We start from the raw sequence: 143,267 nt of genomic DNA, 5'->3' as shown, positions 1-143,267 counted from the left end.
TGTGTGTGTGTGTGTGTGTGTTGAAGTCTCTAGTCTAGACCAGGAATAATTACTCTCTCACACACTCTGTGTGTGCGTGTGTGTGTGTGTGTGTGTTTAGATCGCATAACTTACATTTCACTGAGACATATATATGCAAATTTTTTTAATCATGTCGCAGAACAATGCAACAAGGAAATATGTTTTGTCTCTCAGTCAACTCCGATTAAAAGAAATTCCAGGTGACACGCTAACGAATCATAAATCTGAAAATAAAAATCACACGGACCGATTTAACCGTTTTCACCTCGACTTTCCGGTTTAATTACTGAAGAAAAAAATATCGCGGTGGCATCAAACATTCGCCATTGTTTCACGTCACCGTGATTGCTTTAATAACCTGATACTTAGTACGGAAGTGTGGCTGCCAGAAATACACGTGTACACACACACACATATATCCATCCATCCATACAGGTTGTAGCCGGTTGTCATGGTAACAGTGATTCTCGTTGTAGCCACTTAGCTAGCTAGCAAACGCCTACTAACTAACTAACTAACTAACTAACTAACTAAGTCACTAGTACAGGTGGAGTAGTGTTAGTATAAACCACTACAGTATGTTTAGTATACGATTCGGAACTAAACCTATAGATTTCCTTGAATCCGTGCGCCCCCTGCCGGATTAACCCATGAATAACAGGGATTTTATTATTATTGCTATTTTTTTTTCTCTCTCTCTCCCCGCCTCGGGTTCACGGAGGGACACGCGCACCGTCTGCCCTACATAGCACGCGCGCGCCGTGATGTCATCTGAGGACGACGGTGGTGTAACCTAGAAACTGCGCCTCTTCTTCTTCTTCTTCTTCTTCTCTGCTTCTGTAATCTTATCACTGTGTTCTACAAAGAGTTTTTTACTTCACAAAAAAGTACAAGTCAAGTTTATTTTTGATATACACTGTATCGCCAAAAGTTTGTGCACCCCTGACCATCACATCACCCATATGTCTTTGTTGAACATCTCGTTCCAGATTAATTCCCCCTTTTTGCTGTTATAATAAAATCCACTCCACTCTTCTCTTTTCTTCTGGGAAGGCTTTCCACTAGATTTTGGGGCGTGGCCCTGATATTGGGATGTTGAGATGTTGAGGCTCCAGTTCATCCCAAAGGTGTTCAGTGGGGTTGAGTTCAGTCAGGGCTCTGTGCAGGACACTTGAGGTCTTCAGTCTAACCTTCACACACACCATGTCTTCATGGAGCTCGCTTTGTGCTCAGCATCATCATCGTCATGCTGGAACAGGTTTGGTCTCTTAGTTCCAGTAAAGGAACACTGTAATGTTACAGAATGCAGACATTCTGTGCAATTGCGCATTTCTGACTCGGAGGTAAATTATTTGAGGAAGAAGCTCATATGGGTGTGATGGTGAGATGTGGATTTACATGTGTATTCACACTGAAATGCTAACAGCAAGGCTCAGGTACTTGCTTACATGTAACAGATTATACGAAATGCACACACACACACACACACACACACACACACACACACACACACACACACACACACAAGGAAAAAAGCAAATGCACTAAGGTAAAGTGAGCAAGTGACAAAGTAAAAAGGATGACTATGGAGATGAACTGACATATGACATATATAATAATAATAATAATAATAATAATAATAATAATATAGTAGTAGTAGTAGTAGTAGTAGTAGTAGTAATAACAATAGTACTACTAATAATAATATCATCAACAACAATAATAGTAGTAGTAGTAGTAGTAGCAATAGTACTACTAATAATATCAACAACAACAATAATAACTAAGCACTGCATCACTAATAATAATAGTAGTAATAGTAGCAATAGTACTACTAATAATATGAACAACAATAATAATAATAATAGTAGTAGTAGTAGTAGTAATAACAATAGTACTACTACTAACAACAACAACAACAACAACAATAATAATAATAATAATAATAATAATAATAATAATAAATCCCTCATCGTTAGACTATTTATTATTCAAATATTTTACTGTTAATTACATTTAGAAAGTTAGGTGAGAAGTAGCCTGTGCAGTATTATTTTTATGTATTTATTCCTTTGCTTTGTTAAAATATTAAAAAAATAACATTTGGCTTATATTCAATTAGACTTTATGGATTATGTGATTGTGACGTGGTTGTGATGTGACATTATTTTGCCACCCTATGTAACGCAGTAGTCTGCTCTCCTGAACGCTGCTGCTTCTCTTCAGGACCGGAAAAGTGTGAAAGTGTTAAATCCGGGGACTTGATCCGACTTTATTTCCGCATTCTCAGCCCACTGGCTCTCAAACAGCTGACCGTTGAAAGCGCGCACGTGCTCGTGCTCAAGTGCGTGATTTGAAATTTCGGGGGAAACGGTCGGTATCTGATTACAGTTATGACATCATCCAAGTCTTTCGCGCGCGGTTGCCAGGGGTTACAGCCTGACATTTCATTCGCTATAAACAAACCGACAGGAAGCCAAACTGTGAAGAACAGCGTGATTTTTTTTGGTTTTCTTTCATTTAGGAATCAGTTCCTCACTTTCAGGAGATTATAATCAGTGCTAAAAGGTGAAGCTGCTTCATTACCAAACCTTAACGACAGTGACACAGGTTACATTAGTTTGGTTTAACTGATCAGAAAAGTTCTCAGCTTCAGGTTTACTCGGCCCTGTTTCTGATCACTTTTGGAATTGATTTTTCTCTTTACAGTCTGAAAGATTTCTCACCATCATCATGGCGAATTCAGATTTAGGCCCAGCAGAACAACAAGCATCGGCCTCTGCAGATCCTTACGAGAGGGCGGTGGAATACCTGGAGAGACATAACATTCTGCAGGTGTTTCAGGTAGGAAAATGAGAGTCATCATCCTGAGTATCCTGATGATAAAGGTTTAGTTCAGGGAGAGCCAACCGTATGACCTGGAAAGTCCTTTATCGCCTGGAATGTCCATTTATTATTCAGAAAAAAAACCCAAACTGTGATGTTGCACATTTCATGGTCATGTCATGCATCTTCACTCTGTGATCTTTTATTGAACATTTCAGCTCACTGTGTACAGAGTGGCTATTCATTCCTTCATTCATTCGCACATATTCTCTTCTTTTTACACATTCATGTCACGACTCTTCGTCATGCTCATCCTGTGACCTGTTTTTTTTTTTTAAACATTCCAGGTCATACTGTACAGCTCAGACTTCAAAACAGCCCATACACATACCCCTTAAATATGTCTATTTTTCAAATTTGTACATTTTAGATTCTTCTTATTTTTTATTCTGTTTAAAAACTACTTTTGTCTATTTTTAAATTCTTTTATCTTAACTGTCCAATCACAAAGCAAATTCCTTGTATGTGAGAACGGACTTGGCAATAAACTCGATTCTGATTCTGATTCTGAGAAAAGATAGCTGAGTTTTATTGCCTGATAAATCCGTCAAGATGCACAAGATTAATGTGTTTCTGAAATCAAGATTGGTGTTTCTGAGCTTTTTGTAATAGACACCAGTGTGACCGGATGTCTAAAAAATACTTTGGAGATAATCTCATTTTACTTTTACAGTTCTTGTTATCACTTCAGGGGAAAAAAACAAACAACTTTGTCCTGACTCATCTTGTACTAGTCTTGTTTTTGTCCAATTACGTGCTCTCTAGAACATGTATGTCCCGCCCATGGGGGGCATGTCTTGTTCTACAGGATCAGTGTGTTAGCATTAAACATGGCTTTTCGGTGTATTTTGGGCCGTGCACCTGAATTAACCCTATTTTATTAGCATTAATAAACCCAGATGGAGTTTAGATTCAGATTTCAGATTCACTTTATTTGTCATTTCCCTGAGTATTTACATATACAGAAAGAAACGAAAGAGTGTTTCTCATCAGCATGATGCAGTGCAATTAAAAAGTTAAATTATTAGTTATAAATGATCAATCTCTGAAAATAGATCTAAAATAACCATTCAGACAGAAACAATCAATCTCTAAAATAGAACTAAAAACAATCAAATTTGGAGGTTGTGTGATTGCGTAACTGAAGGACACTCTTTGAAAAAATGTTTTAACAGCATGATGGTGTTCAGTGTCAGAATGTTGATCGTGCAGACTGATGGAGAATTCTGTCTTTGTACAACTTGAGTTCTCCATCAGTAAGAGTCTCCTGGTGGCGACCCTGTGGTCCTCCGTCACCGTCAGCACCTCTGCGTCTCAAACACGTATGCCATAACTCCAAAAACACACGTCGTCTAGGACACTGGTTCTCAAAGTGGGGTTTGGGATCCTTAGGGATCCGTGAGGCACAGCCAGGGATCTGTGATTTTTATTTTTTGAAACCCACCTTATCAAAATTGACTCAAATTTAACATATCAACAAAATGTTCTGGAATAGAGAACTCTATGACTCTAATAAACAGATAAAATATCACTTGACAAATTTAAATCATGTTCATGAAATAGATCTGTACCGAGAGGGTTTGTGGAATTCTGGTTCAACTCTTGAGCGAGTTCACTGTGAAGTGTGTTTAGACTGGGCGGGGCTGTACCGTATCTCAAAATCTGTTGTGTAAATCAGTCAAGCGCTTCAACATGCCATCTTCCTGATTTCCTGTTTCAAAAGGTTTCTTTTCCAACACATACTGAAACAAATCACAGCTCTCAAGCCATTTCAGGAGGATTTTAACTGTGGTTTAAATTAAACATTTAAATTAAATTTTGCTCCAGCAACACTTTCTAGTTAATGATCGCAGAAAATTAGCAACACGCGAGACGGCCTAGTCACATCGCAGTCAGAAATCATCAGCGACATCATGAGCAGGTCTATTCGGGTCTGTGCCGAGCAAGCCCGGGTTATTACTCATCTCATTTTCTCATTTTCTCTTTTTTCTCTTATCAGGAAATCACAGAGAGCCTGGTTTATGACAGACCTGATGACCCCCTGCGGTTTATGTTAGAGCAGGTACGCATGGATGTGTTATGAGTTTCCCAGGCAGCGCAGATATTTGTATGTCAAAAAACATTTGCAGTGATGGATGCCCACCCGACCCAGTGATTTAGCCCATAATTTACTTCATAATTGCTCAAAAAAAAAAAAAAACATGTGCCAAAAATCCACAGCACAGACTGGAGTTGTGTTCCAAGCCCAACCCAACATTTCCTGTTTCACCAGATCAGTTCTGTTTCCTCAGAATCTGAATTCTGCCTGAAGGTGAAGGTGGACCTTTAGGAACACAATTGATGATTAATAGCCTCAACTTTCGAGAAATTGTCCCAAGAAATGTTCAGACATGTATTTCACTCACAGTCTACAAATTCTGACACAAATCTTCACACACTTACATCAAGGGGCATCATTTAGATTCATAATCTTATTTTTAAATAAACAGAGTTCAAAGTGAAGTTTAATTATAATCCAGATCACTTTCTGCTTTGCATGTTCCAGGATGTCCTGTAGGGATGGAGTGATACAAAATAATTAACAGTTATTCCACGAAATCGAGTCGTACATGAGCTGATAGCCGACGAGGCGCGTAGCACCGAGTTGTCTATAATCCATGTACAATGAGACTGAGTGGAATAACTGTTTTATTCTCTACACATTCACTGGATTTTGAGAAACAGGGCTTTTTTTTCAAATTTGATAAATAAAAACTTTATACAAAACCTCAGGCAAATTAATTTCTGCTTCGAATGTAAACAAACCAGCGAAATGACAGGAGCAATTTGTGAAAAATCTCTCATCTCATCTCATTATCTCTAGCCGCTTTATCCTTCTACAGGGTCGCAGGCAAGCTGGATCCTATCCCAGCTGACTACGGGCGAAAGGCGGGGTACACCCTGGACAAGTCGCCAGGTCATCACAGGGCTGACACATAGACACAGACAACCATTCACACTCACATTCACACCTACGCTCAATTTAGAGTCACCAGTTAACCTAACCTGCATGTCTTTGGACTGTGGGGGAAACCGGAGCACCCGGAGGAAACCCACGCGGACACGGGGAGAACATGCAAACTCCACACAGAAAGGCCCTCGCCGGCCCCGGGGCTCGAACCCAGGACCTTCTTGCTGTGAGGCGACAGCGCTAACCACTACACCACCGTGCCGCCTTTGTGAAAAATGTGATAATAATAATAATTCTTGAAAAATAAAAAAAGATACGTTCTTACCATCAGATACTTTCATTCCATATTTTGTTGCTTTTTTGTATTTTTTTGGGTGTTGTTTTCGAGTAGAGTTTTTGTTTCGTCCTCAGTTGGTTCAGCAACACGCTCCACCATTTTGTTTTTCTCTACTCACAGTATATGAGCTGATATCCTAGTAGTAGGGTAGCCTATCAGAGCACACGATTGCTCATATCCAGTGGATGTGGATAGAATAAAGGGTGTTGTACAGGGCTCGGCAATACGATCATCAATTCTGTCACAATAAACTTACACTTATAACCCGAGATATCAAGGGATCATGATAGATTTTCCAGTTTTTCTTAAATACTATTTTACAAACTCTGACTGGAAGCAGTGGGTTTGACGGTACAGATTTTGGACTGAACTTTTTTTTTTTACAGTTACTATGAGAATTTATTTAAATTATTCGAAATACATTATTCTAGATTGTTAGTTATTAAAAAAATAATTCTGTTGTGCTGGCAGTTGGTGACCAAACCTATAAACCATGATACATATTGTGTATCTTAACAATGTTTTCATGTATTGTGGTATGATATTTCTGTTGTATCACATAGCTAGCCTCGCCACCTCACAGCCTCGGAGTCCCCAGGTCGATCCTGAGCTCGGGTTACTGTGTGTGTGGAGGTTCTATGCTCCCTGTTTCCATGTGGGTTTCATCTGGGGATTTTCCAATTTCCTTTCACCTCCGAAATAAATCCATTGGTGACGCTGAATTACTTCGAGGTGTGAGAGTGTGTGTGTATGTGTGTGTGTGGTGTCCTGCGATAGACTAGTGTTACATCCAAGGTGTGTTCCTGTCTCACACTTGGGGATGTTCCCGGGATAGACTCCGGATCCACCAGCTTTCCTGACCAGGATAAAGAAGTTACAGAAGATTACTGAATGTTAGAAAAGTAAAATGGCCGCCGCATCAATAACTTTACATCATTCAGCTCCAGGTGAAGTTTGACTGATGTTATTTAAATGATAGGAAGTTATATTTTGCCCAAAACCACATCAGCACATCTGGAGAACTGGATGTGGTTAGAGGCGGATATTAACACCAGAGGTGCCAGCTGTGGCATTTTAAGATTTTTTGGCTTGTTGCTATGGTGATACAGGAGACAGGAGACACCTAAAAACGATGTGTCTCTGCTTTCTCAGATAAAGAAACAGAGATCAAATTTGCACCCTGGAAAAGCTGATTCAGTGGAGGGGAAAGGACGCACGACACGTTTGCTTCTCGCAGTTAATTTCGCTTCGTGGTGGAAAACTTTGACCTGCAGATTCACAAGCTTCATTTTGTGAAGCAGTAGAAAGAAAACAAGAAGAGGGGAGTGATAGATCAGAAAAATAAAATGACCATATTTTCTGTTTCCTTGAGGTGTTTTTGTGCCAATTTCTTTTTTAAATCAGCCTGCTAGGATTTTCTTGTTAGTAATGTTGTGAACTAATTTCTGTTATTTGTATCGAACATTCATCTCAAAGCTCCAGTACAAAATAAAAAAAAGAAAGAAAGAAATAGGTGTCCAGAGTAAGGTCAGATTCGTATGAAGAAGATCTCAGACACCAAACGTCTCAACCATCCAATTACACTGATTTTTTTTTAAGCAGACTATTCCTTCTGACCTGATTCTATTTAATTCATAATGAATTAATTTTTTATGAAAGGAGTAATATGTTTCTTGCACAGATTTAGCCTTACAAATGTGAGACTGGATTTTTTTTTTTTTAATTTTTATTTATTTTTTACTGTGTGTTTAGTTGCAGAAGATGATCCAAGCCCGTGATGAGACGAACGAAGCTGTGAAAGATGAATAGTTTTCTCAGAAATGGGACTGTGCAGCAGACAATGATACCACATATTTGTACGCTGGTGTTATTTCCTGGAATGCACTCATAATTGCAGCTCCTCACATCACATTATCTCTAGCCGCTTTATCCTTCTACAGGGTCGCAGGCAAGCTGGAGCCTATCCCAGCTGACTACGGGCGAAAGGCGGGGTACACCCTGGACAAGTCGCCAGGTCATCACAGGGCTGACACATAGACACAGACAACCATTCACACTCACATTCACACCTACGGTCAATTTAGAGTCACCAGTTAACCTAACCTGCATGTCTTTGGACTGTGGGGGAAACCGGAGCACCCGGAGGAAACCCACGCGGACACGGGGAGAACATGCAAACTCCGCACAGAAAGGCCCTCGCCGGCCCCGGGGCTCGAACCCAGGACCTTCTTGCTGTGAGGCGACAGCGCTAACCACTACACCACCGTGCCGCCCCGGGTTGCAGCTCCTATTGTAAAAAAAAAAAGAAAAGAAAAAATATTTATTTCCTATTTTGCTTTGACAAAATTTTTGATATACTTTTCTTTTATGAGATATTACTTGTATTTGCATGAAAGAGACTCGTTCCAATAGATACGGCTTCAAAGGCATGCACATGGAACGTCATTTGGAAACTCAGTGAGCAGAATGAAGAGGAGAAGAGAACTTCCTAAATATATATAAATAAATAAATAAATAAATATATATATATATATATATATATATATATATATATATATATATATATATATATATATTTTTTTTTTTTTTAAATAAACAGGTTTTTGTGTTTTATAAGAGCAGGATTGGTAAACTGCTAAAGTCCTCCAGGTGATGAGGAAAAATCCTAAGTGTGTGTTGAAAGTAGATTTGTAGGAAGAAACTGGCTTTAGGTTTGCAGTGAAAACAAACACTGGCTCACACACTGTATTGCGATTTGCATGAGGGTATTTTGGCTGTAGGAGTAAAGGAAGTCTTTGTTTGTAGTAGGTTTACCTTTCAGTGTATCGCTCTGGTCATCATCCTGCGCTTTGAAGCTGCATCTGCTGTTTCAGCTGCGCCACATAAAGCCCTGTTAAGTACATCCTTTCCCTGTGATTTAAGGGGAGCCAGAAGCACAGGGCTGAAAAACAAGAGCCGTCTCTCCTCTCCGTCCTGGTGGATTAAGCACGAATGAGAATTGGATTTCAGTGCGTAAGGTTAGAACAGACCTTTTTTTTTGTACTCAGAATAAGCACATCTAACATCGTGCTCTTACTCATGAATCTGAATCAAGCCCGATTAGTCATCATTCATCAACCAGGTTAGTTATAGCAACCAACCGAACTTTATAATGATCTTACCAAAGCTATCACAGATGAACAAAATCCTGAAATTAGTATGCATTCGTGTTTTTGCATCTACATACACACAGTGCTGGGCAAATCCTTAGGCATCCTGTTGTTGTTGTTGTTGTTGTTTTCCTTCATACAAACTTTGTTATAGATTTCTATTTGATGATTTCTACATTATCAAGCCAAAACGTTACAAAAACATTTTAGAGTTCCAAATGTTCTTTTTTTCCAGCACAAAATTAAATGCTACAGAAAAAAACGTTTGTATCTGAGCGGCGTATTCCATAAGAGAGCACTTTTCAGATTAAAAAAAGAAAACATAATGAAGGCTGCTGGGTTTTGGTGTAAAATGAAGAAGTGAGTGTGACAGTCAAAGTGTCCAGAAGAACTGGGGCTGGTTCTGGAAGATGCTCAGTAAAACCTACAGATCATTTCCACATAAAACTGCACTCTCAAAGCGTCGTCTCACACCAAATATTGACTCTGTTTCATTTATGACTTAGTGATTACTGTTTGTAGTAATTTTTTAATGCTGAAACATTTCATTTCATTATTTTTTAAGCCATTTGTGGTCGACAGCATTTCTTTCCATGCGCCTAAGACTTTTACACAGCACTGTATGTGCTGATAATTAGGAGCAGAGAAAGTAAAGAATAAAACATCATCATCATCATCATCGTCATGCCGTAATAGGAAAATAATCAGTAATGAAGTTACTGCTAGCACCCTGACATTGATTTTTTTGCCCTATAACACCAAATCCTGGAGGGTTTTAATCCTCTCATACCACAATACAACAACAGATCAACAATTATTACAGTTTTTTACTGATGAAACAGCAGTACATCTCTTTCTATCCGTTTGTAGTTTGTTCCTGTTCTTACTTAGCAGCTATAAACAGTCTGTGGCAGCGGGGGCATGTTCAAGCGCCGGTCTGTGACAGGAGGGCAGATTCAGCGAAGGTAAGTGGCAGAATCACTACACCTGACATTAATTAACCTGTGTTTGTGTGTGTGTTCCCAGTGACCGCGCCCTATTTAAAGAGGGAGAGCAGAGAGCAGAGGGTCTCTCCCCCCGAACCAGACGCCGGTTGTGTGTGTGGCTGTCTGTGTGTTTGATTAAATTGTTCGCTGAAAAGTGTGACAATAAAACCGTTATCAACCTGAGCTCTGTCCTGCCGTCCTCTGTGCTCCGCCCATACACGAGAACTGCCACAGTGGTGCTGAAACCCGGAACGGAGCACCAATGCCGAACCGCCCCATGGAGTCTTCCCCGTTCACCGACCTGGTCCACGCCCTCGCCACGGCCCAGCAAAGTCAGCACCAGGCGCTAGTCACGCTCCGTAAGGAGCAGGAGCAGCGCTTTGAGGCCCTGGTGTTGGCCCAGCAAGAGGACCGACAGGCGTTCCGGCACCTCCTCGCATCGGCAGGGACAACCGACGCTTCCACCGCGGGCCCGTCCCCCCTCACCCTCAAGAATATCATTAAAAAATTCATAAGTGAGGACGCACGTAATTGGGATAAGTGGCTTGAGCCCTTGTTGTTTTCAGTGCGAGAGGTTCCCCAAGCCTCCACGGGGTTCTCCCTGTTCGAATTATTATATGGGTGTAAGCCGTGCGGCATTCTAGACATGCTGCGGGAAAATTGGGAGGAGGGACCTTCACAAAGTAAGAATGAAATTCAATACGTTATGGACCTGCGCGCAAAACTCCACACGCTCACCCACCTAACCCAGGAGAATTTGCGGCAGGCCCAAGAACGGCAAGCCCGCCTGTACAACAAGGGTACGCGCCTTAGGGAGTTCACACCGGGAGATAAGGTACTCGTACTGTTGCCCACATCGAGCTCCAAATTGATCGCCAAGTGGCAAGGACCCTTTGAGGTCACATGGCGAGTCGGGGATGTCGACTACGAGGTGAGGCGAACGGACAGGGGTGGGGCACTACAGATTTACCACCTCAATCTGCTTAAACTCTGGAATGAGGAGGTCCCCGTGGCGTTGGTGTCGGTGGTTCCGGAGAAGGCGGAGCTGGGGCCGGAGGTTCAAAAAGGGGCATCGTCGAGGAGTCCCACAGTGACTGGAGCAGCCCGGTGGTCTTGGTACCCAAGGCCGACGGGTCAGTCCGGTTCTGTGTGGACTATAGAAAAGTCAACGCGGTGTCTAAATTCGACGCGTACCCAATGCCTCGTATTGATGAGTTGCTCGATCGACTCGGCACGGCTCGCTTTTATTTGACACTGGATGTGACGAAGGGATATTGGCAGATCCCCTTGACTCCACTATCCCGAGAAAAAACGGCCTTTTCCACACCGTTTGGTTTACACCAATTCGTCACACTTCCGTTTGGGCTGTTTGGGGCGCCCGCTACGTTTCAGCGGCTGATGGACAGGGTCCTCCGCCCCCACGCCACCTATGCGGCCGCCTATCTCGACGAAATCATCGTCTATAGTAATGACTGGCCGAGGCACCTCGAACATCTAAGGGCCGTCCTTAAGTCGCTGAGGCGAGCAGGTCTCACAGCTAACCCGAAGAAGTGTGCGATTGGGCGGGTGGAAGTACGGTATCTGGGCTTCCACTTGGGCAACGGGCAGGTGCGTCCCCAAATTAACAAGACCGCAGCAGTTGCGGCCTGCCCGAGACCCAAGACCAAAAAGGGGGTGAGACAGTTCCTGGGGCTGGCTGGCTATTATCGTAGGTTTATACCTAATTATTCGGACGTCACCAGCCCGCTGACTGATCTGACTAAAAAGGTGGCACCAGATCCAGTCCAGTGGACGGAGCAATGCCAGCGGGCTTTTTCTGAGGTAAAGGCTGCACTGTGTGGGGGGCCGCTTTTACACTCCCCTGACTTTTGCAGACGGATGCGTCGAACAGAGGGCTGGGGGCGGTTTTGTCCCAGGAGGTGGAGGGGGAGGACCGCCCCGTCCTGTACATCAGCAGGAAGCTGTCGGTGCATGAGGGGCGCTACAGCACCATAGAGAGTGTCTGGCCATCAAGTGGGCGGTCCTCGCTCTCCGGTACTATCTGCTGGGGCGCCCTTTCACCCTCTGTTTGGACCACGCGCCCCTCCAGTGGCTCCACCGCATGAAGGATGCTAATGCGCGGATCACCCGTTGGTATCTGGCACTCCAACCCTTTAATTTCAAGGTGGTCCACAGGCCGGGGGCGCAGATGGTCGTGGCGGACTTCCTCTCCCGTCAAGGGGGGGGGAGTCGGCTGCAGGCCGCGGGAGGTGGGGGTATGTGGCAGCGGGGGCATGGTCAAGCGCTGGTCTGTGACAGGAGGGCAGAGTCAGGGAAGGTAAGTGGCAGAATCACTACACCTGACATTAATTAACCTGTGTTTGTGTGTGTGTTCCCAGTGACCGCACCCTATTTAAAAAGGGAGAGCAGAGAGCAGAGGGTCTCTCCCCCCGAACCAGACGCCGGTTGTGTGTGTGGCTGTCTGTGTGTTTGATTAAATTGTTCGCTGAAAAGTGTGACAATAAAACCGTTATCAACCTGAGCTCTGTCCTGCCGTCCTCTGTGCTCCGCCCATACATAATGAGCCAAAAACAAACAAAGCTCAATGCAGCTTGTCATGTTGCCAAGAAACCACAAAGCGTTAAATAAACTCTTCTGTCCTGAAGATTTCTGGAAAAGTTTCAACTGTACCCCTGAGTGCCGGCACTGGAGACTCCTTCCATAAATGTTAAACAAACCTTTCCTTCAGAAAGGAAACATTATCGTATGAACCATTATGCTACGGTGACATGACAGCTCGCGATGGGTTATCGATGAAAATGAGGTGTTTGGTGGTGAAGGCTCCCTGAGCTTCGGGAAATTTTCCCAAACCCTTCTGCGAGTATTGTCGCTTAGTTTCCCAACGAAAACATCATCGAATTTCAGTGCATGCACTGGAATTTTTCACGATGTTTTTGGCAATTCATGAGGCAGAAACACACCCAAAATGACTTGCGATGCTTGGAGAACATTCGCCGTGCATCGCATGATTGGTGGCGATGCGATCAATTTTTCATCGCCAAGTATTCACAAACCCATCGCGAGCAGTAGTGTGAGCGTAGCCCAGGCTTGTAGTATACTCAAGTCCAGGACTCGGACTCGAGTCTGACTCGTGCCCTAATTTTAAGGACTCGTGACTCGACTTGGACCTGAGCACTGATGACTTGGACTCAGACTTGTACATTAACTGCATTCAGACTCATAAATTGGAGATGAGGACTCAGATCTTTTTGTTACTTTTTGTAACATGCAATAATAATTAGGCATAAGATATTTATATCTTAACACCATCAACCTCATCTCATCTCTAGCCGCTTTATCCTGTTCTACAGGGTCGCAGGCGAGCTGGATCCTATCCCAGCTGACTACGGGCGAAAGGCGGGGTACACCCTGGACAAGTCGCCAGGTCATCGCAGGGCTGACACATAGACACAGACAACCATTCACACTCACATTCACACCTACGCTCAATTAATGCTGTGTTCACACTTATACCGGTACGAAAGTGGTATAACTGTATCAATACAAAGTATACCGGTACAGTTTAGTGCATCTGTCCACACTAGCGAGAAATGTTTGCGGTTTTCTTTCACGGAAGTTGAAATGCGCGTGCGCGAAATGTTTCCGTGGTTACCGAGTAACTTCCTTACGAGAATATGGCGGATGAAACGTGTGTGTGCTTTTTGTTGTTAATGTACAGTCTGTATTTCTGGTGGTCATTTATTCAGTCAAATTGTATAAAACGTGCGAGGCAGTTGAGAAAGAAACAAAGAAAACTAATCTCACTTTCTCCCCCCTCACTTTCTCCCTCTTCCCTTCTCTTCCCCTCCCTTTCTCCCTCTTTCCTTCTCTTCCCCTCCCTTTCTCTCCCTTTTCCCCTCTTCCTCCTTTCTTCCTCCCTCTTTCCCCCTCCCTTTCTCCCCCCTTTCTTTGCTCCATGTAGCTCCACGGTCGTTTTGAGCCATTTTACAGCTGGAAAGCACGGGTGTGTTGTATTGTATGAATAACCCGGAAGACATAGGAATGGTTCATTGTGCATGCGCATTATATTTGTATCGATACAGAGCCGCTTCATCTGTCCACACTACAGCGAAGCGCTACAGTACCGATACTGTACCGGTACGAAACCCATACATTTGTGGGTTTCGTACCGATACAGTTATACCACTACAGTACCTGTATAGTTGCTAGTGTGGACAGGTGTTGCAGTACGAAAGTAGTTTCATCTCTCATCTCATCTCATTATCTCTAGCCGCTTTATCCTTCTACAGGGTCGCAGGCAAGCTGGAGCCTATCCCAGCTGACTACGGGCGAAAGGCGGGGTACACCCTGGACAAGTCGCCAGGTCATCACAGGGCTGACACATAGACACAGACAACCATTCACACTCACATTCACACCTACGGTCAATTTAGAGTCACCAGTTAACCTAACCTGCATGTCTTTGGACTGTGGGGGAAACCGGAGCACCTGGAGGAAACCCACGCGGACACGGGGAGAACATGCAAACTCCACACAGAAAGGCCCTCGCCGGCCACGGGGCTCGAATCCGGACCTTCTTGCTGTGAGGCGACAGCGCTAACCACTACACCACCGTGCCCGCCATCAACCTTTTCCAAAATATTTCTGATAGAAGACTTCTTTTTTGTGTGTGAATTTATTGTAGGCTATGGTATGGGACATATGGTATATGTTCACACTACTCAAAGCTATCAGTGCGTTTTAGAGAGAGTGCGTATGTGACAGCTGTGTCATTTGTGTCAGACTCGACTTGGATTCGACTCGAAATTTTCTTTAATGACTTGGACTTGAACACTGGGGACTCGAGACTGGACTTGGACTCAAGGTTTAGTGACTCGACTACAACACTGGCGGAGCCTTACAAACATTTTTAAATCTGTCCGTTGTACGAGTCCCTGTGAACGAGCCATTAATACACTCTAAAAAATAAAGGTGCTTCAGTGGTTCTTCAAATCTCTGGATGGTTCCATGGAGAGTCAAAACTCTGTGATGAACCATTACATTATGCGAAAGGTTCTTCACATTGGAAATGGTTCTTCAGAGCCTGGCATTCTCTTACCATTTGCTGGTCAATGCACATAGGCTATGTTTACACAAATCTGTCTTCACTGCTCAAACAAATGGTTTAAATGGTTCTTTAAAGAACTGTTGCATGAACGGTTCTTTGAAGCCCTGAAAAAGGTTCTTCTATGGCATCGCCCTGAAGAACCGGTACTGGCCCCATTATTTTTTAGAGTGTACACTACTATTAGGGCTGCTGTTACAGAAAATTAATCAGTACAAATCACTCCCAATAGAATTCAGCAGTGCTGTGAGACAAATTGAGTTCTTTAACACGAACAGTATCGATGTAATAAAAACTGCCACACACTTGTAGTCTGTTCTGAAAAATAAAGCCTCCATCGTCTCCCATAGCAACAGTTATTTTCTAAACTTTGGACAAGCTCAGTCCCATAATGGTGGACAGAACTGTTGCCTTAATAACCACTCGGACTTTCACAACAGGTGCACATAAACATACAGGAAGTTAACTTTAATATCGACTCGTGTCTCCATGGAGATCATCACATCAATCTGTTTATCTGCATTTTTACCTCATAATACACATTTTTAAAATATCACACTACTTAAAATCTACAGTGTGGAACACATGGACATTTCATACAGTAAATATTAAGTATATTTATTGTGTTGTTTACAGTGGATACATAATAAATCCAGTTTAAGCAATAAAAAAATACAAAGTTAGTGTTCTTTGGTTACAGTTATTGACAAGATAAATTTTCCTTCTGTTTGTCTCCATACAGGAAGATATAAAATGTACATTTGTGCTTCATCTCGTTCTCTAAAACAGGCAGTGAGTTTAATACTGTATTTTTAACACACCCTCGTCCACTTACAGCACAAGAGAGCAATTTTAAACATGGAAATGTTTTGAGCTTCGATATTCCCGTACTGACACACCATCATTTCCTGAAATCTCACCAACAAACTTCACTCCAACTGACCGAGTCATTCAGCGATCCTCAGCCTGCAATACACTGGAGACGGAAAAACCCGACAACCTGACGCAGAACACGCACTGGAGCGGCCGTTAGACTGGAATTCCCAGTCGGGAAGTCGGGTGACACCGACGGAGCCCGAGTTCTCCAACATGACGGGGACGAGGGAGACCCGGGACAGGTTGTTTTCCCATAAATTAGTTTCACCCAATCAGGGTTTGGATTCCTTCAGTAGTTCAGTGTTGGCACTGAAAGTAACTCCCTCCCTCTGGAGCTGAGGCTGGACGCTGCAGTAGGGTTTGTACAGTTTGATATTTTATCAGCCAAAACTTCAAAGGATTTCCTGCTTCGCCTCCAACTCCATTCGGTGGTGCGCTGGAGAATTAGGGCTTTGTTAGGAATTAAAATCTGTCGCCAAGAGTTACTGTATTTAACAGTTATTCCACGAAATCGAGTCGTACATGAGCTGATAGCCGACGAGGCGCGTAGCACTGAGCTGTCTATAATCCGTGTATGACGAGATTGAGTGGAATAACTTTTATTCTGTCCACATTCACTGGATTTTGAAAAACAGCATTTTAATTTTTTTGCAAATTTGATAAATAAAAACATTATACAAAATGTCCGACAAAATAATTTCCACTTAGAATGTAAACAAACCGGCGAAATGACAGGAACGACTTGTGAAAAATGTGATAAGAATAATTCTTGAAAAATTAAAAAAGATACACTACCGTTCAAAAGTTTGGGGTCACCCAGACAATTTTGTGTTTTCCATGAAAAGTCACACTTTTATTTACCACCATAAGTTATAAAATGAATAGAAAATATAGTCAAGACATTTTTCTGGCCATTTTGAGCATTTAATCGACCCCACAAATGTGATGCTCCAGAAACTCAATCTGCTCAAAGGAAGGTCAGTTTTATAGCTTCTCTAAAGAGCTCAACTGTTTTCAGCTGTGCTAACATGATTGTACAAGGGTTTTCTAATCATCCATTAGCCTTCTGAGGCAATGAGCAAACACATTGTACCATTAGAACACTGGAGTGAGAGTTGCTGGAAATGGGCCTCTATACACCTATGGAGATATTGCACCAAAAACCAGACATCTGCAGCTAGAATAGTCATTTACCACATTAGCAATGTATAGAGTGGATTTCTGATTAGTTTAAAGTGATCTGCATTGAAAAGAACAGTGCTTTTCTTTCAAAAATAAGGACATTTTAAAGTGACCCCAAACTTTTGAACGGTAGTGTACGTTCTTACCATCAAATACTTTTATTCCATACTTTGTTGCTTTTTTCTTTTTTGTATTTTTTTGGGGGTTTTGTTTTTGAGTAGTTTTTATTTCGTCCTCGGTTGGTTCAGCAACACGCTCTGCCATTTTGTTTTTCTCTACTCATGGTATATGAGCTGATATTCTAGTAGTAGAGTAGCCAATCAGAGCGCATGGTTGCTCATATCCAGTGAATGTGGAGAGAATAAATAGTATTATTTATTAAACTTAAATTCTGGGGGAAAAAATTTAAGGATTTTTTTTAAACTGTCCAGATGGGGAGAGTTGGGACAGTTCATCATGTTAAAGGTTTTTTCTTGCGGTTTACAAATATAAAATTGTTTAAAGATGTTTGTTAAAAATGTGGGCGTGTCCTTGTATGAGGATGAAGCTTATTTTGTTCCTTCTTGAGAATGGAACTGTTTAATCGAGTCAGGTTTTGGGTAAACGGATGTTTTTCTATTGCTGTACCAGCATTGTGTGTTCATACAGTTTGTATGGGACAGGTTTGGATCATAAATAAAAATTAAACATGTAGAATTAAGCTAGAGATTTTTATTTTTGTCCCATGTCTCCCCACTATGTCCTAAATCTCCCTGCAAAACAAACAATGAGAGAAAAAGTGAAGCCTGAAGCCCAGTATATGTGACCAGCTGAGAAACTAATGTTGTGCTCAGAGCGTATATTAAATAATCTCTCATGTGATATGAATGTGATGCGACCTGCAAAGAATTTCACACAGTCTACAAAAGATGAAAACTCGTCCCAGATCAGTTTTCAGGACTAAAGATGAACACGGCAGTCGACCTCTCATCATTTGATGTTCATCACATTCAGAGATTAACATTACGGATATGACTAAGCTCTGGAACGTGTTTATAATATACCGTAACTCAGAGTATAATGGATTGCAGTATTAAGCCGTGAAGCAGATGAGGGCGTGGCCAAATCAGTATCAGAACCTTCACATTCTTCATCATCTCTCCATCATTCTGTTTCTCTCAAACAAAACATGAACTTCCAGATACCAAACAACTCAATCAAAGCAAAAATCTCACATTTATACACTGTAAAAAGCTAAACATGTGTCCTTTAGACCGTTATAGCAACTACCCCATGCAGGATTTACATTTGCAGCTGTGACAGGTTGTTTTATACAACAGTGATCTTCTTAACACTGGAACAAACTGAATTGCATAAATAAATACACACTGGATGAATTTCCAGGCTTTTTTTTGTACAATCAATAACATTTTTATAGATATTTAGTTTTAAATGGTGACACTTCACGTCCAAGTATTATATCATACACATTATACGCGAACAATATGCACACACGTTATTGTTGTCGTGGGAACGTCAGAATATCGTCTCCTGTGCTCCATTTGGAAGGAGCTTGTTAATGTAGCCAGCATTTTTTTTTTTGTTGGGGGGGGGGGGGGGGGGGACATTTGCTTTTATGTTTTTTAATGGGTTTTTAAAAAATGTACATCAAAATCGTGCCGCCAAGGTTGTTTTCTGTTTACGTAACCTGGATGAAAAGGCATTTATCACATTGTGAAAATATAATATAGGCATCCAACATTTATAAGCCGTCCTTGACGGTGTCATGTTGACAAGCCATTCATGTCAGTTAAAGCAAGACTGTACAAATCGAATATTTCAAGATGAAGATGTGAGATGAAGTACAAATAAAATATAAAATAATGATTGCAAATCAAAACTTCAAGGTCTAAAGGCTGTGTGTAAATCTGTGCACTGACACTTTTGATATTAATTGCACCATCGTTATAACACTGCATGTTTGGTGTATTGCCACATCCCATATTTACTCCACCGCAAATAAAAAGGAAAAAGTCCCAGCTTGGAAGTGTTTTTTTTCCTTGTTCTCCCTGGTTTTTTTTCTTAAAGGGATCCTCCAGCAGATTGATTTTCAAATGTATTTTATGTAAAGTCATAGATTTCAAAACTCTAACTTTCATTTTCAGAGAACAAATAGTTTTTGAGAAAAATGGATTTTTTTTTTAGAATACAGGATGGGCTTCCTGTGGTAGTGGCGTATGCGATGATGTCAGGTAGTGGTCGCTTGGAGCAACTCAGCTGTTTTTTTCTCTGTCATAGTTTTGCTAGTTTTACAAGTATTTTTACCGAATGTATCAGTTTTTAAATAAGTAAAGTACAATTCGTTGTGGGCGGCACGGTGGTGTAGTGGTTAGCGCTGTCGCCTCACAGCAAGAAGGTCCTGGGTTCGAGCCCTGTGGCCGGCGAGGGCCTTTCTGTGTGGAGTTTGCATGTTCTCCCCGTGTCCGCGTGGGTTTCCTCCGGGTGCTCCGGTTTCCCCCACAGTCCAAAGACATGCAGGTTAGGTTAACTGGTGACTCTAAATTGACCGTAGGTGTGAATGTGAGTGTGAATGGTTGTCTGTGTCTATGTGTCAGCCCTGTGATGACCTGGCGACTTGTCCAGGGTGTACCCCGCCTTTCGCCCGTAGTCAGCTGGGATAGGCTCCAGCTTGCCTGCGACCCTGTAGAAGGATAAAGCGGCTAGAGATAATGAGATGAGATGAGACAATTCGTTGTATAGCATATAAAAATACCACAATGATGCTATAAAGAAAAATGAGAAGATATCCTTTCACCTGGCCAGAATCACCTGATTATTTGCAAGAAATGGATTTGCGCCATCGTAAGACCTCAAAACAACCTGCCTGCGGGGCCCAACTTATACTCCAAACATTTTGAATCATCCTGTTTCAATGATTCAATGGAATTAAAAACAATATTAATGGGGACTTTTAGAATTAAAAGAAAGCTAAAAGATAATGCCGTGCCAACAATATTTGCCCATCGTTCAGCTCCAAAAGTCTGCCGATGCAGTGTTGAACATCAAGAGAGATGACAACAATACCAAGAGGTTACTTTGGACTTTGTTCTACCGTGATACTTTGTAGTACAGGTAGTCATCGACTTACGACCTATGTGACTTACGACCGATCGACTTTACGACCGTCTGGTTATGACTGGCAAGTGTTTCCCAGCTGAGCTAGCTGAGCATACGACAGTCTCCGCCCCAGCTCCCGGCAACACCTCTCACCGCGTACAACAGTTTCCGCCCCAGCTCCAGGCACATGCGCAGTCTCTCTCGCGCTCCCTCGCGCACGCCGTCATACAGTTTCCGCCCCAGCTCCTGGTTTATGAAACAAGCAAATCTTCCCGCCAGCCCGAACGCTGCAACAGCTGATGATGACGTAGACGACCCACAGCCAAGCAACAGCGATGCCAGCTGTCACTAAGTTTTGTATTTTGCTATGTTTTACATTTGTATTTTGGTATGTTTCAAACTAAAATGTTTTCTATTTTTCACACCTGTATTTCGTATTTTTTGTTTTGCACATATTAAACGAATTGTACTGTACGCAGTGTAGTATGCAGTGTTTGACTTAAACCAAATAATGAGCCAAGGTAATGAAATAAGAAAATGTTGATAAAATAAGACTTTAAGACGATTACAATATCATTACACATCACAATATACTTACGTTCATTTAACATAGGCCGACTTACGACCAGATCGGTTTACGGCCGGTCAGTCGTAACCAAACGCAGCCGTAAGTCGACGACTACCTGTATATTATCGGTGTCTTACCTGGGGAGTTGTAGTCAGTGTTCCGATGTGTTGTTGGTTCTTGTTTCCATAGTTTGACATTGGCCACAACAACACCATGATGAAACTTCTTTGGACATTCTGTCTTTGAAGTTTCGTCGTTACTTTCTCTGCTGGAATCACTCTCCTCTCGTAATCCACTATTTCATCTTCATGATATTCTGGTTCAAATTGGAACGGTAAAGCCATACTAAAACAAACTTAGGAGAGATCTCATCTCATCTCATTATCTCTAGCCGCTTTATCCTTCTACAGGGTCGCAGGCGAGCTGGAGCCTATCCCAGCTGACTACGGGCGAAAGGCGGGGTTCACCCTGGACAAGTCGCCAGGTCATCACAGGGCTGACACATAGACACAGACAACCATTCACACTCACATTCACACCTACGCTCAATTTAGAGTCACCAGTTAACCTAACCTGCATGTCTTTGGACTGTGGGGGAAACCGGAGCACCCGGAGGAAACCCACGCGGACACGGGGAGAACATGCACTTAGGAGAGATTTCGTACTAAAAACACACTGAGGCGGCTGAAGCCGTTGCAAGCGACCGCTACCCGACATCATCGTATACGTCACTACCACGGGAAGCACATCCTGTATTCTAAAAAAAAAAAAATTGCATTTTTATCAAAAACTATTTGGTCTCCAAAAATGAAAGTTTGATATTTGAAATCTATGACTAATTTTACATAAAATAAGTTTGAAAATCAATCTGCTGGAGGATCCCTTTAAAACACTGAGATGACATAACACTATAAGCAGGATTTTTTTAAAAAAATCATCATTCCATTTAATTTCAGTTATCAGTTATCCAATCGGATTTTGGCTCCCATCCCATAATCCCTGAAATGGGTATGAAAGGAAGAATTAAATATACATGTCTCAAGATTTAATATTAATACTATTTAGAAATCTGACCCAGACAACAAAAAAATTCCCTGAATTATTTGATTACTTGAACCATGTAACACTTCTTTATAATTCAGTGGAACTTCATCTTGACCATCTTCACTATTTCAAGCCCACGTGAGCCAGAAATGTACAGCAGTTAGCCCTAAACAGGTTTTTAATGTTATGTCACTTAAAAAAATGCTTCTCATTTATTTTCAAGGGCTCCTTGATATGATAAAGTTCCTTAGCAGCAGCATTTTACAAGAAAAACAGTTTTTTACATTTATCGCCTGTAGAATTAAATGGCACCTTAGTTAGTTGAGAATGTTTGGTCAGCAAGAAGAATATGGTGCAGAAAATAAACAGAAACGTATTACATTCAGCAACTGTTCTCGAGCTCTGACGTGAACATTTACGAGTCTAACAGACAGCTGGCTCACTCGATCTGCCGACTGCTCCTGTTGTCGAAAACCATAGACCTTCTCTGGGGTTGGTAAAAGCAGCTTGTCGAGGTTTCCAATCTCTGTCCGCTCTTCGGCAAAGTCATCTTGCTTCGTAGGGTGACCCCGTCAGGGGTTTTAAGGTTCTCTGTGAGCTCCTTAGCGAGGACATCAAGAGGAGATGTTTCAGCAGGACTCTTAAGGGGGGACAGGACAAGTTTTCCATCATCCCCTGTTGGATGATAATCCATGATAGGAAATGGAGGACTGAAGAGAATCAGGCTTTGAGGCCTTGGACGATTCCGGAAGGAAGACCTTTGAAGTAAGGTGGATCTTTCTGGCCTGGGGCAATCCATAAAGGAGTCACCATTGGCAGATCGCTTTCTCCTCAGTACAGGAAACTCAGGGGCAGGTGCTGCCTTGATCATCTCTGGTGGTTTTTCCATGGACGCCTGTCTTTGGATCCTTGTGACTGGTTTGCAATTTTCCCTTTCCTCTTTGGAATCTTTTACTGCTTGGAGAGGAGGTAAAGAATCTGCTTTCTCGACTTTGATCTTCTGAGGTCCACTTTCCCTTTTGTCCTGCTCATGGGCGTGGCCGCCCTTCTCTGGATGAACTGGATGTGGTATGTGGCTATACTGGACTTTTGGAGGTATAACAGGGACTGCTTTGGCTTGACACGTTTTGATCATGAATGCAGTGCGCACTGAAGACACACTAACTGGCGCAGAGTTGCGTCGCATGGGTGCTTGTCGGTCCCTTAGGAACATCTCCAGTTCCAGAGACAACCCATCATGCTTTGTTCCAGAAGGGGTTATAGCCCCCCTTTGTAACAAGGAATGGTCTACAAGATCAAGGTTCTGCTGATTCGAGATGTCCCTGATGCACCGGTTTCCCAAATCCAGGTTAAGGGAGTATGGTCTGTGTTTTGGAGCAATATTTTCTTCGTTCCTCTCTGCGATGCAGGGCTCGTGAGACACTTGCCGGTGAAATTTTTGAGAAAAGACTGAAGTCTTTGGTTTTATAGCACCACTGGTTCTCTTTGGGATTCTGGTAGTCTCCTCCTGGTGGATGGAAGTCTTGGTTTGTGCAGGCTGTGGAAGGTCCTGTTTCATCTCCGCTTTGTCTCTAGGGTCTTCAAAGTTATCACCAAGTAAGAGCTCAGTTATATTTTCATGACCCGATTCATCTGCCTTTTTGACTTTGGAAGAGAGATCAAGATCAGGTTCAGGGGTTATGGCTGTATTTTCTGGTACTTTCCCTGATGTAGGTTCTTCATCTATAATCTTCTTGTCTTTTTGCAGGTGACTGTCATTCGACTCAGTTTTGATTTCAGATCCTGAAGCTGGTTCTGGTGTTTTGAACAGAGGGAAAAGATCTTCCAGTTTTGTTGAGTGAAGCGGGCTTGTGACCCACTGTTGGGCGGTGCCCAAGTCTTCCCAGGGCTCCACCTGATCCAGTCCTGCCAAATGACTCCCCCAAATATCGTCATCATCTTGACTTTGAATTTCTATAGTGAGGCGTCTTTCATCAAAGCATTTCGAAAGCCTTGTAATGTTACCATTTACTTTGGTTGTTAAATTAACACTAATACTGTTAGTTGTCTTCTTGTCATTTTTATTGTCATTGTGCTTCTTTGGCAAGTCTACTACATTCTTGTCTGGAGATAAATCATGAACTTTACCACATGGTTTGTTATCAAGACAAGAACCATAAGCAATGGCGTCATTCTTTTCCTTGGCTGAAGGATCTTCAGGTGAAGAAACTGAAGGCCAGGGATCAGCATCTTGGAGAATATCTGTCTCCTTCAGCTGAAGGAACGGTGAAAGCTGCATCTTGTTTGCCATCATGTCCAGCGACTCAAACGAATCCAAGCTCTTGTGATCCATTTGATCAGTGTCTAGGTAATTCCAGTCAGCATCGTGTTTGGTTGGCGTTTCCGGCGAAAGCTTCGACGCCATGTTAAAAAGTGTAGCACCTGAATGGTCCACCATGAGACCTTTTATGATGTCTTTAAAGTGTTCCTTAGAAGACACTGGGTGTGTCGGTAAACTGCTTCTTCTTTTAGCTTGAGCAGTAAGATTCAGAGCAACATGTCCAGTTATTTTGCTCAAAGAGCCACTGGTTTTCAGTTGGTCTTTTGAAAATGGTGTTTCAGGCTCAGTGATCCTGAGCTCATGATCGGACCACAGCTCTGGACTGATCGACTCAACGTCCTGTACGAGACAATAAAAAGTGCAATGATTAATACCCAATATATCTATAATTCATTCATTAATTGTTTTAGATAATATAAAATCAGGAATTCAGGGATGGATTACTGTTCCAAGGGTGAATAATTGAACATGAACCTAATTCTAAAAAAATTAAAAATAAATAAAAAATAAAATAAAAAAATTTACCCTCATACTAATAAAATGAATTAAAAAATTTTGGGAAATGAAGTTGGAAATTTATCAGTGTGTGAGCATTCAGTTAGCTCTTCACTGTTTTCTTTCTTTTTTCTTTTACCAGGAGATAAGAGGATAGAAAACATGGATAACCTTGAACCCTTACTAAGTGTGTCAATGAAAAAAAACTGAAGAAAGAAAGAAAGAAAGAAAGAAAGAAAGAAAGAAAGAAAGAAAGAGAAGACAAAACAGTTAATTTTTTAAACAAGTCAGATTAAAAACAAACTGCGAATTAAAAGAGGCAGGCTGTAAAAGAAGACTTGTCATGCGGTCAGTGCTGGCCGTTCAGCCGGAGCTGCATTCTGATGAGTTGGTGGATGAGTCGGTGTGGTGAAAAGTAAAAAAATAAACGCTCATAATGGATGTGTGATGTAGTCATTTGCATGTGTTGGGTTCATGAATAGCGTGATGGAGAGGAGAGGAGAGGAGAGGAGAGGGGAGAAGAGGGGAGGGGAGGAATGGAGGAGGGGGAGGGGATGGGAGGAGAGGAGAAGAGAGGGGAGGAGAGGAGATGGGGAGGGGAGGAGAGGCGATGGGGAGGGGAGGAGAGGAGAGGGGAGCAGAGGGGAGGAGATGGGAGGGGAGCAGAGGGGAGGGGAGGGGAGCAGAGGGGAGGGGAGGAGAGAAGAGGAGAGGGGAAGGGAGGAGAGGAGAGGAGAGGAGAGGAGACAGGAGGGGAGGGGAGGAGAGGGGAGGAGAGGAGAAGAGAGAAGAGGGGAGGGGAGGGGAGGGGAGAGAAGTGGAGGGGAGCTCAGTGAAAATTCCTGCCCAGGGGTCCAGGATTGACTAATCCCTCCCTGATATTTATGGTAATGAAGATAGGGGAAAAAAATCAAGTATCACAAAAACCTAATTAAAACACACAGTGATTGTAACACTTATTCTTAAAAAGGTCAAGGAATTAATGTGTAAATTACGACAAGGGAATATTAGAAAATATTCTCATAAACTGCACAGGATCGATTTCACCCCGACTTGAGCTGGGCAGATAAGGACCTCAGGACCAGTGGATTCCTGAATAGAAATAATGATATTATCACACTTACCAGTTGGTCCAGTTTTTTTGGCTCAGTGAGCTGCATTGATGAGGCGTCCAGTTCTTTCCCCGAGGACTGAAGCGTTTCTTTGTGGTTTTCTCTTGCTTTAGACTCAGATGGCATTAAGTTCTCTGACATTTCTACACGAGGCTTTACCTCCACACCACTGCCTGAGAGAGTGAACAGAGACGAACGCGTCCATTAGGAAGAGATTTACATTCTTTATACTTTATAAATGCACATTCTTTCCAGGTCGTAATGATTTGTTCTTTCTGGAACACTCACTTTTGGCTACTAATGCTCCCAACTAATGTTTAATTCACATTTAAAAGCAGCTCATTGCATTTAATACATTATCTGTAAATCGAGGATTATTTGAGACACATTCATGTGCACATTTGCATGCACAGACACGCACACACACACACACACACACACACACACACACACACACACACACACACAATCTTATCTTACTCCGTGCTGCTGTTTCGGAGGGGACCACCCCGGTGCTCCTCTCATTCATTTGACTCTCCTCTGTGGGGACGGAGCTGCTGTTGCTATAGATACCGTATCCGCTGCTGTTGCCGAGCGGGTTCTCTCTGCCCCCAAATAATCTCTCCCTGTCTCGAAAATCAAAGCTCCCACTGTTGCTGGGGTGTGGCTCTCTAAAGCTAACACTTCCCAAGCTTCCCAAACTGCGTTCCCGCTCTTTCCCTGCTACCCTGCAGGGGGTGCTGTTGGAGCTGATGACAGCGGACACGCGCAGCGGCACAGACACCGCGAATGGCTCCGAGATGTTCAGCGCTTTACGTTGGTGCCTCGGCGATGACTCCAAGGGGAACAAGCTGCCTGGAAAAGACGGCCTCGATGAGCCGTTGTGCGTGGAACCAGAATACAACATCCGGCGGTTTTTCGGGGATGTGGGCCGGCACGTGGACAACTCGTCCCCTTTGAACACCTTCAGCTGTTCAGGAAGAGCACGCTGTAACGGAGATGACGTGGAAGACGAAGAAGATGGAGAAGATGACGACGATGAGGCGTTTTGAGCCCCTCGGCCTGTTTTCACGCTCGGGCTGTTCCCGGGTTCACCTCTGGCTTTTCGCAAGTCATAGTCCCAGTTCGGATCGTGTTCATTCGGATCGTAGTTGATATCCGAACCTAGGGTTCGGGATTTCACCACAGGAGCGAATAATCCGTTTTTTCCTCTTCCTGAGACGGTTTTATCATCATCTGAGAGGGATTAGAATAACCGGGTTACAATTTTACAATTATATATCTGATATCATACAGATTTTAAGGATGTAAAATGTTGTTGTTGTGGGGTTTTTTTAAATTGTAGCATTAAATAAATGGGATGAGTGAATAACATCCTGATTAGACCTGAAGTGTGTACAGCCAAAAATCTTGGTACGATACAGTTCCAAACATGGCACTGTTTCACTTCAGAATACTAGAAACTAGTGATTCGAGCACAGGTGTGATGTGTGTAAATGAAGCTTTTCACAGGACACCTGATGCTCTGTTGATTGTTTCTGTACCACTTCACACGTACAAACACTAACAGTACACTCTGCATTTAATGTTTTTCCCCCCCACTTGTACAGAATCCAGGATTTAAACCTATACACAATGGGGGGGGGTTATTCCATGCTCATGGTGTTGTGTTGTAGCGCCACCTGTTGGCAGAGAGCAGAGGGAGTCCATGCTCTTGGACGGCCGGATCCCAGTCTTCTCTGTGGAAGGAAGTAAAAAAGAAACATCTCCGTTTTATGTTTCAAAAGCACATCTGTTTAACGCCGTGTGAAATTACACATTATGAATTCGATAATGATGTGTGACCGCACATCTTATTAGATTTTTTAGACACCATTAACATTGAGTAATGAAAGTCAAATTCTCTCCTGAAGCTCTCTGATATGGAGCCGAAAGGAAAAGGAAGCAGGGGATAAAGGATTTTGTGTTTTCTGTAAAACATCAGATACATGTAATTTGAAACATCTGAACATTCAAAAGTGGGCCTTTTACTTCTTTCCTTTTTTTTTACAGAAATTCTCTCATTTACATGAAAGAACAAATCTCTGCACCTTAAACATTATAAACATGATCAAGTGTCCAGTGTCCAGTAGTAATGGACTCGTTCTCCTGCACTGGGGTTTTCTTATTACAATCATAAACCACATACCAGGGGAAGCCATGGCCTAATGGTTAGAGAAGCAGCTTTAGGACCAAAAGGTTGCTGGTTTGATTCCCTGAACCAGCAGCAATAGCTGAAGTGCCCTTGAGCAAGGCACCTAACCCCCTACTGCTGCTCTGGGGATAAGAGCATCTGCTAAATGCCATTAATGTAATGTAACTCTAAGTGTATGTTTTGTTTTTCAGAAATATTCCTACCAGCTAACTGGGATGAGTCTTAAATGTTGATGGTTCTATTAGAAGAGATTATTAGACACCTGGCTGAAAATTTGTTTCTTAAAAGGTAAAAAAAACCCTGCACTCTGTCCAAATATATGCTTAAGTCCTGACAGAAAGGATGTGAGATTTTATTTAATCTCAATACAAATCACCTGCATATACACATACTAACATTCTAGTTGAATGAATTAGTACCTTTTTTATTTTAACCTGCACTTGAGTCCATTTCTCTTTCCTTTTGTACAGTAGGCTCTGAGATTCTTCGACACACAAGTGGAATGAAATTAATTAAAGCCGTTAGATTAGATTAGAAGAAGTCCAATGATCCGATGCGTTTAGGGTTTTAAGTAATATAAAAGATTGCATTACCTTTACATTACACTCATGCCTTTAGTTGTAGCCGATCACATTTCCTCAGTAATTCACCTGACACCACTTGGGTATTGAACTTGAACACTTTATCTTTGGGTATTAATCAAATATCAGAGTGGAGTGAAATTCAATAACCTGCTCCTCCGTTATGGGCTACGCTTTATCTTTAGATATCTCTCAGCAGTATAAACACTGGAGCCTATGGAGTGATGAAGACGAGCGTTTTATTCTCCATCACCTTCATTTCCCTCTGTCCATGTGGAAGCTAAACTAATCAATCAGTTGCCTCTGTTTTCTTCTTCTTTTCATTTTCATTTCAATTTAATTTTATTTGTCAAGTGCTTTTAACAACAGGCAGCAGCTTTACAGAAATCCGAGTGTATATTTAGATCCCTGAAGGGAACAACCCTGAGCTGACAGCGGAGAGGAAACTCTCTGAGACGACACGTCATTTTTCTGTTAGTCTTTTTTCCTTAAAATTCCTGCCACTTTCAGACAACACTCACACCGTACCTGAGATGTTCTGCGCTCTCATGAACACACTCCCATTGCGACTCAGTTTCCCTTTGCCGTCAGCAACGGATCGACCCAGACTGAAGATGGATTTCCACTTTTTCGACTTTCCAGAGAATTTCCTCCTGTTGTAGAGACGAACACATCATTACACCTCCGAAAGACAACCAGGCATCAGGCTCACAAGTCAAACATTCAGAGACTTCTCTTCTGTTCTGTTCTGGTGGGCAGACGGAAACACTGAGCTGTGCTGGAGTGTGAAAAAGTGAATTGTTAATCTATCGCTGGTCCAAGCCGTTTCTCCACACATTAGGAAAGAGACCTTAAAGGCAGACATTATTCTTTCTTCTGTCATGATAAACTGAGGAAGAAACCAAGTGGAAGAGTGGAAAACGGTTAAAGTAGAACAGAAATGTTAAGAACTGGCTTTAACTAACGCTCTCTTGGGGAATACTGGCATTCATCACTTTCACAGAATTTAATTCACATCATCAAAGAATCAAATATATCAGATCAAATGCACATGAGCTGAGATTAAAAACATTGCGAAGGCTCTACAGCTCAAACATTCTCTTAAATTCAGATCAAAACCTTGTTGAGCCTGAGCCAGTTACAGCTCTCAGGTTTTTTTTTTTTAATTTTCCTTGATATATAATTTTTCACTGTTTCATTATTTGTAAGTTGTTTCAGTAAACTGCATTGTGCCTTTTGATCGTTTACATATTAAGCACTGCGAGATTTTGTTCTCAAAATGGAAGAAGATTGTGATATAAATAGACTTAGTGTGCGACTAAATAACTACGGTTTGGATGGTGTTACCTTTCCATTAACTGTCCAGGGTAAAGAGGGGGCCAATACTTTGTACCGAGCAACAAATGGACCACAGTCAGTAATTTCACACCTACATAGTGAACAATGTGGCAAGTAGACCTGATAAACCTGCAGCTTTGCATATATAATGAGTGTGTCTATGTTGCGTGACGTGTGTGTGTGTGTGTGTGTGTGTGTGTGTGTGTGGCTGTACAGTAAATGTTTTGACATGTTATAGATGTAGCATATCTGCTTTCAGTAAACTCTCTGATGAACATGGTGCTCATACAGACTGTTATCCACCACTGAGGCCCAAAATAGAAAAGTGGGGACATTTGAAAGGTCTCAAAAAGAAAAGTGGGGACATTTGAAAGGTCTCAAAAAGAAAAGTGGGGACATTTGAAAGGTCTCAAAAAGAAAAGTGGGGACATTTGAAAGGTCTCTATAAAAAGTAGGGACATTTGAAAGGTCTTTTAAAAGAAATGTAGGGACATTTGAAAGGTCTCTATAAAGAGTGGAGATATTTGAAAGGTCTCCGTAAAGAAAAGTGGGGACATTTGAAAGGTCTCTTAAAAGAAACACGGGGACATTTGAAAGATCTCTATAAAGTGGGGACATATTGGTCTCTTAATATTTTATCTTATTTGTCTTTTGTGTTTGTTTTTGTATGCCATTCTACATGTCCTTGAAACTGTCCTCTGTGCAAAAGTTTGCATCCCCCATTGTGTTTTACATGAAAAATCTCTTCACCTTCATCCTTCAGTTCCATAATGATGAAAACAAACTGCCGTTCAGGGTGAACTCCTGCTTCCTGCCAGTGTTCCTGGGATCGACTCCAGAGCCACACTCAACTTAACCAGGATAATGAAATGTGGTCCTTATATAAAAATTGTGTGTGTGTGTGTGTGTGTGTGTGTGTGTGTGTGTGTGTGTGTGTGTGTGTGTGTGTGTGTGTGTGGGCGTACTTGCTCTCACTAAGCTCTATAACGGTGTGGTACATGGCGGCGGTGCTGGTGTCGGGAAGGCTGTTCTCTCGGAGTCGCTCGATTCTCGCCGGGTGATTGGGAGCGAGCGAGCGAGCCTGAGCTTCCTCCAGACTCATCAGCTTCATCGGTGGACACTGACTCACTGCCGGCAGTGTCGCGTACTTCTCCACACACATTACCGCTGCACCTGTGCACGCGCACGCACACACACACAAACACATGTCAGAGTGATATATTGTTGTGTATATTACAATACATCGAATGTAATTTCTACTCAGTAAACATTCTGAAACACATCGTTTGGAGTAGCGTAATAAAAATAACATTAATATATAATGATAATGATAACAGGAGTGTAGAGTGGAACACTGCACAGGAGGGAACCGAGTTCCAGCATATGGGACAAAATATTTAACAAAGCAATGAGAACGATATGAAAATGTGTATCAACACTGCAGTAATAAAATAACTCATGCTTTAGTTATTTGGTTTAAACAGTAATAATCACCGTGAGTCATGAATCCCACTCGGCCAACTTTATTAAACAAATCAATAACTCACAACACAGCAACTTTCAAGATCTTACAGAACTGTTTTCAATTAAAGATGTTCTGGTGGAATCTGGTAAAGTGGCATAATGATGGAAATTATTACGATGGTGAAATCACAGTAAATATAAAAGGTTCCTTTTTTTTCACACTGAATAAGAAAAACAGCTGAAAAATTATGTTTAAATAAACAAACAAACAAATAAATAAACAAGAGTGTGTGCAGATTCTTCTGTGATGATTATTCACACTATATTGTCTTTTTTATCTTTTTTATCTACATATTTACTTTACTTACTCACTCCTGAAGTTTATTTTACACATCAGTTGAGCGCAAACTGACGTTTTAAATAAACATCAGGAATGAGTGAATAAAGGAACCGATTTGTATCATCTGTGGGTTTTGATTAAAAAAAGTTAAAATTTTTCTTACAATTTATTGACAGAATATATATTCCAGTAAATTAAAAATGGAATACGGGTGCTGCGACAAGACACACATAAGGACAGAAGTTAAGGCTTTCCATGACTTTCCTTCTCTCCACTAAATGTCTTCTGTAGTATATATTGGGAACAGCACCCTCCACAAGTATTGACACCCCTTGTAAAGATTGGTAAAAAGGGTTAGAAAAAAATCCACCTTTTGATGAAGTCGCTTCATCTCACACTGAAAAAATGATGAGAAAAATCCAAACTTTAATTGAAATACGTTTATTCAGATAAAAACAAATCCCTCATCAAGAAATATATTTTCAACAAAAACACATGTGCCACTATTATTGGCACCCCTGCATTTAATACTCTGTCCAATCCCCTTTACCAGTAAAACAGCACTGAGTCTCTCCTATAACATTTCATAAGGTTGGAGATCCAGAGTGGGGCATTGAGCCCATTCCTCTTTCCACAATCTCTCCAGGTCATCCAGGGTCCTCGACCCTCTCTTATGCTCTCTCCTCTTCAGCGCCGCCCACAGGTTTTCACTGGGGTTCAGCTCAGGGAACTGAGATGTTCAGGGCAGAAGCTCGATTATGTGATTCTCAGAGAACCATTTTAGTGTTGATTTGGACAGATGCTTCGGATCATTGTCCTGCTGGAAGATCCAATGACGACCCAGTTTTAGTTTCCTGACAGAGGAGCCAGATTCTGATTTAAAATGTCCTGGTGTTTCATTGAGTTCATGATGCCACGGACCCAAACAAGGTTTCAAGGCCTTTGGAGGAAAAACAGCCCCAAAACATCACAGAACCTCCACCATATTTTACATTTGGGATCGGGTTCTTTTCATTATAGCCATCCTTCTTTTTACTCCAAACCCACCGCGAGTGTTTATTGAAAATAAAAAAAGCTCCATTTTTGTTCCATCAGCCCAGAGAACACGGTTCCAGTCAAAGTTGTCGTAGTGTTTCACAAACTTCAGGTGTTAACTGACAGAAAATACTTTTTTTCTGGAACCTTCCAAATAATCTGCTGGCATGGAGGTGGAGTCTGATGGTGGTTTTGGAGACTTGGAAACCCCAAGATTTTACTTTTTCTTGTAATTCACCAACAGTGATCCTTGGGGATTTTTTTTTGCTTCTCTTACCCTCCTCACTGTACATGGGGGCAAAATAAACTCGCCTCCTCTTCCAGATGAGTGTGGAACAGTTCCAGTTGGTGTCCACTTTTTTATTTTTGTCTTAACAGAAGAAATTGACATTTTCAGATGAGGAGCTGTTTTTTATCCCCATTCCCTGACTTATGAAACCAAACACACTTCTCCCTCATTGGGTTTGTGTGTCCCTTATCTTTCTCATGTTGATGTTGAGGGAATGTGGCCTCTGTGTCACCTCATATTTGTTCCCCAGTTAATCAGGAAGTCATGGATTGCAGCGTGAAAGTTCCTACACACGCCAGTCAACTCAAACACACTGTACAATTTAAATGGAAAACATGCTTCAGGTACACTGTGTTCCCTATCATTTCCAGGGGTGCCAATAATATTGGCATGTGTTTTTGTTGAAAATATATTTCTTGATAAGGGATTTGTTTTTCTCTGAATAAATGTATTTCAATTAAAGGTTGGATTTTTCTCATTTTTTCAGTGTGAGATGAAGCGACTTCACTGAAAGGTGGATTTTTTTTTCTAGCCCTTTTTCTAATCTTTACATGGGGTGCCAATAATTGTGGAGGGCACTGTATATGATTAGGCATGATCTGAGTTCATGTTGATTTAAATCTCCACACCGTCATGAGTTCACATTCCCTCGGACTTGGTCGCTCTCTGTGTGTGCTGCTGTTGGATCTCGGCCCAGTGTTTTTGTGCTGCATTTTTGGCTCAGAGTCTAATTTCATTGTTTTAGATCTCCTCCCTTAAGGAGCTTCTTTCTTTTTTGATCATCATTATCACAGAGGCAGCTGCGGCTCAGCGAGTGAGACTCCGAGGCTGTGAGTTATTGGCCAGTAGGTTGTGAGTTTACATCCCAAAGCCTTGAATCCTGACTCGGTATTTATTAATCTGATGGGTTTTACCTTCACATTAAAACAAAACAAAACAAAAAAACCCTCTGCCAGGTGAATAAATGTAAATCTAAATGTAAAAGATGGAGTCGTGTTAAAATCGAGTGATAAAAACATTTAAACAAACCTTCTTTCAGTGGTCTTGGAGGATCGGCTCCGGGGTTAAAGATCTGCTCCGTGTGATTCAGGATGAACTCCACCACCGACTGCTGAACCCGAACCTCCAGAAACGCCTCGTCCCCGTTACACGCCGACACCTCGATCTCCTTCGAGCTGCACACATCACACATCACCGAGCAACAGCGGCCACATGATTACTCCTGTTACATGTTATACACACGTTATAACATCTCACAATATGTGATTATTATAATATAACAGAAGAAATATAGAAATAAGAAATAATAATATATAAAATAATAAAGAATATAAAACAAAAGGGAAGGTATATATAATTTACAAATTACATTTACAATTTAAGTTACTTGTTATATTTGCATTTTAATGAATCAAATTTAAATCTTAAATATTTCAAATATATATATATATATATATATATATATATATATATATATATATATATATGATTTAAAAAATAATTATTCAGTAATATTTTTAAATGCATTATTTCAGAATGTGTGGTCTGTTCAATGTTGTATTATTATTATTAATAATAATAATAATAATAATAATAATAATAATTATTATTATTATTATTATCTCATCTCATCTCATTATCTGTAGCCGCTTTATCCTTCTACAGGGTCGCAGGCGAGCTGGATCCTATCCCAGCTGACTACGGGCGAAAGGCGGGGTTCACCCTGGACAAGTCACCAGGTCATCACAGGGCTGACACATAGACACAGACAACCATTCACACTCACATTCACACCTACGGTCAATTTAGAGTCACCAGTTAACCTAACCTGCATGTCTTTGGACTGTGGGGGAAACCGGAGCACCCGGAGGAAACCCACGCGGACACGGGGAGAACATGCAAACTCTGCACAGAAAGGCCCTCGCCGGCCACGGGGCTCGAACCCAGGACCTTCTTGTTGTGAGGCGACAGCGCTAACCACTACACCACCGTGCCGCCCTTATTATTATTATTAAAATAAGGAACAAAATAAAATAAAATAAAAGCAATGATTTCTTTTTTTCTTTTCTGACCGGAGCAGGTTCGGAGCCCACACCAGGGCCAGGTTGCGTGTGTGCATGTTGGTCTGGTGGCTGAGGGTGGCCAGGTGAGCCAGGTGCTTCGCCAAGAACTCCAGAGTTCTAACAGCACAGAGAGAGAGAGAGAGAGAGAGAGAGAGAGAGAGAGAGAGAGAGAGAGAGAGAAGGAAATATCAGAGAAGTCACTTACACACTAACACTCGTAAAAGTTAATGATTAATGTCTAATGTGCAGAAACGAATGCTGCAGGTGTTAAATCAGCGCTCTGTTGTGTAAGTGAACAGGAACAGATGTGTTACAGACGTGTTTTACCTGAAGTGGGCGATGGGAAGCTCTTCAATGACGCGCTGAACGTTTCTGAGCTGCTCATCTTCCTGTTTAACCGACACGGCGTCCTGCACGCAGAAAAAAACAAAAAACACGGATCAGTGATTTGTAGTATATACCACACCAGTCAAAAGTTTGTACACCCCTACTCATTCATAGGTTTTTCTGTATTTTGCCCACCCTCGGCACTTTACTTGCACTTTAAAAATCTACCTCTTCCCTTTGTTAATGACACATCTTTTATTCGCTGTCTATGCACTACTGTATTTTTGTTTTGTTTTAGTGTGCAGCCTTTGTGTTGTAATAATAATAATAATAATAATAATAATAATAATAATAATTTGACACAAAAAAAACACATGACATGATGCACACGTGTTCATTTCACACTGTTACTTAATTTACATAAAATTAGCATATCCTACATAATTTAAAAGATATAAGCTATATCAGCATTAGCCAAACATTTTTTACAGCTTAATATACTGTACATACAGGCTTTAACTGTACAAAATCTCTATAAATATATAATAATTAACAAAATTATTAAAAGATCAGAAAAGAGAAATAATAAAAAATATAAAACATGAGTAAATTTCTGAATTTTGTTTTAATTAAAAAATACTGAACATTAAATGTCAATATTAATTCATAATTAAAATTTAAATAATAAAAATATACTATTAAAAATCATTAATAAAATTTTATCTAAAAATGTAATGTTAATTATTTATTAAGAGCACCTAATGGCTCACAGGTATAAGTGGGTATATACAGGTAATAGCATTAATAAAGTAAATTTAAAAAAATTTAAAAAATAGAAATATTATTAATTAAATGCATTAGAAAAACAGTCTTAGCAAAAGGTGAACAGATACACAAGCACTAGCAAAAGGTTTTGTAAATACAGAGTAAATCATTATACAAGCATTAGTTATAAAATAGATATAGAGTAATTAGTTATAAAATAGATATAGAGTAATAAATAAAAGCAAGATTGAAAATATTAGCTGTCAAACATGGTGTAGCTCAGTCCAGAGAAACACAGGTATTGGCAAAGTACATATTAATGATATTTAGTATAAATATGGAGGTGATTATAGGAAATTGCGTGCACTGATTGGTCAAGAGATTCAGACTATTTTTCAATAATCACCTCAAGCGACTTGACAAAATGGCGTCCAATTGCTTTGTCACCGTAAGTGAGAAAGAATTACAAATGATGAAAGAAAGTGCTGTTCCTAAAAACACTAAAGACGCTCCAAAGTTTGGTCTAAAACTATTCAAAGATAAGGTGGGGTTGTGATTTATTTTATCAATTTCAAAACAAAGTATTTTATGTGAGTCGGTGTAGATAAGTGACACAAGTCTGCGCTGCAAAGTTATTACATTTACGTGAAGATTTTGAAGTTTGAAATAATTTTTTATACGATTTAAAAAAAAAAAAGATCACCTGTGTATTTATACTAAAACAATTATCCACCTCAGGCTCAGTGAATATCGACTTCATCTCAGTTATTATTCACTGATATTCACTTCACCTTCGGCAAATAATTGTTAAATAATCCTTAGCATTAGCTAATAATGAAAACTAGACAAGTGTGTAAGACGTGATTCATATTAACGGCTGTGAAAGTGAAATGTGTTCTGACCGAACACTGGTTGCTAGCAACAGGATTAGCATGTTTGTTCTGTCTGTGGTCCGCTCTTAATCAACACCTCACACACTCTACTGTCTTTTCATAATAATAATGCAAATACTTTGGACGCTATAAAAGGCTTTATAAGATTTAGCTTGAGTGTATAGTGTATTGTGGCATCTAAAATCTAAATTACGCTCTTTATGCTATACAGTTTATTATGACATTTTTTGAGTTACTTTTTTAAATGACACTGCACTCCTCACACACTTTATCTGATTTTATCAGCTGTTTTGTTTGTGTTTGTTTAAAACATCACACACTTTCAGGGGAAAAAAATCCCACGCAATAATTATGAGTTAAGCAAAGAGAGAAAGCTGTAATTAGCGTAATTCCGGTGTGGTGTGAAGCACCGTGGTGTCGTGACTCACCGTGAATTTCTGGTAGAGTTCGTAGGTGAGCAGCGGGTTGGGCAGTTCCCTGAAATAGAGCTTACACAGCGAGCCGACGCAGTGGATGTCCTGTAGATACACTTCCTTAGTGAGGTCAGGACACTGCTCCGAGCTGAACTCCTGCCTACACACACGTTCATTCAGTCCAGTTTAACACAACATCTTTTCCGTGAAACACCTTTTCAGGTACCGATCAATTTTTACTATTACAGCAAAATGACAAACATCTGAGGGAACGAGAAAACAAAAACTAACACAGCGAGTGAAAGGAAATGTTCCAGGAACTAACCTGTTCATCTGTTAAATCTGATTTAATGCCTTTTCCACGTTTATATGAACATCATCACAGTTTCCCTCCTTTTTGATGTAAAGTGGGAGGAGCTAATTCATGTTGACCAATCACTCTACTGATGTTCAACCCTCCAACTATTTTTTGTTCAAAGCTTTGCTTTTCTCTGACGTAATCTTGGCAAACAACAGATAACCCAGTACACAAACACTAGTTTAAAAAGCGCTAACGAGCAACTAGCAAACAAAAGCTGTTCTCGCGAGTGAACCACAACAAGCAAACAAAAATTAACCAAGTGAGTGAAAGCTAATTTAAAGATCAAAACTTAACCCGATGAGTTAAAGTTAACGTGCATTAAGTCAGAATAATTGATGACTTTTCAACATGAACATCCCTGTAATTGCCCACCTTTTTTATGCAAAGTGGGTGGAGCTAATCATCGCAAAGTAGCAAACAAATGCTAACCCGGTGAGTGAAAGCTAACTAACAAACAATAGCTAACCCGGTGATTGAGAGCTAACTTAAAGAGCAAAATATCGCCTTGTGAATGAACGCTAACTAGCAAACAATCACTAACCCAGTGAGCGAAAGCTAACTTAAAGAACAAAAGAAAAACGCTAACCTAACCTCATAAACATGATAAATTTTGGCAAAATTATCGCAACATGAAGCATTAATATCAGCACGAGTTTAATGATTCAGTGATTTGTTGCCTGAAATGTGACCTCTGACCTGAGGCGCTGGATGTTGGAGGTGATTCCTGAGAGTCTGTAGATTCCGTCAACAATGCCGTGCTTCTCAATAAACTCTGCGCACGTCTTCAGAACCTGAGGAACTGAGACACACACACAAATAATAAATCACACAGTGACAGCAGCTAGTCCATGTAGCGCGGTGTAGAACGTGTTCTCCACCAGGCGCTAATCTGTAATCTGCATTTCTCTCTCGCTTCTCCTCCTCACTGACTACTGAGAAAACGTACATTAAAACAGTTAAAGTCACCATCACTAGTCTTTACTGGCACAATAACAGGCAAAAACTCCGCCCACAGTGTTATTCTGATCGGCTTGGGTGTTTGAAGCGCCATGGCTTTGGGTCGTTTTCAGAGTCAAATTTTGCACATTGGTGTTCAGACCTTGTAAATACAGACTGAGAGCCTTTACACTCCGGATACGGCACGAAATTGTGATGCAAAAATACGAAAAATTTGTGTGTGAAATTTCCGCACAGCAAACGAGCCTGATGCGAATTTTTTAATGCCGTGGTCTATTTCATGCTCGTTTTACGCTGGTTTATCTGTAGTTCTTCCCGTGACAGGACCTGGTCTTCCCAGGAAGTCTCCCATCCCAGTACTAACCAGGTGAAGGCGCGTTGGGCGGCACCAATCTCTGATTCTACATCGCTCAGCCTCTCACCTATTACATCGCTAGCGTTACAGTGGGGGGCGGGTCCTCTGGTAACCGCAAGAGTTTGACTCCTGACTGACATCTGTATTGCGGCGTCTCACATGGTAGATGGCAGTAGGTTCCATTTTCATGATGGTCTTTGGTACGACCTGAGTGATGGAGTCGTCTAGCAGTGATGAAGATGATAATTACAGACATGCTCTCAGAAAAGAGAAAGTTTTGTGTACAAACGAGAACAGGGAAAGTTTCATCATCATCTCATGAAAGAGGTTGAAGCTGAGAAACAGGATGTTGGACAACAAGAAAGAAAGCAGTGTTTACGGTGTTGTGTTCATGTGTGGGATAATATAGTTTTATTCCTGTCTTTTAAGTCCAACAAGGAAACAAGAGATAGAGAGAGAACACAGAAATCTGTGAGCAGAAGATTCACAAGCGCACAAAACAGTCTGAGTGTGCGAAGGGGTTATTAGAGAGAGAGAGAAACATTACAAAATCTGAATGTGAAATAAATAAATCCTGCTCTCAGACTGAAATATCATGCTGTTGATTAAAAATAGGAATAAAACTCTAGGCACGGTGGTGTAGTGGTTAGCGCTGTCACCTCACAACAAGAAGGTCCGGGTTCGAGCCCCGTGGCCGGCGAGGGCCTTTCTGTGTGGAGTTTGCATGTTCTCCCCGTGTCCGTGTGGGTTTCCTCCGGGTGCTCCGGTTTCCCCCACAGTCCAAAGACATGCAGGTTAGGTTAACTGGTGACTCTAAATTGAGCGTAGGTGTGAATGTGAGTGTGAATGGTTGTCTGTGTCTATGTGTCAGCCCTGTGATGACCTGGCGACTTGTCCAGGGTGAACCCCGCCTTTCGCCCGTAGTCAGCTGGGATAGGCTCCAGCTCGCCTGCGACCCTGTAGAACAGGATAAAGTGGCTACAGATAATGGATATCAGCCAGCATGATACTGAACGAGTTGAAGACAAGTAGCAGAATGGAATATATCTGATAGGCCACAAAAAAAAGCCAGACAATATTATTATTATCATTATTATTATTATTATTATACATTCCTTTCGGGTATTCAACGCATCTTTCTCTTTCAAAATTCTCTCAAAATCTTCTGTATTTAACAAAGCAAACCTGGTGGCCATACTTGTTTACAAATTGTCCCAGTCGCTCACTAGTGCAGAAGTTTTACGTCTCCGATGTGTGACATCATGTTGACTTGACAACCGTGCAATATCGTAAACCATATTCAACGCTCATTCTCCATTGGGTAGAGTGACGTAATACACTTAGGATAAGCGATATGCTAACAATATTGCATGCTATCAAAACAATTGAATGAAACCCGCTAGAAGCGAATAGAACACGTGTTTTTATTCCATCGAAAAAGTGTCCTGGATGGATAATAATTCCTGATATTTTACTCCGATGACGTCACGCCCAGTGTTTTCACGCTGACTAGACGCGCGTTGTCAAAATGGTGAACCAGTTCCAAATTAAACTTCCTTTGATTAATTTGCATATTTTTTTTGTGTGGCTGTGTCCATATAATATAAAGAACATTACACATTGGCGTGAAGATATGAAGTTCATCTTCTCATGTTGAAAATATTTTCTCCTGTTCACTTCACTTACTTGTGATATATACATTCACCACTCAAAGATAAACTTCATACCTTCACACCACCATGTAATATCCTCTTTAATATCCTTTATGTTGCTTTTCTCTGTGTAATATTCACATTCTTTGTGAAAGTACTCGTGACAAAAACAAGAGTTTGAAAAAATATATTGACATGCAAATTAATCACAAACACAAAACCCACCCTGGGTGCGTAAACGCCTTTAAGCTTGACTCAGACAAACTGTCTCAGTTCTACAAAATTCAGTCTCAGGGAGTAAAACAAAAAATCTAACCCAGGGATGAAAAACTCACTCAAAGCAATATGTTAAGCTGAGTTTTATGTTTTGGCTCAAAATCTGTAGAACGACGTTCCTATATTAAATATATAAATGTGATAATATGATTATATTCAGTAACTCATCCCTGTCCAAGCTTCCAGGAAAGATCAGAAGAGGCGTGTCTTAATCCAAGGCAATACTTCGGGATTAATACTTCACAAACAGGCTGAACTTTATCTCACGATAACGCCATGTATTTAGCAAGAGCTGTTATCGTAGCATAATGACTCTTTATCCATTACTCAGTGAGCTGGTTTTCTGTAGAGAAAAGTGCAAATTAACCAAAATGTGCGACAATGTATTCATTTTAAATCTTTAACATGTGTAATGAAGACATGAATGAATTATACTGAAGCATACACACACATTAAAATTTCTTTCCTCAGAAAGACTTTTATCGGGCAAGGAATATTCACCAAGACTAAAAAACATGCATTTACTCCATTAACGTGAAAACTAAGCTGTGCATTAAAAAGTGTTTTGTCTTCACTTCGTTACATGAAATTAAAAAAAGGAATACTTCTTTTTCATCAATTGTGGAGAGCACTGTGTGTGTGTTTTTATTTATTGGCACTTTGTTGGTATGTATACAAATTTTAATTTATGATCAATATTTTGTGGGAGACTTGTATACAAAGAAAAATCCTGATAAAGAATGTATGATTAGTATGATTTATACATTAATATATATATATATATATATATATATATATATATATATATATATATATACACATTAATATATATATATATATATATATATATATATATATATATATATATATATATATATTTATTTATTTATTTTAAATTCCCTCAGGATTAAGTGAAGAGATGCTCAGTTCATAAAGGTAACATGTGTGTGTGTGTGTGTGTGTGTGAGAGAGAGAGAGAGAGAGAGAGAGAGAGAGAGAGAGCAGGATGTGTGAGAGCAGCTGAGATGAAGCAGAAATAGAAGAAACCGTGTGTGTGTGTGTGTGTGTGTGTGTGTGTGTGGTCTCATCGCATGTCCTTCATTATGACTGTAACATGAGTTTCATGTCAGCTCCTCACTCTGTCATCACCGATACACATCCATTCAGCTCAAAACCTCAGATACAATTTTATATTATTTTTATTATTAAAGAAAAGATTTTCTGATTTACACTGAACTCATTTATTTAAAATATTTTCTGAAGGAATTTGGCAAATGCAAATATTAGAATTTACTTGTATATGACAAAAGATATTATTAAGATTAGTGGTTCCAACAACAACAACAACAACAACAATAATAATAATAATAATCTCATCTCATCTCATTATCTGTAGCTGCTTTATCCTTCTACAGGGTCGCAGGCAAGCTGGATCCTATCCCAGCTGACTACGGGCGAAAGGCGGGGTACACCCTGGACAAGTCGCCAGGTCATCACAGGGCTGACACATAGACACAGACAACCATTCACACTCACATTCACACCTACGCTCAATTTAGAGTCACCAGTTAACCTAACCTGCATGTCTTTGGACTGTGGGGGAAACCGGAGCACCCGGAGGAAACCCACGCGGACACGGGGAGAACATGCAAACTCCGCACAGAAAGGCCCTCGCCGGCCACGGGGCTCGAACCCGGACCTTCTTGCTGTGAGGCGACAGCGCTAACCACTACACCACCGTGACGCCCAATAATAATAATAATAATAATAATAATAATAATAATATATGGCCAGATTCAGCCCTCTAATGTATTTTTGTCCATTATTCACATCAGGATGAAACATAATAAATGTTTTCAAAAGAACAGCTCATCATATGCAAATGAGGTAAGGAATCATATTAAAATTGTCTATTCAAGTGCATTTTTTTAAATATGAAACATAACATTTTAAGTAAATAGTCAATAAACATCATGTCAGTCATCAATGAAATCCCAAGAAATGTCACCAATACAGGAGAAAAATTTAATAAATTTATAGGACAAAGAAATAAAAAGTGTAATTGTGTGAGTCGGTACAGAGAGAGAGACTGAAGTGGATGTTGATTTTTTTTTAACCTGAAAAATACAGAAAATATAGAAGAAAATTAGGACCAAAGATTTGGATCTCATAATATTTCTGCATATTTCCTTCTTTCTTTTTTGTGTGCATATACACACACACAATTTAAATATATAATTGTGTGTGTGTGTTTGTGTGTATTTTGGACATGTTGCACTAAAAATTTCCAAAATTCCACCATGAAACTCAACATTGTTTACAAAATGTCACTGAATATCATAAATATCATAAACACAGACCCTATACCCTTATACACACCATTATATACAGTGTTTATTCTAATATTTATACAACATGGACCTACTGTACTGATTATATGACTCATAATTACAGAATAATTATTTTTTTTTAAATTAAGTATTTAATAACATTTTTGCCCTGAATGATTCACATTTCCTTTTTTTTATGTTGAAAAAAAACTTTTTTTATTCTGTTAAAACCAACATTTCCTGGCATTTCATTAACTAATCTGAATATCTTGGTGTGTATTTTGTAGCACAAAAGAATGTGTTGGTTTATTTACTGTGAGCTGATATTTTTGCCGGATCAGCAAATTTAAAATGAAATTAATTTTAAGTAATGATAATTTACGTTCTTAATTTATTACAGAGCAAAACCTCACTGATGAGTTAAACACAAAAGTAGATTGATTGTGTGGGGAAATCCACCACTGCTGTTTTTGATCTGAGCTCCATCCGGGACATGGAGAATCAAAACTGGAATATAAACCTCTATCTGTCACTTGTGAGGAAACTGATGATAAATTTTGTTTTGATAAATTTCAGGAATTTTTGTTTGTGAATGTGTCGATATAATAAAAAAAAAATTACACATTGGCTTGAAGATATGAGGTTTATCTTCTTGTGTTGAAAAACTCACATTTTTCATATAAAACACATCGCAGATCTGAGTGACATTTAAATAATATTGTCTGCCTTTTTTCGTGGAATATCAGATATATTCCATTCAGCTAGCATGACACTGAACGAGTTAAAGATGAGTAGCTGAATGGAATATATCTGATAGACAACAAAAAAAAAGAGCCAGACAACATTATTATTATTATTATTATTATTATTATTATTATTATTATTATTATTCATACACATTCCTTTCGGGTGTTCAACGCGTCTTTCTCTTTCGAAATTCTCTCAAAATCTTCTGTATTTAATGAAGCAAACCTGGTGGCCATGTTTGTTTACAAATTGTCCCAGTCGCTCACTAGCGTGGAAGTTTTACATCTCCGATGTGTAACGTCTTCTTGTCTTGACAACCGTGCAATATCGTAACCCATATTCAACGCTCATTCTCCATTGGATAGAGTGACGTAATACACGTAGGATAAGCGATATGCTAACAATATTGCATGCTATCAAACCAAATGAATGAAACCCGCTAGAAGGGAATAGAACACATGCTTTTATTCCATTGAAAAAGTGTCCTGTATGGATAATAATTCCTGATATTTCACTCCGATGACATCACTCCCAGTGTTTTCCCACTGACTAGACGTGCGTTGTCAAAATTGTGAACCGGTTCAAAATTAAACTGCTTTTCAGTAACTTGTGTATTTTTTTTGTGTGTGGATGTGTCCATATAATATAAAGAACATTACACAGTGGGATGAAGATATGAATTTTATCTTCTCACGTTGAAAATATTTTCACTCGTTCACTTCACTCACTTGTGAATTTGTTCACCACTTGGAGATAAATTTCATATATTCACATCACCATGTAACATCCTCTATATATAATTTATATATTCACCCCCCCGTACCAGTCAAAAGTTTGTACACCCCACTGTACTCATTTATAGGATTTTCCACAATATAGAACAAAACTGAAGACATCAAAACTATGAAATAACATCTGGAACATGTGTGGAATTTATGGTAAGCAAAAAGTGTTAAAACTCTATTGGCATTATCTTAATTATCATGAGGTCGTCACCTAGAATGCTTTTCAATTAACAGGTGTGTCTCGTCAGAAGTTAATTAGTGGATGAGTTTCTTGCCTTCTTAATGCATTTAAGATCAAACAGTAAATAGTAAATAATAAATATACAGTAAACAGCCCTATTCCACACCACAACTGCAGTAATCCATATTATATCAAGAACCAAACAACTAAGTAAAGAGAAACGACATCCATCATTACTTTAAGACATGAAGTGACTTTTAATTCATAAAAATAAAAACAAAACACTGGATTAGAAGGGGTGTATAAACTTTTGACTGGTGTTGTAGATACAGTGTATGTTTTATATATATGTGCAGTAGGTCATGGACCTTTAAATCACTGGACAAATGAAGGTCGTGTAAATATGGTAGGTTTTTTTTAAGTACAGTTTTTAAAATGGCAACTATATTTGACTCCTTTCGCAAAACATCTGTAAAATTTACAGGGATTGTTGAAGAGTTTAAACATTTGGAGAGAAATTGTGGTCAGAAATTGTGGACAGTGACGTCGTTGCTAAAACCCACATAAAAGTACAATAATAGTTGCTATGGCGTGTGTGTGTGTGTGTGTGTGTATACTCTCTATTTGCTTCTTAAACATGAAACTGAAGAAAAGCCTCTTTTACAGACGAGTTACAGTGAGTTTTATTCACACTCAGGTGTGTGATGATAATTATCTGTAATTTATTTCAGTATTCATCACGTACAGTGCTGTTTTTGTGATCAGCGAGCAGCGTCTAAATATCCTCTTTCTCGCTCTCTGTTCCAGCAAAATGACAGCATCTACAAACGCAATCGTTTGTTGGACCGTTTGCGCTCCTGAGACTCATCATATTTAGCATATGGTGCGTCCCGCTCAGAGACGACGCCCCCATAAATTACACCAGATGAGGGGACGAGGGGTTCGTCGGGAAAAAACACGGCGGCGGCAGAACAGAACTGACACTGTGGCGGAGGAATCATCTTTCAGAGATGGAACAATTTCATAAAAGCAATATTGCAATTATCTTGAGCCATGATTTAAAAAGGGAATGATAATAATAAAAAATAGTAAAATGAATAAATACATAAGAAAAAAACATGGTGGCAGAACTGAAGCTGTGACAGAAGAATAATATTTTAGTGATGAAACAATTTTGTAAATAAATTATTGTAATTATCCTGTGAGAGAGTGAGTAAAAAGAGGAAATAGTCATCATAAAACAATTCATAAGTACAAATAAAATAATAATAAATTAAAGAAAATATCATGGAGGCAGAAGTGGTGCTATGACTGAGGAACAGTGTGTGAGCTCTGTGGATGGAGTTGTAGCTTTATCAATGCAGTAGTGATTTTTTTTATATATATATTTCCAGTAAAGTTGTATTATTTGGTATTTTGCTCATCATTAAAAATTAAACGTGGGTTTATGAGTCAGAAACTTTGGATCTTTTACATCACTTGACTGACAGTCATTAGGGGTTTTGTGTGTGTGTGAGGAAATTTGTGAAAATGAATGAATGAAATATAAGTTTCTGAGCTGCAATGTGTGAAAGGTTTGTAAATGTTTATAATTTGAATATTTTATATCTCTGCATGCTTGTTCCCATCTGGCCGTGTGTATTATACTGTAAACTCTCTCAGAGGCTCTCACACACTCCGTAAGGTTCAGTGGCGGTATTTAAACGGAGTGCTGGGAGAAATAAAGCTGTGTATAAAGCAGCTTGTTTCAAAACACACACACACACACACACACACACACACACACACACACACACACACACACACACACACACACTTGCTGCTTGAGAAAGAGCCAGGATTTGACAAAGAATATTTGGCAGAACCAAAACTATTAATTCTTTATCCTATCCACATTCACTGGATATGAGCAATCACGCGCTTTGATTGGCTATCCTACTACTAGGACATCAGCTCATAGACCATGAGTAGAGAAAAACAAAATGGTGGAGCACATCAAGTCAGATATATCACTTTGTTCTCAAGTATTTAAAAGAAACAGAAATAGCTAAAAGAATATTGGGTCCCCCCCAGTATCTCCTGTTCCACACTCCAGCCCAGTCGGTGGCAGTAATGTACCTTTAAGTTGGTTTGCTAACCGCCAAAAAAAAAACCTTAAGTAGAAGAAGAAAATGGCGAAGCATGTTGCTGAACCAACCAAGGACAAAATAAAAACTCTACTCAAAAACAAAACCACAAAAAATTACAAAAAAAAAAGCAAGAAAATATGGAATAAAAGTATTTAATGGTCGGAACATATCTTTTTTTAATTATTATTATCACATCTTTCACAAATTGCTCCTGTCATTTCTCCGGTTTGTTTACATTCTAAGCGGAAATTATTTTGTCAGATGTTTTGTATAAAGTTTTTATTTATCGAATTTGCAAAAGATAAAAATAAAAATGCTCTGTTTCTTAAAATCCAGTGAATGTGCATAGAATAAAACAATTATTCCACTCAATCTCATCATACATGGATTATAGACAACTTGGTGCTACGCGTCTTGTCGGCTATCAGCTCATGTACGACTCGATTTCATGGAATAACTGTTAAATATTCTTTTCTAAACTGTATATAATAAACAGTGTCCCAGGTTTTACTATGTCACAGTAGCTGCCTGTAGTGTTCTGGTTTTTAATGTAAAATGCTTTTTAAATGCACTGAAGTGTTGATTTAATGAAATAACAGAAAAATATATTTGTGCTGTTTTTTCCTTGAAAAAAAACACAGACCATGCTTTTTCTCATCACTAAACCTGGACATCATCGTACTGCTCATATACAACAAATCAGAGTTTTCTATCATAAACTTGGACGGTAGAAAAATAATTGTGTAATAACGAGCACGTTATAACACCGTGCTCGTTGTGTAGTTGTGATGTTGTGTCGGTTGTGTCGTTGTAACACAGTGTGTCTTTGTGCTGTTGGTCCTGCAGAAGGTCAGAGCAGGAAGTTCAGAATGGTTTGTTTGTTTCAGAGGAAGGCTGACACACCCAGAGGCCTTGGTGCTGCTCTTACCGGTGACGCTTCCTCTAATACAATAGTGTGTTTGGAAAAATGCCACTGGGCTCTCGCTCGCGTCCTACACACTCCTACAGCCGTGACGTCTACGTCAAGTAAACACAGGCTACATAAAGTCCACACTAAATCTACATCAAGTGCAATTAAAGTGTACACTCTATACATAGAATGTAAATAAAGTGTACACTGTGTCCACAATCCCTCCATCCATGATCTATTCCGCATACCATCAGGGTCACAGGGAAACTGGGGGCTGGGTCACACAGGGCAGATTGCCAATTTATCACAGGGCTACACAGTCGTCTGAATCCGCATGTGTTTGTACCGTGGGAGAAAACCAGAGCACCTGAACGAAACCCACATAGACGGGGGAGAGAACACACAAACTACACACAGAGAGGCTCCAGTCTGTGTGAGGTTCAAACCCAGAAGCTTCTTGGTGTGAGGCGACAGTGGTGATCACTGCACCACCGTACCGCCCCCACTGTCGACATAAAGTGTAAATAAAGTGTAGTGTGCCGACACAAGGGCTGCACTGAGTCTGCAAAGTTCAAAGTGAAAAGAGTTTAAAGTGAAAATAAAGTTTACTTAAAGTGAAAATAAAGTGTAAATAAAGTGTATTATGTTACATTACAGGCATTTAGCAGACGCTCTAACCCAGAGCAACGTACAAGTGCAAAAGTCCAGTACACAAAGTGCTGAACTTCTAGACAAGAAAGTTCTAATGCCAACTGAACGAGTGACAGAAAAACACTGAGTGTTCTGTTGACGTAACAACAATCAGCAATCGGCCGAGGAAAACAAAACAGTTCAACCATACAAATGAACTGACAAAGTACAACTAAACAGAGAAAAATAAAACTTTAAGTGTAAAGTATATTTAACGTGTAAATAAAGTATAAAGTCTACATAAAGTGTAAATCAGGTGTACACCAAGTTGCTATAAAGTGTACACTGTGTCATCATAAGGGCTTCACCGAGTCGACCCTCAGTATACAGTGGGGCAAAAAAGTATTTAGTCAGCCACCAATTGTGCAAGTTCTCCCACTTAAAAAGATGAGAGAGGCCTGTGATTTTCATCATAGGTACACTTCAACTATGAGAGACAGAATGGGGGGAAAGAATCCAGGAAATCACATTGTAGGATTTTTAATGAATTAATTGGTAAATTCCTCGGTAAAATAAGTATTTGGTCACCTACAAACAAGCAAGATTTCTGGCTCTCACAGACCTGTAACTTCTTCTTTAAGAGGCTCCTCTGTCCTCCACTCGTTACCTGTATTAATGGCACCTGTTTGAACTCGTTATCAGTATAAAAGACACCTGTCCACAACCTCAAACAGTCACACTCCAAACTCCACTATGGCCAAGACCAAAGAGCTGTCAAAGGACACCAGAAACAAAATTGTAGACCTGCACCAGGCTGGGAAGACTGAATCTGCAATAGGTAAGCAGCTTGGTGTGAAGAAATCAACTGTGGGAGCAATTATTAGAAAATGGAAGACACAAGACCACTGATAATCTCCCTCGATCTGGGGCTCCACGCAAGATCTCACCCCGTGGGGACAAAATGATCACAAGAACGGTGAGCAAAAATCCCAGAACCACACGGGGGGACCTAGTGAATGACCTGCAGAGAGCTGGGACCAAAGTAACAAAGGCTACCATCAGTAACACACTACGCTGCCAGGGACTCAAATCCTGCAGTGCCAGACGTGTCCCTCTGCTTAAGCCAGTACATGTCCAGGCCCGTCTGAAGTTTTCTAGAGAGCATTTGGATGATCCAGAAGAGGATTGGGAGAATGTCATATGGTCAGATGAAACCAAAATTCAACTTTTTGGTAAAAACTCAACTTGTCGTGTTTGGAGGAGAAAGAATGCTGAGTTGCATCCAAAGAACACCATACCTACTGTGAAGCATGGGGGTGGAAACTTCATGCCTTGGGGCTGTTTTTCTGCAAAGGAACCAGGACGACTGATCCGTGTAAAGGAAAGAATGAATGGGGCCATGTATCGTGAGATTTTGAGTGAAAACCTCATTCCATCAGCAAGGGCATTGAAGATGAAACGTGGCTGGGTCTTTCAGCATGACAATGATCCCAAACACACCGCCCGGGAAACGAAGGAGTGGCTTCGTAAGAAGCATTTCAAGGTCCTGGAGTGGCCTAGCCAGTCTCCAGATCTCAACCCCATAGGAAATCTTTGGAGGGAGTTGAAAGTCCGTGTTGCCCAGCGACAGCCCCAAAACATCACTGCTCTAGAGGAGATCTGCATGGAGGAATGGGCCAAAATACCAGCAACAGTGTGTGAAAACCTTGTGAAGACTTACAGAAAACGTTTGACCTCTGTCATTGCCAACAAAGGGTATATAACAAAGTATTGAGATGAACTTTTGTGACTGACCAAATACTTATTTTCCACCATAATTTGCAAATAAATTCTTTAAAAATCAGACAATGTGATTTTCTGGATTTTTTTTTCTCATTTTGTCTCTCATAGTTGAGGTATACCTATGATGAAAATTACAGGCCTCTCTCATCTTTTTAAGTGGGAGAACTTGCACAATTGGTGACTGACTAAATACTTTTTTGACCCACTGTATATACAACCCCGCTTCCAAAAAAGTTGGGACAAAGTACAAATTATAAATAAAAACGGAATGCAATGATGTGGAAGTTTCAAAATTCCATATTTTATTCAGAATAGAACATAGATGACATATCAAATGTTTAAACTGAGAAAATGTATCATTTAAAGAGAAAAATTAGGTGATTTTAAATTTCATGATGACAACACATCTCAAAAAAGTTGGGACAAGGCCATGTTTCCCACTGTGAGACATCCCCTTTTCTCTTTACAACAGTCTGTAAACGTCTGGGGACTGAGGAGACAAGTTGCTCAAGTTTAGGGATAGGAATGTTAACCCATTCTTGTCTAATGTAGGATTCGAGTTGCTCAACTGTCTTAGGTCTTTTTTGTCGTATTTTCCGTTTTATGATGCGCCAAATGTTTTCTATGGGTGAAAGATCTGGACTGCAGGCTGGCCAGTTCAGTACCCGGACCCTTCTTCTACGCAGCCATGATGCTGTAATTGATGCAGTATGTGGTTTGGCATTGTCATGTTGGAAAATGCAAGGTCTTCCCTGAAAGAGACGTCGTCTGGATGGGAGCATATGTTGCTCTAGAACCTGGATATACCTTTCAGCACTGATGGTGTCTTTCCAGATGTGTAAGCTGCCCATGCCACACGCACTAATGCAACCCCATACCATCAGAGATGCAGGCTTCTGAACTGAGCGCTGATAACAACTTGGGTCGTCCTTCTCCTCTTTAGTCCGAATGACACGGCGTCCCTGATTTCCATAAAGAACTTCAAATTTTGATTCGTCTGACCACAGAACAGTTTTCCACTTTGCCACAGTCCATTTTAAATGAGCCTTGGCCCAGAGAAGACGTCTGCGCTTCTGGATCGTGTTTAGATACGGCTTCTTCTTTGAACTATAGAGTTTTAGCTGGCAACGGCGGATGGCACGGTGAATTGTGTTCACAGATAATGTTCTCTGGAAATATTCCTGAGCCCATTTTGTGATTTCCAATACAGAAGCATGCCTGTATGTGATGCAGTGCCGTCTAAGGGCCCGAAGATCACGGGCACCCAGTATGGTTTTCCGGCCTTGACCCTTACGCACAGAGATTCTTCCAGATTCTCTGAATCTTTTGATGATATTATGCACTGTAGATGATGATATGTTCAAACTCTTTGCAATTTTACACTGTCGAACTCCTTTCTGATATTGCTCCACTATTTGTCGGCACAGAATTAGGGGGATTGGTGATCCTCTTCCCATCTTTACTTCTGAGAGCCGCTGCCACTCCAAGATGCTCTTTTTATACCCAGTCATGTTAATGACCTATTGCCAATTGACCTAATGAGTTGCAATTTGGTCCTCCAGCTGTTCCTTTTTTGTACCTTTAACTTTTCCAGCCTCTTATTGCCCCGTCCCAATTTTTTTGAGATGTGTTGCTGTCATGAAATTTCAAATGAGCCAATATTTGGCATGAAATTTCAAAATGTCTCACTTTCGACATTTGATATGTTGTCTATGTTCTATTGTGAATACAATATCAGTTTTTGAGATTTGTAAATTATTGCATTCCGGTTTTATTTACAATTTGTACTTTGTCCCAACTTTTTGGGAATCGGGGTTGTACACAGTACTGTGCAAAAGTCTTAGTCCCCCTATTTTTTCTTCATACAAACTTTGCCACAGATTTCTACTTGATGACTTCTACATTATCGAGTCAAAACATTACAAAAACATTTTAGCGTTCCAAACGTTTGTGGGGGTTTTTTCCCAGTACAAAATTAAATGTTACAGAAAAAGAAAAAAAGTTTGTATCTGAGCGGCGTATTCCATAAGAGAGCACTTTTCAGATGAAAAAAGAAAGCATAATGAAGGCTGCTGGGTTTTGGTGTAAAATGAAGAAGTGAGTGTGACAGTCAAAGTGTCCAGAAGAACTGTGGCTGGTTCTGGAAGATGCTCAGTAAAACCTACAGATCATTTCCACATAAAACTGCACTCACTGGACCTTTTTTTTTTTTCAAAGCAAAGGGAATTTCATCTCACACCAAATATCAACTTTGTTTCATTTATTATAGCTCACTGATTACTGTTTATAGTATTTTTTTAAAATGCTGAAACATTTCATTTCATTATTTTGAGGTCATTTTTGGTTGACTGCATTTCTTTCCATGTGCCTAAGACTTTTGCACAGGACTGTATATATTGTACACTAGGGTGCATCAGTTGCCCCCTAAAAATGAAAAGTTCCTCTGATCATGATGCATTTTTGTTTTTATGTTCCTTTTGGTAAGAAAACACACTGGGTGAAATATTTCGACAAAATTCAAAAAGTTTAATGGTGGCACCAGGAGCTCAAAGTTATGGAAAAAGCTGCTATTTTATGACTTTTATGACAAAATTTCGATCACTTTTCATGAAACATTATGGCACCTTATAGAGTATACCAAATATCTTAGATACACATTTTTAGTACATATTCTAAATATATTATCAAGCACAGTTTGAATTTTAGCTGTTCACTGAATCATTGTTCAACTACTTTTAAACAATACAAATGTATTATGAATCACATTAATGCTTCTCAATCCCTTGCAAAGGTTCTTAACATGATCTCTGGGTCACAAGAAATCAATAAATGGAGTCCAACATTGTGATTCAAACCTTATGTGAAAACATAAAATAAGCGTTTTTTGGCAAAAAATGAACCTCATGGTGCCACCATTAGACTTTTGAATATGGTCAAAAAATTTTACAGGATGTCTTTATTGGTGAAAAGGAACACCCAAACAAAAATGCATCAGATTTTATGAAAGTGAGGGCAACTGATGCACCCTATTGTACACTGAGTCTACATAAAGTTTACATCAGGTCTAAACAGATAACAGTTTAAAAGCATGATCAGTTTCAGAGAATGCATGTAAAAAAGTATAAATCTTGTACTTTCGTAGAACTATTTTGAATGTGTTGTGATGCTATAAATCACCGTACTGTACACTTTATCCATCCATCCATCCATCCATCCATCCATCCATCCATCCATCCATCCATCCATCCATCATCTGTAGCTGCTTATCCTGTTCTACAGAGTCGCAGGCAAGCTTGAGCCTACATTTTATATTTAATTCCAGGCTACAATAGAAATCATTCTGAACTCTTTATAACTGTTATATTCAGCTCTCTTACATTGTCATTACACTTGTGTGTATGCCATCATGGAGGTTTCATAACACTTCAGACATTTTGTTCTGAGATATTAGGAATAAAATGAACCAGTTAGCTGTACATCAGGTAAGTGTTTGAGTGAAGACTCGGGTTTGTCAGTGATGCACAGCTTTTAGAGTGGGCTTTAAATAAGGAAAGATGTTTTGTCATTAAGTCAGCACTAAGATGAGTCTCGGGAGGCGGTAAACTGTAAATCTTGGGTTTTGAAAAATTTCCAATGTGCAGCAGAGGAAGAAAAAAAAAAGTCACACTTGCATCCAAAAGAATTTGCAACACATCAGCAAAGTTCTACTTGTGGATAAAAATAGAGGCCATAATATCACTTAAATGTGTTTTCTAGTTATTAGATTTCATTTGGAATAAATAGCATACTTACTCATGTTATTTATAACACGTCATCAGCATTTTGGGTTCCATTTGACTTCCAGTGATGCGTGTAAAGAATAAATTCTGGTTTTGAGGGAAAAAAGACCAAAGAGCTAAATTTGAGCTTGAAGTTGAAGACCAGGGTTTCTGCTGTTGCTTTAAACAGAATCTCTATTACATATTCGTTGACTTGACAGGACGGAAAAAAGACTCAAGGTGTGCCGTGAAGTGAATGCAAGGAAATAAAACATATACAAATACAAACAGGAGACTTTTAAGGATTAAAAATGCACGAGTGTGTGAAAAGTCAAGAAGAGCCAGGTTTCCTCACTGATGTCATGTGGAAAGTAATTCCACAACTCAGCACAATCTGCTGCGCTCACCTCAGTCGCACTGCCTCAGAGGAACTACAGCCTCCATTTTACTGACATTTTACTCAGTGTTACGTGCGTGATGGTTCATATGATGGCAAAAATCTTTAATCAGGCTTCACCACACTGCAAAAAAAAAAGATTGTCGGTATGAAATAACAGCTATTTGGTTGCATTAGTTTGTTAAACATATTGTTATTTTCACATATCATGCTGTAGGATGTGAGAACTGTAAAAAAAAAAAAAATGTAGAAAACGTTCATTTTGCTGCATTGATCTCACAGATGGGAGTCAGATCTTATTTGTATAAAATTCAATTCCTGTCCAAGTTTATTAACTCGAATTTATGACTTCAGGATTTAATCACATTTTGCTAGATATTAAAACAAACCTCATAACCTGTTACGCATCAAGGCTCAATATCAGCATTCGTGTTCATTTAGGACATAAAGAACTGAGCTTTATGACAGGATTTATTTGCATATTCTATACGCATACTTGCATAATAAGACTTGAAGGAAACCTTTCACTCTTGGGTGATGTTCATCAGGATACATGGCACCAACATGACAGTTATATCAACTGACGTAAACCTAAAGCCTTATTTCAGAAAGCAAGTGTCAGAAAGACGACGTTGGTCCATTTTGAGGTCAGGTTGAGATAACATCCACGTCACGGGACAGAATGTGTTGTTATGACACATGAGAACATCACGGCAAGTGACTTTATCTGTGAATTTGTAGTTTAGGTTCAAAGAAGAGACACATAACTGTGTTATTACTGTGTCATAGCACTGACATAAGCGGTAAAATGAGTGTACACTGTAGTGCTGTACATACAGCAGGTGTTTATTACCTCGTGTAAAAGTTCTCAGTTGTCATTAACGGTTCCCGTAGGCACCAAAACCTGTTCATTTGGAAGAGTATTAATTTTGCAGAATAACCTCTGTTTTATATTCAACTGACATCAAAGTGAAGTACATGAGGAAAAAATCTTGTGTAAAATAACTACAATAAAAATGAATAATAAAAATAAAACAGCGGAAGTTTTCTCACAGCTAACTAGCATGTGGTGTTTTTATACGCCTCCCTTGTAAATGTGAAAAGTGTGTATATCATTGATACAGGAACTCGTAGATGCCACTTTAGCCACTGCTGCAAGCTAGCAATTTTAAAACCAGAACGGTGTCTCCACTCTGATGAAATCTTCAGGAACGTGATTTTTATAATCCCTGCTCTGTCATATATTTCTATTTAAATGTACAACCCCGACTCCAAAAAAGTTGGGACAAAGTACAAATTGTAAATAAAAACGGAATGCAATGATGTGGAAGTTTCAAAATTCCATATTTTATTCAGAATAGAACATAGATGACATATCAAATGTTTAAACTGAGAAAATGTATCATTTAAAGAGAAAAATTAGGTGATTTTAAATTTCATGACAACAACACATCTCAAAAAAGTTGGGACAAGGCCATGTTTACCACTGTGAGACATCCCCTTTTCTCTTTACAACAGTCTGTAAACGTCTGGGGACTGAGGAGACAAGTTGCTCAAGTTTAGGGATAGGAATGTTAACCCATTCGTGTCTAATGTAGGATTCTAGTTGCTCAACTGTCTTAGGTCTTTTTTGTCGTATCTTCTGTTTTATGATGCGCCAAATGTTTTCTATGGGTGAAAGATCTGGACTGCAGGCTGGCCAGTTCAGTACCCGGACCCTTCTTCTACGCAGCCATGATGCTGTAATTGATGCAGTATGTGGTTTGGCATTGTCATGTTGGAAAATGCAAGGTCTTCCCTGAAAGAGACGTCGTCTGGATGGGAGCATATGTTGCTCTAGAACCTGGATATACCTTTCAGCATTGATGGTGTCTTTCCAGATGTGTAAGCTGCCCATGCCACACGCACTAATGCAACCCCATACCATCAGAGATGCAGGCTTCTGAACTGAGCGCTGATAACAACTTGGGTCGTCCTTCTCCTCTTTAGTCCGAATGACACGGCGTCCCCGATTTCCATAAAGAACTTCAAATTTTGATTCGTCTGACCACAGAACAGTTTTCCACTTTGCCACAGTCCATTTTAAATGAGCCTTGGCCCAGAGAAGACGTCTGCGCTTCTGGATCATGTTTAGATACGGCTTCTTCTTTGAACTATAGAGTTTTAGCTGGCAACAGCGGATGGCACGGTGAATTGTGTTCACAGATAATGTTCTCTGAAAATATTCCTGAGCCCATTTTGTGATTTCCAATACAGAAGCATGCCTGTATGTGATGCAGTGCCGTCTAAGGGCCCGAAGATCACGGGCACCCAGTATGGTTTTCCGGCCTTGACCCTTACGCACAGAGATTCTTCCAGATTCTCTGAATCTTTTGATGATATTATGCACTGTAGATGATGATATGTTCAAACTCTTTGCAATGTTACACTGTCGAACTCCTTTCTGATATTGCTCCACTATTTGTCGGCGCAGAATTAGGGGGATTGGTGATCCTCTTCCCATCTTTACTTCTGAGAGCCGCTGCCACTCCAAGATGCTCTTTTTATACCCAGTCATGTTAATGACCTATTGCCAATTGACCTAATGAGTTGCAATTTGGTCCTCCAGCTGTTCCTTTTTTGTACCTTTAACTTTTCCAGCCTCTTATTGCCCCTGTCCCAACGTTTTTGAGATGTGTTGCTGTCATAAAATTTCAAATGAGCCAATATTTGGCATGAAATTTCAAAATGTCTCACTTTCGACATTTGATATGTTGTCTATGTTCTATTGTGAATACAATATCAGTTTTTGAGATTTGTAAATTATTGCATTCCGATTTTATTTACAATTTGTTCTTTGTCACAACGTTTTTGGAGTCGGGGTTGTAAATAAAACTGCAGGGTCGATAATGTCATTGAGACTAACTGGTGGAAACCTGCAGTGGGACGCGGCGAAGCAAGATGCAACTAACAGAGTGAGATCAGTAACATTAAACATTATGAGGAATGAGGAAAGCAGTTTCTGTATCGTTTCTACACTGGCTACTTGATCACTTTAACCAGTGTACTCACGTCAGGGTACTCGCAACAATATGCTCAAATCAATGTATTCACTTCAGTGTACTCACATCATTTTACTCAAAACAGGGTGCTCACAACAGAGTGCTCACATCAATATACTCACATCATTTTACTCACATCAATATACTCGCATCAATACACTCACAACAGAGTACTCATATCAGTATCCTCACATCAGAGTACTCACATCAATATACTCACAACAGAGTACTCATCATTTTGCTTACATCAATATGCTCACAACAGAGCACTCACAGCAAAGTACTCATATCAATATACTCACAACAGGGTACTCACATCAATATACTCATATCAGAGTACTCACAACAGTACATTCACATCAAAATACTCATCAGAGCACTCATAACAATATTCTCATCAATATACTCACATCGGAGTACTCACAACAATATGCTCACATCAATATACTCAACAGAATACTCACATCAATATACTCATATCAGAGTACTCACAACAGAGTGCTCATCAATATACTCATATCAGAGTACTCACTACAGTATACTCATCAATATACTTACATCAGAGTACTCACAGCAATACACTTGCATCAATATACTCACAACAGAATACTCACATCAATATACTCTTATCAGAGCACTCACAGCAATATACTCATATCAGGGTACTCAACAATATGCTCAACGATATACTCACAACAGAGTACTCATATCAATATACTCATATCAGGGTACTCACAACAATATACTCACGTCAATATGCTCACAACAGAGTACTCACATCAATATACTCATATCAGAGTACTCACAACATACTCATGTCAGGGCACTCAACAATATACTCACAGCAATGTACTCACGCCGATATACTCATATCAGAGTACTCACGACAATATACTCATATCAGGGTACTCACAACAATATACTCATGTCAATGTGCTAACACAGAGTACTCGCATCAATATACTCACGTCAGAGTACTCACGTCAGAGTACTCACATCAATATACTCATGTCAGGGCACTCAACAATATACTCACAGCAATATACTCATGCCGATATACTCATATCAGAGTACTCACAACAATATACTCATATCAGGGTACTCACAACAATGTACTCACATCAATATACTCACAACAGAGTATTCTCATCAATATACTCATAGAGTACTCACAACAGAGTACTCACATCAATATACTCATGTCAGAGTTCTCACATCAATATACTCACATCGGTATACTCAACAGAGTACTCACAACAATATGCTCATCAATATGCTCACAACAGAGTAATCACAACAATATACTCACATCAATATACTCACAACAGAGTACTCAACAGGGTGGCATAGTGGTGTAGTGGTTAGCACGGTCGCCTCACAGCAAGAAGGTTCCAGGTTCGAATCCAGCGGCCGGGTTCTGTGTGGAGTTTGCATGTTCTCCCCGTATCCATGTGGGTTTCCTCTGGGTGCTCCGGTTTCCCCCACAGTCCAAAGACATGCAGTAGGTTAACGTGGGGCGGCCTTGGGCTGAGGTGCCCTCAGTGAGGTACTGAACCCCTGACTGCTCCCCGGGCGCTCTGGTGTGGCTGCCCACTGCTCTGGGTGTGTGTGTGTGTGTGTGTGTGTGTGTTCACTGCTTCAGATGGGTTAAATGCAGAGGATGAATTTCACTGTGCTTGAAGTGTGCATGTGACAAAATAAAGGCTTCTTCTTCTTCTCATATCAATATACTCACAACAATGCACTCATATCAGAGTACTCAATAATATTCTCATATCAGAGTACTCACATCAATATACTCATATCAGAGTATTCACAACAATATACTCACATCAATATACTCACACCAGAGTACTTATCAATATACTCACATCAGTATGCTCACAACAGAGTACTCAACGATATACTCGCATCAATATACTCATATCAGAGTGCTCACATCAATATAAACACATCAATATGCTCACAACAAAGTACTCACATCAATATGCTCATAACAGAGTACTCACATCATTACATTCACATCAGAGTACTCACATCAATATACTCACATCAATATGCTCACAACAGAGTACACGCAACAATATACTCACATCAGGATGCTCATAACAGAGTACTCACATCAATACATTCATATCAGAGTACTCACATCAATATACTCACATCAATATACTCATATCAGGGTACTCACATCAGTATGCTCACAACAGAGTACTCACATCAATATACTCACGTCAATATGCTCATAACATAGTACGCACATCATTACATTCATATCAGAGTACTCACATCAATATACTCACATCAATATGCTCACAACAATATGCTCACAACAGAGTACTCACAACAATATACTCACATCAATATGCTCATAAAAGAGTACTCACATCAATACATTCATATCAGAGTACTCACATCAATACGCTCACAACAGAGTACTCACAACAGAGTACTCACATCAATCTACACACATCAGAGTACTCACATCAATATACTCACATCAGTATGCTCACAACAGAGCACTCACATCAATCTACTCATATCAGAGTACTCACATCAATATACTCACATCAATATGCTCACAACAGAGCACTCACATCAATATACTCATATCAGAGTACTCACATCAATATGCTCACATCAATATGCTCACAACAGAGTACTCACAATATACTCACATCAATATGCTCATAACAGAGTACTCAACAATATACTCACATCAATATGCCCACAACAGAGTACTCACAACAATATACTCACATCAATGTGCTCATAACAGAGTACTCACATCAATACATTCATATCAGAGTACTCACATCAATATACTCATATCAGAGTACTCACATCAGAGTACTCACATCAACATGCTCATATCAGAGCACTCACATCAATATACTCACATCAATATGCTCATAACAGAGTACTCAACAATATACTCACATCAATATGCTCACAACAGAGTACTCACAACAATATACTCACATCAATATGCTCATAACAGAGTACTCACATCAACATACTCATATCAGAGTACTCACAACAGAGTACTCACATCAATCTACTCATATCAGAGTACTCACATCAATATGCTCACAACAGAGTACTCACAACAGAGTATTCACATCAATATACTCACATCAATATACTCATATCAGCGTACTCACAACAGAATACTCACATCAATACGGTCACGCCAGAGTACTCACATCAATATACTCACATCAATATGCTCATAACAGAGTACTCAACAATATACTCACATCAATATGCTCACAACAGAGTACTCACAACAATATACTCACATCAATATGCTCATAACAGAGTACTCACATCAATACATTCATGTCAGAGTACTCACATCAATATACTCATATCAGCGTACTCACAACAGAGTACTCACATCAACATACTCATATCAGAGTACTCACAACAGAGTACTCACATCAATCTACTCATATCAGAGTACTCACATCAATATGCTCACAACAGAGTACTCACAACAGAGTATTCACATCAATATACTCACATCAACATACTCATATCAGCGTACTCACAACAGAATACTCACATCAATACGGTCACGCCAGAGTACTCACATCAATATACTCACATCAATATGCTCATAACAGAGTACTCAACAATATACTCACATCAATATGCTCACAACAGAGTACTCACAACAATATACTCACATCAATATGCTCATAACAGAGTACTCACATCAATACATTCATGTCAGAGTACTCACATCAATATACTCATATCAGCGTACTCACAACAGAGTACTCACATCAACATACTCATATCAGAGTACTCACAACAGAGTACTCACATCAATCTACTCATATCAGAGTACTCACATCAATATGCTCACAACAGAGTACTCACAACAGAGTATTCACATCAATATACTCACATCAATATACTCATATCAGCGTACTCACAACAGAATACTCACATCAATACGCTCACGCCAGAGTACTCACATCAATATGCTCATAACAGAGTACTCAACAATATACTCACATCAATATGCCCACAACAGAGTACTCACAACAATGTACTCACATCAATATGCTCATAACAGAGTACTCACATCAATACATTCATATCAGAGTACTTACATCAATATACTCACATCAATATGCTCACAACAGAGTACTCACATCAATATACTCACATCAATATGCTCACAACAGAGTACTCACATCAATATACTCATATCAGAGTACTCAACAGTATACTCGCATCAATATACTCACAACAGTTCACTCACATTAGAGTACTCACAATAGTATTCTTTTATCAATGTACTCACACATTACCTTTTCATTATTCGTTTAAAACCTAATGAACATCAAAAAATGCTGAAATGTGGAAATGTGGAGGTTTTTAACTTGTGAAATAAAGACACAGTGTTCCTGCTACAGAGTGACCCACTGTCCTGTGACCTGGGAAATCCAAACCACAGTATACACACATGAGGACCTCACAGAAAGGGGGGGGGGGGAGAGAGAGAGAGAGAGAGAGAGAGAAATCTGCTATATTGTAAAGATCCAACATTAAAACCATTATTAATGTGGAACTTAATAGCGAATCAGTGTAGCATGAATAAGACTGATCTAATGAGCTCCTGTTCCTGATGATGATCTGAGCTGCTGAACCATCTGAAACTTTCTAAACAATAAATAATCCGATCTACAGGGTGTCAAATTGTGCACGAGTTTAACACACGATACATCAGTAATATGGATGTAATTAGAAATGTACAGCATGGTAAAGATGTGACTATCTTAAATATTAGTTGATTGAAAGGTCACATGACCAGACACACACCCTGTCTCACTGATGTGAAGCTTTTTCAGACAGAGCTCGATTTAATAACTGGACTCACTGGAAGTGTTTGACTAAAAAAAGGACCAGCATTATTTTTTGGCACATCTTTCTGTACTGAATAAAAAAAGTCCTGAGATGCTGCCGAGGCGAACAAAGTGTGTGTGTGTGTGTGTGTGGGCAAACAGAATTAAAAAAAAAAATAGTCTTAATCACAACCACAATCATGACCACGCCACTGATCTGAGGTCAGCTCGCAGCCACTTGGCTATTTCTTGAATAAACATCAAACGCTTACAGAGATCTGATCTGAGATCAGCCTGAAATGGCGGCTCTGGCCTGCTCATCTTTTCCTGCAATTATGACGGCCATCCCACAAATCAGTGGGGCAGGGAAGGCAGCACATGCGGTGCAGAGCTGAAGGGAGGGGACGAGGGCGTCGCCCGCACTGAGTTGCCACAAATAGCCAATAACCAGAATAAAAGACAATCAGGGTGAACGACACACAGCAAAAAACACTTCACCACTCTGTCTCCGTCTCCATCTAACCGCTCGGCGTCTACCTCCTCCTCCTCCTCCTCCATCATGGATTTCCTTTTTTGTTTATTTTTCACCCTCCTGAGGGAGCCTAAGCAGGAATCTTGTGTATAACTGTGTGTGTGTGTGTGTGTGTGTGTGTGTGTGTGTGTGTGTCGATACAGGAAGTCTAAAATGTCTAAAATAACGTGAATTTACTCAAAACAACTCCTGAAACACTTTTTTTTTGCTCCAGGCCACATTATCTGTCATTCCTAAACAATTGAAAATTATTAAATATATATTTTTAAAATGCTAATTAAGTGGTATAATTGAAAACTTTCTTATTATATGATGCTAAAAACCAAACTGACAGAAAGGTTTAGGAGTAAATCATAATTCCATATATCCAATACAACTTGAAAGAAATCTGGGGGAAAAAAAGAAGAAAAAATACAGGCAGTGCTTTTTTAATGAATAAATCCCAGAAATCATCATCATCATCATCACAGAGGAAGCAGGGGAGAAAAAGAACAAGCAGGATGTGTGTGTGTTCTCTTTTTGAATGAGAAGAGTTGAGAAAGAAATCAAGAAAGTAAGAGACAAAAGTTGTACCATCATGTCCTGAGTTCTGGAGGTGCTCGGTCAGGTCACAGCCGAACGCATTTTCACTTCCTTTCCTCTTGGACTTTTGCTTGGCAGCTTTATTCTTCATCAGGAGCTCAAGATTTTATCCAGATCAGAAAGAACGAGTGCTTAAGCCAAGAGGAATTACAGAACCGAGGAGAAAAGAAAAGAAAAAAAAAGAAAAACAGATTCTGGAACAAAAAAAGTCACATTGGGCTCACATGGTGGCCGAGAGTCCGGAGTCTCAGAGTGGGAGAGGAATTCTGGAGCTCAGCGGCACCAGGCTGACGTCACTCCCCACATCGGACACTTTTTTCTCTCCTCTGTTCAGCCTCAGAGACACAAAAGCGGAGTGAAAAAGTAAATCAGAGACTCGATGAGTCGGTTTCCTGTAGGCGGTTTTCGCTCCTCAGCCCCTCCTGACCCTCGTCTTTCTCCCCTCTCGACGTCTTCCTCTTCAAACTTTCTTCTCAGCTGGATGGACCTTCAGAGCTTCTCGTTTTCACGCCTCGTCTCCGTCCCTCTCAGCTCGTCCATGTTTTACTGCGACTCATGGTCAAGACACGAGGCTTCAAACTTTTTTTCCTTCCTTTTTTTTCCTTCTTGCTCCAGGGAGGGGAGAGAAATTACAGCCTGTATTTTCTCCTCCACTTAACACATTACTGACCCTCCCTCTCTCATCCCGTCTCTCCTCTCTCGTCCCCTCGTTCTCTTGCTCCCTTAAGGTTTTTCTTTTTTTGAGGTAGGGTCTGAACAGGAAATCTGCTCTCTGCCTTCCTGAACGCTCCCAGAGTCCACAATTTCCTGTACAGGGCTCTTTGTTTGGAAAACAAAAACAGACAGACAGGGGAGAGAAGGGAAGTGTAGAGAGGGGGGTGAGTGAGTGAGTGAGTGTGTGTGTGTGTGTGTGTGTGTGTGTGTGTGTGTGTGAGACAGACAGACAGACAGATGGCAGAAACACACATGGATCCTGTTAGTTGCCTTCACTTCACTTATAAATCTGACATTTCCTAACTCACAGCTTCTAAATCCTAAAAGAACTGTGACATGACAGCACCACACACTCTCTCTCTCTCTCACACACACACACACACACACACACACACACACACACACACACACACACCAAGTTGTCCAGCACCCTCAGGCTCACACACTAATCATATAAATGAGACACGAACATAAAACTCCCAAACACACACTCAGGGTTTAACGTGTCTGAGGAACAGATTTATTTTCCCCGCGTGTTGGATTTAAAGCCCAGTGAAAGTTTGAACAGAACTTTCCAGCTGTAGTTGCTAATTGTGTCCAATTTAATAAGAGTAAATCAAACACTAATACAAGGCGAGCATCGTGTCGCAGGACAAATGGACTGAACGAACACAGGAAAGATCAAATCAGCTCATTTTACAGTCTGATAACATTTTACAGATACAACAGTCATGACAAAATTCATGTCAGTTGAGAATTTATGACTTTCTACTCATTTACATTTTGAGATCATCTCAGACAGACAGACAGACAGACAGACAGACAGAGAGAGAGGGCGAGAGAGGTTCTTATTTCATGCGGAAATGACATTATGGAATACCAGCTTTTGAGAAAGCCAGACTTTCCAAGATGGAATTATCAGCTGTTGGAGTAAAAGCAGTAAAAATGTCTCTAAATTTTGCTGTTTGAAACAAAAACAATCAGACTGTAGGTGGCGCTAAATCACACCCTGTGAGAATCTTCATGTTACAGGATTACACGTTCATATAAATGCATCTGCAAAAACTTTGCTTTATTTATTAATGCTGCATGCAGTAACTGATCACATTTACAATCCAGACACATGGGCGGGGTCAGGGGGCGGAGCACTGCTAAGCACTGAGGGTTCGATTTCTCCCTCAGCGCTGAACAATGAGCGGCTGTTGCTCACAGCAGGATGAAGGATGACCTCATCGTGTCATACATACATGAGCACATTTCCCGCCTTTCCACACTGATCTGAGAGCAGTTATGAACAGCGATGAGCAGTTAGAAATGGGATTCGAGAGAAGAACAGCAGCATCACATATCCATCCAGCAGATCTGATGTGGGCTGGAATGCTTTAAACAACAAACGTTCCGCAGATAAATCACCTGCATCAGGAATTAATCAGTGTTTTAACTGTACATTAGACTGTAAACCACAGACAGCTTGGGGTCTGAACTGTTCTTGCCATCACAACACACACACACACTCAGAGCACAAACACAGAAGAACTCTTTCACACAGGAGCAAAAACACACCAGTGTTTACAGAGCGCGAGATGAGAAACGAGTTCCTTCACTGATCGTCCATCTCCACGTCCAAGCCTCGTGATATGTGCCAAAGGTCATGTGTCACATGACCACATGACAAGCTCAACAAAGGGGCGATTGAGGAACATCAGGCAGTCGTGTTGAACAGACAGACAAACAGACTGTGCGAGAAAAGCATGTGAAGGTCTTGCTTGCCTTTACAGCGAGCTCGCCTTTTGATTGCTTTTAGTGTTCAGTCATGTTTATTTTACTTGAAGATCATGACTGTAATTCAAGACTTTTTTATAGAACTTGTAATTTCCTTTGGAGAACGTTAGATGAAGCAGTAAAATAAAAACAAAACTTTAAGGGGCAGTATGTAATGTTTAGCACCCTCTGCTGGATGCGAGTTGAACTGAACTTACAGGAAGAACATTCACGGGATCTCTAACCATCCAACACCATGAAAATTAAAACCATCAATTCTGTATAAGTCACTATTTTAAAACGCTTAGATCTGAGCGGGTGTTTAATTTGGGGGTGGAGCTCTAGGCTGGAAAAAACTAAACAGAAGCCTGAAATGAACAAATTATTAATTTATAGCAATGTTACAATTCAGTTTCTCTCAGTTACTTAATGAAATGTGATTATTATGTGATTACAGAAGGTCCTGAAGGTGTTTTTATTGTAATTTCAGTTCAACTCACAGCCAGCAGGAGCTGGCATGGAGGTGTAAGTGGTTAGCACGGTCGCCTCACAGCGAGAAGGTTCTGGGTTCAAGCCCAGCGGCCAGCGGGGACCTTTGTGTGTGGAGTTTGCATGTTCTCCCCGTGTCTGCATGGGTTTCCTCCGGGTGCTCCGGTTTTCCCCACAGTCCAAAGACATGCGGTTAGGTTAATATGGGACGGCCTTGGGCTGAGGTACCGAACTCCCAACTGCTCCCCGGGTGCTGTTAGCATGGCTGCCCACTGCTCTGGGTATGTGTGTGTGTGTTCACTGCTTCAGATGGGTTAAATGCAGAGAGGAAATTTCACAAGTGTGAGATGAATAAAGTTGTGCTTTCTTTCTTTTCCTTTCTAAACATTACACACTGCCCCTTTAATTTTTTTTCTTTCATCCTGTTATGTTATTGCTTGCACTTACAGCTTCAGCCAACATTTTCATTCATCAACAAACACGTTCATAAGTTCCAAAATACACTTTTAAATGTTTTATAACCGTGTGACTGGTGATTGAGCTGCATTCAATTACACGTCATAACTCCTACTTCCTACTCAGGAATTCTGGCTGGTCTCAACTCCGAGACATTCAGCAAGTGACGTCAAAACAACATGGTGGCTTCCAGTAACAACAGTAAACAACTTTGTGTAAAATAAAAAGCAGAGATCATTTCTATTGTGTTTTCCAAACTACTTTTAATGAACTTTTATAATACTTTCATAAAACCCTGACAAAAACATGACAAATATACAGCTTGGTTTTATATGCTGTATACCGTACCAGTCAAAAGTTTGTACACCCCACACTACTCATTCATAGGTTTTTCTACATTGTAGAACAAAACTGAAGATATCAAAACTATGAAATAACATCTGGAACATATATGGAATTATGTGGTAAACAAACAAAAAGCGTTTAAAAAACAAAATATGCTTGATATTTTCGCTTCTTCAGCATATCCAGCGTTTCCCTTGATGACGCTTTGCACACTACTGGCATTATCTTAACCAGCTTCATGAGGGAGGCATCTGGAACGCTTTTCAATTAGCAGGCGTGCCTCGTCAAAAGGCAATTACTGCCTTCTTAATGTGTTTGAGACCAAACAGTAAATAATAAAAATACAGTAAATAGCCCTAATCCACACCACAACTGTACAAATCCATACGTGTCAATAACCACTGAACTAAGTAAAGAGAAATGACCTCCATCATTACTTTAAAACATGAAGTGACAATGAATATAAAGAAAAACTATTTAATTAGATGGTGTGTGTAAACTTTTAACTGGTACTGTGTGTATAAAATAAATATATACAGTTGTGCTTGAAAGTTTGTGAACCCTTTAGAATTTTCTATATTTCTGCATAAATATGACCCAAAACATCCTCAGATTTTCACACAAGTCCTAAAAGTAGATAAAGAGAACCCAGTTAAACAAATTAGACAAAAATATGATACTTGGTCATTTATTAATTGAGGAAAATGATCCAAAATTACATATCTGTGACTGGCAAAAGTTTGTGAACCTCTAGGATTAGCAGTTAATTTGAAGGTGAAATTAGAGTCCGGTGTTTTCAATCAATTGGATGACAAATCAGGTGTGAGTGGGCACCCTGTTTTATTTAAAGAACAGGGATCTATCAAAGTCTGATCTTCACAACACATGTTTGTGGAAGTGTATCATGGCATGAACAAAGGAGATTTCTGAGGACCTCAGAAAAAGCGTTGTTGATGCTCATCAGGCTGGAAAAGGTTACAAAACCATCTCTAAAAAGTTTGGACTCCACCAATCCACAGTCAGACAGATTGTGTACAAATGGAGGAAATTCAAGACCATTGTTACCCTCCCCAGGAGTGGTCGACCAACAAAGATCACTCCAAGAGCAAGGCATGTAATAGTTGGTGAGGTCACAAAGGACCCCAGGGTAACTTCTAAGCAACTGAAGGCCTCTCTCACATTGGCTAATGGTAATTGTGGCAGCGGGGGCGTGGTCAAGCGCCGGGCTGTGACAGGAGGGCGGAGTTGGGGAAGGTAAGTGGCAGAATCGCTTCACCTGAGTGTGATTAATCTATGTTTTGTGTGTGTTCTCCCCAGTAAACCGGGCTATTTAAGGAGGGAGAGCGAGAGCAGAGGAGCTCTCTCTACAACCCGAGGACCGGAATGTGTGTGCGTGCGTGTGTGACAGAGAGAGAAACGCTTCCACTGAAAAGTGCGAATAAAAGAGTTTTGCAAACTCAGTTTCTGTCCTGCCGTCCTCTGTGCTCCACCCACATCTAGCGAACCCTTACAGTGGTGCCGAAACCCGGGATCGTGGAGCACCTGTCCTGCAGCCCCATGGAATCCTCCCCGTTCGCGGACTTGATCCACGCCCTCACCACGGCTCAGCAGAGCCAGCACCAGGCACTCGTCACGCTCCGGAAGGAGCAGGAGCAGCGCTTCGAAGCCCTGGTGCTGGCTCAACAGGAAGACCGAGAGGCGTTCCGGCGCCTCCTCGCGTCGGCGGGGTCCACCAGCGCACCGGCCACGGGCCCGTCTCCCATCACCTTGACTAAGATGGGCCCGCAGGACGACCCCGAGGCATTCATCGCGTTGTTCGAACAGGTCGCCGAAGCCTCGGGGTGGCCGATGGAGCAGCGCGCGGCGCGCCTCCTCCCCCTCCTGACGGGAGAGGCGCAGTTAGCCGCACTACAGCTCCCCGCCGACCACCGGCTGGCCTACGCCGACCTTCGCCGGGCTGTCCTCCAGCGCGTGGGGCGCACGCCGGAGCAGCAGCGCCAGCGCTTCCGCGCGCTGCGAATGGAGGAAGTCGGCAGCCCATTCGCGTTCGGCCAGCAGCTCCGGGACGCCTGCTGGCGGTGGCTGAGGGCCGAAGATCGCGACGCCGAGGGGATCATCAACCAGGTGGCGCTGGAACAATTCATCGCCCGCCTACCCGCCGGAACCGCGGAGTGGGTCCAGTGCCACCGCCCGGCGTCGCTGGATCAGGCCGTAGGACTGGCGGAGGATCATCTGGCGGCTGTCCCGGTGGCAGGACAACGGCTGTCATCTTCTTCTCTCTCCTCTTCTCTCTCTCTTTCTCTTCCCCCTCCTCCCGTGTCCCGTCCTCGCCCCATTCCCCCACCACGGAGGCGGGGGCCGGCTCCACCCCAGCCGGCCCGCCACACCCGTGGTGCCCTCCCGTTTCTCCCTTCTGTGTCTGTCTCTCCCCCCCCTCAGGTGAGTGACCCTCAAACCACAGCTGCAGAGGGGAGGCCCGGGCCGGTTTGCTGGCGCTGCGGGGAACCGGGCCACCTGCAGCAACAGTGTGTCGCGATGGAGGTGGGGGCGGTGGTGCGGATCCCCGACGCGCCAGAGGCTGCCCTCGATCAGGCCGGAGCATATCGCATACCGGTAAGTGTACAAGGGGCGACCTATCAGGCGTTGGTGGATTCGGGTTGCAACCAGACCTCGATCCGCCAAAGCCTGGTGCAAGACGAGGCATTGGGGGGAGCACAAGGGGTGAAGGTGTTGTGTGTGCACGGGGATGTTCACTGCTACCCGTTGGTGTCGGTCCACATACATTTCAGAGGGGACAAATCCATAGTAAAGGCGGCGGTTAATCCTCGCCTTACCCACTCTTTGATCTTGGGGACTGATTGGCCGGGATTCCGGGGGTTGATGGCACACCTAGTAAAGAGTGGGTCCTGCCGGTTAGCGGGGGGGGGGGTCCCGGTGTCGTTTTGGCTGGAGCTGCGGTCGCATAGCCGTCTACGTCATCTCCGCGACAGAGTGAGGAGCCCCCGGCCCCTCCTCTTCCTATTGGGGAATCCCTCGCGGATTTCCCACTGGAACAATCGCGAGACGAAACTCTGCGACACGCGTTTGACCAAGTGAGAGTAATCGATGGTCAAACGCTCCAGCCGAACGCCACCCCGACCTTCCCCTATTTTTCCATTTTAAAGGATAGGTTGTACCGAGTGACGCAGGACACTCAGACGAAGGAGCGTGTCACCCAGTTGTTAATTCCAAAGAGCCGCCGGGAATTGGTATTCCAGGCGGCTCACTTTAATCCCATGGCGGGACACCTCGGGCAGGATAAAACACTCGCCCGGATAATGGCCTGGTTCTATTGGCCGGGGATTCGCGGCGGCGTCCGTAAGTGGTGTACGGCGTGCCGCGAATGCCAGTTAGTAAATCCCGCGGCCATTCCAAAAGCGCCTTTGCGCCCCCTACCATTAATCGAGACCCCGTTTGAAAGAATTGGGATGGATCTCGTCGGGCCATTAGATCGGTCAACACGAGGGTACCGCTTTATATTGGTTCTGGTGGACTATGCAACGCGATACCCGGAGGCGGTGCCTCTTCGCAATATCTCCGCACGTAGTATTGCAGAGGCCCTCTTCCACGTCATCTCCCGGGTCGGAATCCCGAAAGAGATTCTAACTGACCAAGGCACCTCGTTTATGTCACGAACACTGGCCGAACTGTATGGGCTACTGGGTATTAAGCCGATCCGCACCAGCGTGTATCACCCACAGACGGACGGTTTAGTCGAACGGTTCAACCGCACCCTCAAGAATATTATCAAAAAATTCGTAAGTGAGGACGCACGTAACTGGGATAAGTGGCTCGAACCCTTGTTGTTTGCAGTGCGAGAGGTCCCCCAAGCCTCCACGGGGTTCTCCCCGTTTGAATTATTGTATGGGCGTAAGCCGCGCGGCATCTTAGATGTACTGCGGGAAAATTGGGAGGAGGGACCTTCGCAGAGCAAAAATGAAATTCAATACGTTATGGATCTGCGCGCAAAACTCCACACACTCACCCACTTAACTCAGGAGAATTTGCGGCAGGCCCAGGAACGGCAAACCCGCCTGTACAACAAGGGCACGCGCCTTAGAGAGTTCACTCCGGGAGATAAGGTACTCGTCCTGCTGCCCACGTCGAGCTCCAAATTAATTGCCAAGTGGCAAGGGCCCTTCGAGGTCACACGGCGAGTCGGGGACGTCGACTATGAGGTTAGGCGAACGGACAGGGAGGGGGCGCTACAGATCTACCACCTCAATCTGCTGAAGCTCTGGAACGAGGAGGTCCCCGTGGCGTTGGTGTCGGTAGTTCCGGAGAAGGCGGAGCTGGGGCCGGAGGTCCAAAAAGGGTCATTGGCATCTCGCACCTCTCCGGTCCCCTGTGGAGACCACCTCTCCCCGACCCAACTCACGGAGGTCGCCCAGTTGCAGGCCGAGTTTTCGGATGTGTTCTCGCCCCTGCCCGGTCGCACCAATCTCATAGAACACCACATAGAGACGCCCCCGGGGGTGGTAGTGCGTAGCCGTCCTTATAGATTACCCGAACACAAAAAAAAGGTGGTTCGGGAAGAACTTCAGGCCATGCTCGAAATGGGCATCGTCGAGGAGTCCCACAGTGACTGGAGCAGCCTGGTGGTCTTGGTTCCCAAGGCCGACGGCTCGGTCCGGTTCTGTGTGGACTATAGAAAAGTCAACGCGGTGTCTAAATTCGACGCGTACCCAATGCCTCGTATTGATGAGCTGCTCGATCGACTAGGCACGGCTCGCTTTTACTCGACACTGGATTTGACGAAGGGATATTGGCAGATCCCCTTGACTCCATTATCCCGGGAAAAAACGGCCTTTTCCACACCGTTCGGCTTACACCAGTTCGTCACACTTCCGTTTGGGCTGTTTGGGGCGCCCGCTACGTTTCAGCGGCTGATGGACCGGGTCCTCCGGCCCCACGCCACCTATGCGGCCGCTTACTTGGATGACATCATCATTTATAGTAATGACTGGCAGCGGCACCTGCAACACCTGAGGGCCGTCCTTAGGTCACTGAGGCGGGCGGGGCTCACTGCCAACCCGAAGAAGTGTGCGATTGGGCGGGTGGAAGTACGGTATCTGGGCTTCCACTTGGGTAACGGGCAGGTGCGTCCCCAAATTAATAAGACCGCAGCGATTGCGGCCTGCCTGAGGCCCAAGACCAAAAAGGGGGTGAGACAGTTCCTGGGGCTGGCTGGCTATTATCGTAGGTTTATACCTAATTATTCGGATGTCACCAGCCCGCTGACTGACCTCACTAAAAAGGGGGCGCCAGATCCGGTCCAGTGGACGGAGCAGTGCCAGCGGGCTTTCTCTGAGGTAAAAGCTGCACTGTGTGGGGGGCCACTGTTACACTCCCCTGACTTCTCTCTCCCTTTTTTGTTACAGACGGATGCGTCGGACAGAGGGCTGGGGGCCGTTTTGTCCCAGCAGGTGGGGGGAGAGGATCGCCCAGTATTATACATCAGCCGGAAGCTGTCGGTGCGTGAGGGGCGCTACAGCACTATCGAAAAAGAGTGTCTGGCGATCAAGTGGGCGGTCCTCGCCCTCCGTTACTACCTGCTGGGGCGCTCTTTCACCCTCTGTTCGGACCACGCGCCCCTCCAGTGGCTCCAACGCATGAAGGATGCCAACGCGCGGATCACCCGTTGGTATCTAGCGCTCCAACCTTTCAACTTCAAGGTGGTCCACAGGCCGGGGGCGCAGATGGTCGTTGCGGACTTCCTCTCCCGTCAAGGGGGGGGGGGAGTCGGCTGCGGGCCGGACGGGCGCCCGGCCTGAGTCGGGCGGTGGGGGTATGTGGCAGCGGGGGCGTGGTCAAGCGCCGGGCTGTGACAGGAGGGCGGAGTTGGGGAAGGTAAGTGGCAGAATCGCTTCACCTGAGTGTGATTAATCTATGTTTTGTGTGTGTTCCCCCCAGTAAACCAGGCTATTTAAGGAGGGAGAGCGAGAGCAGAGGAGCTCTCTCTACAACCCGAGGACCGGAATGTGTGTGCGTGCGTGTGTGACTGAGAGAGAGAAACGCTTCCACTGAAAAGTGCGAATAAAAGAGTTTTGCGAACTCAGTTTCTGTCCTGCCGTCCTCTGTGCTCCACCCACATCTAGCGAACTCTTACAGTAATGTTCATGAGTCCACCATCAGGAGAACACTGAACAACAATGGTGTGCATGGCAGGGTTGCAAGGAGAAAGCCACTGCTCTCCAAAAAGAACATTGCTGCTCGTCTGCAGTTTGCTAAAGATCACATGGACAAGCCAGAAGGCTATTGGAAAAATGTTTTGTGGATGGCTGAGCCCAAAATTGAACAATTTGGTTTAAATGAGAAGCGTTAAGTTTGGAGAAAGGAAAACACTGCATTCCAGCATAACAACCTTATCCCGTCTGTGAAACATGGTGGTGGTAGTATCATGTTTTGGGCCTGTTTTGCTGCATCTGGGCCAGGACGGCTTGCCATCATTGATGGAGCAATGAATTCTGAATTATACCAGGGAATTCTAAAGGAAAATGTCAGGACATCTGTCCACCAACTGAATTTCAAGAGAAGGTGGGTCATGCAGCAAGACAACGACCCTAAGCACACAAGTCGTTCTACCAAAGAATGGTTAAAGAAGAATAAAGTTAATGTTTTGGAACGGCCAAGTCAAAGTCCTGACCTTAATCCAATCAAAATGTTGTGGAAGGACCTGAAGTGAGCAGTTCATGTGAGGAAACCCACCAACATCCCAGAGTTGAAGCTGTTCTGTACGGAGGAACGGGCTAAAATTCCTCCAAGCCGGTGTGCAGGACTGATCAACAGACACCGGAAACATTTAGTTGCAGTTATTGCTGCACAAGGGGGTCACACCAGATACTGAAAGCAAAGGTTCACATACTTTTGCCACTCACAGATATGTAATACTGGATCATTTTCCTCAAGAAATAAATGACCAAGTATAATATTTTTGTCTCATTTGTTTAACCGAGTTCTCTTTATCTACTTTTAGGACTTGTGTGAAAATCTGAGGATGTTTTATGCCATATTTTTGCAGAAATATAGAAAATTCTAAAGGGTTCACAAACTTTTAAGCACCACTGTATTTCATTCCAGTTAGTCCATTGTGTAATTATTAAACATAGCTATCTACTATATGTATACATGACATCAGAAAATTTCAGACTAAACAAATTTTCCATTGTGTCAATAAAGGAGTCTCAGACATTTTATTTTTGTTATGGAATAACTGGTGATGCAATGGCAAATAAAGAAAAAGTACCTAGTAGTTGTGGGCAGGATGAAAGTATGGCTGCTGTTTTATTATTCACAATTTAATTCTCTTACACACAAAGTACATGCCTGATTTTTAATAAAAAGTGTTCAATTTAAAAAAAAAAAAAACACCTCTCCAAATCCACAGCTTTCTTCAAAAAATTCCTCAGACCAGAAGAAGAAAGCAACCCAACATTAGCAGGAAGGGTTTTACTCTCCCTCAGGTGGTGTGCTACAAGATCGATCTTTTAGGGAACAAGTGAACGACCTAAATAACTTTACACTAAACATTTTCATACAGCAGCAGTTAGAAACAAATCCAGAAGTGATCATTTTAGTGTTTGTTGGTTAAAAAAAATATAAAAAGTCACTTCACAGGTTTAACAGAGCTAAAGGGGGAAAAAGCTAAAGCTTTAGCTTCGTCTCTCCCACTGCTGAAGTAATCACAACTTTATCACACACTTGTGAAATTCCTCTCTGCATTTAACCCATCTGAAACAGTGAAAACACACACACACACACACACACACACACAGAGCAGTGGGCAGCCATGCTAACAGCGCCCGGGGAGCAGTTGGGAGTTCAGTGCCGCGCTCAAGGGCACCTCAGCCCAACGCCGTCCCATATTAACCTAACTGCATGTCTTTGGACTGTGGGGGAAACCGGAGCACCCGGAGGAAACCCGGGCAGGCACGGAGAGAACACGCAAACTCCACACAGAAAGGCCCTCACCGGCCACGGGGCTCGAACCCAGAACCTTCAACAGAGTGTATTTCAGTGTGTTTTTGTGTGACACAATCTCCATTTTACAGTCAGGAGACACCGCAATGAATAAAAGGGTGGTAGTAAACTGTAATATAAATTTTATTACACTCAGGGCGGGGGGTTCATTTACATGCTTATGTTTCAGTTATAACCGCGTTATAACTCCCTACCGCTAGAGGGCGCGGAAGGACCCGAACCCCGATTCAAACAGTGAAGAGAACTCCGAGTTTGAGTGGCGTCACCTGCTGGAGACACACTGCAACTAAATATTAATAAATTATTTCATCCATAATGTATTCTTATTCATTGTTACTGTTATAATTTTAAATATCTAAATTCATAAAATCCTTCAATTCAAGTTACTAATAATATAAATCTTAGTACCAAAATAACACGTGATTAAATATTTATTATTTTATGACCTACAATAAGCAAAATTAATAAATGAACAAAATTCTGAAAGCGCAAGAATAAAAATATAATCAAGAGTGAAAGAAAAATAGCAAAAGATAAATAGAAACTGGAGATAAAATGATCACATTGTATGCCCTCTAAAATCACATCTGTAATTGGATGAAATAAAATAACCTCAGTTATAAGATCCACTCCATACATGAGTTGAAATCTGTCCTTCAGAGCAAAATCACGGGAAGAAGAAAGAAAGAAAAAACCCAGACCAACATATTCATCCTTAAATAAATGATTTATCCGAGTCCTAAAACCCACCACCACTCAGAATTACAGCAGTGCACCAGAGAAACTACAGATAGGTTTTTTTTTTGGTGTATAACTTTATAAAATAAACAGAAAAAAAAGATATAAAAGCAAAAGAAGAGCACAATGCAAAGAAAAAAACGCTCTTCATTAATTATATTAATGTAATGTACAGATACTCAGAGTAACATTCAACTTGTGCACCAACAGTAAACTGATCAAATTAAAAACAAAAAACAAAAAGGGGCTTAAATTTGACTCGTTACCATAAACTTGGATTAATAAACAAAAACACAAAATAATGCTGTAAACAATAAGGCATTTAATCTGACATTCTCTCCTTCAGAGCATCTCAGCAGCAAATAATAAACACACACACGTCCTTCATGCTGCCCAGTTCTTCAGCTGTACTGAGATTTATTCATCTTCTGATTAGAAAACAAATTTAACTGCACAACTTTTTACACTCGCTGCCTCAAATGTGAATAACCGAACAAAACCATTTAGATTAGCGAGCTAAAAGTTCTGATTTCACTTAATGTCAGCTATACAGTATAAAATGTGAATTTTTTTTATTTGTATCACATTATTATTATAATTATGTTTTTCTAAAAAGAACCTTCATATTTTTCTGACTTCAGTTTACTGGCAAACCTTTTTTGAGCCAATTTAAACTGAAGGTCTATCATAGTGTTAACAGTATACACACACACACACACACACACCCACACCTCATTTAACAACCCCTATACAAGTGTAACACACATTTCTGTAAATAAGGACATCTGTATGTCCATATTGCTAAAGTACTTTAAGTGTTTTAGGTTTCTACATTTCTTCTCCATCATACAGAAAATCCCACCGCTCCAAAATAACCAAAACCTCATCATTCACACAAAAACTCTCCGAAAGAGAAACAGTGCATGGCTATGTCTCACTCACAAAATTTATCCTCACACACACACACACGCGATTTGCAGAATTTTGAAAGTTTTTTTTTTTTTTAAATGCAGTCCACAAAAAAAAACAAACAAACAAACAAAAAAAAAACACACACCATTGAGACCAGAACCTTCATGAAGTTCTGTAAACTCTCTCAGTATAAACACACACCCAAACCCTGCCATCCTCACTGTTACGTTTTTAGAGCGCAGCATCCTGTTTTCATCTCATAATTATCACATTTACCTTAAATAATCATTATACACTACAACTGCAAGCAGCGATCAGCAGGGTCCAAGCACTGCTCATAAACAGCGCTCATCGTGGCCAGTTCTTGCAAAAATACACAGAACAATTAAAAAAAAAAAAAAAAACCCACAAATTAGCAAAGTACAAGTTTCATAATAATAATAATAATAATAAATACCTCTTGAAATGCCTCTGAGGGCTGATTGTTGATGGTAGCCATGTTTTTAAGAAATCTACTCAGTATTAAAAGGTGTTTGGAGATACGTTCAGTTCAATTGACTAGACTCACAGTTCAAGAGAAATTCTTTATTTAAAACTTGACTCCACCCTTCAGAGATAATCCAAACTGCAAAGTCCTTTCTTTTGTTTCCCCTCGCAAATGATTAGAGGATCAGAGCGGATAGCGAGGAATAAATAGTAAGCGATGCTGTAATGTTTATCGACAGGAAGGTTTGGGTGGTTTACACATGAGTAGCTCTCAGTGTGCGTGTGTGTGTGTGTGATAATACAACTAGTGTGACAGTGTCACTTCCTGGTACGAGGCGTGTTTCCACCACAGGAACTCTTTCAAGAACTATGAGACTCGAGGCACAGTTCCAGCAGAAGAACCAGGACCCAGTTGTGGTCTGGGGCCCAGGCAGAATTATTCCTAATTTTCTACACAACACAATCAATCAGGGGGCGGAGCCTGCTGTCCTAAACAATCACTGGAATATGAAAATGTCTGGCGAGTCACAGTTCTGGCCTCTGGTGGTCCCTTTTTTTTCCTGATAGGGCTGAAAATTCACCCCCTCAGTGTGCACAGAGAGGAATGGAGGAGTTTGATCACCTGCTCCAAGCCCAAGTGAAGTGTCTTTAACGTGACGAACCTGCAACACTCGCCTTGAAAACCATCCGAGAGACTCCGCCCACTCCGTCACATGGATGTTAACGTACGGTGCAGGAGGCTCTCAGGGCATGGCTGGCGGTATGCCGATATCCACCGTGATGTTAATGTACAGCGCAGGACGCTCCACTGACAGAGTTTTGTACGAACAGGAGTTCAGACCGTCCTTCCTCCACGTCTGAGGCGTCTGTCCCAGCAAACGCATCCTGCAGGAGAGGAAGAAGTCTGGAGGAACGGCAGAAACTCTCAAATCTGACTGGTCAAAAGATGTTCTAATACCTTATCGTTTCTATGGCAACAGCTCATACACAGTGATTTGTACAGCAGACACTCCTCATAAATTAAAACTGTTTATGAACTGCTTTTACAAAATGTGTTGATGAAGAAACATCTAAACCATGCTCAGAGACATTTATTTAACATTTATGGAAGGAGTCTCCAGTGTCAGCGCTTTGGAAACAGTTCAAAATAAATATTCCATTTTTGAATAAATAAAAAGTTTAGGACTCGGTAAAATGGAGAAATAAAATGTAGGCAGCTACTAAAATGACAGTTTTTCTTCTGTGATAAATGTGAGGTTTTTGAGGATTTTAGCTTGCAGCTGTATCAAAGTAGGGACGTGAAAATCAGGTTATCTGACAACTGATCACACGGTTCACTGTGGATCGGATCACACGGGCTACCATCATTTAACTTGAGTCTAGTTTTGAAGCTGGATTTCAGGACGACCCAGAGTCACCTGGATTGATCAAATCGACCACAAAATCCTCCATCTCCATCACTTGTAAACGGATGTGCAAATGTGTGAAGTTGCTGAAACTTTGGTTCGTCAAAGTCACTGACACATTATATTAAGATTTAATCGAGACAAGGCTCATATGATGTGTTAGTTAATACAACTGTGTGCATCACTTTTCTATATTACACAGACCTGAGTGTTTTAGTATGAAATATACCACTGGTGTTTTTCATACGAGCTCCAACCAGGACATGGAGAGCCAAAACCGCGACATAAATCTCTATCTGTCGCTCGTGAGGAAATCGATGAATTGTTTTGATAAATTTGGGGACTTTTTGTTCGTGAATGTGTCGATATAATAAAAAGAAAATCACACGCTGGCTTGAAGATATGAAGTTCATCTTCTCGTGTTGAAAAACTCGCATTTTTCATACAAAATACATCACGGATCTGAGTGATACAATTCCCAGTATTTCACTCCGATGACGTCACTCCCAGTGTTTTCCCGCAGACTAGATGCGCATTGTCAAAAATGTCGACCCGGTTCAAAATTAAAGTTCTTTTTATTAATTTGTGTATTTTTTTCGTGTGGATGTGTCCGTATAATATAAAGAACATTACACAGTGACACAAAAATATGAATTTTACCTTCTTGTGCTGAAAATATTTTTACTCGTTCACTTCACTCACTAGTGACCTATACATTCACCACTTGAAGATAAACTTCATATCTTCACACAGCTGTGTAATATCCTCTATACATATTACTCATTCATTTATGCTTTTGTGGTAGTTTATATTGTTCACAACTGACAGTCAAATTTATTTAAAAAAAAAAAGATAGGCTTGAAGATTGTAAGGATCTTCATCTACTGAACGGTGAAAATTCTTTAAAAAAAAAAAAAAAATCCAGTTTTTGTTTTGTGCCAAGTTTTAATTAACTCATCAATGAGTGATTGATTAATACATTTGTTGGCATTTTCATGGACTTTAAATTACCTGGTACATCCTTTTATTTTACTTTACTGAGCTACACCAAGAGATTTAAAAGATTTAGAAGGGAATCTTTCTCGGAAAGTGGTCACCATTTTCTGATTATTTTCCTTTTTTAAATGTAGAACAGTTTTAAAAAACTAGCCGATTTTTCAGCATTCAAAGCGGCACAACTTTGTTCATATTTGTCACAAAAAGACAAATTAATTTAAGGTACAAACACCAAGCTCATTTTTGTCACGTTCCTAATGAACCACGTAGAGAAAACGTGATGAACGGAATGTCGCGTTACATGATGCTAATATAATGCCATGACACTGAAAATCAAAATAATCAAAGTGTCTACTACAAATCGATGTTTTTGCTGTGCAAAAGTTTTGGCACCCAATGAATCAAGCTGACTCTCTTTAGTAACTCGTACTTTCAGGGCCTGCACACATAAACCTTGAGGGAAAGCAAGTGTGATAGGAAACTTTTCTACATAAAGAAGAGGAAAGAAAATGCTCACCTGCTCCTATTCACCTCGTTGCCGTTGTCTCTTTGGTGAAACACCATGGTGTAGCGAGCAATTATGGCAGGCGGGCGCACGATCTTCATCCCCTGCAGCTGCACCCTGAGCAACAAACCTCAATGTTTGGGGGATGTGGGTTTTTTTTTAAAAAGACAATATTCTGGAGATTTCTCCTGGCAGTGACAAATACCCAAATCCAAACAATTCCCTACAAACATGAATTAAAACAAATGGATGTTCTCTCAGAAAACCCCATAATGCATTTCTCTGGGTTATTCTCCACTATACACAGGGGAAGAAAGGACCCTATGGAGTGAACAGTTTCAGGCACAGTGTGCATGTGGAATAAAAGCAGATTTACTTAAATAATTTGGGTATATAATAAAAAGTCACTTAGCATTCAGTAAATTCATATGAAGAATATTTTTAATAATTCAGGCTGTTTAGAGGAAAGCATTTCAATAATATTAAAAAAATAAAATAAAAAAAACTGATTTTTTCCATCACATCACCTGCACTGTGAACACTTCCTTCCTGAAATGTTTTCCTTTCCATTCCATTCCTCCTCACATCCTGTCCTGCATTCTGCTCACCATTCTCCATCTCAGCTCAATCACATCACCAGTATTCGCACAGCAGCGAGCTACAATCTAAATCTCACGCCTCACTTTCAAACAAAACTCCACAGGATGCGTTTTAACATACCGTTACTGATTATACACTAAAATAAATCAATCACTCATTACACACCACAGCACTGTGGAATTCGAGATTCTGATTGGTTGATTAATTCTCTAAAACAGCAGCTCTGACAGTAGTGCAACTGCAAATCACAGGTTTATATTAATATACACTCCCCGGCCACTTTAATAGGAACTTCTTGTTGATTCTAAGATCCCTGTTCTTGGCTGCAGGAGTGGAACCCAACGTGTTGTTCTTTCTCCTGTTGCATGCTGAGATGCTTTTCTGCTCACCACAGTTGTAAAGAGTGATTATGAGTCGCTATATCCTTCCGGGCAAAAAAAGATCGAACCACCTTGAATCTGTCCATTTTGCTCTGACCCTCTCTTATCAACAAGGCGTTTGTTTCCACCTGCAGAACTGTTGCTCACTCACTCAGTGTTTTCCGCACCATTCTGTGTAAACTCTCGAGACTGTGGTGTGTGAAAACCCCAGGTTTGAAATACTTCTGAAATACTCAAACCTCATACTCATCTGGCTCAAACCAACACCCATACCACAGTGAAAGAAAGAAAGTCACACTTTGAGATCACAATTTTTCCCATTCTGATGTTTGAACATTGTGAACATTAACTGAAGCTCTTGATTTGTATCTGTGGGATTTGATGCATCGGCTGATTAGAGAGCTGCAGAAAACAGCAGGTGGATGTACAGTTAGGTCCATATATATTTGGACACTGACAAATTTTGTTTTTTACCTGTTTACTGAAACATATTCAAGTTATAGTTATATAATGGACATGGACATAAAGTCCAGACTTTCAGCTTTCATTTGAGGGGATCCACATTAAAACTGGATGAAGGGTTTAGGAGTTTCAGCTCCTTAACATGTGCCACCCTGTTTTTAAAGGGACCAAAAGTAATTGGACAATTGACTCAAAGGCTATTTCATGGGCAGGTGTAGGCAATTCCTTCGTTATGTCATTCTCAATTAAGCAGATAAAAGGCCTGGAGTTGATTTGAGGTGTGGTGCTTGCATTTGGAAGATTTTGCTGTGAAGAAAACATGCAGTCAAAGGAGCTCTCCATGCAGGTGAAACAAGCCATCCTTAAGCTGCGAAAACAGAAAAAACCCATCCGAGAAATTGCTACAATATTAGGAGTGCCGAAATCTACAGTTTGGTACATCCTGAGAAAGAAAGAAAGAAAGCAAGCACTGGTGAACTCATCAATGCAAAAAGACCTGGACGCCCACAGAAGTCAACAGTGGTGGATGATGGCAGAATAATTTCCATGGTGAAGAGAAACCCCTTCACAACAGCCAACCAAGTGAACAACACTCTCCAGGAGGTAGGTGTATCAATATCCAAATCTACCATAAAGAGAAGACTGCATGAAAGTAAATACAGAGGGTTCACTGCACGGTGCAAGCCACTCATAAGCCTCAAGAATAAAAAGGCTAGATTGGACTTTGCTAAAAAACATCTAAAAAAGCCAGCACAGTTCTGGAAGAACATTCTTTGGACAGATGAAACCAAGATCAATCTCTACCAGAATGATGGAAAGAAAAAAGTATGGCGAAGGCGTGGTACAGCTCATGATCCAAAGCATACCACATCATCTGTAAAACACGGCGGAGGCAGTGTGATGGCTTGGGCATGCATGGCTGCCAGTGGCACTGGGTCACTAGTGTTTATTGATGATGTGACACAGGACAGAAGCAGCCGGATGAATTCTGAGGTATTCAGAGACATACTGTGTGCTCAAATCCAGCCAAACTGATTGGTCGGCGTTTCATAATACAGATGGACAATGACCCAAAACATAAAGCCAAAGCAACCCAGGAGTTTATTAAAGCAAAGAAGTGGAATATTCTTGAATGGCCAAGTCAGTCACCTGATCTCAACCCAATCGAGCAGCATTTCACTTGTTAAAGACTAAACTTCAGACAGAAAGGCCCACAAACAAACAGCAACTGAAAACCGCTGCAGTAAAGGCCTGGCAGAGCATTAAAAAGGAGGAAACACAGCGTCTGGTGATGTCCATGAGTTCAAGACTTCAGGCAGTCATTGCCAACAAAGGGTTTTCAACCAAGTATTAGAAATGAACATTTTATTTACAATTATTTAATTTGTCCAATTACTTTTGAGCCCCTGAAATGAAGGGATTGTGTTTAAAAAATGCTTTAGTTCCTCACATTTTTATGCAATCATTTTATTCAACCCACTGAATTAAAGCTGAAAGTCTGAACTTCAACTGCATCTGAATTGTTTTGTTCAAAATTCATTGTGGTAATGTACAGAACCAAAATTAGAAAAATGTTGCCTCTGTCCAAATATTTATGGACCTAACTGTAGTAGTGTTCCTAATAAAGTGGCTGGTGAGTATTTTTATCATGCTATTTCAGTATTCACACGTAATTACTACATATTTAACTACTAAATAATATTATGTCCATATCATTTGTTTAAAAAAAAAAAATCTACGTGCGTGTGTTAGTTACCGTATGCGCAGGTCATCGTCTTCCCCTCCCCAGCCCCAGTAGGTGTTCGGAAAACCATTCACTTTGGCGAACTGCTCCTTGGACATCGCTGTCACGCCTCCAAAATAACCTTTATATCTCAGTCTGCATCACACACACACACACACACACACACGTCACTTAATTCATAAGGACCGTTTAAGGAGGCTGAATACTTATTCCTAACACCAGCGAGTGGATTATTTATTCAATCTTTACAGAATGCTTTAACTTTCACACTTTCTGACTGTTAAAAAGTTGTTCATCAACATTATGCACTGACGTGAATAAAACAGGCATGACGTGATGCACTGAAACCATGATACGACACCTGTCCCAGGTACAGGCGAGACATCACAAGATGTTTACGCAAATAAAATATAAAACTAACGCACTTATTTTGTAACAAATCAAACCACTCGTACTGTACAAAAAGTCAATCAGAATTTACAAAATATCCTTTGTAATTTTCTTCTGCTCTGAGTGTTACTTTAAACTTTTTAATCATGCGGCTGTGCCTTAAATTATTAAATAAATTAATCATCATTAGCACTGACTGCTGTCTGACGTCCACCTGAACCTGTTAAAAACTGTACAGAAGAGGAGAGAAAAAAACAATTGCTGTACAACACACAGTGTGCTTCTGAATCATTTTAGATGTGACCGTTTACGTTATAGGCATTTAGCGGACGCTCTTATCCAGAGCGACGTACAACAGACCCAGAGCAGCCTGGGGAGCAGTAGGGGGTTAGGTGCTTTACTCAAAGGCACTTCAGCCAGTCCTGCTGGTCCTGGGAACTGAACCAGTCAGTGTGTTTACATGCACATCCAAACCGAGCTACTGTCGGTAATCAAGCTAAGGGTCCCAGCAGGGGTGCCAGAGAAATCCAATCCTACATGCACACAAGGAAATCGAGCTATTGTGTGAGGTACATTGTGCACCCGAGCCACAGGTGGCGCTACACGCCCCATCGTGTTGGTACACTTCCGGTTGTCGTCAAGAAGAAGAGTGATTTCCACTTTACATTCACACCACATGTCATTGCCACCTGTTGGCTACAAACTGTCCTGCGCAGACCACTATTTTGTAAGACAACTTATTTTGCACAATTGTATATTTTTCTAAAGTCCATTTTTTGCTTACAATTTAACTGGTCTTAATAAACACACAAAAAGTTCAATTGTTTTTGTTTTTTGTCTCCTTGTTCCTCCTGACCTCTTCTGCTGCTCGCTACTACTACTGTTGTCATGCCGACCGAGGCTGTTGTGTTTCCCGCTTGTGGTCTTGTCACTTCCGGAAGGGAAGTAAGTAGCTCGACAGGGTTTACATGCACTAAGTAGCTCGACTACAATCGCATAATCTAGGTCGCATAGCTCGATTACGAGAAATCCAGTTCGTTTCGATTTCAGCCGAGCTAAGGTGTTTCCATGGCATTTAGAACTTCGATTTCAGTCGAGCTACGGCAGAAATTCGATTTTCTCTATGTGCATGGAAGTGTCATCAGTGACTTTTTGGTCCCAAAGCTGATTCTCTAACCATTAGGCCACAACTTCCCATTTTGTAACTCACTGGGAAGGGTATTGTTAAGAATTTAATGGTATTAGTACTCTTATTGATCCGGGACTTTAAAAGGACTCTTATCAGTACTTTTGTAGCGTCTGGATGTGATGGACTTGACAGATTGCTCACGTTTCTGCCCTTACATGCAAAAGACTTGTTGCGCTTACGGCAAGGAGCATTTTCAGGATCAATTCACATGTAACCACTCCATCATCACTCAGAGCAGAGCTTCTGACAGTGTGTGCACGTGAGAGAGAGAGACCCTGTGCCCCACCCCTTGCACACAGAGATCTCTCTTCTGGATTGGGAATAGTGAAAATGCATCATACAGAAATGTCTTAAACAGAAACAGAACTGGTGAGATAAAACTTGAAATATTTAACAGTTATTCCACAAAATCAAGTCGTACATGAGCTGATAGCAGACAAGGCGCGTACCGAGTTGTCTATAATCCATGTACGATGAGATTGAGTGGAATAACATTCTACCCACATTCACCGAATTTTGAGAAACAGAGCATTTTTATTTTTTGCAAGTTCATTAAATAAAAACTTTATGCAAAACGTCTGACAAATTCATTTCCGCTTAGAATGTAAACAAACTGGCAAAATGACAGAAGCAATTTGTGGAAAATGCGAAAATTATTGAGGGAAAAAAGATACATTCTTACCATCAAACACTTTCATTCCATATTTTGTTTCTTTTTTGTGGTTTTGTTTTCGAGTTTTTATTTCGTCCTCAGTTGGTTCAGCAACACGCGCCATTTTGTATTTTGTTTTTCTCTACTCACACTATATGAGCTGATATCCTAGTAGTAGAGTAGCCAATCAGAGTGCGCGATTGCTCATATTCAGTGAATGTGGATAGAATAAAAATTCATGTTGCAATAAAACAGGAAATCTCTTTTCTTTATACGTGTCCTCACTAGCATACTTAGGCAAGACAATGTGTGTACAGGAGGAGCGCGTGAGACGTACTTGTACCCGGTGGAGTTTCGGCCCACCACTAAGTGCTTCGGTTGTGCTTCACACATGTACAAGTTGTGATCGTTTTCCGGGACGAGATCAACATCGTGAAAGATGAAACAGTCCCAGTTGAAGTCTTTCAGAGCCTCCAGATAACCGATGTTCAACAACTTTGCCCTGTTAAACATTGCATCACCAGCCTGTAACAGGGAAAAACACACAGTTTCAATCAACACCAGCAAACGATATTGTCCTGACAAAAAATTCCAATAATATTCTGTTGACTGCAAAAGTTTGTGCCCCCCATGATGTGTGGTGTTCATTAAAATAAATAAATCAGAAATGCAAACGTTCACAAAAATAAAAGTTGTAACACGCAAAAAAGGAGACAGGTGTTTAATCATCATATCATTGAGATTTTTCTTTGCTATTAATATTGTAACATGCACTTTTTTTTGTTATTTGTGAAAATTAAGATAGCAGCCCCCACCCACCCACCCACCCCTACTGTCAGGACAGTGTGTACCATCTAGAGAGTGTGTGTACTGTGTGGTGACCTGGTGGATGATGTAGATGGCGTAGTGGAGCTGCTGCCGCTGCAGAAATGGGTGAAGGTGGTGCAACAGGTACAGCAGGTGTTTCTCTCGGTTCCGGTGAGGGATGAGAATGGCGACATTCTGCCTCGCTGTACACTTGCTCGGTTCATACTGTCCCCCCACCACATCTCTGTTCTCCGCCCCCACCTGACCGAGCGTCAGAGACGGCTCGAACGTCAAACTCACAGATCCACCTGTGAGAACACCGCATGCACACACGCATACTTTTTTGTTCCTGTGCTTCTGCATTTCCTTTTTCCTTCTCTGCTCTTTTAGTCCCATTTGTTTACTGTTAATGTGGTGCTATTCATTCATGCACTGCGTTGTCTATCCAGCCATCTGTCCATCCATCCCTATCACCGTCCATCTTTCTATCAATCTATTTCCTAAACACTCTGACTCCTTATCCCTCCATCCATCCATCTCTCTCTTTCCATGTAATGGCAAAAAAAAAAGATAATTAACAGGAAACAAATCCAATCTGCCAAGTCAAACATATCAGCAGTCAATGAGTATACACACACACACACACACACACACACACTGCACCAATATATAACACACAACGAGCAAGTGTGTACAAATTAAATTTCACACAAGTGTGATGTTTGCACACTTCCACTCCCTCGAGAGAGAGACACACACTGCAGTTCTGTAGTAACTGTAATAAATAAATAATTAATAATAATAAAAATAATAATAATAACTCATTTGTATGTATATTTTTAAAATAAATATATATATTTTTTAAATTATATTTTTTAAAAATAACTTGACGAATAAAATCTGAATAAATCATATTTAACAAAGTATTTAAAATATTTTTTTAATTAAAGGAGGATTTTTTTTTTTAAATGAGTGTCGATTGCCAATAATGTTTCACAGTAAAACTCACGGAGCAGTGGTGATTTTTCTGGGCAGAGGTCTTTCACCCCTCGTTCCTTATCCACTTCATCCTGCTGCTTCTCCAGCCGAGCCTTGGTGGCAGTCAGCACCTGCTCACGGGTCTTCACATGGCTGTCAGAGATGGACACAATCCACACTATCACACACGCACACAGCACTAGCAAGAGCAGATACTTGGTCCTCCAAGTGAGCCTGGACACGACGGGAAACACAGCCATGGCGGCGTCTCAGAGCGAGAGAGTGCAAGAGAGGACACGCTTCACACGTAAACAAGCCCCGTGGAGGAACATCTGCCTCGCTTTCCGCCACAAAACACAGGATGTCAGGGAGTTGTGTGTTCTGGACTTCTGTTGTGTCCAGTGTGTCAAACTGGTTTTACTTTTTTTTTTTTTTTAAATCAACTCAACATCATTCAAAAGGATCCAGCCTGCTGAAAAAGAGAGGACAAAACCACAGAGGTCAAATTAATCCATTTTTCATGCCAACAGGTACAGCAAGCGTACATTCACATTCCACAGAATCACTGAATGAGACCCTTCCGTGAACAACAGAGCTTTATTTCCTGCTCCAAGCTCCTGGCTCTCGGTGTCAGATCTCACACACACACCTTCTCAGAACACACTTCCTGATCAGAAACACGGAGCAGGACGTTTCTCTGCGCTTCAGGTTCAACTACAATATTCTACTATTCATAATCATTATAGAATTATTTTTAAATAAAGCTTTCATTTATTTCTGTTAAAACACAAAGCACATATTCATAACTGAGTGCAAAAGTGTGCACACCCTGAGAACAAAATGAATTGGAATTTATGTTGTGCTTGTTCAGGTACAATCAGCATTTCAAATCATTTTGCTGCATAGCCACATTTTAGAGTTTTTTTTTTTAAAATGTATGAATAAAAATTGGCACATTTTCACCTAGAAAAATGTACAGATCATTAAAAAAAAAAATCAAACCTTTATTTAGCCATTTTATTTATTTATGGCTACATTGCATTGCTTGTTTCTGTTTTGTAATTAATTTTAAGTTGATAATAATAATAATAATAATAATTCAGATTTATTCGGTAAATAATGAAAAACATAAATATGAAAGACATTAACAACCAGGATAACACATGAAAGTGAAAACACTTATTTCCAATGTGGTCCTAGGTTCAATAATATTAATAATAATAATAATAATAATAATAATAATTAACCCGAGTAACTAGTTAATCCAAACAACTCAAGATGGAGTCAAGTACTGAATTCACAGTAATAATCTAATAAATTAAAAGCTAATAAAAATGAGTTGTGCACATGTACTAATTAAACAGCTTAGCAAACTAGCTACGAAACTAGCAAGGAACTCGCTAACACTCCAGCTAGCTACCCGAACCGACTAGTAAATGAACTAACTCGCTCATTAAACACACACAAATCACATAAAAACACTTTTCTCAAAATAATTTTCATTACTATTTCTCCCTTTCCCGAACAGTAACCGGAGCTGCTGAAGACCGTCACTGAAACGCTGCCAGTAGGTTTTTGAGATTCCGCTTCCGTGTATGCCGATAAATCCCGCCTCCTGAGCCAGGATTGGGTCCGTCACACACAGGTGGGCGGGATCACAAGAACCCTCAGCGAGCGAGCCAATGGAACGTGCACAACAATAACGCTGACGTAGACAAGGGCTTGGGAGAGAATCAGTCGCGCGCGCTGACTGTTAAGAAACAAATCACTATTCATTCATTCATTATCTGTAGCCGCTTTATCCTGTTCTACAGGGTCGCAGGTGAGCTGGATCCTATCCCAGCTGACTACGGGCGAAAGGCGGGGTTCACCCTGGACAAGTCGCCAGGTCATCACAGGGCTGACACATAGACACAGACAACCATTCACACTCACATTCACACCTACGCTCAATTTAGAGTCACCAGTTAACCTAACCTGCATGTCTTTGGACTGTGGGGGAAACCGGAGCACCCGGAGGAAACCCACGCGGACACGGGGAGAACATGCAAACTCCACACAGAAAGGCCCTCGCCGGCCCCGGGGCTCGAACCCAGGACCTTCTTGCTGCGAGGCGACAGCGCTAACCACTACACCACCGTGCCGCCCCAACAAATCACTAATTTTTTTAAATTGTTTTTTAAAACTCAGAACTGGAGAAGTGCAGTGGCGTGCACAGGCATTCTGGGGGGAAAAGGCACTTTGTTGCGCATGTGGAACACCTTATTATAAAAGTCTGAGATTTAACCCTCCTCTTGTGTTCGTAATCATATCAAAGTTTTGGGTATTTTTCTGTAGTTCCATCTTTAAAAAGTCTGAAAAAGTCTGAAAGTCTGATCTTCCCGTCACTGACTTGAGTCTCAAGACTGTGTTTATTCACAGATTTCCGTGAGATCATCTTAAAATTTGTAACGAAATCTACACACTCAATGGGCTCCACGGAGCTCTCCTTTATTTGCATAACTCCGTGCATACTAGCATAACGCGATATTCTTAATCATGTTATAAAAACAGGTTGGAATTGATGGAGAGTGGGGTTGCCTCAATGGTTTAGGCTACATTTAAAATGTTGTTCAGTTTGTTTCTCCATATGGAAAGGGAGCAAATAAGCTGGCAAAGGCTGCCATGTGCAGTTGTTTCTGTATGCGACGGGCTACTTCACGACAAAATAATTACAGCTTGGGCTTAGAGGGCAAACAATACATTTTCACTCGATTCATGTGTTAGCTGGCTGGTGGGGCAGGGGAAGAGCTGACTGACTGCCCGATGTGCTGTCTGTGCTAGACAAGGCCGTGGCTTCCAGGACGCTATGCTGCTGCAACCTCTAGCCTGGGCCCGCCCATCCTAAGCGTGACGCAACACGAGGGCCTGTTGCGAGCTTATGGCCCTTTTCCACTACCCTTTCTCAGCTCACTTCAGCCCGACACAGCTCACGTTTCGACTATCTAAGAACAGCACGACTCAGCTCGCTTCAGCCCTGCTCAGCCCCCAAAACTCGCACGGTTTTGGAGTGGGACTGAAGCGAGCCAAACCAAGCTGAGTGAGGCTAGGGGCGTGAGGAGACACTCCCCTGTGCACTGATTGGTGAGGAGGAGTGTCCTCACATGCCCACACACGCCCCGCGAGCACGCTGGGATCTGTAAACACCGTAAACCCGGAAGAAGAAGAATTACGAATTACGAGAATTATGAAGCCTTATGCGGCTCGCCTCATCTATACGCTCTTGCCAGTATCTGTTGGCGTTGTCAGTGACAACAAGCCACAGCACCAAGACCAGCAACACTAACGACTCCATGTCCTCCATGTTTATTGTTTACTCTCCAGGTTGTGAGACTACCGCTTAAAAGGTCACTGATGTCACTGTTTGCACCACATAATGACATCACCTGACGTCCACCCACTTTCGCTAACTCCACCCAATGTGTCCACCCACTTCCAGCCAGCACGGTTCAGCGCGGTTGTAGTCGAAATGCAACTCCAATAGCCCCGCTCAGCCCGACTCAGCACGGCATGGCTCAGCCCAACTCAGCCACGTTGGTAGTGGAAAAGCAGCATTAGACTACGTTCAGACTGCACCCTGAAACGACCCATATCCGATTTTTTTGCCCATATGCGACCTGTATCTGATTTGTTATTGACAATCTGAACGACACAGATCCAATTTTTTCACATGCAACCCAGGCCGCTTGGATATGTGGTCCGAAATCCGATGCATATCCAATATTTTCACATGCGACTGCAGTCTGACCGGACAGGTCGCATTCATGCGACCTACACGTCATCAACAAGAGACAAACGTCACTATTCTGCGTTGGCTAATCCCACCTCTTTGGTGGAAAACAACAACATTTGTACAGTTGTCAGAATTTAAATAGACTTTTATAGAATTGATCAAGCTAATGGTGGATTTGGTAGGGACCTGGATGTTTATCTGTTAGCCTGATTAAATAAAACAGTTTCTATAACTGATTTATAACTTAAACCATCCTGTATTACAAGATTATAAGATTGTTCTGGAAATTTCCAGTAATTTGACACCTTCGGTCTCATTAGTCTGCTGCCCACATTAATCAGATTATTGTGTGAGTTCCGCCGCCGCCACAAAAACCACATCGCCAGGTCTCGCCTCATCTCCATAGCAAACTGCACTGGTGTTTCTGCACCTTGAGCCAGCGCTGAGAGAAGTTGCAGAATTCAGCTGGCTATAAACAATCTAAATAAATATTTATAAAAATGTAGAAAAGTTTATTAATATGACGAAATAAATATGTGCAAATTATTAAGCCTGAATTAAGAGTTTGGTAATACAGCGGCCGTATCCCAAATGACTACCTACTGAAGCTCGAGTGCACTATATAGAGTTTAAAAATCCATTACTTCCTAGTAACATGTAGTGCACTTATATAGAAATTAGAGAGACATTTAGGAGTCAACCCTCGTTACCAGGCTACACGTTTTCATTTCAGTTCAGAAACAAAAACACACACGAGACCTCACACTTTAACACTAACCAGATAATTAAACAAACAAACAAAAAAGAAATCATTAAACATGAAGAGTGCGCTTTTTTTTTTTTTACGTATTACGTAGATGTGCTTATTACGTGTCAATTTGCGCATGTGGGACACTTTTGGGTCGTTTTCCGTTCATATTGGAGATCGCATACAAGTCTCATATAATTGGTAATGTGAACGGCCTAACAAAAAAATCGGATTTCACAACAAATCGGATATGGGTCGTTTCAGGTTGCAGTCTGAACGTAGTGTTAGTCTGGCCAGGCAAGCTATCTACAGCTCTTCCAAGCTCCCGAAAAATCAGGAACCAATCAACTTTGAGCATCTCCAACGGCCCTGGGTAGAGGCGTGTTCAAGGCACTGACGTAGTAGAACTGCGACCGGAAGCCATAAATTGTTTACAGAATCTATGCCGGAAGCGCTTCATTCATGCTTCCGCATCTATTACGCATAGATGCTGTATCGAAAGCATTCAACGGGAAGTTCTCATTGAAAACGGAGCAAAGAGCAGCCCTGGAGGTATTTATTGAAAGGAAGGACGTTTTCGCCTTGCTCCCGACCGGCTTCGGTAAGAGTTTAATCTACCAGTTAGCCCCGTCGCTTCGCATACGTCAGAGGAAAGAGTGATGTGATTGGTTTAAGCTTCGTCACAGCCTTTTCTGGCTTCGACCAGTAGCAAACTGAGGCATTTCAGGGAGGCGGGTCAACCACGGGCTCTGGGAAATGGTTGGGCTTAAGGCCAATTTATGCTGACAACGCAGTCGTTGCAGATGGCGTCTGCGTAGCCCCCCCACCTTCGCAGATGCTCTGTGCGCACCTCCCAAAGATTGTGACCACCGCAGAAGCGTCGCAGACAAGAGGGCTCTGATTGGTCCACTCTACATCCGCTGTACACGCACTTCCGCTTCCCTACTTTCCCGGTTTGTTTTGTTTTCACGACCGCCATTTTTAAAAACACGAGCGAAGATGGAGCAGCACGAAGAGCGGTTGATCGAGGAAGTGAGGAAGTACGTACATCTATACGACTCCAGTTCTAGTCATTATAAGTAACCGGAGGATAAACACTCCACTAACCACACCCACCAACTACTCCTAGCGATTTTGCGACTTCACACCCCCTTGTGTTGTGGCGGTGAATAACATCGCGCACGCCTATTACTCCCCGCTCAACGATAAATTACAACTGTCTGCGAAAAGCTATCTGCGAAAGCCTTGTCGCAAGAGCATGCAGAGGCCCTTAATATCTTGGCCAGACCAATAGCTCGGAGAGCTTTGAAGTCGCGTTAGCCAGGCTAGCAACCTCACATTGAATGCACTGCACGCTTGTTCACGTGACAGAGCAAGAGAGACAGAGGTCCGGTGTGTGTGCGGAGGGGGCACACATCGGGACATTATTTTCACAGACGCTTTTAATGCTGCGGCTTTTCTAAAAGATCATGTCGACATTGGCCTCAGTAAACTGTAAAAAAAAAAAAAAATTCAAAAGGGCACTTTTTTGGACAGAGGGCAGAGGGGCAGGTGCTTGAGCACCACCTCGTGTCTATCTGTGCACGCCACTGCTGAGTGACTCATAACTGCTTTAAATAGAGAGATTCTTGTAGACATTGACCACAAAACTAGATACACTACCGTTCAAAAGTTTGGGGTCACTTTGAAATGTCCTTATTTTTGAAAGAAAAGCACTGTTCTTTTCAATGAAGATCACTTTAAACTAATCAGAAATCCACTCTATACATTGCTAATGTGGTAAATGACTATTCTAGCTGCAGATGTCTGGTTTTTGGTGCAATATCTCCATAGGTGTATAGAGGCCCATTTCCAGCAACTCTCACTCCAGTGTTCTAATGGTACAATGTGTTTGCTCATTGCCTCAGAAGGCTAATGGATGATTAGAAAACCCTTGTACAATCATGTTAGCACAGCTGAAAACAGTTGAGCTCTTTAGAGAAGCTATAAAACTGACCTTCCTTTGAGCAGATTGAGTTTCTGGAGCATCACATTTGTGGGGTCGATTAAATGCTCAAAATGGCCAGAAAAATGTCTTGACTATATTTTCTATTCATTTTACAACTTATGGTGGGAAATAAAAGTGTGACTTTTCATGGAAAACACAAAATTGTCTGGGTGACCCCAAGCTTTCGAACGGTAGTGTATGAATAAAGTTTTAGAGAATATTTTACACTCCAATAGGCAAACTAGTTACACACACACACACAGGAATATTATAATTTTTATAAACAACTACAGCTTACATTTAGTCTCAATCAGAACACACAGCAAATACACCAGAAACGTCACTATAATTTTCACTATTTATCTTCCAGGTTTGGCTTTAGAACATTAAATGCACACCTTAGAAATTTACAGTATATTGACATATTTAAAGATGAGAAATCCTGGGGTATGGTGGCACGGTGGTGTAGTGGTTAGCGCTGTCGCCTCACAGCAAGAAGGTCCTGGGTTCGAGCCCCGTGGCCGGCGAGGGCCTTTCTGTGTGGAGTTTGCATGTTCTCCCCGTGTCCGCGTGGGTTTCCTCCGGGTGCTCCGGTTTCCCCCACAGTCCAAAGACATGCAGGTTAGGTTAACTGGTGACTCTAAATTGAGCGTAGGTGTGAATGTGAGTGTGAATGGTTGTCTGTGTCTATGTGTCAGCCCTGTGATGACCTGGCGACTTGTCCAGGGTGTACCCCGCCTTTCGCCCGTAGTCAGCTGGGATAGGCTCCAGCTCGCCTGCGACCCTGTAGAACAGGATAAAGCGGCTACAGATAATGAGATGAGATGAGAAATCCTGGGGTTCACTGCATTTCACACAGCTGCATATGAAGCAAAGGAGAGTTTATATCATCCATGTGTCACAACATCTCGACGTTTTACTACACTTTTAACTGAAATTCTGTGTATGCGTGAGAGATTATGGAGAACATTAAAAGTGTAACAAATACCTATTTATCATAAAGCTGTCCTCTGGATGCGTATCTTGATATATGATAAATATTCGGGCATAGAAACTGTCCATTTAATTCTGTTTGTGATGATTTATATTTTACCAAATGAGTCACATTTTTATTTGAATTGTTTGATACTTAAAATGGAACAATGATTAAAAATAAAATAAAATAAACCTGGACTTGAAGAATGACATAAGCCAATTTGTAAAGAAATCGTGACCAAATTGTATTCCATTATTTCTTGTTTATAACAATTTATTACATTACATTACAGGCATTTAGCAGATGCTCTTATCCAGAGCGACATACAACACACCCAGGGCAGCCTGGGGAATAGTTGGGGTTAGGTGCCTTGCCCAAGAGCACTTTAGCCATTGGTGGTGTAGTGGTTAACACGGTCACCTCACAGCAAGAGGGTTCTAGCCCAGCGGCCGGCGGGGGCCTTTCTGTGTGGAGTTTGCATGATCTCCCCATGTCTGTGTGGGTTTCCTCTGGGTGCTCCGGTTTCCCCCACAGTCCAAAAGACATGCAGTTAGGTTGACGTGGGGTGGCCTTGGGCTGAGGTGCCCTTGAGCAAGGTACTGAACCCCTGACTGCTCCCCGGGCGCTCTGGTGTGGCTGCCCACTGCTCTGGGTGTGTGCGCACGTGTGTGTTCACTGCTTCATGCAGAGGATGAATTTCACTGTGCTTGAAGTGTGCATATGACAAATAAAGGTTTCTTCTCCTTCTTCTTCTGTTAGTCCAGGGAATAGAACCAGCAACCTTTTGGTCCCAAAGCTGCTTCTCTAACTGTTAGGCCATGGCTTCCCCCTTAGTACAGGTATTAGTACAGCATCTAAAGAAATTGTTACACACACTTAAGCACATTATTTGCTTTATCTGGAAACAACACACAATGCAGTTAACAATATTAAATTCAGATACAAGACAGAATTATAAGCATTGGCTTCCAGGAATGACTCCAAGTTCACATTTATAAGTTTCACGTTAATCAGAAATTGTCACTTTTAAGGGACAGTTCAACATGCGGTCATGAACAATCACCCAAATAATATCTGTTCAGTGGGTAAGGGGTGCCGATACTTTGTACAGCGCAATATACAAGCTGTAGTTGGTAACTGTACAAGGACTAGGTGCGTATACTTGATAAAACAGCTACTGAGTGTAAATATTTCTTCATGACTTCAGCAGCGTCTCGTAGCGGCATTTAGTTTTTTCTCGCCTCTTCAAATCCGAGTGACAAGCTCATCGTCCCGCTCTCAAAGCTCACCCTGGGCCTTTGGCTCCGCCTCTGCCCAGTGGGCGTGGCTGCGTCGTTGTCGTTGGTCTTCAGGCAGATCGATGAGGACGGTGAAGAGGCGGAGGAGCCGCCCACACTACTGGACCTCTTCCTGAAGGCAGAGCTTTGCCGCAGTGTGGCTTTGGCAGCGGCTTTGAAGGCATGTGCCGCCGTGCTGGAGCGAACTTCCTCGATGGTGTTCCTGAAAGGCTTGAACAGGATGATATAGACCTTATTGAAGAAGATGCACGCGAGCAGGCTGAAGCTGGACGCCAGAATAGCAATAACCTCCACGGCCGAGACGAACTTCCCATAGGTGCTGAAGTAAGCGGGGACGAAGGAGATCCAGACAATGAAGAAGATGAGCATGCTAAAGGTGATGAACTTAGCCTCCGTGAAGTTCTCGGGCAACTTCCGAGACTTAAAGGCGAAGAAGAAGCAGATGGCCGCCAGGAGGCAGGTGTAGCCGATGAGGAAGCCCAGAGCCATCATGGAGCCTTCATTGCAGGTTATGAAGATGATCTCGTCAATGTCGTAGTTTCTGTAGCTCGCCGGCGGTGCGTTGTAGAGCCACACCACGCAGATCATCACCTGCACAAAGGTGAACAGGAAGACCAACAGGAACTGCAGGTTCAGACCCCACCACTTACGATGGAGGCTGGTGGGAATCTTGGCTTCAAACACCAGAAGAACCCGGTTGGTCTTCACCAGGATGCAGGAGATGCACAGGACAAAGCTGATACCGAATGCGGGCTGACGCAGACGACACATCCAGTCCTGAGGCTCGCCGATGAACACGAGCGAACTGGAGAAACAGCAGATTAACGAGAACAGCAGCAGGTAGGACAGCTCTCTGTTTGAAGCCTTGACTATTGGCGTGTTCCGAAATCGCACAAATACGCCCATCACGAAGGACGTCAGCAGAAGGCCAAGCACGGCGAGCAGGGCAAGCGCAATCCCGAACGGCTCCGACCACGCCAGATACTCAATCTCCTTCAAGAAACAGGAAGTGTGGTTCCCGTTGGACCAAGAATTGTTGGGACATTTGGTACAAACACTGGCATCTGCACAGGAAAGAAAAGGAGAATGAATGAATGAATGAATATTTATTTATTGAAAGGGCAATGAAATAACTCCTCAATTAACATTATTAACAACAATAATAATAATGTTATAATATTAATAAGTAACATTTAGATATGTACAGCACTGACTTCAATAAATTAGGTTTTTCAAAAAAATTACTGAAATGCAATTATAGCATTAATGAATATTAAAGACACTGAAAAATTAAAAATATTTTCAAAAACAATTATGTAATACTAGATTAAATAATGTATAATGATTAATAAATGGTAAATGGAGTAAACATTCATAATTAAATGTAATACACAGTATATTATACCAGTTATGTACAATTTATTTTAAAATTAATCAATTTAATCATTATAAAAACAAATACATATACAATGTGTTTGTAATTTTATTTCGATATAAATATTTTTTAAAACTATTTAAAAACATGCAAATTATTTGTATTCTAGATTTTTGTATTACTAAATATTATATAATAAATATTATGTCTTGTAAAATTTATAACAAGTTACATATCATTTTTTAAAATTTATTATAAACTAGAAAAGCACTCGGAGAGCGCAGACCTCCGCCAAGAATCCTTTAAAAAAAATCTGGGATCCAGAAGGTGATCCGGATCACCGCCAAAATTTAATGGATTGTTACTTGTGCCCAGTCACACCTCTGGAAAAATTTTTAGAGCAATCCGTTCATAACTTTTTCCGTAATGTTGCTAACAGACAAACCAACAAACAAACAAACCAACACTACTGAAAACATAACCTCCTTGGCGGAGGTAATTAACAGTAGTTAATTGTTCTGGACACTGTTTGCTTGTTGAAGCCACCTAGTGGCAGTTAATAGGAGTGCAGCCTACTATAAAGACCGGAAGTGTTCAAGGGTCAGTATTAAATGTGATGGTGCCTGTTCTATCTATTGTGACAAGACTTACTAGACGCATTGTGTACAAGTGGATTTATTCTCTTCACATTCACTGGATATGAGCAATCGTGCGCTCTAACTGGCTGCTCTACTACTAGGATATCAGCTCATATACCGTGAGTAGAGAAAAAACAATGGAGATAAACAGTACCAGTCAAACGTTTGTACACCCCATACTCTACTCATTCATAGGGTTTTCTGTATTGTGTCCATTCTCTACACCGTCAAACAAAACTGAAGACATCACAACTATGAAATAACATCTGGAACATATATGGAATTATGTGGTAAATAAAAAATAAATAAATAAATAAAAGTGTTAAAAAACAAAAAGTCTTCAGCGTATCAGTGTTTACCTTGATGATGCTTTGTACACTACTGGCACTCTCTTAACAGCTTCATGAAGGAGTCACCTGGAACGCTTTTCAATTAACAGGCGCCTCGTCAAAAGTTAATTAGTAGACGAGTTTCTTTCCTTCTTAATGTGTTTGAGATCAAACAGTAAATAATAAAAATACTCTCTAAAAAACAGCCCTATTCAACGTCACAACTGTAGTAATCCATATTACATCAAGAACCGAACACTGAGTAAAGTCGAGAAACGACATCCATCATTACTTTAAGACATGAAGTGACTTTTAACTGGTACTGTAGACCCAAGTGACTTTGAGGCAGTTTTGATGGTGAACACCACTCCTCGTCACACCAGCAGAGAACAAGTACTATCTCCACTCTGGCAACCTGGTGGCTCTCGCAATCTTCCTGACATTAAAAAACCTATTCAAGTTCACTTCAGAAACAGAATCCTGGTTCTGCTGGAGTTGTTAGAGTAGATGTTTAAGCTGAAGGGATAAGCTTGGCTCAGGGACCTCGAACAAGGCCTGTATAATAATAGTACCATCAGTCCACCTGTTTCATAATAAAAAGCTGTCGTTAGAGGAAATAAAATCACACCTTTATACTCGCTGTATTCTCCATCAGAACACTCGGTACACTCGAAGCAGCAGGTGGGCTGCCCCTCGATGATGCCCTTCCTGGTGCCGGGCTCACACTCCTCACTGCAGTTTGAAAACGGCACCTGGGGAAAGATAACGAGGAAAAACTTACTCATGTGACCAGTTACTGAGCGCCACAAATCATTATCAAGCCACACTGTATTTTTACTAACAGTTTATACATGAAGGACTGCTTCTAAATCTTTGCTAATTAATAAATAAATTATTGGAAAAATGTGTAAATATAGAAAACAAAAAAAACATGCAAACAATTATATTCTGAGATCATTCATGCAGAGATATTGCATCGTGTTTTTTTTTTTCAGTCATACAACTTTAAGTAACGCATTTTTCCCTCAGAAGAAACGTCGGTTTCAGAAAGATCGTGTTGGTGAGCCGAGGAAGCGACGAACCTGTGTGACGCTGGTCGAAGAAGTCTGTTAAAAGTTAGACTGCCTTTCAGATTTTTCAAGTGTAGGTCATAAAAAGAAATTTCCCGACACCCAATTATTTTTGTTTAGCGGAACGAAAGCTACTGAATTCAAATTACAGACTTCCAATTTTATTATTATTATTTTTTAAATAGAACAATTAATTAATTTATCTCCACGTGGCCCTAAATTCTCTGCTATTTTTTCCTGCTTCACCATGACCCAATTCAAGATACTACATCATGCTTCACGTGGTGGGCTTTCCCCGTTCATGCAAGGCATTGTGGGATACAAATTTGAAACGGGAGAGAAAAATGGAGGACGTGAGTGTGCGAATGAAACGTGAAAGACCGACTACAGTAACAGAAAGAAAGCGAGAAGAAAAGACGTTATGTTCTATACGAAGGAAAGGAAACGCAGGACCAAACTAATAAATATGGGCGCTCAGCGAGCACCTCGGTGTGATCAGCTGTTCGTTTAGCGACAGAATGATGGAACTGTCAGTGCACGCTCAAAGGTAAACCTGTAGATGGCAGTAATGCAACACTGTGGATGCCAGCTGCCGTAAAACCCAAAAGAAGAAGAAGGTAAACCTGCGCATGCGCACACGGACTTCCTCTGTCTGCTTGACTGCGCCAAGCGAGCGATTTCATGCACATTATTTGCTTTAATCCCCTCAAATTAAATAACTTCCCAGCCACAGAATGGCCTGATATTTTGTGAGATATTACAGAAATAAACAGATATCACAATCACCACATTTCAGAGGGAACTAAATTTCACCGATTTTATGAAATCAAAAGGCCGTCTAGCTTTAAATTAAAAATAAAATAAGGAATAAATAAAAGGTTTTTAACCTGATGATTAAATATTTATACATCATTGTATGTGCATTTTTGTAGTTTTAAAATGAATGAATAATCAATCAATCCTTGTACATCTTTAAACAGCGTGTTGGATGGTGAGGTATCAAATTACTCAGTGATTTATGTGAAAATGATCCGACTTTCTCCCAGTGTTAGTGAATCCCTGGATGACTGCGTGTACGGCAAGTCTAGTGATGTGACTTGAGCGAGGAGAAAAAAAAAGAAAAAAAAGGCAAGGCAAATTTGTTAAAAAGGCAGTGATGATTCGATGATGCACAAGATCTGGGGTGAACTAAACAACCAACAGAATAAAAGAATAAACAGAACTTATTTACACTTATTCACGATTACAGCATCAGCTCGGCTCTTCTTTCTGAGGGTCGGCCTTAAACACTGAATTACATCATTTTTAATCAAGGTGTGTTTATATACACACACATACGGAAAAACAGTACTTTCGATTTGGAATGTTTATATGTCAAGACACTTGATCGTATATTGTTTTTTGTCAGGATTGATTATATATTTTATTTATGTGAAAGCTGAGGTTGTGTGTAAATCATATTTAGCAATGTATTTTTCTTCTGTTTTTCAAAAATATGGGATAATATGAATATAAAACACTTAATCCTGAAGGAAAATTTGAGTGTCACAACAGCACCAACGAACACAAACACAACAATAGAATAAAATAAAATAAAAATCAAATATCTAAATAGAAAGGTTGTGCCTGTAATAAAATAGAAGAGAATGAGATAAATCTTATGTACTTCAGCTGAAATGCAAGATTTCAGTATTGGTAAAGAAATTGTGGGACTGAGCTGGAGCCAATCCCAGCTGACTTCAGGTGAGAGGCGGGGCCCACCCTCGGCACCAGAGAGACAGGTGAGAGGCGGGGCGAGACAGGTGAGAGGCGGGGCTCACCCTCGGCACCAGAGAGACAGTCATTCATTTTGTTAGGGTTTTGCTGGGATTCGAACCTGGTTCGTTGGTGTGATAATCCAGCAAACCCCCACTAGGCCACCAGGGGGATGACTCAAATGCAGAGGCGTGAGGCGGAAGTAGAAAAAGAATCAAAAGGTTTATTTAAACTATATACACTATATACAGGGCAAAACAAAAGACAAAAAAAAAAACCAAAGAGTATAATCCAAAAGAAAAGCAAAGTGCAAAAATACAAAAGCTAAGAAGATCAAAAAACACAGTACAAAGGAAACTGGAGATAAACATAACAGCACAAAGACTCCGTGACAAGAGGACTGAACTCAGGGGTATAAATAGACAAACTAATTAAGGACACAGGTGAAGATAATTAGGCAATTAACACAAACACAAAACACAGGAACAGTGGCGGCCTCTAGAGGCCAAAATAAACACGACATGAAAAGGAAATAACAGCGGCCTCTAGAGGCCAAAACAGTCCTAGTCCTAACAGGACCCCCCCCTCTAGGAGCGTCTCCTGACGTTCCCAGGGCGATCCGGATGGGCCGAATGGAAGTCCCGACATAGTTCTTTATCAAGGACATCCCGAGCAGGAACCCAGCAGCGCTCCTCAGGACCATAGCCCTCCCAGTCCACCAGATATTGCAACCCGCCGCGGACCCGGCGGGAGTCAAGCAGGCGATTCACAGTGAACACAGTCTGCCCCTGGAAGATGCGGGGGGGTGGGGGGTTCCTAGGGGCAGGGGCATACGTAGACGTCAGTACGGGCCGTAACAGGGAAACATGGAAAGTGGGGTTGATCCTCAGAGTCCGGGGCAACTGGAGCCGGTAGGAGACAGGGTTCACCCTGCGCACCACCTTGAAGGGGCCAATGTAGCGAGGAGCAAGCTTGCGGTTCTCCACCCGCAGTGGAAGGTCCTTAGTGGACAGCCAAACACGCTGCCCAGGGCGGAAAGCGTGTGCAGGTCTTCTATGGCGGTTGGCCTGAGTCTGGTTGGTTCTGGAGGTCTGTATGAGGGTCTTCCTGACCTTGCTCCAGGTCTTGCGACACCGTCTCACATATTGGTTGACCGAGGGCACCCCCGCGTCCTCCTCCTGGTCCGGGAACAGAGGTGGCTGGAACCCGAATTGGCACTGGAATGGCGACAGCTTGGTGGCCGATGACTGCAGGGTGTTGTGGGTGTACTCCGCCCATGGCAGCCAGGTGCTCCACGATGTCGGGTTATCCATAGCCAGGCCTCGCAGGGTGGTTTCCAGGTCCTGGTTGAGCCTCTCCGTCTGACCATTGGACTGTGGGTGAAACCCAGAGGAGAGGCTGGCAGTGGCTCCGATGACCTTGCAGAACCCGTGCCACACTCGGGAGGAGAACTGGGGCCCTCGGTCTGAGACGATGTCCTGTGGAAGACCAAAGACTCGGAAGACATGATTAAACAAAAGTTTCGCAGTTTCAAGAGCAGAGGGGAGTTTGCACAGTGGTATGAAGCGGCAGGCCTTGGAGAATCTGTCAACTAAGACCAAAATGACCGTGTTACCTTGTGACTCAGGGAGACCCGTGATAAAGTCGACTGCCACGTGGGACCAGGGACGCCGGGGAATGGTCAGAGGATGCAGGAGACCCTGGGGACGCTGTCGTGGGTTCTTGGTTCTGGTGCAAACCTCACAGGACAGGACAAATGACCTTACTTCCTTCTCCATGTTAGGCCACCAGAAGCGTCTTTTCAGGAAGTCCAGGGTCCTCCGAGCTCCCGGGTGGGCGGTGAGAGGGGAAGAGTGACCCCACTGGAGAACCTTGGCCCGGGCTTGATGTGGGACGTACAAGAGGCCTGGTGGCCCCGTCCCAGGACCGGGGTCCTGGCGTTGGGCTCGTCGGACAGCCTCCTCAATACCCCAGCGGACAGGGGCCACAATCCGGGACACAGGGATAATAGGCCCGACTTCATTCTCCCTGTTAGTGGCAGAGAACAGTCTGGACAGTGCGTCAGGTTTGGTGTTCTTGGAGCCGGGGCGGTATGAGAGGGTGAAGTCAAACCGACTGAAAAACAGGGCCCACCTAGCCTGTCGAGGGTTCAGTCTCTTGGCTTGCTGGAGGTACTCCAGGTTCTTGTGGTCAGTCCAAACCAGGAATGGATGTTGTGCTCCCTCCAGCCAGTGCCTCCACTCCTCAAGGGCCAGTTTGACCGCTAGCAGTTCTCGATCCCCCACATCGTACCGGGACTCAGCAGGACTCAGGCGGTGGGAGAAGTAAGCGCAGGGGTGCAGCTTTCCTTCCGAACGTTGAGAGAGCACCGCGCCAACACCACTGTCCGAGGCGTCCACCTCCACGATGAATGGTTGGGAGGTGTCCGGGAGAACCAGAATGGGTGCCGTGCAGAAGCGGTCCTTGAGGTCTTTGAACGCCTTTTCTGCCTGAGGAGACCAGCCATAAGATCCACCTGTCCCTTTGGTGAGGTCTGACATGGGTGCTGCCACAGAACTGAAGTTCCTGATGAACTTGCGGTAGAAGTTAGCGAATCCTAAGAACCGCTGAACCTCCTTAACGGACTTGGGAGTAGGCCAATCCCGGACGGCCAGGGTCTTGGCAGGGTCCATTTGGAGTTGGCCTGTCCGTACAATAAATCCCAGAAAGGAGACCTCGGGAACATGAAATTCGCATTTCTGGGCCTTGGCGAACAGATTGTTCTGTAGCAGCCTCTGGAGAACCTGGCGGACATGGTGGCGGTGCTCCTGTACGGTCTTGGAAAAGATAAGGATGTCGTCGAGGTAGACAAAAACGTATAGGTTAATCATGTCCCTTAAGACGTCGTTGATTAGGGCCTGAAAAACAGCTGGTGCGTTGGTGAGTCCGAAGGGCATCACCTGGTATTCGTAGTGCCCAGACGGGGTGTTAAAGGCAGTCTTCCACTCGTCTCCCTGTCGGATACGGATGAGGTGGTATGCGTTCCGTAGGTCCAACTTGGTGAAGACGGTGGCGCCTTGGAGCAGGTCGAAAGCTGTGGACATCAGCGGAAGGGGATATCGGTTGCGCACAGTGATCTTATTCAGGCCCCTGTAATCAATACATGGTCGGAGCCCCCCATCCTTCTTGCCGACAAAGAAGAAGCCGGCTCCAGCAGGTGAAGTGGAGGGTCGAATAAACCCAGAGACCAGGGCATCTTTGAGGTATTCCTCCATGGCCTTGCGTTCTGGCTGAGAGAGTGAAAACAGTCTGCCACGAGGAGGGGTAGTCCCAGGGAGCAAGTCGATGGCACAGTCGTAGGCCCGGTGCGGAGGAAGAACGGCGGCCCTGCTCTTGCTGAATACCTCCTTGAGATCCCAGTACTCTGTGGGAACTTGAGATAACTCGGTGAGATCAGGGGGCTCGGCAGGAGACACAGGAGAGCTAGAGAGCAGACAAGAGGCATGGCATGCAGGGCCCCATTCCACAACCTGGCTTGTTACCCAGTCTATGCGAGGGTTGTGGCGAGTAAGCCAAGGAAGGCCTAGAATAACTGGGAACTCAGGTGAAGGAATCAGGTGCAGGGATATTTCTTCCTTGTGACCTTGAGACTGGAGGAAAACTGGAGAAGTAACTTGGGTGACTCTTCCATCACCTAACGCTTGGCCATCGAGGGCAGACACAGACAGTGGGACTTCAAGAGGTGCAGTCGGAATATTGATGCTTTGGGCGAAGTGAATATCCATAAAGTTCCCAGCCGCCCCTGAGTCTATCAAAGCTTGACAAGAGTGGACAGACTCACCCCAGGAGATGGAGACCGGGATGTAGATTCCTTGGCCAGGGAGTCCGGGAGAGAGGGTAGGCCCCGTCACAACCCTCCCTCGGCTGGACGGGGCGGTCCTTTTCCCAAGAGTTCGGGACATGATGCTCGGAAGTGACCAGGCTTGCCACAGTAGATGCAGCACTTGTCCCTCCTTCTGCGCTCCCTCTCAGATGCGGAGAGGCGAGTACGACCCACTTGCATGGGTTCTGGACAGTCACTGAAGGAGGTAGACGGTCTCCAGGTAGAGGTAGGGAGGCTGGGGGGGCTCAAGGCTTGGTGGCGTTCTCTCATCCTGTTGTCCAGACGAATAGCATGTGAGATGAGGGTTTCGAGGTCACTTGGGCATCCAATAGAGGCCAGACCGTCCTTGATGGGGTCAGACAGACCATGGTGGAAGGCTGACACCAGGGCAGTCTCGTTCCATCCACTTACTGCTGCGAGTGTTCGGAACGAGATGGCGTAATCTGCGACGCTTCCTCCTTGCCGGATGGACATGAGCTTTCGGGCTGCGTCGGTACTGATGTCTGCCTGATCGAAGACCCGAAGCATCTCTTCAGAAAACAGCTGGAAATCAAAGCACTCAGGTCCCTGTCTTTGCCAGATAGCAGTAGCCCAGGCTCGCGCCTTACCAGCTAATAAGGTGATCACAAAGGCAATCTTGCGGCGATCCGTAGTGTAGGTGGTAGGCTGAAGCTCAAAGGTGAGTTGACACTGGGTAAGGAACTCTCGGCACTCACTGTGCTTGCCGTCATACCTCTGTGGTGCAGGAAGGCTGGGTTCGCGAGGTGAAGAAGGCAGCATTGCAGGAGGCACTGGAGCAGGAGTGGGAGCTGGATCAGGAGCAGGAACTGGATCAGGAGCAGGAGATGCAGGCAGAGATGTCAGCTGTGCCAGGGTTTTCCCAATTTGCTGAAGCAGTTCCTCGTGGCGAGCGAGGGCCTCACGTTGGCTGGTGAGCGTACGTCCATGAGCGTCCATGGTCGCTCCGAAGCGTGTCAAAGCTGCCATAATTCCCTGAAGGTTGGCCGGGTAGACAGTTGAAGCAGCCTCTGCTGAGTCGGTCATGACGGAGTCTTTCTGTTAGGGTTTTGCTGGGATTCGAACCTGGTTCGTTGGTGTGATAATCCAGCAAACCCCCACTAGGCCACCAGGGGGATGACTCAAATGCAGAGGCGTGAGGCGGAAGTAGAAAAAGAATCAAAAGGTTTATTTAAACTATATACACTATATACAGGGCAAAACAAAAGACAAAAAAAAAAACCAAAGAGTATAATCCAAAAGAAAAGCAAAGTGCAAAAATACAAAAGCTAAGAAGATCAAAAAACACAGTACAAAGGAAACTGGAGATAAACATAACAGCACAAAGACTCCGTGACAAGAGGACTGAACTCAGGGGTATAAATAGACAAACTAATTAAGGACACAGGTGAAGATAATTAGGCAATTAACACAAACACAAAACACAGGAACAGTGGCGGCCTCTAGAGGCCAAAATAAACACGACATGAAAAGGAAATAACAGCGGCCTCTAGAGGCCAAAACAGTCCTAGTCCTAACACATTTACGCTCACGCCTCTGGGCAGGTGACCGAGTCCACGTGTCTTTGGACTGTTGGAGGAAACCCAGGCTACGAGGCACATCGGACGGCGCCGGTGATCTCCGTTTCAGAAAAGCAACTCACGATCTGTTACTCACAGTGAACCTGTTCACGGTCTAAATAACGTTTACGCTTTTAAACACTGCATCGCTGTTATAATGTCATGGCGATGTTTACAGCTGGAGATGGCGTTACTGCTAAATGCACAAGTTTACAGATCTCTGGAGAATTTGATATTTTCTCACTAAATTGCAAAGAAAATTCTACAGCTCCTGTTTATACACGTGCAGCCAAAGTGAACGATTTATGGCTTGGTTTATTCTCATCAGAACTTGACTTTTGGGGAAATCAGTAACAACCTGAATAACTAACATCTCCATTTATTGCAAAACTGGACAGATGGAGGGGAAACATTTATTTAGAGCGTATTTCAACATGCATTTCAGTGTCTGCACAGAATTCTCGAACCAAAACAAAAATATGGCTTAAATGTAGATTTATTAAATGAAGCATGACGTACAGGCGCCAGCAGTCCACTGTTTACTGGCAAAAACAACTCTGAGCTGAACTGCCACTACTGCTTCTGTCCTGTCTTACTGTTCATCGTGGCATTTATCACCGTTCGCCATTAATTGACTCCATTTTAATGCACCAAGTTGTTTCAGAAGTGCAGGGAAAGACCTGCCAGCATTTTAAACAACGTTTGGGTACAAACTGAAATATTCCATCCTTATGCTTCATGTTCAGCTCTCATCTGTATAAACATTATCTCGTATCAGGAAATGCAAACAAACAAACATTCGCATTGGCTGTTAATTATTTTCTTTTACTGGTTAAATCTTTAAAATAACTGCATATCCAGTTTCACTCGCCGCCATTTCATTCTAAAACTATTTCCTGGAAAACTATTTCGAGTGGGAAACCGGGGGACTGTACCTCTACAGGGAAATACGAGTGTTTGACGGTACGTCCCATTTTGACAGGAGTGTTTTTAATGTCGGGGTAAATATGGGTATTTTTCAGCCAGAAAGTTTGAACTTTTGAATGAAGTATTCATCTTTATTGTGTCCATTGTTAGTTTGCACACTCATAAAACACCCTCAAGCTAAATTTAAAAGCTGATTTGATAACTGAGTGATATATAATCCAAAAAACTGATAATCGACTATCAAAACAGTGGTTTGTTGCAGCCCTACCATACACACACACACACACACACACACACACACAAGAATGTGCAAACTCCACACGGAGAGGCAACGAAAATGAGAGACAAGCCGATGTCCAACAAATTCAATCCTACGTTATTTTAAGTGCATCTGAGATGTACAAATTAATGTGCTTCATTTAGGAACAACACTATTGAAGGAAAAAAAACATTTGACCTTATTGTGACCTTGGGCCTGTTTAGATCAAGCACAAACTTTAATTAGTTTACAGTGGGGCAAAAAAGTATTTAGTCAGCCACCAATTGTGCAAGTTCTCCCACTTAAAAAGATGAGAGAGGCCTGTAATTTTCATCATAGGTACACTTCAACTATGAGAGACAGAATGGGGGGAAAAAATCCAGGAAATCACATTGTAGGATTTTTAATGAATTAATTGCTAAATTCCTCGGTAAAATAAGTATTTGGTCACCTACAAACAAGCAAGATTTCTGGCTCTCACAGACCTGTAACTTCTTCTTTAAGAGGCTCCTCTGTCCTCCACTCGTTACCTGTATTAATGGCACCTGTTTGAACTCGTTATCAGTATAAAAGACACCTGTCCACAACCTCAAACAGTCACACTCCAAACTCCACTATGGCCAAGACCAAAGAGCTGTCAAAGGACACCAGAAACAAAACTGTAGACCTGCACCAGGCTGGGAAGACTGAATCTGCAATAGGTAAGCAGCTTGGTGTGAAGAAATCAACTGTGGGAACAATTATTAGAAAATGGAAGACATACAAGACCACTGATAATCTCCCTCGATCTGGGGCTCCACGCAAGATCTCACCCTGTGGGGTCAAAATGATCACAAGAACGGTGAGTAAAAATCCCAGAACCACACGGGGGGACCTAGTGAATGACCTGCAGAGAGCTGGGACCAAAGTAACAAAGGCTACCATCAGTAACACACTACACCACCAGGGACTCAAATCCTGCAGTGCCAGACGTGTCCCCCTGCTTACGCCAGTACATGTCCAGGCCTGTCTGAAGTTTGCTAGAGAGCATTTGGATGATCCAGAAGAGGATTGGGAGAATGTCATATGGTCAGATGAAACCAAAATAGAACTTTTTGGTAAAAACTCAACTTGTCGTGTTTGGAGGAGAAAGAATGCTGAGTTGCATCCAAAGAACACCATACCTACTGTGAAGCATGGGGGTGGAAACATCATGCTTTGGGGCTGTTTTTCTGCAAAGGGACCAGGACGACTGATCCGTGTAAAGGAAAGAATGAATGGGGCCATGTATCGTGAGATTTTGAGTGAAAACTTAATTCCATCAGCAAGGGCATTGAAGATGAAACGTGGCTGGGTCTTTCAGCATAACAATGATCCCAAACACACCGCCCGGGCAACGAAGGAGTGGCTTCATAAGAAGCATTTCAAGGTCCTGGAGTGGCCTAGCCAGTCTCCACATCTCAACCCCATAGAAAATCTCTGGAGGGAGTTGAAAGTCCGTGTTGCCCAGTGACAGCCCCAAAACATCACTGCTCTAGAGGAGATCTGCATGGAGGAATGGGCCAAAATACCAGCAACAGTGTGTGAAAACCTTGTGAAGACTTACAGAAAACGTTTGATCTCTGTCATTGCCAACAAAGGGTATATAACAAAGTATTGAGATGAACTTTTGTTATTGACCAAATACTTATTTTCCACCAATAATTTGCAAATAAATTCTTTAAAAATCAGACAATGTGATTTTCTGGATTTTTTTTTCTCATTTTGTCTCTCATAGTTGAAGTGTACCTATGATGAAAATTACAGGCCTCTCTCATCTTTTTAAGTGGGAGAACTTGCACAATTGGTGACTGACTAAATACTTTTTTGCCCCACTGTATCTTCTGGTTACAATCAGAACTGCACATAAATCCTACAAACAAACAAACAAACAAACCACTTGATCTTCAGATCTCAAGCTAAAAAAACTGAACTGGAACTCAAATCCAGGACGTCTTTCTAAAAGGAAACTTTATGTCCAATGCAGAATAATTCAATAACAAAATTCACCGACCATATATACAGCTAACTGTTGCACTGTGTACTCTTCATAATGCTGCATTTCCTCAAAAAAATTTTTCTAGAAATTCTCTCGTCCTCTAAAGGACTTGGCTGAAACACTCGATGAAACGAGGTACTCCGAGAGCCTCTGCTTCAGTACAATGACTCACCTCAGTCAAATAACCGTTCCACAGTATCTTTGTTTTGTCGATGGAGAGTTTGGCGCCCTTTTTGCCGTGAACGATGTAGTACCCGACCTCCCTGAACACCACCGAGCCGTCTGCGGGTGAACGGTGCCAGTTTATGATGGTGTAGTTGGCAGAAAGTTCACTGCTCTCGTCAAAGCGCGCTCTCTCGCCCATGCTGTTCTGGAACTCCAGATGCCTCAACTGCTTCAAGACCTGAAAAGAAAAACATTTGTTTATCACAGATCACTGTTAAAGCTCATCACAGCTGGAGCTCCATTCACAAGTGGGAAATAACTATAACTATAGGTTATACCTGTACTTTGGTATTACATCATATATGTGTTTGTTCCCCCCCATTATTTTACTGAAAAATTAAATCTTCAGTACGGTTACTTCCTGCTGATTTACCTGCCATGCCTCCACTTTTCGAATATCTGCACAGGACCCGTTAGCGAAGAGTCCTTTCCCGGGTGTGCAGGTGAGGATGTCCTGCAGCGCCTCGGCTATGGCGTAAACTGCCACGTAGACGTTATAGGAGATTCTCAGGTGAGTGTAGTCCAGGTAAGGCGTCTCGACGCTCGTGATGTCCTCGTTGCCAGTGCAAAGTGGCCTGAAGCCTGCGCTGCTGTTCTCACTGTCCTCCTTCCTCACACTGTCCACCAGGTAACAGTTGAACGTCTCTTCCCAAAACTCTCTCACAAACTCATTATGCAGGGATTTTTTCGGATGGACCTGCTGCAGGAACTCCTTGAATCCGGGGATCTGTCCTGCTTGCAGCGCGAAGCCGATTGTCCCACCCATGACATCCAGGTACTCTGGTTTGGCCACGAGGCTCGACAGAGCCCACGCTTCACTCGCTAACCACACGCGATCCGTGATGTTCCGCCTCACCATTTCCTTCACCAGCGGCTCAACGTCTGGCCCACTAGCAAAAACAACGATGACTTTCGCGGTGGAGTTCTGGATTTGGTCTGCGATACGGATAATCTCGGCTTCTTCCAGATACTGAGAGATTAGCACGTTGAGGTCGATGCAGATGTCCCTCTCGAACATCTCGTTCTCGAATTTCTCGATCCCTGGACGGCCATACTCATCGTCTGAGGCGATCGCGATGACCCAGTTCCACTGGAAATGATCGATGATGGCTGCCATTGCGATGGCCTGATATTTGTCAGTTGGAATTGTCCTCATGAAGGACTTGTACTGGTTCTTGTTGCTCAGAAGGCGACTCGAAGAAGCATAGCTGATCTGATAGAGCAAACAAAAAAGCTCAAAAACCATGCAACACCTTTTTATTCTTAATTCTATTAAAAAAAAAAACCTTTTACAGATAAGTCCCTGCTCACCTGTGGGATGTAGAAGAGACCGACAAGGTCAGCCACGGCTGTCGAAACCGCCGACCCCGAAGCACCGACCACGGCGATGGTTGATGGGATGTTCCCGGTGCAGTTACAAAAGCCATCCAAGTTCAGAGAATCGATCTTATTCTGAGCCACGAAGCTCAGCGAGGCCTCCAGGGCTTTGGAGACAGTGTTACAGGTGTCGAATATACGGTACCCCAAAGTGATGTTGGGTAAAAGAGTAGAATTGTTGTTGATTTCCTCGATGGCAAAAATCATCGCCTGGAGCCAGCGAAACCCACGGAAATTATACCTGAGGAACCACAGCACAGAGAATGCTATATTATAACTCAGATTTGTCCAGACAAGTCTTAGAACACCTCATTATCCATGTTTACACCACAGCGCTGGCCTGTACACTTTGTTTTCATCTTTTTTTACCCACATACCTCACACACTCTGTTGATTCTGGTTTAGCAGCCAAGTCCTGGTCATTGGAAGCGACTCTGAAGTGTATCGGGAACAATCCCCCCAGCAGTATGTCCCCCGTCTTCTGAGCTCTCAGACGAGGTCCGTATGAAGAAACTCCAGAGTTCAAAGCCAACAGCACCAAGCAGTGCACACAGAACTCTAAATAAAACCTCATAGTCTCAGTGGTTTGAAGGTTTTTTGGCCATAGATGGAGGGAGATCAGCAGTTCAATGACAAGAAGGTTGGGAGTTCAAATCCCAGAACTCCCAGGGAGCCAAGCTTTGAATAAAAACTATCCAGCAAATAAACAGAAATTTTGGTTTTTTCTTCCCCTCGGTATAAATTCAGGAAATCGGAGTAGAACCTAGAAACCTGGTCCATTAAATGACAAGACAGAAAAGTTTCTAATCATTTTGGGAACAAAAACAAAATTACATTCTACAGCAAAAGGAACTAAATAAAATGTTTGGCAGAAATAATAAAAAACAGTCTGAACCCTAAACTCAAGGGTCTAATCAGGTCTGCGTTCAGGTGTTTTCTCTCCCCGCCTTTCACCACGGGTCTGCATGAGGAGCAATCGATCTCTTCGTCCGATCCTCTGTCGGTCTCATCTTCATCCCCGATGCAGTTTGTGGTGTGTGGGATGCTTTTAACACCCAATGTTCCATGAAGTTATGAAATGCAGGAATCTGAGAACAGCAAGGGTAAAGCTAAAACTGTATACTCCTACAAAAAAAAAAAGGGGGGGTGGAACAAACAAGAAAAGGCAAGTTAAAATTAAGTTCGATCATCAGTGTGTATACATTCGGCTTTAACACAAGCACTTTGACGTGCTTAGAAACATCAGCTTTAAGATGCTGAACTCTGGTCCTCAGTAGGGTTGCAAAGGGGCGGAAAATTTCCGGTATATTTCCGGTAAATTTCCAGAAACTTTCCATGGAAACTTTAGTTAGGGAATTTTGGGAATTTTGCTTCCACACACTGGATGGCGTATGTGGCATTTTTCTGTTAAATAAGATGACAAAAAATGCAAATATGTAGATAGCAAGCTGAACTAATGGAAAGGTCTTCAAAACATTTAAAATTGATGAAATCTTGTGTAGTTACATAAAACCGTCCAGCAGGAGGCAGAAGAAACAGCATCACATTTTGCGGTAGCTAGCACCATGATAAGCTAACTTCTTTAATTAAATGGTGCTAGCTAGCTTATATTTAGCATATCTGGTTTACCAGTAAGCAATAGATTTGATTTTGCTAGTTTGATTTGATTTTGCTAGTTAAACTTTAACACCGTAGATCAAATATCATCTACCTCATATCATCATCATCATCATCATCAAAACGTACTTGACTGTATGTAGTCCTTTGGCTCAAATGCTTCAATAGTCTGTATCTGTGTTGTGGGCTCAAAAAAGTTGCTTTAGTAGTTCAGAATTCTAGAAATCATTGTGCATGTGATGGAGGAATGCACAATGCATGTAGGGGGTGTGGCCTCAATAGCTCTACAGGAAGTAGTGTGCTATGTCCCTGTGATTGAGGAATAGTAAATTATACTCAACTGTACTCACATCAAATCTGATAGTTTTAGCCAAGATTATGCTACAATATTTTTTTCTACCAACTATATTTATGTTCCCAACCTTCAACTTTTGATAATTCCTAGTATATTCCCAATAATTCCTGTTAATTCCCATAAATTCCTGTTAATTCCCATGGAAAGTTTCCAACTTTGAAAATTCCCGGAATTTTGCAACCCTAGTCCTCAGTAACACAAGCTCTTAATTTCACTTTTCAACATTTTGATTCATGATAAAACCTGTGATTGTCATTTCTCATTTTGGGTTCAAAATCGCAACAACTATAGTTAAAAAATAATAATAATAAAAATAAAAAAATAAAACCCACACACAATAAGGCATATTAATGAACCGATGCACAATTAAGTTATTCCACAAAATCGAGTCGTACATGAGCTGATAGCCAACGAGACGCGTAGCACCAACTTGTCTATAATCCATGTATGATGAGATTGAGTGGAATAACTGTTTTATTCCATCCACATTCACTGGATTTTGAGAAACAGAGCATTTTTTTTTTGCAAATTTCATAAATAAAAACTTTATACGAAACCTCAGACAACCAACTCTGCTTAGAATGTAAACAAATCGGCGAAAAGACAGGCGCAATTTATGAAAAATGTGATAATAATAATAATAATAATAATAATAATAATAATAATACTTGAAAAATAAAAAAAGATATGTTCTTACAATCAAATACTTTTATTCCATATTTTGTTGCCTTTTTTAAAATATTTTTTGGGGTTTTGTTTTTTGAGTAGAGTTTTTATTTTGTCCCTGGCTGGTTCAGCAACACACTCTGCCATTTTGTTTTTCTCTACTCACAGTATATGAGCTGATAGCCTAGTAGTAGAGTAGCCAATCAGAGCACACGATTTGCACATATCCAGTGAATGTGGGTAGAATAACTGCTACTATACTATAATTATCAAGTTATGACAATGGCTAGAAATCATGGAATCAATTTTAAACTATCATACTCAAGAACTCTGGGTTGAACTCTCGTTTGAATTAGTGATTTATAAACTTTCTATCAATTCAGGCTCCATTTTACGTTGACGTGCTGCTGAATTTGGCCGAAATACTCAGTATCATCAGTAGGGATGTATTGATACCGATATTGAGATCAAGAATCGTTCCAATATCATGCTGATTTACTCATAAAAATGCTTCCATACTCGGTGATGTGACATAATGCTAGCAGGTGTATACAGTCACGCTAATAAACAAACCACATGGCATACTTGTGATCTGGACATTTCACGATTAACAATGAAAGTAAAGCAGGCAGCAAATCTGTGCTCTGTGAAAATATCAAGAGGGGAGACTGCAGAATCTTTCTACAGTAAAACGCCTTTACGCTGTGTAAAAACAGCGCGTCTGTCAGGCAACGTTAAAAAATTAGCATGATGCGTCATGAACTCTGCATACCCAAAAGGTGTTCACAAGCACGGAGCTGTGAAGTGAAAGAAACTGTTCTATAAGAGAGCACTTCAGTTCAGCGAGCACTGAGCACCGAGACACGACGCGATACCGTTTCAACATCATAACATTCATCACTAACTGCACCCGACAACAACCACCATCACCAGAGGTTTACTGTTCTGCGACACCTCTGATTGATTAACCAGCTGAGTGTTTATCATGTCGTTATCAGTATCGGGATCAATATGTACCAAAAAACAGGACTGGAGAGAGAGAAAAAAATTTTTGATGCATCCCTAATTATCAGTATATAACGTAAACAACAGGGGGCCTAAAACGGAACCTTGAGGGACAATGTACTGTAGTTTTTAATTTCTGAAAAGTCTAAATTAATGCAAATAAACTGGAAAATTCTGTCAAGTGAGAAACAAGAAAGAACTATTTGTTCTGCTTAAATTCATAACTTCATAACTTTACTGTTGATCGATACATGAAAAATTAAACACTGCAACAGGTCTACAATCCGAAACATACCTGTGTCCATGAACGACGGGAAGCAGGGAAAAGAACTCTGGACACAACCGACAGAAATGTGAGATATTTAGTTGAAAGTGGTGTTAAGTAATGGCACCTACAGACCGTGAGCAATCAGGTTCATCAATTGTGATGTAAGTAGACTCTACGATTATAACACCTACTGAATCGTGGGTGACAACACAAGTCAACATACAAGAATAAAATGTCATCAGCGTACGTCTTTTATCTGCGCCGCTACAGTGGAAAAAAATTAAGGTAAGCACGAATCGGGTGCCAGTGTCACACTGATCAGGACGTCACTTTGCGCTGCATTCGTATTGGTTGTTTGGTGAACACAGGTCATAGCAGCAGTCACTTTGGGAGATGGTCATCCTAAATTTAACAGTCAGAAATTTGTCACAAAACCATGATGACAGCCATCTTTGAACATCTCTCAACATGACATAGGACCACTGTTTTGGAACCAAGGCCAAAGATATCACTGTGTTTCTTTCACACAAAGTCACACCGTGTATACTCATCATAATTAAAACAATGGAAATAATCAGCAGTTAGGCTTTTGTGATGCTCCTGCAGTGCACAGGAAGGAAAATTGTCAAACTGCAAATAGGTTTTAAACAGGCTTGTAGTACTCGAGTCTGACTAGTGCCCCGATTTTAAGGATTCGTGACTCGACTTGGACTTGAGCACTGATGACCCGGATTCGTGCATTAACTGCATTTGGACTCAAGTGGAGATGAGGACTCGGATTTTTTCTTTATTTTGTAACATACCATAACAATTTGGCATAAGATATCTATGTTCATTTTTATACTAATTTTGTGCAAGAGAATGCACAGTCACCTGTTCATACGTCATGTTTAGTAACAATCTAACGTTAATGGCGCTGAAACAGCCATTGGTGTTACAAGACTCCAACCGCATCAAATGGGGGGGGGGGCACTGCGTGGTGGCGACCTGTAGCTGGTGTTGCACGTCTTGTGTTTGTCACATCGTGGCTTATTTTGTTAAATGTTTGTCAACGTGTCTTATTTTCGTGACAGGATCACAACATGGAGTTGGTCTACCTGCTGTTAATTCTGTTGGCCCTGGCCACATTGGGTGTCCACTCAGTTCCAGACAGAATCCACTATACCCGGGAGTTTCTCTTGGGCCTATGATGGAGGCAGCAGCAAAGTTCGGATTTACGCGTGGATTACCTGCTGAGTGGAATATCGTCTCCGCCGGCGACTACTGATCTGGCGATCAGAAAGTTTGGGCATAGTCGGAGAAAACCCCGAAAACGGGGGAAAAGTGGAGGTGTCCGCAAGCGTATCCGAAGACAATTCCAACGAAATCGCTTACCGCTTCCCTCAATGGTCTTGGCAAACGTCCAGTCTATACGGAATAAACTTGATGAATTACAAGCCAACATTAATCATGTACGCGAATTCAGGGATGTGTGTGTCATGGCCTTTACTGAAACTTGGCTGACTGAAAGGGACTCGGACACTTCTCTGGAATGAAGTGACTTTGGGGCTCCTGTGCGGATGGATAGGGACTGCATTGTGACAGGTAGGACGCAGGGTGGAGGCGTCTGCTTGTATATCAATCGCAGATGGTGCAACATCACCATGGTAAGACAAAGCATACGTCTTCCTGACATCAAACTTCTCTCTCACAGGCGATTTCTCTAAGACAACGAGGGAGGCTCAGCCTCCTCTAAAAATGACGAACATTGTGTAGGATGAATTGCGCTAGGCTTAGTTATAGCCGACCTTATAACATTGCTATTTCAGATCCAGAATCATAGAAATATATGTGCTCAACCCACTACAGTGCGAAATCATTCCGTTATAACTTTCCCCAGTTCGCCTAATGTTGCCAGATACTGCTGACGTTTACCAGCCCAAAATATGTTCAAAACCCGCCAAAATTCACTTAAAACCGCCCAATCTGGCAACACTGTTTCCCCCTCATGACAGCACGATGCAGCCCAGCCTCAGTGCACTTCAATGGCTTTGGGGCTATGTGCTTTCAATATCAAAATGCAAGACGATTATTGGACAAATACTGCGAAAATGCCCGCCCACGGATTCCCACGGACTCCCAGCCTCAGTGGACTTCAACAGCATTTGGGAGCTATGCGATTGTCAATCTCAAAATGCAAGACGGTTATTGGACAAATACTGCGAAAATGCCCTCCCACGGACTCCCAGCCTCACATGGGAGGGACATGGCAGGTTCCGCGAGGAGACTGGTGATTGGTGAAAGCGGCTGGATATTTTCTTTGATTGACAGCTCGTTTCAACTATAGACAGGCAGCGGTGAATTTCAGTTCAGTCCCATGCGGATTCGCAAGTGCTGTGGTGTATTGTAAGAGATCAGCTTACATTTCGATTTCATTTATTACATACGGTTTCTACCAGCTTTTTTAGTTTGTATATATTTTCATTGTAAATAAAGTGTAAATATAGTGTTGTCAAGTTTGCTATCTTAGCTCCAGAAATTTCGTTTATTTGAGTGACTGAACTTGAACTTGAGGGGGCTAGTCAGCTAGCAAGAAAGCTGCGCACGGATGCCGAGCATTGCTGATTTAATTTTGGCGAAGCCATTTGCCAGTCTTCCTTTCGAGGAAAAAATTAAAATTAAAAAGCAGGGTAGACCAACGCCTCAAATTGACTTGGTGAAAAAGGTAGGGAATAATACTCGTTCCTTTCAGCTCTCCTGGTACGAGAAAGTGAATTGGCTAACAGCAGGTGACCCACATCAACAACAGTAAATAGGCTACTTTAGTAATATGTCATGGATGGACCAAAAATATAGAATCTATTTAAAATGTTTATGCTGAGTATATTATATTGGAATATATATTTCTCTGGATATGAATTAAACACAGCTACAATTTGGAAAACATTTTTAAACAAAAACACAGCCGAGAACATTTCACACTACAGACCTGGATTAAAAGTGAAGGGTTATCAAAATTGTCAATAAAACATTTCTCAGTCAAAATAAGTAAAATATAGGGAAAGTGTCATTGAATGAAATGTGTGGCCCCCAGCTCTATGTTTGGCTCCCCAAGGTCAGTGCTTGTGCCTATTCCAGAACACTCTGCTGTTACTGCTGAGGTTCCTGACAAAGAGCTGCTTTCAATAATGATCAATTTTTAAAAAAACATGCCACAATTTTAAAATATAAAATGTTAAAATATACCCCTCCCCCCCAACACCACCATCATGTATATTGGACAGTAGGCTAATGGGCCAAAAGAATTCACCTGTTATTTCACAGTTTGTGACCCTGCCAACAATCAGCCAGATCAGAGGCAAGAGTATGGGCAAAATTGATGCGTTTTTTCTTTTTTTCTTTTAAAATCTGGAAATATCGTAACCGACCAGCCTCCCCTGTTTGAAAGACTACCAGCCGCCACTGTTCTCTCTGTGTCACTTCGCCCTTTCTATCTCCCCAGGGAATTCCCTCAGCTCTTCGTCACTGTCGCTTATATCCACCCCAAAGCAAACGTTAATACAGCCTCACATGAAATCTTTAAGGTGGCGCAGCACCTTCAATCTATCTCGCCCGACTCTCCCAACTTTATTATGGGGGATTTCAATCACTGCAACTTGAAGGGGACATTAGCAGGGTTTCACCAATACGTCACCTGTCCTACACGCCATGCGAAAACTCTAGACCTATGCTTTGGCTCTATTAAGGGGGCTTACAAATGCGTCGCTGGCCCTCCGCTTGGATCATCGGATCATAACCTTATCCATCTCCTACCATTATACAGAACTGTACTGCAACGAGAGCGGCGGGTGACGCGGAATGTAGATATCTGGAACAGTGACAGTTCTCTTGCCCTTCAGGGCTGTTTCGACTGTACTGATTGGTCAGTGTTCCAAGACTCTGCTGACAGTATACACAAACTTACCAATGTGGTGTGCAGTCACAGTCCCCTCCAAAAGTATTGGAACGGCAAGGTCAATTCCTTTGGTTTTTTTTGTACACTGAAGACATTTGGGTTTCAGATCAAAAGATGAATATGAGACAAAAGTTCAGAATTCCAGCTTTTATTTCATGGTATTTACATCTAGATGTGTTAAACAACTCAGGACAGAGCACCTTTTCTTTGAACCCACCCACTTTTCAAGTGAGCAAAAGTATTGGAACATACATTATTAAATTAACTTAAAGTGAATAACATTTAATATTTGGTGGCATAACCCTTACTTGCAATAACTGCATTGAGCCTGCGACCCACTGACTTCACCAGGCTGTTCCAGGCCTTTACTGCAGCCTCTTTCAGTTGTTGTTTGTTTCTGGGGGTTTCTCCCTTCAGTCTCCTCTTCAGGAGGTAAAATGCAAGCTCTATTGGGTTAAGGTCCGGTGATTGACTTGGCCAGTCCAAGACCTTCCACTTTTTCCCCCTGATGAAGTCCTTTGTTGTGTTGGCAGTGTGTTTTGGGTCATTGTCTTGTTGCATGATGAAGCTTCTCCCAATTAGTTTGGATGCATTTTTCTGTAAATTGCCAGACAAAATGGTTTTGTAGACTTCAGAATTCATTCTGCTGCTACCATCATGAGTTACATCATCAATAAAGACTAGTGAGCCCGTTCCAGAAGCAGCCATGCAAGCCCAAGCCATGACATTACCTCCACCATGCTTCACAGATGAGCTTGTATGTTTTGGATCATAAGCAGATCCTTTCTTTCTCCATACTTTGGCCTTTCCATCACTTTGGTAGAGGTTAATCTTGGTCTCATCAGTCCATAAAACTTTGTCCCAAAACTTTTGTGGCTGATCTCTGTACTTCTTTGCAAAATCCAATCTAGCCTTCTGATTCTTTTTGCTGATGAGTGGTTTGCATCTTGTGGTATGGCCTCTATATTTCTTCTCTCGAAGACTTCTTCAAATAGTGGATTGTGATACCTTCACCCCTGCCCTGTGGAGTTTGGCAGTGATATCACTGACTGTTGTCTTTGGGTGTTTCTTCACAGCTCTCACAATGTTTCTGTCATCAACTGCTGTTGTTACCCTTGGCCGACCTGTTCGATGTTTGTTGCTCAGTACACCAGTAGTTTCTTTCTTTTTCAGTACATTCCAAATTGTTGTACTAGCTATGCCCAATGTTTGTGCAATAGCTCTGATCGATTTTCCCTCTTCTCTCAGCTTCAAAATGGTTTGCTTTTCTCCCATTGACAGCTCTCTGGTCTTCATGTTTGCTTAGCAGCAAATACAGTTTTCACAGGTGAAACCCAAAGCCAAAAACAAGAACTATTTAAAGTTTCAGCAATCAATCTAAAAGGCAACACCTGAGCAACTAGAAACACCCATCAGTCACATGTTCCAATACTTTTGCTCACTTGAAAAGTGGGTGGGTTCAAAGAAAAGGTGCTCTGTCCTGAGTTGTTTAACACATCTAGATGTAAATACCATGAAATAAAAGCTGGAATTCTGAACTTTTGTCTCATATTCATCTTTTGATCTGAAACCCAAATGTCTTCAGTGTACAAAAAAAACAAAACAAAACAAAGGAATTGACCTTGCCGTTCCAATACTTTTGGAGGGGGCTGTATATTACATTCTGTAAAGACACGGTGATTCCCTCAAGGGAAGTCAGGTTTTATCCTAACAGTAAACCATGGGTCTCACCTGAACTGAAAAACTTGATAAACCAAAGAAATTATGCTTTTAACTGTGGTGAGGTGGTTAAGGTTAGAGAGCTGCGGAAAATGATCAGAGCAGAAGTCAAGAAAGCTAAAATTAAATACAAAGACAAATTAGAAGCTGAATTCAACAGTAATAATTCTAGAGTTGCTTGGGATGGTATGAGGAAAATGACTGGCTGTTTTAAGAAGGGGAACGGGGGGGGGGGGGGTAGCTCTGGATGGTTTTGACTCAGATAAGTGTCTTGCTGATAGTCTGAATGATTTTTATTTGAAATTTGACAAGTATAATTTTATGGATCAGGTCGATAATTTGAGACAGCTGACTAAGACCTCCTCTAATAATATTGCCATTAGCTCAAATCATGTGGTGAGGCTATTCAAACACACTAACAGCAGGAAGAGCCCTGGCCCTGATCTGATATGCGGTAAGCTGCTTAAGACCTGTGCAGTGCAGCTGGGGCCAATTTTTCACAGTATTTTTATGAAATCTCTGGATGAGCAGACGATACCTGTAATTTGGAAACATGCCATTGTCGTCCCTGTCTCAAACTGCCCAAATCCCAAAACCCTGAATGATTTTAGACCTGTTGCCCTTACTTCTCTGGTGATGAAGGTGTTTGAGAAGGTGGTAAAGCAGGTGATACAGATACAGGTACAGGGCTCATTGGATCCCATGCAGTTTGCATATAGAGCAGGGAGAGGTGTTGAAGATGAGATGCCACTTTGACACTGCTGAACTGCCTCTTTCACCATCTTGAGACCCCCACAGCCCATGCAAGACTTCTGTTCATTGATTTTTCATCTGCTTTTAATACAATACAGCCTCATCTGCTTGCAGAGAAACTTTATGAGTTTAAGCTGGATTTTAATATTGTCGGATGGATTTTAGATTTTATGACACAGAGGACACAATGTGTTAGAGTAAATGGTGTACTTTCTGAAAAAAGCTGTTCTTCCACTGGATCCCCCCAAGGATGTGTTCTTTCTCCTCTTCTGTACATACTGTACACAAACAACTGCAGAAGTCAGTATGACAACAGAAAGGTTATTAAATTTGCAGATGACTCTGTTATAGTCAGTCTGTTGAAGGGGGGAGAAGCAGAGCATGGTCAGGTGGTCAATGACTTTGTCAGTTGGTGTGAAGACTCATACCTTGAACTGAACGTGACTAAAACCAAGGACATGTTTATTGATTTTAGAAAATCGGCACCTATCCCTAAGCCCACTGAGATGGGGGGGGGGGGGGGGGATATTGAACAGGTGGAAAGCTATAAATACCTTGGGACTGTCCTAGACAGTGACTTGTGCTTTCAGCCAAATTCAGAGGCCATATATAAAAAGGTCCAGCAGCGTCTCTATTTTTTAAGAAAAATGAACACTTTTAATGTATGTACTAAAATGATGTCTTTGTTTTACAAATCTTTTATTGAATCGGTCTTGTCTTTTTCTATTATTGTGTGGTTTGGTAACCTAAAACTTGCAGAACGCAACAAGCTGGGTCGACTTGTTACTGTTGCGGGGAAGGTCATGGGGAGAAGCAGACTCCCCTTTGTGAACTGTTTAATTGCCATATTTTCAGGAAGGCACTTTCAATCATAGACTGTGTTGATCACCCTCTCTACGGGGAGTTTGAACTTCTGCCCTCAGGCAGAAGATTTAGCGTTCCCACCCATAGGACCAATAGGTACAAATGCTCATTTGTTTGCACAGCCATAAACATGTTGAATTTGCACAAATAATGCTTCCTTCTGCACTTTCTGCATTTTTTGCACATTGGACTTCTGGACTGGACTACTCTCCATGTTTTGATTCTGATCTTATTTTTTAACCTCTTATCCTTTTATCTGTTTTTATTTATATTTTGTGTATTGGTCTCAGTCTATATGGTTGGGGGCCTTATGTCTACGTGCCTACCTGTGTCCCTGTTTTTATGTTGTTTTTATTATTTGGTTGTCTGTGTTTTTAAATACCTGCTACAAACTAATTTCCCCTTTGGGGACAAATAAATCAACTTGAACTTGAACATGAAATGGTGCGGTTGGAGTCTTGTTCTCGGACTCAACCCCAAATTTTTTTAAATGACTTGGACTTGAGACTGGACTCGGACTCGAGGTTTAGTGACTTGAGTACAACACTGGTTTTAAATTATTTCTATACAAACGCTGTAAAACGAGCCGTCATATCAACGATACAAACACAGAATGACTATCATAACGTATCTCAACAAAACCCATAAAGAAAGCTGACCGAGCTAAGAAAAGAGAAAATCTCTGGTAAAAAAGTGGTTTGTTCCACATCACTGACCCCCTGACTGCAGGTGCTGAACACGACGGCGTGGGTCAAAGCAGCCTTCCTTCTTCTCTAACTGCAGTGCAATAACGCTCCATCATCATGTTAATGAACCCTGGAAATATGCAGCAGCAGGACCAAGCTATTCCACTGCAAAGCCCCAGAAACTCCTTGGAAAAAGATGGAGAGCTGATTATACAGCAGGGAAAAGTTTAGCTGGTTCTGAACAGGATGGATATTTAATACACTTAACATGGGAATTAAAAATGATGGATAAATAAATGTAGTATTGTTCTTACACTTCAGTTCAGTACTGGTACCAATATTCGACAAACATATTTACTTTACAATATTTGAAAATTAAGTGTTAATGTTTAAGCTTCCAAGATGAGGCCTGTAGGCTTGTCCTAAATTTTAAAGTCAGATATCTATATTTTAAATAAATAAATGAATAAATATTTGAACTGGTGAATATTTTTTTTAAACTAATGCAATCTAACCTATAATTAGCACACATCTAAGTTCTTAGATGTCTGGTCCTCATCCAAAATCGGAAATATTCAATTCAATTCAATCTGAAAGTACTAATCTGTTTATTGTAAAAGTCTAACATAAATAAGGAACATTTATTTTAAATAAATAGAATTTAAAAAAAGGAAAAAAGTTCCTTCTTTATGTTGGACTTTTACGATGAACAGATTTGTACTATTGAATATTTCCGATCTTGGATTAGGATGTCTAAGAAATTAAATGCGTGCCAATTATAGGTTAGATTACATTATAAAATTACTGTTAAAAAACCCCCAAAAAAACCCACCACAACAAAACACAAAAACAATATTCACCAGTTCAACTATTTTTTTTTCCGTCCAAATAAGTGACAATACACCATGTCCTGAAACTATTACAGCAGAAATAAGCTTCAGGTTTCACACTTATGCTAATTATTCTAAATATTTATTTTAGACTGTATAGCAAACAAAAGCTTTAATTTAAAAAAAAGGAAAAAAAGAAAAATAAACGCAGCATGTCACAAAATGTATTAAATTCTGAGTAACTGCAGTTGTTATTCATTCTAATAGTTCATGCAAATGAAATAAAATGTTAAAATTAAACTGGAAGTTGAAGTGAGTGGATTGTTATATGGTGGGAAAAACAAATACAATTAAAATCTAGAGATGCAAAAAATGAATCTCAAGGCTTACCTTTTCCCACATCCATCAAATCGGAACTGACTAACAGCAAACAAATCAATTCTGGAAAAACTCATTAGGAAAAATAATCAACGCAATTAAAAAAACCAAAAAATATTTATTCATCAAAGTTGCATGTTTTCCACTTTGCGCATCTCACCCCAACCAGAAATTTCTATAGTGGTGCTGAATTAATTGTGAGCAGGCCGGATGAGTGCCGCACTCTCTGTTCATGTGGTGGTGAAATATTAACCAGAGGTGGTCAGGTTATTTCCTCTGCTCCTGTTTCACCTCACCGTGCTCCTTACACACCTCCTACACCTCGTTATCAGGGGAAGACTACAGCTCACCTTCCAAGCTTTTAAACACATCTCAGTGTGCGCCTTTAAAACATTAATCTCAGTGTCAAAGGGACTGCTGAATACCTGTGACTTTAAAAGACATGCTGAAAGAATTAATCATGACTATGTATGATATGTAAACGAGGAAGGCCATCATGTTCTTATGAAATCCCAATCCTGGGTTCCTTTGGGGTTCCTAGCTTCCTAAAGGGGTTCTAAACAAAACTTCTAGAGAGACAAGCACTTTAAAAACACTATAGGATGCCAGATTGTGTTCTTTTCCTCTTTGTAATAGTGTAGTACAATAACTGACGAGCATTCTTCATACCGCAAGTGCATTATAAGCTCTAATATTTAATATACTTAGTTAAAGGGAACCCACAGCAAAAATTAAACATAGGCTTGAAATATTATACACTTTGACTCCCCTGTATTGTCACACTGTGTCACGTAAAGCAGTGCTTTAAAATTCTTTTGTACTCCTGTTCACTTAAGTTCCACTTCAGGGTGCAGCCATATTGCCATTTTGTGGGCAGTGTCAAAGGTCAGCGTGATGTAAAATCATTGACGGGATTCCTGTATCTTGATTGGCTCGCTGATCCTGACACCGTGATAGAACTAGATGGACAAAACATTGTTGAAAAATAGTGGCGTGAAAAGCCTGTGTTTGCAAAAATAATAAACGCGTTTTCTGTGTTCCATTAGCAACAACTGAGCAACGTAAACGACTTGTTAAACAGTGGCTACACAACATGGGAACAGGTCATACTTTAGAAGCACACTCCTCTGGGAGAAATTCTGTTGTGTACGAGGACCATTTTGAGCCTGGTTGCTTTGAAAGGAAGCTACAGGCTGAACTCTTGGGCTACGCAGGTTGCTTTAGACTCAAATCCGACGCTGTGTGAACAACATTCCAACATCGTCCACAGAAAAGGGAGTCAGGTCATGCAAGCCGATTAGTTAGAATAGTACAGACATTCAAAACTAAAATATATTTCAGCACTGTCTAAAAGCAGAGCTCCCGATGAGCGCAAAACATGTTCATAAATAATCACTTTATTTAACTAGAGACCTGTGCAGGTCTGAGCTCAGCCTTTTACGTCGGCACCAGGATTTGAACAAACGTTGCAAAATCTATTCCTTTCCTGGACAGCACTCAAGACCGCTCAGCCACGGAGGATTACATCATGAGCTAATGTTATGTGGCACTACACCGCGACCGTGGAACCACTACCTGAGGCTAGCATGCCAATTATATTCTTAAACATGCTTGAACTCGGTTAAACACACACACATACATATATGACAAGTGCCTCTAGAGACTTCAGACAAAAACTGAGCCAAAAAGCAAATTAAAAATAAGTGCTGGATAAAAACCCATCTCTCTTATGTAAATAGATACAGATTTTGTTTGTTGCCTGGTGGTCATGTTTACGTTACCGTGCACTCATGATCAGGTTCCTGGTGGTTGCAAAAGCCATCAAAATTCAAGTCGATGCTTTACCATGATCCTCTTCAGTATAGAGCTCCGCTCCGCTATAAACTCACACTCGGCTTTGAGCAATCACAAGACTATTTAGACCATACAATGTGCCACAATAGTTTATGTCTATACCTGTATTCACACACACAGTAAATAAATAAATAAATAAATAAATAAATACAACCCCGATTCCAAAAAAGTTGGGACAAAGTAAAAATTGTAAATAAAAACAGAATGCAATAATTTATAAATCTCAAAAACTGATATTGTATTCACAATAGAACATAGACAACATATCAAATGTCGAAAGTGAGACATTTTGAAATTTCATGCCAAATATTGGCTCATTTGAAATTTCATGACAGCAACACATCTCAAAAAAATTGGGACAGGGGCAATAAGAGGCTGGAAAAGTTAAAGGTACAAAAAAGGAACAGCTGGAGGACCAAATTGCAACTCATTAGGCCAATTGGCAATAGGTCATTAACATGACTGGGTATGGGGCGGCATGGTGGTGTAGTGGTTAGCGCTGTCGCCTCACAGCAAGAAGGTCCAGGTTCGAGCCCCGTGGCCGGCGAGGGCCTTTCTGTGCGGAGTTTGCATGTTCTCCCCATGTCCGCGTGGGTTTCTTCCGGGTGCTCCGGTTTCCCCCACAGTCCAAAGACATGCAGGTTAGGTTAACTGGTGACTCTAAATTGAGCGTAGGTGTGAATGTGAGCGTGAATGGTTGTCTGTGTCTATGTGTCAGCCCTGTGATGACCTGGCGACTTGTCCAGGGTGAACCCCGCCTTTCGCCCGTAGTCAGCTGGGATAGGCTCCAGCTCGCCTGCGACCCTGTAGAACAGGATAAAGCGGCTAGAGATAATGAGATGAGATGAGATTATCTGTGAACACAATTCGCCGTTGCCAGCTAAAACTCTATAGTTCAAAGAAGAAGCCGTATCTAAACATGATCCAGAAGCGCAGACGTCTTCTCTGGGCCAAGGCTCATTTAAAATGAACTGTGGCAAAGTGGAAAACTGTTCTGTGGTCAGACGAATCAAAATTTGAATTTCTTTATGGAAATCAGGGACGCCGTGTCATTCGGACTAAAGAGGAGAAGGACGACCCAAGTTGTTATCAGCGCTCAGTTCAGAAGCCTGCATCTCTGATGGTACGGGGTTGCATTAGTGCGTGTGGCATGGGCAGCTTACACATCTGGAAAGACACCATCAGTGCTGAAAGGTATATCCAGGTTCTAGAGCAACATATGCTCCCATCCAGACGATGTCTCTTTCAGGGAAGACCTTGCATTTTCCACCATGACAATGCCAAACCACATACTGCATCAATTACAGCATCATGGCTGCGTAGAAGAAGGGTCCGGGTACTGAACTGGCCAGCCTGCAGTCTAGATCTTTCACCCATAGAAAACATTTGGCGCATCATAAAACGGAAGCTACGACAAAAAAGACCTAAGACAGTTGAGCAACTAGAATCCTACATTAGACAAGAATGGGTTAACATTCCTATCCTAAACTTGAGCAACTTGTCTCCTCAGTCCCCAGACGTTTACAGACTGTTGTAAAGAGAAAAGGGGATGTCTCACAGTGGGAAACATGGCCTTGTCCCAACTTTTTTGAGATGTGTTGTTGTCATGAAATTTAAAATCACCTAATTTTTCTCTTTAAATGATACATTTTCTCAGTTTAAACATTTGATATGTCATCTATGTTCTATTCTGAATAAAATATGGAATTTTGAAACTTCCACATCATTGCATTCCGTTTTTATTTACAATTTGTACTTTGTCCCAACTTTTTTGGAAGCAGGGTTGTATATATACACTGAGGGTCGACTCGGTGAAGCCCTTATGATGACACAGTGTACACTTTATAGCAACTTGGTGTACACCTGATTTACACTTCATGTAGACTTTATACTTTATTTACACGTTAAATATACTTTACACTTAAAGTTTTATTTTTCTCTGTTTAGTTGTACTTTGTCAGTTCATTTGTATGGTTGAACTGTTTTGTTTTCCTCAGCTGATTGCTGATATCACATCAACAGAACACTCAGTGTTCTCATTTTCTCAGTTTAAACATTTGATATGTCATCTATGTTCTATTCTGAATAAAATATGGAATTTTCATACTCCCACATAATTGCATTCCGTTTTTATTTACAATTTGTACTTTGTCCCAACTTTTTTGGAATCGGGGTTGTAAGTCTCATCTCATCTCATTATCTGTAGCCGCTTTATCCTGTTCTACAGAGTCGCAGGCAAGCTGGAGCCTATCCCAGCTGACTACGGGCGAAAGGCGGGGTACACCCTGGACAAGTCGCCAGGTCATCACAGGGCTGACACATAGACACAGACAACCATTCACACTCACATTCACACCTACGCTCAATTTAGAGTCACCAGTTAACCTAACCTGCATGTCTTTGGACTGTGGGGGAAACCGGAGCACCCGGAGGAAACCCACGCGGACACGGGGAGAACATGCAAACTCCGCACAGAAAGGCCCTCGCCGGCCACGGGGCTCGAACCCGGACCTTCTTGCTGTGAGGCGACAGCGCTAACCACTACACCACCGCGCCACCCGGGGTTGTATGTAAATAAATAAATGTGCTTTACAGCTTGTATAAAAACAGTTTCTATATACAATAGGCTATTTAGTCATTCGAGTTCCCCATCTGGTGCTGTCCCTGTATGTTCAATGTGTCTTTTGATGTGTATGCTGTGTGTGATGCCAGTGCTCTTGTATGCTCAAGACAAATTTCTCTGTAAAGAGACAATAAAGATCAACTTAGATATCATATGTCAACCTTTAGTTCCCCATGCCCTTACAAAATCTGTACTTTTCCCTTACATACGGTTCACCCATGAGCCCTTATACACGAGAAAAAGTTCCAATATATAATCCAAAGCACCGATTGTTTTATTCCACATTATACTCTCCTATTGTAATAGGCATATTTATCACACTGCATCAAGTTAATGGGATCAAATAAGCACGTACTGAATAAAAAGAAATTTTAGATCCCAGAGAAAACTGAATTAAAAAGGACTATATGTACAGTCAAGTAAACAATTATCTACTAAAGAGAATGACTGAACTATAAACTTAATATACATTGTATCAGTAAATACCAGAATTATTGATGTAATTTTTGCAAATAAAATGCATTAATATTAAATAGTTCATAAAAATTACACAAAGTTCTATCTGACAAGTGTTGACATCACCTACAATATTACGTTCCACCAAAGAAAATTACTGGAAATATAACAGCAGTACTAAGTAGGTATGCTAATTAAAATAGATTACATGTAATAAATTATATATAGTCATGTCAAACAGTAAATGAACGTTATAAAAGTTCCATTTGAGAAAAAAAAAAGTGTCGAGACCACAAGCAGTGTTCGATCCAACTAAAGATGACTGAACCACATCAAGTGTGTTATGTAAACAAGGATAAGTGAAAATGTTAATAAATTATGAAGTTAAATTGAACATTTTCCCAGTAATTTATAACTATAAAACTACTGTACATAAATCAAAAATAGTTCCATTTCATTGGGCATGCTTGTTTGAAAAAATAAATGGTGAATGCTAAGAAAATTCTCCGAGTAATGGAAAAAAAAAAAATCTTTGATACAAAATGTAATTTTCCCGTATGAAAAAAAAAAGTGTGCGCCATATTAGCCAAAAAATAGCATTTTCCCATAAATACGGAAAAGCCATCTAACTTGACATGTATAGTCCATTTCTACTGCAGGCTTGTGTGCAATATACATTTCCAAACCAGGTTTATCCGTGAGACAATGCAGTGAGACTGCCTGTATTATACCACATAAAAGTTCATACTCTTCAAAACAAACACCCAGTGTCAGTTTTCCACTTGGCACGCTTTCCGCATCAGATCACTGCCAAACCCTTTTTCCTCCCCAGCCTTCCTGACTTTGTGCTTACAAAGCACCACCGATTTCATCATTAGAATAATCAGATGAGTCGTTGCTGAAATCATTCCCCAGCTGTGGATAGTCCTTTTTCCAAAGCCCATACAGATATTCGGTTTCTCCACTCTCCCTGTGGACTTGATAACACTTTCATCTGACTAACTCTAACCTAAGAAGTTTATTTATAAATCAGCTACATTTAACTTCCAATATCTGGTTATCAACATCATGTCACATCGTAGACACCATAGTGGCTGCCCATGTGCAAAAAGCATGGCATGATCTTGGACTTTTAAACACTTAAAGCTACTTATGAAAGCCAACCACATAACTGCACTTGTGTGTATTATAATTAGGGCTTCTACTGTTAATAATCAAATCAATCATGTTTAAATGGTGTGCTAGTACTCCAAGAAATTTTTTTTAAATTAAAAAAAAAAGTTTTCCTATCTCTACCCTCTAATGACAGTTTTTTTTTTTTTGGTTTATAAAAGTTGAAGGGTTCAACAGAATTGTGAGTCTCATTCATTTCAATCTTTGTGAAAGGATAACCATGAGTGCATCAAGACCAACCATAGACAAAATTTTATTGTGGAGTGGAAAGGAAAGGACCAACCCCCCAAAAAACGTCATAGACCAAAGCATTCACCCCCTAATAGGGGGATGATGCAAAAGGGGAAAAAAAAAAAAAAAAAAAAGTGAATGTGATAGAAAAGGAGGGGAAAAAAAAAAGTGCTCAACATGTGAACAGGACGCAGCAATGCTTCTGTTCAGACGACAAACTTGTTCTTGGTGATGGAGTTGCTCTTGGTGGCTGTGTCAGCATGGGCCTGATATCCAATCACAAGCTTCGATGGAAGGCCGAGTCTCTCTTTATACTTCCGGCTTTATATTAAAAAACACACACACACACACACACACACACACAGCCTTCTTTCAGTATCTGCATTATACTGTAACATTTTATTAGATAAACTCGCATATTGTTTTGGCAGCCATCTTGAAGTCAATCCACCATTTTTCTTTTTCTCCCTTAAGGGGGGGGGGAAGGGGAGAGAAATGCAGCTTGTTCTGTTACTGAGAAACTGCAAAGGAAGCATAAACTCCATCCTTAAGACATCAGAAAGTTTAATTACAGCTTTACCTCAGACTAAAGTGTAAAGTGCTGACACTGGAGACTCCTTACATACAAGTCCCTGTAACAAGTCATTGTAATGGAAACAACTTCTTGGAATGAGTGGAGAGGAATATTTTAAAAAGAATCACTGACGGGCGGCATGGTGCTGTAGGGGTCATCACTGCCACCTCACAGCAAGAAAGCTCTGGGTTCAAACCTCACAGCTGACTGGGGTCTTTGTGTAGAGTTAGCATGTTCTCCTTGCTCCTGCATGGGTTCCCTCCAGGTGCTCTGGTTTCCTCCCACAGGCCAACTGTCTACTCTAAAGTTCCAGTAGGTGTGAATGGTTGTCCATGTACCCCACCCTTCACCCAGTCAGCTGAAATTGGGACTTTTACAGCACGTTTCACCCTGAAAGCCTCCCCCCCCCCCGCCAATAACACCTTTCACTGTGCAAAGGTAATTGTATAACTGATGTACTACTTTGGTTACTCCTAATGAGGTTCCACGCTACTTTTATTTCATACCTCCAGCCTCATACTTTTTTTTTTTTTATTTATTCAAGTCTTAAGTCTGTGGCTTGAAGGGTTTCCATTAGTCAGTACCCAAGGGGTTTAACACCACACAATGCAGCTTTAAAAACATTGCATGATGAAGTCCAAGGCCATGTCACATATCCAAGCAGCGCTGGAGTGCATAGAGTGTCCTCCACTCTCCGCTGTGATGGGTAATTAGCTTCATTAAGGTTGCTAAGCGCAAATCTGTTTTCCATGATCATTATTTACAGCAGAGTGAACTGCATACATCTGGCTGAAACTCGAATCCTAATCTCTCAATCCAGAAGAGGTGTAATAGCAGACGGCAAAAGTTTAACTCACCCGATGCATGTTACGGCCTCAGCGTTCTCAGTGTTCGTCGTCCAGATAGCAATTTTGTCTCCTTTGGCACGAACGTTAATGACGGCACCACAGACATCTCTACTGTAAGGACTGAAACCCTCACCAATGAGGCACAACAGCTGCAGGAGGAACAGTTTAAACTGAAAGGTCACCAGAAAACTGGAGTCAAATTGTGGGGTGCAAGGTTGAGCCTAAATTTGTGGGATTTCACCCTTCATTTCACTTATACTTTTTCCATAAAGATAATTTGGAAGCACTCAACCAACTTGGACAATTTCTCATTTTGTCAAAGCAATTAGATGTTCAAGTCCCATTTGAATTTGATGGAAAAATTTATTAATTAAAAAAAAAAAGCCAACCATTACAACATTTGTTCCCCATCACTGAACAGCCATCAAAAATGTTCCCTAAACTTTTTGGCCAAATAAATTCAATCACTTGATGGAGAAAGGGTCTCAAATGTATATAATTGACCTTTAAGACACTTAAAATTGTAGCTCAATCCTTTGATTAAAATATAGACATCAAAAAGTACAATATGTGCCCTAAAAATGACATTAATTATTAAAAGCTAGACAGACAGCCTTTCAATTTCATAAAATTGGTGAAATTTAGTCCCCTCTGAAATGTGGTCATTGTGATACAAGTTTATTTTTGTAATCGCTCTCAAAATAATCAGGCCATTCTGTGACTGGGAAGTTATTTGCTTCAATCCCCTCAAATAAATGTGCATGAATTCACTCGCTTCGCGCAGTCAGGAAGTCCGTGTGCAAATGTGCAGGTTTACCTTCTTTTGGGTTTTACAGCAGCTGGCGTCCACAGTGTTGCATTACTGCCATCTACAGGTTTCCCTTCGAGCGGGCACTGACAGTTCCATCATTCTGTCGCTAAACGAACACCTGACCACACCGAGGTGCTCGCTGAGCGCCCATATTTTAGTTTAGTCCTGCATTTCCTTTCCTTCATATATACCATCTTTTCTTCTCACTTTCCATTACTGTAGTCAGGCTTTCACATTTCATTCGCACACTCGTCCTGCATTTTCCTCTCCTGTTTCAAATTTGTATCCCACAATGCCTTGTGCGAACAGGGAAAGCCCACCACGTGATGCAAGATTTATCTTGAATTGGGTCATGGTGAAGCAGGAGAATTTAGGACCACATAACTAAAAATTCAGTTTTTTTTTATATTTAAAAAAAAAAAAAACCTCAAAACCAGAAGTCTGATTCAAATTCAGTAGCTTTCGGTCACTAAAAAATAATTAGGTGTCGGGGAAGATTCTTTTTAATGACCTACACTTAAAATCTGAAAGGCTGTCTACCTTTAAAATTATTCCTGTAAACACGTTAAAGATGGCTTGTTGTGGCTCACACAACAAATCTGTATATAACGAAGACTGAGGAAATAAATAATTGTAAGGTTTGTTAAAATAAGATTTCCTTCCTGGTTTATATGATATGAACACAGTAGTGCTTCTGCTAAATATTCATATGTAGAAGTCTAAACACAAAAGAACACAAGAAAATTCTAAATCAAATGCAGTGTATGTCAAGTGTGTGTGGATTATTGTGCATCTCTTACCGTTTCCAGCCAGAAGCGGTCAAGTTCCGAGTGTCTCTGCTGTTTGGAGAGGGTAATGAGCCAACGGCCTCCACATTTATTGCTCCGGTCTTCCCACATAGGTTTGATTCCATCCTGCATTGGAAACACACTCGACAGAGTCAGAACCTCAGAACATACTGTACAGCAAACCCTCACACCATCTAAAGCTGTTTCAGTTAAAAAAAAAAAAAAAAAAGTCTCCAATCAACAACCACCTCCATTAAAAAAAAAGTCATGATAAAACTTGGCATGATTTTTAGATCAATTTTATAATGATTTGAGTCATCTTGCTAAACATCATTCACCTTGAACACAGAATAGTCACATCCTGATGAAAGTTTGCTGACCATCTGAATGTTATGGTACAACCTGCAGGAAAGGAGGGGGAGGAAAAAAACCCTGAGAACTCAGCACCCACTTCACACTACACATTAAAAACCTTAAGGTTTTCTTTTTACCTCCTCCACACAGTGTAAACTGAAACCTGACACAGTGCGTTTAATGCCAGGAACAAGTGCTCTAAACACCCATGCTTGTGCCAGACTGCTGGTGTTAATGTGCCAATTCACTCCTGCCTTATGGTGCTACGCCACCTCCGCATGAAGGGACTTGCTCTTGTTGTAAGTTGAGCACGTGTGATCGACATGTGACGAACGAGCTGATGTATGAAAACTACATTGAAAGCAGCCAACAACTCAACATGATCCGAGACGGAGCTGTCTCAATGCCAGTGTTCATTTATTAGTGACGTCTGACTCATGGAGATACTGTGCAGTGTTAGCGTTATCTGCCTTTGCATTGGGCCCTGAGCCAATGCAATGAATCTGTACATCACTTGATCAACTCTTCTCAAACATGAGCGTGTAAACGTATAATAAACCCAGCAAGAGATCAGATCAGCTATTCACTTACAAACCCTTCAACAGTTACTGAGCCCCATCATCTCAAATAACTCACACAGCTCAGATTGCATCTTATAAATTGGAACCGAACTTGCTGATGGATATTTAATTCATGTGTAGTTTCTCCATAGTTTGAGAGGACTTGTAGATCATTTAGAAGGTTTGCATCAACATAACACTTCCTCATGAAGGATCCCACTTCTGAGCTGATTCCTGGGAATTCTGCTCCATCAAGCTCATCTTTCAGGATTTCTTATATAAAAGAAAGTGGATTTGGATGAAGCCATGGTTTAATGGTTAGAGAAGCTGCTTTGGGACCAAAAGGTCACCTGTTTGAATCCCTAGACGAGCAGGAATGGCTGAAGTGCCCTTGAGCAAGGCACCTAACCCCCAACTGCTCCAGGTATGTTGTACGTCACTCTGAGGGTGTTCACACACTTGGTCCCTTTCAGCCATCTAACCGAACTCAGATCGATGACTCAGCATTTTTTGCGCATATGTGAACACTCCAACCGTACCCAGAGCCCTTTAAAGCGAACCGAACTGAGACCACCTCAGGAGGTGGTCTCAGTACGGTTTGCTAAAAATCAATGGTACGGTTCGCCTAATCTGCGATTTGTGAACAAAAAGCGCACCGGGTTCACTTTGCCTTTTTCACTGTAGTTTAACCTTCTTCGTTTGCCGTAGTTGGTCACGTGACTGTAGCAGGGAAACTCAACTTCCTTTTGGAACTTACCACAGCCGCTTTACAGTTCTCTGAACTTACTGACTGATGAGTCGGCCACAATAATATAACTTATTTTTTTATATATATTTATTATATTAATATAAATACATATATAACATTTATTTTCCTTAATCCACACTATTTTGATCAAATAATACAGCAGGGCAAGCATGGCAGCAGACATTTTGATTCAAGAGAAAATTAACCAGAATTCCATGCACTGGGGGTCTGAGGGCTCTAGAGGACCTGGTGTGAACAGAAAGAGGACTGAGGCCCCATCAAAGCTTAACTGGACCAGAAAGAGAACCCAGTCCTCTTTGTAATAAATTCAGTGTGAACACAAAAAGAACCGAGTTCTTTTTCTGTTGGTCCACTTTTTGGTCCACTTAAAGAGGACCGAGTCTGGTTCCTTTAAAGGGGACCAGGTGTGAAAACACCCTGAATAAAAGCGCCTGCTAAATGCCTGTAATGCAACATGAAGATGTAGTTGTGTGCCACTCGCTCCAAACTTACCCCCAGAAATCCTCAACAGTATCAAACTTGGTGATGAGTCTCAAATTATCTTGCCACATTTTGTTCTTATCATTCTTGTAGAACCACAAAGCCCAGCTTGATGAAAAACACACACAAAAAAAACACGTTTCAAGACCACAAGACAGACTTCATTTCATGATAAAACACATGAAAAACTCAAGATTGTTGAGGATACATTGGTATGAAAATGTGAGTTCTCAGTTTGTTTTAACAAACCGGTTTTGTAATGGATGCTTTACATGCAGCTCTTTCCTCACAAGTACCACTGGGGTCTCTCTTTTCTCAACTATTGTCCTAGGCCGTTTGTCAATCTGTCAAGAATAATAATAATAATAACAATAATAACAATAATAATAATGCCTCAGACTGACAATTTCTGGCAGTGAGCCACAAAGCAGTCAAAAACACAACACATTGAGTATATTGTGTATCTAAGGTCGAAATTGAATCATTAAATGCGACAGTTTTTGAGTTTAAAATCAATCAATCAATAAAGCGCAGTGGTGAGAGGCAGCCGCTCACTGCAGCTCACCAGCTGAACAGCACAAGCCGCCATGTTGGATCAGATGTTGGCGCGCGCGCACCTGCAAACTGCCGCCATTTCCCCCAGTTTATAGGCGCTCGTGACGGGGCGCGTTCCAAACCGCACACTGAAAGAAAAGCAAACGCCATTTGTGCAGGCCGGCAAAACTACGTTCACACTTAAATGGCACGCGATTTGGAACTCAGCCACCTGGCTTGTTGTCATGGTGACAGAAGTACTTGGCTGCTAGATAGCATGCTAATCGTGTTTATGCCTCAGAAGGCGCGCTGGTCTGAGAAAGTGTTAAAATACGTTCAAAAATACAAAAAGTACTTTGTATAATTTATTAACGTCCATATTTTAGCATTCTGGTCAAGTAAATTAGGATTTAACGTGGAAAGGTGATCATTTAAATAATGGATAATTACTTAAATTCAAACAAAATAGTCGGAATATATAATTTTTACGGCATTATCATACGATAAAATATTTTTCATGTTTTAATTCCGACATTCCAAAGAAATTACCTGAAAAGTTCCCATGAATGACGTATGTGTTGTTTCCTTAATCGGCCACAAGGTGGCGATATTTAGACATAATACATTTATTCAACTGTAACGTTTTTTAATTAATTAAACCTTCACTAACAAGTAAATGTATATTCTAAATGTATAAATGATAACTTTATAAACTCGATTAAAATAAATTGTGTAAATCACACTGACTGACCCACACAAACAGGTTTTATTGTTCTACCGCATTTCACTTCAAATCACATTTGCACTTTTAGGATTATCAGCACTTTTGATTAATTATTATTTTTACCCCACTGTAATGGACAGGACTCAGAAACATTAAAAAAACATCTTTGCCACAGCAGCACGTTACATCTGAAGACAATTAACGGTACATTTAAAGAATGATCCTGAGGAGTGGGATGTTCTCAGATATTATGAAGCATGAACATGAGCAGTAAAATATGTACTATAGCAAAATGATAACATTTCAAAAAAGGTTTTATTACTCTATCTTTTCCATTTGTACATGGCGGTAGGCTAATTAAAATTTTGCTACTTTACTCCAAGAGCTGATTAGCAAACCAGCTAGTTAGACTTAGACAAAACTTTATTTATCCCCGAAGGGCAATTAGAAGGGTGAAGAGCGGTACATTAAAAGAGCAAGAAAATAAAATCACAAAAAGAATAAAATCACAAAAATGGGTGGGCAAAAACAAAAAAAAAACAGTGTATTATGTACAATGTACAATGGCAGGCCTGTTGCCAGGAACAAAGTAAAAAAAAAAAAAAAGGCAGCAGATAAAATATGGCAAATAAATAAAATGACGCGTGGATAAAATTAAAATGACAATATGATTAGAGTGACATTGTACTTAAAGTGACAAGGTGATATTGTAATATTGCACATCAGGACATGTGATATTGCACTAGAGTATTGTACAGAAGACTTAAGTTATTGTAACTGTCTTGGAAACATTCACAAAGACCTCACCAAAGTCCCGATCTCAGTCTCGCTCTTCTGACTTTGTTGTACCATCTCCGTCTCCCCCCTGCATAGATTTCCCTAAAAGTATGCAGAGACTGCTGCCAATGGCTGCACTTTCTTTTTCCAGCCCAAATCATTCACGACAAGCAGTGTACCCAGTTCATCGAAAATCAACCAACAGACTGAATTGTGTTCGCCCAGGACTTTCAGCTGGCTACCATTCTTTTTCACCATCTAAAAAATACATGACATCTCCAATCCTTCCTCCTCCCAACCTCATGGAACATACAGAGAGTCTTGTATGATGTGCTGTGGGTCCCTGCATTGGGTGTAGTTTTGAAAACAAGCTGGGACCCAGTATGCATATGCCATTCTCTATTCCTGTGTTAATAAGAAATAGAAAACATATGACAAAGTGTCCTGTTACTTTGTTTAAATCCTTGATGTTTTCTAGTAATATACATACATACTTTACAAGACATTCAGTACAGAGAAGATTTTTGTCGCCTGCGTATAGAACAGGGGTTGGGCAGAGAACACTGCATTATAGAGGAATGTTAGCGTGGAATTCTTTACCCTGTTTTTTGGTTAATGAAGTAAATGAGAAAGCTTTTAAAATTAAATTAAAACTGTATCTGTTTACTCAAAATATATGATTATTTTCTGTTCCTCTATAAATAGGATATGTGGTACTTTTACTAATTGATGGGACCAACATATTTGAAACAAATTTTATTTCCTCTTTTGTTTTTATTTTATGTTTTTGTTTGTACAGTCTGTAAAAATGCATGTCTATGTTAAAAAAAAATTTAAGGAATTGTAAGTTTGACCAGAGGGAGAACAGCACCCTTCTGTGAAGGGGAAGCTGATGTGGATCAATATAAATAAATAAATGAATAAATAAATAAAACATAGAGCATATTTAACCCAGGGGGTAAACCAGTCTAGTCTCCTTCCTGTTTCAAAACAACATCAGAGTGCCCAAGCGGACATTACTTCTAGACTTTCTGTAAAGCTAGCTCTTCTGAACGTTAGATCACTTTCAAACAAGTCATTTTTAATTAATGATCTTATTTGCAAACACAATCTTGATTTTTTGCTTCTAACTGAAACATGGCTGGATCAAGCAAAGAGTGCTACCACCCTTATTGAAGCAGCTCCCCCAAATTTTAATTTCATGAGTGCTACCCGACAGGGGAAAGGTGGAGGGATCGCAAATATATTCAAAGCCTCTTTTCAATGTAAACAGTCCTCACTTGGTGATTTTACATCCTTTGAACACTTATGTGCACTTGTTACATGCTCTCCTAACATATTGTTATTAACTATTTACAGGCCTCCGAGACATTCAGCCAAAGTTTTTCTGGAAGAGTTTGGTGAACTGTTGTCAGTCATTTGCTTAGAGTTTGACTGTCTTATTATATCTGGGGATTTTAACTTGCATGTAGATAATCCTGAAAACACTTATGCCAGAGAACTACTTGCACTTATTAACAACTTCAACCTAGTACAACATGTACAGGGGTCGACCCACTCTCGTGGTCATACCCTTGACCTTGTCATCGCAAAGGGTCTTACTGTTTCTACTACTGTTGTTGACCTGGCATTATCTGATCATTTCTGTGTTTTCTCTGATGTTTCTACAACCCCGATTCCAAAAAAGTTGGGACAAAGTATAAATTGTAAATAAAAACGGAATGCAATGATGTGGAAGATTCAAAATTCCATATTTTATTCAGAATAGAACATAGATGACATATCAAATGTTTAAACTGAGAAAATGTATCATTTAAAGAGAAAAATTAGGTGATTTTAAATTTCATGATGACAACACATCTCAAAAAAGTTGGGACAAGGCCATGTTTCCCACTGTGAGACATCCCCTTTTCTCTTTACAACAGTCTGTAAACGTCTGGGGACTGAGGAGACAAGTTGCTCAAGTTTAGGGATAGGAATGTTAACCCATTCTTGTCTAATGTAGGATTCTAGTTGCTCAACTGTCTTAGGTCTTTTTTGTTGTAGCTTCCGTTTTATGATGCGCCAAATGTTTTCTATGGGTGAAAGATCTGGACTGCACGCTGGCCAGTTCAGTACCCGGACCCTTCTTCTACGCAGCCATGATGCTGTAATTGATGCAGTATGTGGTTTGGCATTGTCATGTTGGAAAATGCAAGGTCTTCCCTGAAAGAGACGTCGTCTGGATGGGAGCATATGTTGCTCTAGAACCTGGATATACCTTTCAGCATTCATTGATGGTGTCTTTCCAGATGTGTAAGCTGCCCATGCCACACGCATTAATGCAACCCCATACCATCAGAGATGCAGGCTTCTGAACTGAGCGCTGATAACAACTCGGGTCGTCCTTCTCCTCTTTAGTCCGAATGACACGGCGTCCCTGATTTCCATAAAGAACTTCAAATTTTGATTCGTCTGACCACAGAACAGTTTTCCACTTTGCCACAGTCCATTTTAAATGAGCCTGGCCCAGAGAAGACGTCTGCGCTTCTGGATCATGTTTAGATACGGCTTCTTCTTTGAACTATAGAGATTTAGCTGGCAACGGCGGATGGCACGGTGAATTGTGTTCACAGATAATGTTCTCTGGAAATATTCCTGAGCCCATTTTGTGATTTCCAATACAGAAGCGTGCCTGTATGTGATGCAGTGCCGTCTAAGGGCCCGAAGATCACGGGCACCCAGTATGGTTTTCCGGCCTTGACCCTTACGCACAGAGATTCTTCCAGATTCTCTGAATCTTTTGATGATATTATGCACTGTAGATGATGATATGTTCAAACTCTTTGCAATTTTACACTGTCGAACTCCTTTCTGATATTGCTCCACTATTTGTCGGCGCAGAATTAGGGGGATTGGTGATCCTCTTCCCATCTTTACTTCTGAGAGCCGCTGCCACTCCAAGATGCTCTTTTTATACCCAGTCATGTTAATGACCTATTGCCAATTGACCTAATGAGTTGCAATTTGGTCCTCCAGCTGTTCCTTTTTTGTACCTTTAACTTTTCCAGCCTCTTATTGCCCCTGTCCCAACTTTTTTGAGATGTGTTGCTGTCATGAAATTTCAAATGAGCCAATCTTTGGCATGAAATTTCAAAATGTCTCACTTTCGACATTTGATATGTTGTCTATGTTCTATTGTGAATACAATATCAGTTTTTGAGATTTGTAAATTATTGCATTCCATTTTTATTGACAATTTGTACTTTGTCCCAACTTTTTTGGAATCGGGGTTGTATGTCTCCTCACATTCAGAACAGCTCAACGACTATGGGTAGGAGAGTCATAAACGACAACACGTGTTCTCTTTCAGCAAGCTCTCTCTCGGATCTCAACCAAAATGTCAGACTCTGTAGATGATTTACTGGAAATTTTTAATTTAAATATGACCCAAATTATGGATGATATTGCTCCATTCAAAATCAAAAGAGTCAATGACAAGCAGAAAGCACCATGGAAGCAATACCCAGCTATTAAACTGCTAAAGAGAGAATGTAGGAAGACTGAAAGAAAATGGCGCAAATCTAAATTTCAGATCCATTATCAAATCCATAAAGAGATGCTTTGTAAATATAATTAAGAAATTTGTAAAGCAAGACAGTCTTTCTTCTCCAACATCATCAACAGGAATATGAACAATGCCCGTGCGCTATTTTCAACAGTAGAGAAGCTAACTAATCCCCCACCACAATTAGTACCTGAACTTCTCTCAGTTAATAAATGCAATGAGTTTGCATCCTTCTTCAAAGGTAAAATTGATAAAATACGGCAGAATATTGCTCATAATATATCTCAGTTGCAAATAATTGAAAAGTTGCAATCACCAGTGACACAGACAGACAACTTCAACACAATGTCAGAATTTTGTTTGATTGATTACGAGACTCTTGAAAAAACTGTATAAAATCTCAGTTCCTCAACATCTGAATTGGACATTCTGCCCACCAACTTTTTAAAGTCTGTTCTTCACCTCATAATTACAGATGTGCTTCAGATCATAAATACATCCCTAGAGACTGGCATTGTTCCTGTGTCCCTGAAAAAAGCCGTTGTAAAGCCCCTACTTAAAAAGAATAATCTGGATGCTTCAGTATTAAACAACTACAGGGCAATATCAAATCTACCATTCATCGGGAAAATCCTTGAAAAAATTGTCTTCAATCAATTAACTGCCTTCTTGATATCAAACAGCTGTTTTGATAACTTTCAGTCAGGATTTCGTGCCAATCACAGCACTGAAACAGCGCTGATTAAAGTTATAAATGACATACGTCTTAATACTGA

General features: G+C 41.4%; 5 protein-coding genes across 7 annotated transcripts; 1 reads left to right on the top strand and 4 right to left on the bottom strand.

Annotated features, from left to right (window-relative positions):
* Positions 1-2,334: 2,334 nt before the first annotated feature.
* tex55 (testis expressed 55) lies at positions 2,335-8,192 on the top strand. Its single transcript, XM_060912159.1, has 4 exons — positions 2,335-2,589; positions 2,731-2,865; positions 4,907-4,969; positions 7,947-8,192. The coding sequence occupies exons 2-4, from the start codon at positions 2,755-2,757 to the stop codon at positions 8,001-8,003; spliced, it is 231 nt and encodes a 76-aa protein (XP_060768142.1). The 5' UTR covers positions 2,335-2,589; positions 2,731-2,754; the 3' UTR covers positions 8,004-8,192.
* Positions 8,193-21,716: 13,524 nt separating this feature from the next.
* Positions 21,717-64,895, bottom strand: arhgap31 (Rho GTPase activating protein 31). Its single transcript, XM_060912135.1, has 12 exons — positions 64,084-64,895; positions 38,886-38,988; positions 37,844-37,988; positions 35,758-35,840; positions 35,440-35,547; positions 34,397-34,542; positions 31,205-31,412; positions 29,430-29,554; positions 27,809-27,865; positions 26,607-27,362; positions 26,139-26,299; positions 21,717-24,858 (listed from the first exon to the last, which is right to left on the bottom strand). Exons 1-12 carry the CDS (start codon positions 64,181-64,183, stop codon positions 22,639-22,641), a joined length of 4,212 nt encoding a protein of 1,403 aa, XP_060768118.1. The 5' UTR covers positions 64,184-64,895; the 3' UTR covers positions 21,717-22,638.
* An 11,086-nt stretch (positions 64,896-75,981) lies between these two features.
* On the bottom strand, positions 75,982-89,714 carry b4galt4 (UDP-Gal:betaGlcNAc beta 1,4- galactosyltransferase, polypeptide 4). 3 transcript variants are annotated; one of them, XM_060913067.1, is made up of 7 exons: positions 89,628-89,714; positions 88,153-88,593; positions 87,219-87,451; positions 86,674-86,861; positions 84,118-84,240; positions 80,932-81,036; positions 75,982-78,916 (listed from the first exon to the last, which is right to left on the bottom strand). In XM_060913067.1, the coding sequence occupies exons 2-7, from the start codon at positions 88,379-88,381 to the stop codon at positions 78,796-78,798; spliced, it is 999 nt and encodes a 332-aa protein (XP_060769050.1). In that variant the 5' UTR covers positions 88,382-88,593; positions 89,628-89,714; the 3' UTR covers positions 75,982-78,795. The 3 variants fall into 3 exon arrangements, with proteins under 3 accessions (XP_060769050.1, XP_060769048.1, XP_060769049.1); XM_060913065.1 differs by having other exon boundaries at positions 75,982-78,897; XM_060913066.1 differs by having other exon boundaries at positions 75,982-78,897; positions 88,153-88,590.
* A 7,116-nt stretch (positions 89,715-96,830) lies between these two features.
* casr (calcium-sensing receptor) lies at positions 96,831-112,887 on the bottom strand. The gene is made up of 6 exons (XM_060912239.1): positions 112,691-112,887; positions 112,248-112,554; positions 111,310-112,149; positions 110,884-111,114; positions 99,873-99,996; positions 96,831-97,966 (listed from the first exon to the last, which is right to left on the bottom strand). Exons 1-6 carry the CDS (start codon positions 112,885-112,887, stop codon positions 96,831-96,833), a joined length of 2,835 nt encoding a protein of 944 aa, XP_060768222.1.
* An 18,801-nt stretch (positions 112,888-131,688) lies between these two features.
* On the bottom strand, positions 131,689-137,538 carry eif4e1b (eukaryotic translation initiation factor 4E family member 1B). The gene is made up of 7 exons (XM_060913220.1): positions 137,475-137,538; positions 137,159-137,253; positions 136,922-137,017; positions 135,085-135,148; positions 134,759-134,872; positions 133,157-133,296; positions 131,689-132,046 (listed from the first exon to the last, which is right to left on the bottom strand). Exons 1-7 carry the CDS (start codon positions 137,496-137,498, stop codon positions 131,932-131,934), a joined length of 648 nt encoding a protein of 215 aa, XP_060769203.1. The 5' UTR covers positions 137,499-137,538; the 3' UTR covers positions 131,689-131,931.
* Between the last annotated feature and the right edge of the window lie 5,729 nt (positions 137,539-143,267).

This window comes from Neoarius graeffei, chromosome 28 (genome assembly GCF_027579695.1).
Source record: "Neoarius graeffei isolate fNeoGra1 chromosome 28, fNeoGra1.pri, whole genome shotgun sequence".
Lineage (NCBI taxonomy): Eukaryota > Metazoa > Chordata > Actinopteri > Siluriformes > Ariidae > Neoarius > Neoarius graeffei.
This window is presented reverse-complemented; position numbering and strand designations above follow the sequence as displayed.

What these genes read in the sequence shown, in the direction of transcription:
- tex55 (XM_060912159.1), top strand. Translation starts at nt 2,755, where the DNA reads ATGGCGAATTCAGATTTAGGCCCAGCAGAACAACAAGCATCGGCCTCT. An exon ending in ACATTCTGCAGGTGTTTCAG is followed by an intron (nt 2,866 to 4,906) that starts GTAGGAAAATGA and finishes TTCTCTTATCAG; the next exon opens with GAAATCACAGAGAGCCTGGT. An exon ending in TGCGGTTTATGTTAGAGCAG is followed by an intron (nt 4,970 to 7,946) that starts GTACGCATGGAT and finishes CTGTGTGTTTAG; the next exon opens with TTGCAGAAGATGATCCAAGC.
- eif4e1b (XM_060913220.1), bottom strand. Translation starts at nt 137,498, where the DNA reads ATGGCGGCTTGTGCTGTTCAGCTG. An exon ending in GTGACTATTCTGTGTTCAAG is followed by an intron (nt 134,873 to 135,084) that starts GTGAATGATGTT and finishes TTTCCAATGCAG; the next exon opens with GATGGAATCAAACCTATGTG. An exon ending in GAGGCCGTAACATGCATCGG is followed by an intron (nt 132,047 to 133,156) that starts GTGAGTTAAACT and finishes TTTAATATAAAG; the next exon opens with CCGGAAGTATAAAGAGAGAC.
- b4galt4 (XM_060913065.1), bottom strand. Translation starts at nt 88,381, where the DNA reads ATGGCTGTGTTTCCCGTCGTGTCCAGGCTCACTTGGAGGACCAAGTAT. An exon ending in GACGATGACCTGCGCATACG is followed by an intron (nt 81,037 to 84,117) that starts GTAACTAACACA and finishes TTTGTTGCTCAG; the next exon opens with GGTGCAGCTGCAGGGGATGA. An exon ending in AACGAGGTGAATAGGAGCAG is followed by an intron (nt 78,898 to 80,931) that starts GTGAGCATTTTC and finishes CCTCTCCTGCAG; the next exon opens with GATGCGTTTGCTGGGACAGA.
- arhgap31 (XM_060912135.1), bottom strand. Translation starts at nt 64,183, where the DNA reads ATGAAGAATAAAGCTGCCAAGCAAAAGTCCAAGAGGAAAGGAAGTGAA. An exon ending in TGGGCTCCGAACCTGCTCCG is followed by an intron (nt 34,543 to 35,439) that starts GTCAGAAAAGAA and finishes TGATGTGTGCAG; the next exon opens with CTCGAAGGAGATCGAGGTGT. An exon ending in ATAGAGCTTAGTGAGAGCAA is followed by an intron (nt 29,555 to 31,204) that starts GTACGCCCACAC and finishes TCTCTACAACAG; the next exon opens with GAGGAAATTCTCTGGAAAGT.
- casr (XM_060912239.1), bottom strand. Translation starts at nt 112,887, where the DNA reads ATGAGGTTTTATTTAGAGTTCTGTGTGCACTGCTTGGTGCTGTTGGCT. An exon ending in GTCTCTTCTACATCCCACAG is followed by an intron (nt 112,150 to 112,247) that starts GTGAGCAGGGAC and finishes TTGCTCTATCAG; the next exon opens with ATCAGCTATGCTTCTTCGAG. An exon ending in AGAATACAGCGAGTATAAAG is followed by an intron (nt 97,967 to 99,872) that starts GTGTGATTTTAT and finishes TTTCCTGTGCAG; the next exon opens with ATGCCAGTGTTTGTACCAAA.